This window comes from Micropterus salmoides, unplaced genomic scaffold (assembly GCF_014851395.1).
Source record: "Micropterus salmoides isolate LMB-PRFRI ecotype aquatic unplaced genomic scaffold, ASM1485139v1 Ms_hic_scaffold_6, whole genome shotgun sequence".
NCBI classification, from domain to species: Eukaryota; Metazoa; Chordata; class Actinopteri; order Centrarchiformes; family Centrarchidae; genus Micropterus; species Micropterus salmoides.
Window position 1 is genome coordinate 24,876,502 of NW_024044348.1, and position 137,744 is coordinate 25,014,245.

Below are 137,744 nucleotides of genomic sequence, written 5' to 3' on the forward strand. Positions count from 1 at the left end.
TTTGACTTTTCAGTGTCAGTTAAATGTATTTTTTTGGCCCATTTTGCTTAACGAAAAGAAGCTGCCTAATAATTATGCACACCTTGATATAGGGTGTTGATCTCCTTAGGCCACACTCTCACTCATTACACAAATACACATCACCTGATATGCTTATATCCAATAAGCATTCAACTTTATACAGCTTGGAGTTGGAAAATATGCATAAAATGATACTATGTTCAAAACACTCACTTGCCTAATAATTGTGCATGCAGAATATATTGTGTACATTTTTGAATTTATTCAACTGAGTACAGAAGAAGATCAGACAGCAGCTGTTAAGGGGTATAAGAGAGGATGACATGCAACAACCGGGGACGTTGCAAGTACGAAAAATGAGATAATGCAGTCACAGTGGTGTAACTGTAAAAAAAATAGAGGAAATTGTAAATTGGATTTCTAGAATCTCATGGACTCAATGGGTTTTTGGGTCTGTACATTATAAAACTACACAAAACGCTGGCCGAACAACATATTCTACTGTTTCTATTATCGCAACTCCCATTTCAACACGCATTGATTTAAAGAAAAACTGTATTAACATAAATGTGAGTGTTTGTGCTTTAGTTACTGCAGCAGGGCAGATAATGTCAGATTTAGTGTTCGGGTTTTATTTGAAAAACAAACCATAGGTTGAGTACAGTAATTGAAAGAAACCTCTCGTATTTACCAATGAGGTTTATAAAAGCTAATGTAAATGTGTTGTTGTGTGACACCCTCTGTAGAAACACTGTCGCCCCCGATAGCTGGTTGCTTTATGTTTAGATAAATTGAACTGACAGTTGTTTTATTTTACTTTCAATGGATTGACTGAGCAGTTGATACAAAGGCTGGCAGCAAGTGACAGCTCAGGGTTTTCATGCTGTAAATTGATCGTTTAAACTGACATTGTTTGTAAACATTAATGCAAAACAGTCAACACACCCAAAAAGCCAGGATCAAGTCAGGCTCTTTCATTTATTCTTGGCCTTTTTTCTCCATGATTATGTTTTGTGCAGTTAGGTACAAAACTAAACAATCGCTCATGTGACTTCACTTACTAAGCTGGTATGTATTGGTTAAGTTCTGTTTGCACTTCTAAAAGATGCTGAAATGTTCACACCCCATAGTTTGGCTTACATTTCAATGAACACTTAATTAAAATGTTAAAAAAGATTTCTGTTTTAATCTAAAAGCCACATCTGACTGCACTGTGTCTATGATTATGTCTTTGTATAGTGCCATTATTATATGATTAATGATGATAATGAAATACAAGCACGATAATCTTATTTAGAGGAATTCTTTTCAAGTACTACATAACTTAAGATGGCCGACAAGCTCACGGCCGAGAGACAGACCTGTTGCCTCTCCTCTCTATTTCTGGAAGGTCTTGAAAGCCAAACTGCCCCTCTTCAGGGGTAATTTGAGACCCTCACAACAGTTATTCAGGACATCCCAGACAAAGGGCAAAAAATAAAAACCTCTTCTACCTCTGCGCTGCTGAACTTGCACAACATCAGTTTCTCTGCTTCATACTCCTCCTCCTCTCTCTCTAACTTCAGTTTGACTTCCATCCATCCATGCTCTAACACTACTGTAGGTAACATAAACACACTGAGTCTCTCTTTAGACCACCGTAGCGGGAGCAGCGATGAATAAATGTGTGTGTGTGTAATACTACTGGGACAACTCTTTGGAGGCCCAGCACAAAGTGTGTATTGATAGTATTTTTTACTTGGACTGCAGGGCATTTTGCTCTCAGGTAAAACAAAATCACATTTTCTCACTATTAAAATGAAAAAGGTCAGCGGCAGATTGAACCATGCTGAACATGAACTAGACCTTTCGGTTGAGCCAAAGGTGTTCCACCTCTATCTCGTAGAGGGTTGATTGGATGGAAAAATCTATTTAAACTGTGCTTTCAAGTGGTTCAACAATGTCAGATTGACTTTCTCCAAAATGTTTCACTGAACATTTAAAGATTTTTTAGAAATGATTCATCAACTTCTCAGATGAGGTGACACTTAATGCTTTCAATAGTTACTGGATTTTATGGCCTTTCTGCTGCTTTGAAAACCCTGAATAACGTTTTTTTAATCAGCTTCTTACTATGAGCTGACAAAGACAAACTTTGCCTAAGTTTAAGTTTGCCAAAGTTAGATATGTTTTGTTCATTTGATGAGAAATATTCTTTTATTATTTGTTTATTTATTGTTGTGTCAGTGCTCTTCTGACTTGTTTAAAGTAGGGACCAAAGGAGGAAATTAAGAAAAAAAACAGAGAACCTCTCTCAGCCTTGAACGAACATTCAAGGAAAGGAGAGGAACAACAAGAGAGGAAAACACCAAAACAATCTCAAACCTCTGACCTAAACCCTAGTAAATGTAGACGGACTAAGGAGTATAGAAGGGAGAAAGGTTAAGGATAAAAACACAATACACATATCGACAAGACCTAACAATAATAGTAATAATAAACATATCTAAGACATAACAATAATAGTAATAATGATAATAGTAAAACAACATGCACAAAAGATTAAATGTAAGAGAACACAATTTTTTGCCATAACAGAAAGGAGCAAGGTTAAGAAAGGAGGAAGGAACCAAGCGAGGCAGGAAGGAAGGGAGACAGTAACCTAGTGAGGGATGAAAAGGGAAGGAAGGAACTAAGGAAGGAAGGGACCAAAGGAGGAATGAAGGAACCAAGGTAGGGATGGACCAATGGAGGAAGAAGGGAATAAAGGGAGAAGGAACCAAATGAGGGATGGAAAAAGGAAGGAAGGAAGGAAGGAAGGGAAAGGAAGGTAGGCCCTATTGAGGAAAGAGTTAAGAAGGGAGGAAGGAACCAGTGGAGGAAGGAGAAAAGGATGAAAAAATAGGACCTGAAGAAGCAAAAGAAAAGGAAGAATAAAAGGAAAGGAGACACATTTGAAAAACACATAAAATGTATACTCTTCCACGCCAGGTTTAAGTTGTGTCTCCATCTTTGTTAGACTGGTTCAGAACCAGAGAAGAGAGACAGCTTTTGTTTTCTCCTGTTTAACCCGGTTTAAAGTGTCTCTGGCGCCCCTAGTGTCTCCTCGGAGCACATGCACACACCAGAGAGTGAAATCATGTAGTTTGGTGATCACAGATCCGCTCCCATCTCGCAGAGTCACATAACTGAAATTTTACAACAAGCATTTCCTGCAAAGGCTGCCCCCATCCCGTTCACCCGGCTTTAGCACGGAATCGCACGGTTTCGTTGCCAGCCCCGGCCCTCCTCCAGCCGGTGTTTGATTGGATTAGAGTCGCTAGCCTTTGCCCTCTAACCCTGCTGATGCTTGCTGGCTGCTTCCTGCTCCCTCCACTCCCCCTGACCGACTGACGAAGCCTGCCGAAGCCGCACGGCGAAGCGCCCTGCACGGACACAGCCGACCAGGACGGGCCGCTACAGCCAGCCAGACTAGAGCCGAGCCGAGCCAGGAAACACACAGGCAGGCGAACGAAAAGACGAGGCAGCCATGCGGAGGAAATCGAGGATATTGTTATGCTTTGCCGTGCTGTGGGTGCTGGGGATAGCCTACTACTTCTACTCGGGGACAGCGATGAGTCGAAAGGTAGGATTCCCGTTCCTCGACTGCTTTTTCTGGCTACACACACACACACACCGTCCACACGGTCTCGGTGTCCGTGTGGATGTTTTCTAGTTCCAGGACAAAGCGAAGATGGAGCGGTGTGATTTGGCGCTGCTACGGCTCTTTTCTCGTGTTTGCGGCTGCACCGATGCTGTGCGGAATGTGATAAAGGCCCTGCTTGTATCAGGGGGGCAGGCAGTGATTTGGTGGAGATGAGCGTGGACACGGGTAGCAGGGCTGGCCGCGTCGGAGTGCACGGACCTCCCGCTGTGCCGGTGATTGCCTTCCCGTGGCAGCGGGAGCGGAGCACGTTCGTACTGGGCAGCCTGGTAGCCACTTTAACGTGGCGCGGCGCCGGTTAATGCGGGAGCAGGATAAAGGTGAACGCATATAGTGGTTGTTATTAATATTAGGCTGCTGGCCTGGTTCACAGGGCCGGGTGGGGGGGGTTCGCCTATAGAGCACGTCAGCACAAGCTGCTGCTGCTCCGAGAAATGAGCAGAGATCAGGAAGTGTGCAGATTAACGCCGGTTAAATCACTGATACAACATGCTGTCGGGATGTGACTTTTTTTAAAAGGCGGCTTTAAACATGGGTTTATGTTTCTACTGTGTGGAACAACCTAGATGTGTACTAGATGGTGATGGTGTACAGATTCTCTGTCTGCTGATGTCCCTGCTGTGTGAAAACATTTCAACATACATACACACTTAGTTAGGTGCATCATCTATAGTCAGTACAACACCCCTGCAACAAATCATCTTACACTGTTCATTCTGTTGAAACTGTTTTAGAGATTCAACTTTATGTTTCTGATACTTTTCCTACCCCATTTATCATTTCCAAAATTTGAGAATAATCTGCTTTACCTTTTATGAAATGGTGGTAAAAATATCTTTTGGGTGCTAGTTAGACGAAACGACATATCAAGGCGCCATGCTGGACATTGTGATGGACATTTTCACTATTTTCTGAAGTTTTATTGACCAAACTATCCATCAAGAAATGACCTGGCAGAGTAATCAATAATGAAAGTCATTGTTAGTTGCAGGCCTATTGGTAACACCCCTCAGTATAACTCAGTTCAACAGCAGCTCAGACTACATCCTCCAAAATGACCATACATTTGAATTAACACCTGCAGGACTGTGGCGTTAGACTGCATTAGTTTTTAACTAGATTTACCTAATAAAACTGGCAGCTGTGTGGAAGTAATTTCTTTACGCTGAAACAACATTTACCAGTTTACTCTTACATCTGTGGTTACTCATGTTTCGTGTGTGTGTGTGTCCTGTAGTTGGTTTTCAGCAACTTCCTAAACTGGTAGGTCTGAATGGGCACACTACAGGACGTCAGTAGGACGTAGTAGCTGGTAAGACTGACTTTGTGTATGTGGAGGTATGGATTTCTTTCATGATATACCAGGCCTGTACATGCAGTAGTATGTAATGCGTGAAATGTATGTTAAATAACCTCAAGGTGTTGACATGTAGAAGAAGACATTTTACCATTGTGTGAGTGAGAGAGAGAGAGAGAGAGAGAGAGAGAAAACAGTCATTTGATGTGATGGGTGAACATCCAGTTTGTGTTAACTGTCTGTGCTATTGTAGGCCAGTGTATCCTGCTGTGTGTATGAAGTGCTCAGTGTGGGTGGTTTTTGTGCACAGTGTACTTGCCTCTATTACCCCTCTGGATTTGGTTGGGTGTGTGTGTGAATGTCCTGTGTGTATTCCACCTGTCTCTTGTCTTGTCCTATCTGTCTCTCTGTGTTTACTTTGCTCCAGTCAACCAGAGCAGCCTTTTACTTTTCCATTAGGCTGATAGGGGTGTGTGTGTGTGTGTGTGTGGGGGGAGGTGTGTATTTGTGGTTGTTAAGGGTGTCAAAGTGACACTCCACGATAAGCAACTTTCACTGGAGTTGGATTGCAGGCAGCATTAATATGGATGATTGGCTGCGTCCGTCTGGTGTCTTTACACAGTGCGAGATTTCATCTGTTTAAACAAAGGTGGTGCTGCACTGGTAAAGTATTGTTTTCTAGCACAGCTTCCTCTGCTTTCAAAGAGTCAAGGCATATAATAAATTCTTACTGCTGTCTTGAAAGAAACTTTGCAGCGTACACAAAGGCTTTACAGAAAAGGACCAAGTTTTCTGGACAAAGGACCCATGAAACAACAACTTTTTTTAAAACACTTGCTTGGTAGTAATGTGTCCCTTAAACATAGAGTTAATGGAAATTTTGGAATATGTAGCTAGTTGTGTTGGTGCTCTTTAGAGCTGCAGCTAACGATTCATGTGCAGAATTATCTTTTTCCAATTCATTGTTTGTCCAATCCATCTTATTTATATAGCACATTTTTAAAAACAGCGGTTTACAAAGTGCTGCACAAGGCATAAAACGCATATAAAAAGATATAGAACACATAAAAACATAGACGTAACACAAACAAATGGTTCAGAAACAATCAAAGGGCAACAGCAGAAGACCACACAGCTCTCACGCCGGGTTAAAAGCCACTGAATAAAAGTGAGTTTTCAGACGGGATTTAAAAGATTAGAGAGTGGGGGCCATTTTGACCTGTGGAGGTCGTTCAGTTTAGGGGCTGCTGCTGGAAAAAGTGTGATTGCCCCTGGTTTCAGGAGCAAACAGCCGGGGCTGATCAGTGATTGGAGGTACATTAAACAATTAGGTGATTTATAATATTTGGGCATTCATTTTCTGTCCATCAACTAATCACTTAATCGTTTCGGTACTAGTGCTCTTGCCATCAACTCCTACTAATGTCCTTAGTGGTTCCCTACTGTTCCTTTTCATATATTTTTTTTTTCTTCTCTTGGCAACAAATAGGTGAATTGGAGAGGTTGTGAAATTAATTATGTAAGAATGTTGGAAGGTTTCCAAATGTAGACAAGTGCTCCTCCTTGGGAGTTAAGTGTGATTCACAAGTTTGTACATTCATTCATTAGTCAGACTTGAGATAATGGCAGATGTTTAGTGGTGCAGGGCAAATCAGAAAATCTCCAAGCAACTTATTCCAAGTGACAAAAACAGAGATTATATATATGCAGCAGCAGCAGCAGCACATGTTTCAGCCAGGACTCCATCAGCCCCTTGTTCACAGACAGCGCCTGCATCCAACATTACATGTTGTTGTGCCATCGCTGCTTGCAAGCACTGTGGTGAATTCAGAGGCCAGCAGCTCTGTGCCTGCCAGCCTGAGCAGGACTTGCACTGTCACGGTAGCTAACTCAAATGCCCATTTATGAGTAACCTGAAGGACGGTGTTGCTGCCAGAGGAGTTCGTTCAGCTGGCTTCTTTAGTTCCGTCATACACCCATGACACTGTGGCTCTTAAGATAAAATCACTCACCAAACAGCAGTTCTACTGTTATCAGTTCAAAACTGTCCGATTTGGGAAAGTGCCCCTCTTGTCTGTATGCAATTGATACTTTTTACACAGTATAAGTGCCTGGAAGCAGTCTGTTCTGTGCAAAAATGAACGTCGCCATTTCTGACATCTTCTGATTCCTTGCAAGTTTCTTTTGGACTGGCAAAAAAAGAGACTAAAATGTCACCATGTGCCCAGAGGTCATGAGCAAACCTTTTGTACAAAATGTTCCTCATATCTTTTGAGCTGCGTCACATATAAGTTTGTCTTTTTTTTTTGTGTACACAGTGATACGGAGTGTTCTTGAGCATTTCTGTGGTTTACTGGCCTGAATGACACTGACGTACAAAGCGATTACAGGAGATGAGACTGAGATTTTGGTGGTTCTAAAACTGAGGAAGTTTATACAGAACTATGGAGAATATAAAAATATATTATCATGCCATTAATATTATCTGCCCCTTGGCAGTTATGAGAAAACTGTTCCTGCAGTGTGTGTAGTTGATTGATTGGAAGTGAAAGTTTTCTTCCTTCTCCCATATGACAGGAAATTTTGGGAGACACCCAGCAGTGAGACTCTGTACAAACCTGTATCTCTAAGTGCATTCTCGTACACGGGAGGATAATGTTGCAAACACGAGCCAGCTGGCTCACCAGGATGCACCATTAAAGTCTTCCTTGTTGGACAGACCTCTGAGGGTTTTCCGTGCCAACTCTTGACAAACCAACATCCGACTGTTGTCCACTTTCCTGCTAATCAGCGGCGTGAGAGGGGAGCTAAATGGTAAATAGAGGAGGGTGGCACCGATCCACAGGAAAAACCAACACAGATTTTATTAAGAAAGTTATCAGCTGCTCGAGTGAAGATGCAGACAGGCGGTAATTGGATTCTTATCAAAGTGGTAAACAGTGTTGTGCGGCATGTACTCAAAACGTAACATTCAGATCAACTCGTGTCACATGTCTCTCTCATTAACATGCAAATCAACACAGATATAATGTAACAACATCCTTAAATTACTAGGAACTGTGTTCACTTTGACGAAGAATAGCGGCACTGGGAACAATGACTGTGCAAGAGCAAATCATAGACACATGTGATAAACAGTCATGCCAAACTGACTCATGCACACATTGTCCTCTTTTAATATAGAGTGCAGCTCTCACCCGAAGGTGGATGACAGCGCTGAGTTGCAAGTATTTCTCAGTGTGTTGTGATCAGCCAGAGGTTTGGATTAGTTTCTTGTTGGTGGCAGAGGATTCAGAAATGAGTTCAGTGCTTTTTCTTCCAGCAAACTGTGGACAGGAGCACACGTGAAGCGGCTCAGCAGGGACTCTGAGAGCTTTTAACGCTGGCTGATCCAGCAAAAGCTACGGCCCCGGCTATCTGCAGCTCTGGGCTTTCAGCTTGTGCCTGTCCGTGCATGCCTCAAACTTCAGCTCTATCAATACATCTGCCTTTCATCGTATACAGTGTGACTTCACTACCTCAGAGCATTTTGCCGTTTCAAGGCAGAAAATGTTTTGAAAATGGAGCTATTGCACATCACACACTCAGTGAGGGTAAAGGCGATTGCTTTGCATTGGTGTTGATTAGAATCTGTTAGTTATTAGTGGATAACGTGCAGAAGGAGGTGGATGCCGGCCACTGCTTCTCAACATAGGAGCCCGTGCTGTCTCCTAGAGTAAGACACAACATCACTGTCATCTCTTTCTTTTATATATGCATGTGTATGTTCACACACACTCTGATTACATGTGTTTGAGTTCCTGCTGTTGTGTAACTACAGTACAATGACCTGTGGCCTCAAAACCACACACCCAGCAGCTCAATATGTTTATAATGGCAGAATACAGTGTAATTTCAGCCAGCAAGCAGATCCATTATTGCAAACTAACTAAATGCAGTTCCATAGCGCAAACACTGAATCGATAAAAGGCTTAAATTAAGCTGGGGATCTCTGGGTGCTGAATCCTTGTAGATAATACAGTTTTTGTTTGATGTATTGACTGTGTGTGTGTGTTTCTTTTAAGTAATGATCACCTCTGACAGATGCTTGACTGATTCAGAGTGTAAATAGAGATAGCAAAGAAGGAGCTGTGTCACTGTTGTAGTTAAATAAAAACACTGCTTTGAACCAAAAAAATTGCATCACAGTCACATTAGAGTTACACATATTGCTCAAGGGACTATTGATAGTTACATACAGTAACTGTTACTGTGACTGTTTGGCCCCTCCAGATTTTCCCAGTTGATGTACCGTTCCCTAAACCAGTCCCCTGAACAGAGATTGTCCAATCATAGCTTAGGCACGCATGGCAGCAGACCTGTCAAGGTTTGGATCCCCACATATGTTGATGCTTTGTGCATTGGGCTGCAATACTCTGCATTTAAAGAGCTTGGAGGGTCATGTCATTTTTTTGTTAGCCTTTCCAATACCACAAACACGAGCAAAAGTGTAAGGAATCTATTAAACAATCTGCTCTTTGTGAGATACATTTGTTAGCATGTGTAGCTAACTACCTACAGTGGTGACCTAGAATTATTTTCCAGGCCAAGGAGCGTTTATATTACATTATTTTGTGGTTATTGTAAAGAGAGCCGTGTTCACAGTAGCACATCCACTGTCAGTGTAGTTGTCCACTTTGTTAAAGCTATATCGGAGTGTAGGCTAATGTTAGCTGCCTGTCCTGCTCTTTATTGGATTTAGTGAGGTTTACAATCCAGCAACCCCAGCCAAACGTGATATGCGAGAGAGTAATAGTCCTCATCCTAAAATCCTTTTTTTCTTAACATATGAGTTGCTTCTCCAAGCATCTAAGCTAAGCAGCCACTTCCAAACAGGGTTATGTTAGAACGAAACATGATCTTACTGATAAAACTAGGACTAGTGGCTGTACTTTGCAATACACGAACAATGCTGCTCTTTTATTTCCATGTCCTCTACATGGATCATCAGCTGGCGAGGACATTTTGCCAGAGACATGCAGCTTTAGCCTCAGTCTTTTAGCACAGTATCACATGTGCAGACATCATTGACATTTAAGACCCTTTTTACAGGGTTCTTGTTTTATAAGTCAACTGGAAACATTAAAAAGTCATCTGGAGACGGATGTTTCAACCAACTCATGGAGCTAACATTAGCTTAATTAGCCAGCAAGTACCTGTGTCTGAAATCAATGACACATTGTTTCTAAAATTACTAATAAATTTGAGAAGTAAATCTGTCATCACTGTAAACTGCATTATGTGCCACACAAGAAATCTTTAAAAGGTAAAAATAGTAACTAAAGGCAAGGCAAATCACGTGCTGTAATTGTGGCCCTGCAAAAAGGAGAAAGAAAGAAGGGTTAACGATGGAAAGATGAAGAAAGAATGATGAGATGGGCGAAAAAGGGTGGCAGAACTGAATCCAAAACAGGAGAATGGTGGGTTGTGTCGGGTTTGGCAGCTTTTATTTCCACCAGTCAGAAGGAGTTAGTCCTGACCTGCCATCCCTGAAACCCAATGACTGACTGGCTGTGGTGAACAGACAGACAGCTATGTAGATACCAGGAGGGTAAAGACTGAGACACCGCCAAGATAGAAGACAAATACTGTAGTTAATAGCACCCTAAAGGTAGGCGTTTTAAAAGAGTAGTATAAATAAAACTAATTCTTCTGATAGCAGATAGTTTCACTACATCCTGATCTGTGGCATGAGAACTCCAGTTTTTATTTTCTTTTTCTATCTTTTTTTTGTATCCACCCCTCATTGGTAGGCTCCTTGTGGTTAAACACAACAGCATGTTGCATCTGTGTGTGCGCTCAAAACTGGATTGTTTTCTTCTTGTGATGATTTTCTTCCCTGGCAGACGACGGGCATTCATGGAAGAGTTTGAAAAGGATGAGGATATCCATTGTTCATGGGAGCAGCGCTGAGATGAGAGCTTTTGAAAGATCTGTTTTTTTATTTAGACATCAAGAGAAAACAGAGCAACCCTCTTTTATTCAATTTGTCACTCCTTCACAACATTGACGTCTTCAGAGCACAGTGATGTGAACAGTGAGGTCAGCAGCAATCTGTGTTCCCGTTATCAGACTGAACTATTCAAATAGGTCTGACAGGGAGAACAGGCGGCTGTGATGTTTTGCTTGTGCCCTATTTGTGGGAAGGACGTTCAAATCACTAAATATACCACAGGTATTACACGTCTATTTCACCACAATCGTTGGTGCAATTCCAGTGACTGATACTGGACTGTGTAATGCGTTAATGGAGATGATGTTCTCTGTTTTGTGTGTGATTCAAGTTATGAAAAGGATGTGTATAGTTTTTGAGTATAAATGATCAGAAGATGAGAAATATTTCTCTTTAAATGCCAAGTTATGCTCTTTCTATTTTGATTTAGCTGTACTTGCAGACCACCTGAAATGTCATTTTTTAGGATTCACAGTTTGAACATTATTTTGATATTGAACCAGCTGAAGGACAAATTGCTGCCCTTACCATTATAAGAGATGACTCAGAGAAGCTGTGTGAGTTGGCTCTACTTTTGCCACCTTTGACTGGCTATTCAACAGTGATACTTGTGTGTGCCATGATCTGAAAATGCTTTTATCGGTTTATCTTTGACATAAAATTCCAAGCAGATGTTCTGTATCAGCCAATATATCAGGTCTGTAGAGAAATTAGTTCAACCTGTTTTTTGAAGGATGCAACATTTCTGTCTGGATCTTTCATCTGCCCTACTCTCAGCAGTTTATTGCTGCTGACGATAACTCACAGCAGATGAGGTACATGCAAACAGGCACCCTGGACGCCCACCTCAGCCTACTTCTGAAACATTTGGTGTGTGTGTGTGTGTGTGTGTGTGTGTGTGTGTGTGTGTGTGGATCTGTCACATTTGGGTCACAGAATCCCGATGCTGACATTTTGCACCTACCTCGAATGAGGTGCAGCTCTTTGTTTACTCTTTCTTTTCTGAACTGAAATTTGAGGCAACATCTACAAAAATCACAATAATCAGTAGAAATTATGCTTGTGTATGTAACAGCGCTGCTGACTTTGATTCAGTCTAAGAAATAATATTCTCCAATTTATTTGATGTTGTTTTGTGAGAGATTTTAGGTAGTCTTTCATCACAACATGATTCATCAACACTGAAGTATTTTCCCAATGATAGTATCTCCCTTATGAATGAATCAGTAACCATTGTAGAGAGAAGGGTCACTCCATTGGATGTGTAATATGTAGAACGGTTTAACAGCAAAGCACAGCAAAGGCCTTTCTGTGTTGAAACTCAGCAGCCTAACTAACTGATTTTTAAAATGGAAGAAATGTCCAAATGTCTGGCCATCTGCCAAATTGGTGGGTAGATAGATTTTTTTAACACTGGTCTGGTGGGATGTGTTAATTTCTCGCCCTGCATCACATCATGGCCATTCAATAATGAACCTGCATTTGTTTTAAGCTACTGTTAAGTACTGTTAAAAACCAGCTATTAGTGATGCACTTTGTCTTTCAGATGTTTCTTCAATTGATTCTCGTGGTTTAATCTGTGCCATTTCCTTTATGCTTTTGTTGTCTTATTTCTGTTTAAGCTTGCCTTGGCAATGCTCAGCGCCCACTGCAACTCAGACTGTTCATTGATATCTGTGATTAAGAGCTACACAAACCTGACAGGAATCCTCTACCCTTTTTCTTCTGTGGAGCCATTAATGATAAATAGGATATGCAGAAATAACCAATTTCTCCACTGACGGTAGCCTTAATAGACCAGAATGCAAAACACAGTTTTCCTCAACTGGAACAGCTGTCACCATCACTGCAGCTGATTTTCTGGAGGAACTCTGCAGGAAAAGAGGGAAAAGGCAGGTTGACCAAATATGTCACAAAATGACAAATTACAGCATTTCATATCAAACAATGGTTCCTGGGGGCGGTGCAGTGGCGCAGTGGCTAGCACTGTCGCCTTACAGCAAGGTTGTGGGTTTAAACCCCGGTTGCCCAGGCCTTTCTGTGTGGAGTTTGCATGTTCTCCCCGTGTCCACGTGGGTTCTCTCCGTGTGCTCTGGCTTCCTCCCACCATCCAAAGACATGCAGGCTAGGTTAATTGGTGTCTCTAAAATTGTCCGTAGGTGTGAATGTGAGTGTGAGTGGTTGTTTGTCTATGTGTGGCCCTGCGATGGACTGGCAACCTGTCCAGGGTGTACCCCGCCTTTCGCAGGGTTTGTCAGCTGGGATTGGCTTCAGCCCTCTGCAACCCTGTACGCAGGATAAGCGGTTGACGATGGATGGATGGACGGATGGACAATGGTTCCTGGAATGTGTATAAAATGTTGACAAAGATTTTATCTATTCAACTTAAGCCCTACATCCACATACAAGACATGGGCCTACTGTATAATGGACTCCTGCTACTGCTAAGGCTACTCGTGACCTCTCCGCCACACTGTCAGACACACTGCTATAGTACTCAAAATTAACACTCTACTACTCATAAAAAGGTCTAAATTCCACAGTAAAGATGTAATGTTATTGGCCAATGCTGGTAAAGAATACTGTTGTAAAGAGTCTTTTACGCCATGTCTAAATGGGTTTCAGGAAGCAGAGGTGCTGACTCGGCTTTAACGGCTTTGTCTAGTTTAAAATAAGGAAAAACTGACATAACTGGTTGTTTGAATGACTTGCTGAATGCCTAACATGAGACTCATCGCTAAAAAGTAAAGTAACCAGTTTATGCTCAAAGTCAACATATGCTGTGTAACAAGAGTCATGACACAGTGGATGAATGAATAATTCGAGAGCCTTGGTGTGTGAGTCTTTGGCCACATGTTCTCCCAGTTTGCTGGCTTTTCCTGTGTGCTCGTCTCTCCTCTCAGGGACACGTCAGCAGATACAGGACTTTTCTGTTTGTGCCTCAGACTGTCCTGTGTTTATATACCAGCTTATTACACAATTTGGTGAGACGGAAACTTTTTTTCCCCACTCGTCAATTTAAGTTGCTGTGTCTGACCTGGATGGCACAAAAAGCAGTAAAAAGGTAGTTTGAATTCAGCATGAATATGAGTCATCTGTCAAGTGGTCAACTCTGAAGGAAAAAGCCTGAAAATCTCATCATTTAGAGGGTAAAAAAAGACAGACAGCACTGCTAGTCTGGTGTTAAAAACAGACTGCTACTGTATGGCATGTTCCACTGGAACAGAAGCCTTGGATGGCGGTTCTGTAAAAATAGAGCCGTGCATTTGTACGTACACAACTTGATTGTAAAGTATGTGTCTGTTTTAACATGAAGCCTCCATTTTAACAACTCACCAGAGGTTTATGTCCAACACCAAACTAGTTCTGCTGCCTTATGCCAGTTGTAATTGTATGAGTTCATGTACAGTGATTTATGGTAGGAAATTCTTTGTTACTCCAAATAAGCTGCTGTACCCACCAGTTCCAATCAGGAATACCAGCGAACAGTTTGTAGCTCAGTGGCAAACACTGAAATAGATTTCACGCTCACTTCTTTTCTGCAGTGGCATTAAAAAATGACTGAGGTGTGTAGGTTCCCTGTAAATAGACGAACTTACTGACCCTTCACTAAACTCTCCCCTCCACAAGAGCAGAAGTTTAAGTAATGGATTTAACAGCGCTCGTCTGCTCTAATGTAAACGACAGTATTTTAGTTCAGACGTCAAAACGATCGTTGCAGAAGACAAATGAGAACCCTGCTTTTGTCTACCTCTGTCTAAGATCCATTGTTTTAAAAAGTTTAACATTTCAAGTGTTAAATCTTCCACAGTTATCATTTGTAAATTGTGGATGTGCGTGTGAGAATCTTGACAGACAGTAACTAGGGGAATGGACCATAATGAATGGTCTATTGTCCTAATATAATCCCTGAGAGTGAGAGTGTGTGTGTGTATTTAGCGATGCTTGTTCCCTTGACTCAGGCTATATTTCAGTGCACGATGATGTTAAACTCTCCCGTTTCTCTCCAACAGGCCATATGGTAATGCACTCACGTCCCTCTGTCTCTCCCACCATCTCTTTTCCTTCAGTGTTTACTTTCTCCCCCAGTTATTTGCTTTCTTTGTGTTTGTCTCGCACAAATAAACTTTTCTGTGTTCTCCTGCATGCTTGCTTTCTGTTTTTTATTTTTTTTATTTAGTTGTTTGTTCTTTTGAAGTAGGCCACAAAATTCATTCGGTCACCCTGGGAGCCAATTATGAAAACACAAACTCGTCGTCATGTAAAGACCCACCAGAAGCAGGCCTCTGACCCACTTTAGGTCCTAACCCACAGCTTTAGAAACTACCTACATAATGGGAGTAGCAGAATACTCCAAGCTCTCAGGCCAGCAGGCCTGATGGCTTTTTCTATGAGCGTTTCTGCCTTAAAAGGTAGGTTTGATTTGTCTGTGCTTTCAGCTCAGTGGGGGTGGGGCAGATGTGATTGTGTCAGACCCCATCAGGCACGCTAAGAATAGCTCAAACACCTTAGCTTGGGTCGGTTTGAAATGAGTTGTTTCACGCCTTCTACATGTTACAATGCTCTGGAGTCTAACGTCATGATGGAGACGACGCCAAGTCAGATGCCTACAAACACAGGTACGGCTCACTGATGCCAAACTTTGGGAAGGAGTTGGAGCACTTGTGCTTAGGATGGTGTACTCCTTGTTTCATTATAACAGTACAGTCTGCTGTCAGCTTTGTTTGCTCCTGACGCAGTCAACTCTCAGCCTCCCGCTCCTCTCTACTGTCTCTCTGGTCCATCTGGTGCCAACATGGCAGCCGCAGAGTGTGTGACGTTCTCACAAGTCAGAGTTCACCGTCCCATCATGCCTTTTGAATGATTGACCCGCCAGTGTGTATAGCTACACCAGCACAAGGATCTGCAGCCATAAAAAGCAAGCAGAGATGGCTGTGTGCATGGCTCATGTCAGCTGACTGATTAAAATGTATGAACACAGCTAAATGAAATTACACTTTCAAAACTATAATGCAGGATTAAGATAGATTGTGGCACCAGAGAATTTGTATTCTATTTGTAGTGATGTCTCTGCTGTGTCTGTTGTGGGAGACTACTGAGCTCGCGCTCTCTCTGTATATACTGTTCTGACGGTTCCTAAAACAGCAGAACTCGAGAAATTAAATCAAACGTAGATATTGCTCTGCAGTTGGAAAACGGTGTTGAAAGAAATAAGCGGCACGTCAGAGATGAAATGTAATGATAAGGACTCGTACGCAGCCTTTTGTAATGGGCCACAACCAAATATTTATTAATCCAACTGTGAACAACACACCCTAAAATTGCACGCGCTATAAATCTGTCAGACCAGTTTGAAAAAATGGCTTCATTAAGGTATGTGGTATGTCACTGTCTGGTTCTTTAAGGTCCATAGGTCATAACTCAGAATGAGACTTGTGCCTTTCAGAGGAGAGAGACGCATGATGAGAGCAGCAATTTGGGCGTGTATCCCATTACAGGAAAAAAATCTCTTGTGTGTGACAGAAAAGTTACAGAACAAGAGATGGAGTGTGTAATTAGCCTTAAAAGTCTTACATCTGCTCTCCTTCTGTAATTCTTTGTTAAAACACACACACACACACACACACAGAAAAACAACCACATACGCACACATCAGAGGGGATATGTTAATAATATGCAGTGGGAGTACCTCTGGGGATTATTTACACTGCAGACAAACAACACTTTTGGGGGGGTGGTTGTGTCCTTCGGGCTGAAAGGGTCTAATGAAGAACCGGTTTAAGTTGCATGGGAATTGTAGGATCCACTGTTTTTTTAGCTTATAAGTCAGCTTTGATTTGATTTTCTTTTTTTTTTTAAGTCTCTTACTAGTCCCCCAGATGTATTGAAGTTGGGGCTGGGTGATATGGCCAAAAATGTTATCACCATAAAAACATTTATCACTCGGTATTGATAATTATCACGATAAATGTCAAATCATTATTTCTTTCAAGTTAAAGGCTAATTTTTGCTCCTGAGTGGAAATTGAAGAAACCAGATGGGTAATTGTGGTTTTAAACTTTTCTTTATGGTCAGAACAAACACTTGATGCCAAACAAGTGGATCACTTCACAAATCTGAGGTAGAACGTTAAAAACAAGTATGATAAAATCTGTTTTCAGCAAATATGCATGAGTAAAATTAAGTCAAATCTTTTTTTCACTCCCTTTTCCTGAACAAAATAAATATTTTAATAGAAGATTTCAGTGCTAATTTGTTTGTGATTCAAATTAATTAAATCAAACATTTTATTAAACATTTCTTGAACATTTGGTATATTGTTCTTGAAGAAAATGATATTGCAATAATTATTATCTTCTTCTTTGATTTCATGACTCCATACATCAGGTTTAATTTGTAAGAGTAAATGTTCACATCTTGTCGCCCTCATTGTACATTAATGTCATGTAATAACACCAATCAGACATGACCTGCTGATGTCATCGGGAACTCAGTCTATATAGCATTGTGTAATGGCTGTGTGTAAAGACAGAAAGGCTGCTTAAAGGATGTTACTGATGCCAGGTGAAAGACAGAATGTGTCTGGTTAATGCCCAAACAGAAGAGTGTTGACATCCACTAATACAAACAGCGCGTGGGGGTCAAGCTCCTGCATGTGTGCTTCATTTAATAACTCGTGTGTGTTTATAACAAAGGTTATGTTTCTGCGTTTGGTCTAGGATCTACACAAAGAAACTATGCAGCATACATGTGGCAACATAGTGTAGAGGAAACTGACTGAGGCTGTAGAAATGTTGACTTTGGTTCAGTCGAAATACGCACACACATACAGAAACGCATACACACATTACACTATTACTACAGCTCACATCCTACATTATACCCATTCACGAAAACACACCTTCCACTGCTGGCTTGCAGGAATCTTTTCTCCTTTTATGGAAAAGAAAATATTTAAAGACTTAAATCTTTTTCCTGTTCCAACCCAACACACACACACATACACACACACACACACACACACACACACACACACACACTTTCCTGTGGTATGAGGTAACATGTTCTGGGTTGCGATTTGAGCAGCTATCAGTACTGTACAGTACATTGATGACCTCAGCATTGTTTTTACTGTAAATTCACCCAAATCTTGCCAAAGCTATTTGCAGTTTGGATCTTTTTTTTCCCTTTTTTTTTAGCAAAGCCCCTTATTTTTTTATTTTTTTTTAAAAGAGCACTTCCCTGCATGAAAGTTGTCTTTAAACAAGAAAGAAGCGTTTTGGTGGTAATAATCACAGACCACTGCTGTGGTCGAGGTGGGGACAATCATTTACTGTTAGCAGGGAGGAGGAGGGCATCAAAGGAGGAGGGAGGAAGAGGGGGGTGTAGGGAAAGAAAAGGGAGGAAGCAAATGGTGGATGAAAGAGTTTGTGCCATCCCTACCCTATGCACCCTGGCCTACTTTTCCCCCCCCTTGCTGACAGACTCGAATGATTCAGCACTTCACTCCATCTCCCTCCCTGCTCCATCTTTTATCCTCACACTCCCAACCTTTCCCTCCTGCTCCTCTGTCCTTCTCCCTCTCGCCTTGTCTTGTTTTGCATTCCCTCGTTCGGCGTCTCCAGCAGCGCCTTCCCTCTTTCCTGAAAATTGAATCTGAACTTGCGTAAGTTGTTCAAATTAATTCTTAAACTCCCGCTGACTAACAGCAGGAAATAAGCAGCTTTCACGGTGATGAATAATCATCACAACCATGTGAAGATCTGACATTTTAAAAAATAGCTTTTTGTTTTTGGACTGATGATTGTCGGTTTTTGGCCCTAAAATGCCGCCACATTAGGGTGTTATGACTCCCTTGAGTGCCACTCAGTCAGCACTTAAAAGGATCATCTGTAAATTGAGGTGGAGGGATGAAAACCACATAGTTTTACATCATAACAGTGACGAGTGAGCCGGGTGTCGTGTCACATCACTCTGCCTTTCATGTGTTCCCTCTCTGCCCTCTAGTTTCTCGCCCTTACAGATATCATCCCTACTTCTGTCATCAACTGTAGATCTGCTCTGCTCTCTCACTTTTTATCTCCTGCTTTTGATGCTCTTTCGTGTCCTTCTGCAGTCCTGAACAGAAACACAGAGGGTCGTGTGTGTGTGTGTGTGTGTGTCTTCAAAGACATTACTACAGTGCGACAACAATAGATGCAACGGACACCATGACACCACGAACCTGAGCTCTGTTTATTGTGTGTGTTGAACCATCACTGACAGGGTGGACAGATGAACGGATGGTTGGTCGTCCTGTAGACCAAGCGTCTGGCAGATTGGCCTAAGTTACCTGTTAATTAGTTAATTAAATGGCAAAAGCAACAGGACGGTTGCGTCCACCAATTGCTGCTATAATTGTGAATTGAATATCTTTCGGGTTTAGACAAAAGCAATTTGAAGACGTCACTTTGGATTCTGAGAAATTGTGATGGGGATCTGTAATTATTTCTTGACATTTCATAGACTAAACAATGAATTAATAAAGAAAGCTGACAGCTTAGTGGATCATTAAAATAATCTGCAGTTGCTGCTCTAATCAAATTCCATATGTTCAGCTAAATATAAAAAATATGGTTGCAACAAACAAACAAACTATGTTGATTAGTGATTAAAGGAGCCTCATAGTAATCAAGCGGGAAGCTTCCGGTCTACAATATGAAGCCAATGCGGAAGTCCCTGAAACCTGCATTCTATTGAAAATCCAGCAGGGGGTGACTCTTCAGGTTGCAAAAAGAAGTCTGGCTCCATTAGAAATAATGGGAAAATGACCCTACTTCTCAGCTGAATAATACCCCAGTAAACAGTTTCTTGATGAGTTTATGGTCTCAGTCGCTAGTTTCAAGTCTTCTTCAATTCAAAATGATGTTCATTTACTAAATTATGATGCCGTTTATTTTAAAATGGACCACAAAGCAGAGTATGTTTCAGGGCTGGATTATCTATGATTGACAGGTCGTTACCATGGCGACCTGTCAATCAGGCTGGAGCTGACTCGTACCCATGGCACTGTGTAAATTTAACAAGCACCATTGAAAAAGCTTATTAGGAGTCGGCTGTTCACTTGCTCTGGTGAGTACATTTAGTTTTAAGACTGTTGACCGCTAGACAAGGTTATCAGCCCTGTTAAACAGTTAACGTGAGTTACAGTTGCACCTAGCTAAGCTAGCTAGCTCCGCACACGGCCGTTACCTCCGCTGTATCGTCACTTCCGGGCACTTCATGGTTGCAAAACCTCGACATGGCGGGTCAGTTTTATAGTCTATAAAACGTCTGAAAGTTAGGAAATTTTTAAATGTCTTGTTTTGGCTAACAAAATCTAAACACATTAAATTTATAATCACATAAGGCAAAGAAAATCAGCAAATCTTTACAGGAAGCTGAAATGAGGAAATGTTTGGCTTTTTTCCTGGAAACCTGACTCTATGATCAAAATAGTTGCAACTAATCTTTCAGCTTTGGTGAAATACAGTTTCCTTGTGTGGAACAGTAGCCAGTAATCCACTCACTTCCCTCCAGTGTTGCTGAGCTGCTGCTGTGGAGAATCACTGCAGCAGACTTTCCCCTGGGAAATATGTTTCACCAAGACTGCACTTGTCATTCTTATCAGTAAGAGGAAGATGCAGAAGTTTGTGTCTTTCCAAATAGTGTGTGCGAGCAACAGGTAGAAGACATACGTATATGCAGAGTCTTTCAATCCTTCCTGAATGCTTCAGCTGTGAGGTTGTGGTTAAAGTTTGCCCGCTCACCAGTTTGCTTCTGGACGGCAGGTTGAAAGACTGAATGAGCCTATTGGACATCTTCATTTGGAGCTGATTCAGACGTCACACACCTCAGCAGGTGTTAAACAAAAAGCCAAGAACTGAAGATAATTAGTTTGATTTTTGCTTTGTGTGTGTGGCTGTGTGACTTTAGAATGGAGCGTGTGTGTTTGTGTGTGCGCGTGCATCTTTCTTTGCGTGTGTGTGTGGGATGCAGATGGGGTTTTAGGAAGGGGGCCAGCACACACAATTGCTCCATTGAGCTGTCTCACACCCCCAAAGTCTCTCTCTCTCTCTCTTTCGCTCACTGGCACACACACACACACACACACACACACACACACACACACACACACACACCCTGGTGAGACTTGTCACAGTTTGCTCAATGCAGTCTGAATTCTCAACCGAGTGAAGTCTAAAGAGCTTCAAGGTCTTGGGATTTTATAAACAGCTCCCCCCTCCCCTCTTTTTGTTGTTCTGTCCTCCCTCCCTCCCTTTTTCTCTCTCCTTCTGTCTTGCATAGATGTTTTATTATAGTGTGACATTATTTTAAAAGTTATACACAGTCTAATGAGCTCCTTTGAAGCTGAGCAGACTTTTTCTACATGCATCAGCAGGGGTGTGCGTGTGTGAGAGAGAGAGTCTGACACACTTCTGACACTTCAGTGATGTTTTGGGTAACGTTCCCCCTCTGTTGTGCCTTATTAAACATCAGAGACAGACCGGACTGGGTGAAAGCCCGGGTAGATTTATTCTCTCTTTCTGTCCTCGCTCTGTGGATCCACCGTTATGCTGTTAGCATGCATTTTGAATTTTTGTTTTTTAACTGTACAAATTTCATTGTACTGAATAAACAGGCTGCCTGCTACAGTTACAAGAACAAGATAATTACTACTGGATGATTGGTGTCAGTGCCATGCATTGATTTTTTTTTTTTTTATGGAGCTTACATTATGTGTAAATGTGCCATTCATCCCACAAAGATCCCCCGCAGATTGGAGAGACAGTTGATTTATTTAAGAGGCTCTTTGTGAAACTTGTAATCACAGTGATTGAAAACCACACGTACATCACCTAAAACAATGGCACCCTAGAAAACCAGTCAATGTTACTGTAATAATTAGTTTCCTTTTGGAGGAATTGGTTGCAAGTAACACAAAATATAAGTCATTAAATGTGATTTCTTCCAGCCTTGACAGAAAGTTATTCAGAGTTCAGGTGTTTAGTTAGATATATCTGGATTCATTCATGGTCTTACATTTTATTATATATTGAGGTGACTTGGAAAGATCAGGTGGCCTGTGAATGTACATTTTCAAACACAAAGTAATCTTAACATCAGCTGAAAGATCACATGGTCCTTTTTAATGCTATAGTTTGGACGTGGATAAACCTCATATTGCCCAAATAATGCATTCTTTTCCCTGCCTTTTCGTCTCTGTTGTTGTTTTCAAATTTCCTGTCTCTGTCTCCCTTTCTTGCTCTCCTACAGGGATGTTCTCACATGTCTGCCAACCAGCTATGTTGAGTGTAATCAGCCATGTGCAAAATGTTCCACTGTAATATTTCCCTTCAGCAGTATTTAGCAAGCACAGTTAGATCAATTATAAAATTCAGAGCTCAAGCGAAGTCTCGAACAGAGTTCCTGAAATGCGGCTTTAACCCCAAAGCACCATGGTGTCTCACTTGAAGTCCTTTATGGGGCCATTTGGTTAAATAAGGTTTTATAGGTGCTGTAGAATGGAAAAATTTATTTCCCTTGAAATAGTTTGAATAAAAAGAGTTCAGTGCATGTAACTGACAATGTGGGCCTCAATCTCCATTGTTTCCTCCTTCATATTTAAATCTTGCGTTATCATGGTAATTAAAATGTGTATGGTAATAATAGCCGTCGGGAATTTTACCATGGTTTACTGTTAAACCGGTAATTGTTTCATCCCTAATCTGTAACCCAACCCAATATATACCTGTGGTGCTGTTTATGTGTTCCAACCGATTAATGTTAGTAATGTTAGAGGTGTAAACACCAATACACCACCGGAGCACCAAGCTTCCAGTCCAGGCAGAATCCGCAATAGGACAGCTAGCTGCACGGCTAACTCAGTAGCTAACTTAATAGCAGCTGCTGTTGGCAGTAGTTAGCTGCTAAAGTAACCATCCATCCATCCATCCATCATCAACCGCTTATCCTGCGCACAGGGTCGCGGGGGCTGGAGCCAATCCCAGCAGACATCGGGCAAAGGCGGAGTACACCCTGGACAGGTTGCTAGTCCATCGCAGGGCCACACATAAACAAACAACCACACCTAAGGACAATTTAGTGTCACCAATTAACCTAGTCCGCATGTCTTTGGACGGTGGAGGGAAGCCGGAGCACCCCGAGAGAACCAACGCAGACACATGCAAACTCCACACAGAAAGGTCGGGGCAGCAAAAGTAACCAGTAACATATAAACTCCATAAATTGGCAAAAGTAGAGGCAGGATAGCCAGAAAACATCAGAGGGAAAACAATATTTTCCCCATCAACTCTGATCCAGATTCAGTAAAACCAGAGAATAAAGTGTTTTTGTACATTACTGAGTGAGGCCTAGTCTCGCATAGCAGACCTTTATTCACCATGGTGCCACTAAGCCCCGCCCCTCTTCTGTGCTCTGGGAAGTTGGCCAGTCAGAAACAAGTGGGCTTTCTGGGAGGGGGGTTAAAAGAGACAGGAGCTACAACAGTGTTCAGACAGAGAATGATGTGCAGTACAATGCTAAGAGAAGGGGATAAATACCCCAACTTTCCATTTTTTTTATCTCTCAGTGCTAAGTATTTGTTATAAAACAAAGTACTTCCTCACAGATCAATTGTCTGATGATGATGACATGTGTAGGCAATGTCGTATGCTTTATGCTCAGGCATGTTGGCAAGAAAATTTTATGTGTTCAGACCATGTTAAGATAAGGCTCTTTAAAGCATATTGCACTCCTCTCTATACTGCCCCATTGTGGGCCCCAAGTTTAAAAAGACAACCATACATAAGCTTCAGGTTGCCTATGATGACTGTATGCGGATATTGCTTAAAAAACCTAGGTGGTGTAGTGTAAGTGACTTGTTTTGTAAGGCAAGAGTCAACAATTTCCAGGCTCTACTGAGAAATCTGATGTACAAATTCTTCTGTCGACTGGATGGCTCTCAGAACAGCATTATTAAGCTGCTGACGAATCCTAGTTATAGTGTTGTACAATATCAGTCACCTCTGTGGAAGCATTGGTATAACTGTCTTTTATAAAAAAAATTGTATGTTAGGAGGTGTTGTGTGTCTATTTTGTATGTTTTTCTAATTGACAAGTCTGACAGTAAAGTTGAACTGAACTGATGACAGCAGTGGACAGTATGAGAAATATAATGTGTTTTTTGAACATTGAAGCATGTAAACATTTTTAGTAGAAAGCCTCATACAAGTATGAACCTGAAAATTAGCATTGTACGTCACCTCTAAGTTTTTGATGTGAGATTTGAGCAAGATTTCTGCGCTGCATTCACTTTAGCATGTTGTGCTGTGATAATTTTTAACTCCGTGATGCTCTCCAGCTCTTTGTGGCTGCCGTAGGTGGCGTGTATAGAGGAGCTTGGGTAATGCAGCATTGACTAAACAACTAAAAGCCTAACAATGAAAATGTTAACTTCATGACTGAGGAAGAAAAAATATTATAGTATTAAGTAGTAGATGGGGGCTGAACAGTGGAGGGGAGAAGTAAGAGAGCAGAAGCAGAGGGAGAATCGGCGACGGCAGAGGAGATGCCACCACATGACAAAGGAGGAGATGGGAGATGAGATGCGTTAAAATTAAATTAAGTTGGAAGGAGGGGGTGTTCGAAGGTGAAAAGTTGAGTCATATGTAATTTGACAGTTTTATTCCAAAGTTTACTGCTGCAGAGGCAAAAAACAGTTATTTCAGCAGGTTCAGCTTTAACACCATATTGCTGGAAAGCTGTGCTGGAAGGCAAAACAAAACGGCCGCAAATGCCCAAACCCTCCGCCTGCATCCTCCCTCCTCCCTTCTCCTCTAACCTCGCTCCCCTCCTGTGTGTAATGACATCCTAGTTATAGCTTTTTTTAAGAGTTGCTCTTAGCTGTTTTCACTCCTTTCATCCTTTCATGTTGAACTACTGCCAGAAGATACTGTGTGTGTGTGTGTGTGGCCCGAGGACACAGTGGTGTGATTAAAGAGGAGGGAAAAAAATGTGACTTGTTCTAGATTCTTTCTTCTCCCCGATAAACAACTTGCAGCGCGAGCCAAAGAGGACAGCATCACCGCAGGGAGCCCAAATCGGGCTTATTAACACGGTCACAGTGTGAACCCGTTCAGTCTCGCAGATGAAGATGTCATATTTTTATACAAAATATATGTCCCCAATTTTGTTTCCCTGATAATATATTGGTGGGTGGGAGCGCTGTACTGGAGGCAGGATGGTTGGTTGCAATCTAATTTTTGTTTTCCAGCATGTTAGTTGTCTTCCAGCGAACACAGTGTTCTTTGTTTCTAGTGATTGGCCTTGTGACACTTACTCATTCACATTTACACAGGCCTGCTCTATAAACCATAAGAACTTCAAAGTTCAGGAGCTGCTGAAATGCCTGGGGCGATTTTGCTTTTTTACTGCTTTTCATGAACTGTGAAGATTAGGCAAATTAGGAGAAGCTGATAGGAAAAGTGAGGTTTACTGAGGTCTTTAATTTTTAAATAATTCTTTCATTTTTGTAAATGTCTCCTATTACTCTTTCATGCTGGCCCTTTAACTGTAGCTGTACTTAGTGTTTAGTATACAAATTACCAAATGCTAGCTAACAGCTAAAGTAAGATGGTGAATATGGTACTCATTATACCTGCTACACATCAGCATTTTACTATTGTCATTGTGAGCATGTTGGCATGCTGATGTCGCAATGCGTAAGCACAGTCTCACAGGGCTGCTAGCATGGCTGTAGACTCTGGGGCTCTAGCTTATATCCTGTGCAAAGAGGTTCATGTGTCATTGCTAGTTTTACTTGTCATTTTCGAAAAGTCACTGACAACTTCACTGATAAACCACAGAACTGTAAGTTAATTTAGGCTTAGTGATCAAAGAAAGTTCCTCTTGTCAATGCTTCAGTCATATTTGCATGCTCCCCCTCTCGTGCTCGCCCACATGAGCGTGCTCTCTCTCTTTCTCTCTCTCTCTCAGCTGCGAGTCTGCATCACACTTTTTTATCAATTGATGGTTTTTATAATGCGCCATTCATCGGCATTACAATAGCAGTGTGCCAGGCGCACCTGGCTTTCAGAGGTAATGTGAGATGACACTCACTGACTGGTTTAATTCATGTAACTGCCAAAACACACTTATGATTAATTAAGAGGCTAAATATAACCCCTTTACGCCTTGCTTTGCTCCCAGATCATGTGCTGTTTTACTAGCAGAACTTGGACATGCCCTTAATGCACTTGCGCCATGCACATTAGACCATGCTCTGTAGATTGTTTAAATAGGGCCGTCAGTCTTACCAGTAACACCAATGTGTAATAAACACATTTAGAGGTTTTGTATGATAAATTCTTCCTGCAGAGAAAATTAATTATGAACATTAATAAGAGTGAACTGTGTCCACATGACTTCATGGTGAAACATTAAATCTAATTTGTTCTTCCTCCTTTATCTTCTTCTGTGGTTATTTATTGGTTAATAAGCCAGCTTTCTTCCTTGTTTCTTGAAGTTTAGCAACAGGGGGAGTTCATTTTCAGTCTGAGTTAAAAGCAGCTTCACCCCAGGTTCTGGGTGAAGTCATTCTTTTGTCATGTTTGATGTTTATCTGACCAGAAAAGCTGGATATACTCAACTTCCTCTCATTTAGAGCCGTGGTAAATCTTAAAACCATGGTTAGGACATTTTGTTTTTAAAAACCCTCTGTGTATCTAGGAAGCCTGCAGTTTGATTCCCTCTGGGACGACCAGTGCTGAATGATATTTCTGTGACGTCGCTTTTCCCTCCTCAGGGAGGTCAAAGGTCAGGCTCAGCCACCGAGCACCATGCCAGGCACTGGTGTGTCTTGCTTAAGGACACTTGAGCAGGACAGATGCTGGCTGTCACGGGGGCTTGAACCTGAGCTGTTCACTTGACAGACATTTTCTCTAATCATTGACAGCGTTCACTGCTGTACGCCGCCCTGTGGGTGAAAGGCTGCATCAGTTGTCATATGCTACATGGAACAACATACTTGTTAGAAAACCAGCAACACTGCTTTCTTGGTTTTGGAGATATTAACACATCAGACACATTAGATATAGCTCTACATTTCTGGACTAAAGTGTGCATTAAAATGGGAGGTGAGGCACATTATGTATCCATTTATTGCTTTTCTGATGTATTTTTAGCCACACAAGCTGCATGGCTGTAGGGGTGTCATCAGTTGGTTGGTTTACCACTTTGTTCAAGATTGAAATGTCTCATCAACTATCAGATTGATTCTCATGAAATTTGATATAGATATTCGTGTCCCTGTCAGGATTAATTGTACTAACTGACTTTTCATCTACCGCCATCATCAAGTCAATATTTCAGTTTGTTCAGCACTTTTGTATATGACCTTAAACTTGCAAAGCTAATAACAGTCTCATAAGCCACAGCTGTACATGAAACTGTGTCTCATGCTAATTTTCATACTAACGTGCTAAACTGAGACATGGTAAGCCATGGTTTGCATGCTGACGTTAGCACTGCTGTGCCTAATAGGGTTGGGCGATGTCTTCAAAATTTAGCGGATTGCGGTCGTCTTATGTGCATGTGTTCACTCACACAGACTTCACTCTGTTAAAAACTTGGTAGCCTATGACGTTACAAGTCGTGGTGGAAATTTTACAAGCAGGGACCAGGTAAAGCAGCAGTGAACACACAAGGTGCAGATATTGGTTTGGGTTGTTTGTTAGGCAGCGTCATTAACAAGCAACAGCAGCTCACCTGCTCCTGTGACAACGGATCGCGGGTGGAAAAATACGCAAAAAAGGAGACATTTTGTGTCTTTTAGGCGACTTTATAAAACGTACTGCTGATGGAGAAAGTGGAGTAGACGGGCGAGGGGGGAGACAGAGAGAGGCGGGGCAAGCCGGTGTTTACCTGAGGTGTAGGTCTCTTGTGTGTCTGAGTGTGGGGAGAATAGAATTCCAAGGAAGGTGCGAAAGCGAAACGTATGTAAAATTTATAATAATACTGTTCATAGTCGTCTATCGGCCCAACCTTAGTGCCTAAGTACAGCCTCACAGAGCAGCTAGCATGGCTGTGGTAGAAACTATTTAATAACTCATTTTTAATTTTGTTTAGCAGGGACCTTTTCATAGTTGAACAGAAGGCCTGTTTTTAAGATCATTTCAGCAGTTTCTGGGCATACAACTGTCAGGAGAGAGCGCAAACGCAAGACGCCGGACAGCTAACACCAAGTTCAGTGATTTTAATCCAACATGAGGCATAAACAAAGCTTACAGGTAGTGGAAACTGGCAAAATCCAAAACAACAGAACGGGTAGCGCAGCAGCATGCAGGACACACATCACATGACAATGACGTGACACAGACTAAAGAAATAAGCAAACATACAGGGACTAACGAGCAGGGCGGGAGCAACACAGGTGACAGAGATGAGACAGACATGCAGGCAGGGAGAGAGAATGACAGAAGCAAGGCAAGATTCAAACACCAGACAATAACAGGATAAACCATGTAAACGGACAAACACTGATCAACTGTAAAACAGGGATCACCACAGGAAAACAGACACTGAACAGACAGACCATGAAACTAAACTGGAACAGATCAGAAATAAGGAAAATACCAAAACACTACTAAACATAAGCAGACAGATCATGACCAGATAAACAATAAATACAGATAGAGGAAGCAAACTAAGACAGCAAGCAAACTATAAAACAAGTCTAAACTAAACAGAACAGTGAACAGGGAGTCTAAACACAAGGCGTCAGCAACAACGCAAACAGGGACTGCGCTAATAACACAGAATGGATGAAGTAGACTAGATAACAGAAAAACACAGACAAATCCCAAAACAAGACACACACAAACAGGACCAGACCAAAATGTAAGTGACAGACTAGGGCTCACGACCGGCACACACAGACAAAGAAGGAAGACTAAAACAAACTAAAGCAGAAATCACAAACTAACACTAGTAGACAGAATAAAACAAGAACGAAGACAGGCAACCGTAAATAAACTAACACTGGGGAGACTGGACACGGAACAACAGACAGACAGGACTGAAACCCAAAATGCAGACTAAATAACAGCTACAGAACAGACTAAAATAACAAACCGTCTGAGAACAAAACTAAACAGAGCAGAAAGGCACACAGTGTGACAACAACAGAGTAACACATTTAATTTAAGCAAGATTTTCAGTGTATCAACAACCTTTAGCAGCACATCGTCCATTAGTGAGTTTCTTTACCTCCTCTCCCTGCTGCTCTTGATGCCTGATGTGCTGTACTGTTGTTTCTTGGAGAGGTTTTGTGATGAATTAGGCTTACAGAGCAAATCAGATGATCGGCACCACTTGTTGTATCAGAAACATGGTTCGTTTTGAGTTTGAGTTTATTGCAGATAAAAGTCCCATGTTAACTTGTGTTTTTTTTCACAAAAGGACTAGATGTGGGGGGTCCATGCCGTTAATACATATGTGTCTGAGTGCTTTTTACTTTTGTGTTTGACTTAATTCATGTGTATGAGCAAAAACCACCTAGGAGAATACTTTGCGTGTGTGTGTTGCCTTGGCTACAATCTGAGTTAATCTATCAGTGGATGTGATCAGATTACTTTGGATTATTCTCTACTCTATTAAAGGCTCGCCCAAGACTAGATCAAACACACACACGCGCGTTCACATTCACAGCTGACAGATAACCATGAGTGTAACCAGTCTGACACACTAATGCATGTGAGCTCACAAACCCCCACATACACAAATATGAGCTGACACATGTTAACACACACACACACACACACACACACGTTTGGTCTGATCTGTTGGGGGCTTAAAGTCCTTAAAGTCCATCCCATTACCAGAGAAGCATGTGTGAGAGCTCTGTTGTGCCCAGTGCTCATCTTCAACTTGGCAAAGAAATGTTTATTAGGACTGGTAATTGCTCCTCAAAATAATTGAGCCAGTGTTCTTTGCCTTTTTTGCTGAAGGGAATTTAAATATATTTTAGACATTGATTGGAGGAGAGGTAAATGGCAGTACTCACTATCATTTCAGTTCATATGATGTCCTGACTTGAAGAGCCAGAATTGTTTTCAATACAATTAGCCATACAACTGCAGATAGACATTTTTGACGTGTGCAACAAGCAGAACATCCGACTGAAATTTGCATATTGAAATTTGTTCTGGTGTGTGTTAGTTGACTTCAGGTGCTTTGACATACAGAATGTACTTGTACATGTCAGATTGTTACCCCATGATCTGTCAAGTGTCATTTTCTCACTGGCCCTTTATAGTTTCCTGTCACTTTGTGTTGCAGCATGACATAGAAAGCTCCAAAATTGTCCTTCTTTTCTTAATGAATATAAAGTCATTATCGCACTTTGTGCAGTAAGGTGCTTGTTACTGGCCTACATAAACCAACAACAAAGCATAGAGATAAACATGCACCGCAGGGATACGGACGCCCGCGAGAGATGTTAGGTGGCTCAAATGAGGAAAAACAAACGAGCCACCACAGGAGAAAAATCCTGAAAGGGCAGATTAAAAAGATAACCAAACAGAAAGAAAGCTGTACCTCACATTTAAAACCACCCTCGCATGCCTTTTATAAAGAATGACAAAAGGCAATATAAGCAGTGTGAAGCATATTAAAATTTAATTCAATGTTATCTTCCCTCAGTGGAGCATTTATGAGATTCTCTTCAGCTCGTCTCTCACTGACCATAAAGCCGCACAGAAACTGGCTTTATACCACGATGACAGAAACAAATCAGATGTCCTCTGAATGAACTGAGAAAACTGCTGTCGAAGTGACCCAGCAGAAGAGGGAAAGATGAAGGGAGAGAGCAAAAGATGAAGGGAGAGATGCCAGGGACAAAGATGCAGACAGGGAAGGAAGAGGGTGAAAATTTATATATCAAAATATTGGAGAAAATATGACCTCAACAATTCCCCAGAGCCTGAAAAGAAGAATCTTCACTTGCTTGATTTGTCTAACCAACAAGCCAAAACCACAACGTATTGAATTGTCAGTTTTATAAAATAGAGAAAAGCAGTAAATTCTCAAATTTGAAAAGCTGGAACTAGTGAATGTTTGGCCTTATTATTCAATTTTCTCTAGTGTCTGTTAAGTAAATATAAAGCTACAGCTAGCTTAGCTTAGCACAGAGACTGGAAGCTGAGAACCAGCTAGCCTGGCTCGGTCCAGAGGTAACAAAATCTGCCTACCAGCACCTTTTTAAAGCTCACTAATTAACATTAAATAGTCTCAGCATGCAGCCTTGACAAACATGGAGTCTTTGGTTTGATTATGGCACTCTGTAAACACCATGATCGAAAAGAGGTAAAAGAAGGTGATTAAGAATGTATGTGATACTGTCAGATGATTATTTTCAACCTTAAATTTACATAAAGGGGGGAAAACTGATTAGCTGTCAGTCAAAACTTCTTTTTTTCTAATATCTCTGTCTGTAGCTGGTGCACTGAGGTGTGTGTTGCTTGTCTTTATGTGTGTGCACGGTTTCAATCAATCAAAGTTTTTATTTAGAGGAGAGGCAGTTACAGGCTGGGGCCATTTTCTCTAAGAGGTTTTCAAAGCCATTCATATGATGTGAGTTATAAAAATAGCTCTCCCAACATCTGCTCTCTACTTACCCTTTTAAATCATGTTGCAGTCAGTGATAAGTCAAATTTATAGCAATCATTTCTTGATAAATCATGCACTACATTGTTCTCATCATCATTGGTGCGATCTGTGATGTCTTACATTACATTTATTCATTTAGCTGACTTACAATTGCTATACATGTCAGAGGTCGCACACCTCTGGAGCAACTAGGGGTTAAGTGTCTTGCTCAGGGACACAATGGTGGATGTCTCACAGTGGGAATCGAACCCAGGTCTCCCATACCAAACGCAAGCATTTTATGTATGCGCCATCACCACCCAATTCCCATAAATCACAGGGGGTGCTTTTCAGGCACTACAGATGCAGCTGGAGCTCTGTACTTTCTATACCATTACATTTCCCTCGTCAACCTTTTTTCATGTTTCCGTTTTCCTGTCACCTTGTTCTCCTTGCCTTTATGTTCTTTAAAGAAAAGTAATATGATGAATTTCTGAAGTTAAAACAAGTAAACATGGAACCTAGAACTGCAGTCGTAAAATAGATATTCGGCATTTACAAGCACAGCAGGAAGAATTACATGCTGATCTGCTCCCAGCACTAGCTCCTCGTGAGTGTGTTGAGGTTGTACAGGCGTATGATGTTGTGGGACTGATTTTATAATTTTCACATAGAATATTAACATTTATTAAAACGGTGTTGTAAATCTGTGCAATCCAGAAAAACCGAAGAGGAAGCACTTTTTTTTCATGGTCTCGCAATACTTTGCAGTAAACTTGCTTTTTCAGCCCAAGTCTGTCATTTACATAGTCTTCATATGAACTGACTGTAAATTACGAAGAGCTGCTCAATCTGTCAAACCTATCAAAAACCTTTTGTTAAAACCAGCTCGTCCTCACCAGAAAAAAGGCCGTAAAGGTTGATTATGCAGCAGCTTATTACGAACCGTATTTACGTTTATTGTTATGGTGGACCTCTGGTGGCTAATGACGGTAGCAAAGGAGCATAAAGAGCGTCAAAGTCCAGGTAAGGACATGAATGGGGGTGGGTGAGCGGGTGTAGTAAACGCCGGACTTTTGTTAAGAGGCCAGGTTTGAGTCCTGTGTGGAAGAAGGTCAAAGTTGACTACTTATTTTGTTAAATAACGTTACATAGATGACTTAAGTTAAGTCACATGACTTAAGTAATGGACTAATTTTAAGATTTTAACCCAAACCAAGATCTTAACCCAACCATGTGATTTTGTTGCCTTAACCGAACCAAACTTCGTCCATTTCACAACGTTAACCACTTGTTTAACATCCGATAGTTTCTGTTGCTGGAGTGTTACTTTCCAACAGTCATATGTTTTTAGCTTAGACATCGATGCTGAAAAAAGAAAAGTGCTCACATTTAAATTGACCTTTGACACAGAGGACTTTTACATGGAAGACATTTTGACGTGTTACAGTAGTAAAAGCACCGGCGTAAACAATTAATTTAACAATGACTGAGTTTCATTTAGCTGCTTCAGTTTCAGTGTTGTTCATGCCATCACACTGTCGTGGCTTACTGGGACACGGTGTTATTGTTAGGGTTAGTTAGTAACATCTGTGCTTTTCCTACATGCAAAGCCTTCAAAAGGTGCTGGCCCTACATGGGCCAGAGCCATCGTTAGCGTTATTAGTCACACCTCGGCTTTGCTGCTGTGACGCACTTAAAAACAGCAGAGAAGTCTGTAGAATGTCATCACTTTCGTTTCAACAGAGTTTTAAAGGCTGGATCATGTATTTAACACAACTTTGGCCTCATTGAAAAGTCGGATGATGAAACCATGAATTTTTTAGGGCTTTCCAGTCATGACTCTGTCCTTCCGTCCGGGCTGCAGGCCTTGTCTATAAAGTGCTGCTGGAAGGGGGGAGGTGTGCGCGTGTGTGCGTGTTTGGCATTTTGGTACAGATCCCCTGGCCATCTTTGATGCCTTTGTGCACTTGCCCAGGTCTACTTTGCACATTTGTCGTTGCACATGAGCACAGGTGCTTTGAGGAGGTCTTTTTCTCATGAGACGCAGTTTCCACAACACTGTTTCTAGGCCGTTTCTGAACAGGGACTGAACTGTGGACCATAAGGAAGCCAGGCTTGTAAAGAGGCAGCTGAAAATTTGCTTGCTCAGTTGAGCCGGAGAACATGACAGATACAGTATGATCAACTTGATGTGATACACACCATAGCTTAGGCTTCATTATGTGTCGTGTTACTGTGGTATTATACTTTGCCAATGCACATGCAAATGTGAGAATACTTGCTGCATGTTTACTGTCGTGAAAAAAAATAACGATTGAAGAAGGAAAGGGGTTCCTCCGGTTTATCTTATAATCATCAGTTGACCGTAAAATGTTAGAAAGACAAAACAGCCCGGCAAAGCAAAAGTCGAAAGCCAATTTGGAGCTTTATTTTCTCCCAAATTGTCCTGTTTTTCCCCAGATTCTGTCAAAATGTATTTCTGCAGCGAGTATCCAGCCAGCTCTGGTTTTCATCCTACACTGAGCGTTACCATCCGATTGTGCCTCAGCTGTCATGAACACTTATAGAAACTGATTTTATGTAGGATTCTTTTTACAGTAGTTGTGGGTGTTAGATGGACTAATCTTATTTCAGTCACTGAAAAATGGGTATCGTTTTTGAACAGATTGACGCAGTGTCCAGAGCAAATGAATGGAAAAGGGCTGGCACAGAGGGAAATGATGGGCGAGAGTCTCAGAAAACAGCAGTTATTTTGCTACCAGAAATGCAAAAGCCTAATAAGCAACGGAAAAATAGTGTGAACATCCTTTTTCTACTCTTTACCACTTCTCTCAGGTGTAGAAACAAACACTTGAATACTGTTTGTGGTGGTCTCTAACGTCACACTGTCATTGGTTGTCCTGAGGTAGTAAGAAAACAGATCAATAAAGTATTTTGGCGGAGGCTGAAGGTGAAATGGAACTGCAGAACAAATAAGACAGTTAGACAATAGTTTTCTAAAGTCAAGGGCAAAGCTCTGGACAGGGAATGAATGGTGCTAATTACTGTGCCTCCCAGCGTATTGATCCAGTGGGCTTTAATGGTAATATAGATGGACACAAGATGGGATGGCTCGGACAGCGCGTGACTATGACTGTTCCTTTATGCACAGTTTAAAAACACTTATTAATGATTTGAATAGGATGAAGCACATCAGACTCTGATAATTGATAATAATCTAAGAATTTGAAGTGTTTAAAAAGGTGTTTTCTGTGTTGGGTACTTTGTGATAAAATGGAGGAGCAGGTTATAAGCTGCACTAATCACGTGTGATTTAAGCCTAGAGTGATTATAAGTTCACACATTGTCTTTCCTCTCACATTTATCCGGCACTGTAAAACCGGTAAAGCTGGTTTAACTTAAAAACGCAAGCTCCCACGCTGTCTTTATAAGTGTGAGTTAACTAAACTGAGTTAAGGTCAGTAAGTCTAAGATATCAAATCAACAACCGTAGAGTTACTGTGACATTTACATTGAAAACTATTGTGGTTAATATTATTTGTATTATTACGAAAAGAAACAACCAGGACTTATCTTCAAGGACATAGCGGGTTTGTTTTCTTCAAACTGTGGAAAAAGAAGAGTTCAAGTCACATGAAACTTGTACATTAAGTTAATGACAAAATATGAGTTGATGCCTCTAAATTCCTGCATGATGTTTTACAGTGTGACAGTCTACTGTTTTACAGCCAAAATGCTCCAATTAATATCATTAAAAAATAACTGATTCCTTTGTCTTGGATGAGACGTCTCTCAGCTGCTCTCATTTTTACTTGTTTTCAGATATGTATCCAAGCTTGTGTGTTTGTGTGTGTGATGTGATGTGTCTTTGTTTTGTTTCAGGATGATTGGGTCTCCAGTGACTCGTCCAGTAGGAACAAAGGTCACGGCTCTGACGACAAGACTCACAGCCTGGAGACTCTACCACCAGGTTAGAAACTGCACTACCCATCATGCACTACAACCACACTGTGACACTGGAACTAAAGTGCTTTGTGTGGACATAGTCATCGTGACACCACCCGTTGGTTTGTGGATTGCTGTTTTGAAGCCTTGAGTTTGGCCGAAAGGGCGCCGCCATGTAGAGTTTTTGCAACCAGGAAGTGCCTGGAAGTGACCATATTCGGACGAGACGGTGGTTTGTGGAGCTAGTTAGCTTGCTTAGCTAGGTGCTTCTGTAATTCACCTTAACTGTCATTTTAACAGGGCTGACAATTTTAGGGCTGACAACGAACAACAGGCTTAAAACTAAATGTACTCACCAGAGAAAGGGAACAGCCAACTCCTAATAAGTTTTTTTTTTTTCAAGGCGCTAAAGTGCCGTGGGTACGAGTCATTCTAGCCTGATTGACAGGTCGCCATGGTAACGACTTGTCAATCACAGATGATCCCGCCCTGAAGCATACTCTGCTTTATGTTTTTTTTCCCTCTAAATTGGACCATAATTTACTAAATGAACATCGTGTTGTATTGAAGAAGGCTTGAAACTAGCGATTGAGACAATAAACTCACTAGGAAAATGTTTACTGAGGTAATAAATCAGCTGAGAAGTAGGGTCATTTTGCCATTATTTCTAATGGAGCTGGACTTCTTATTGCAACCAGAGGAGTTGCCCCCTGCTGGCTGTTCAATAGAATGCAGATTTAAGGGACTTTGATTCACGTCTCAGACTGGAAGCTACCTGCTCGGTCTCAGCGACAAAAAAACTAAGCTATTAGATATATCTTCACTCATATTCAAAGCCAGGATATTTGAGTGGAAAGCGTTCAGTATTTCATTGTGGTTGTGATTGTACTGCAAGACAGGACAAATACATCCCAGCTGTAAAGCATGTGCACGGCAGACACTGTGCACCACAGTCATGTATACAGAAAGTATTTAACATCATGTTCCCACAACCAAAATCATTTCCTTTTTGGCATGTGGTAACACAGTGGCATAGTTTTATTACCACTTGAACATGAACATCCTCGGCCTTCCTAACCTTACCATGTTTAAATAACCACAGAAAAAGAGAAGACAATTCAATACAGCCGGCATGTGATACAGACTTCAAATGTTGGAGCTGCAAATTTATCCAGAATAATTCAAGGATCCATTTTAATCTCGCCACAAAACCCAGCTATGCATCTCCACCCAGACTCAAACAATGGTTCAGACTCCAACAGTGTAGAGCGGAATAAGTCACAGCAGAGTATCTGAGCAGCGATTTTTTTATTCAGCTCTCATCCGCAGCCTGACTCAAAGCAGCCGCCCCTCCTTCACAAGCCCGTGACCTGCGAAAGCTGAAACACACACTCTCTTATCTGATCCAGCAGTGGAAATGGAATCCAATTTGAATGTTGAAGTGGGGGCATTTCAACTTCAGGGTGACTTTACACAATTACAACGATGGCGGCGTATCACAACGCACATACATGCACACAGACACACGAGAAGAGGAGGAGGAAGAAGAAGAGGAAAAGTGGTGAAAGAAGAGGAAACAGGAGATGGAGAGGAGGAGACAGTGAGAGTAAAGGATACTAAAAGATGGATAATGGAGAGTGAATGAGTAAGAACTTAGGTTGTTCAGAAGTGTATTTCTAATTTGAATAGGCACATGAATAAACATGTCTCTGGTGACCTGCTCAAAACAATAAAAACATTTAAAAAAAACCCTCTGAAAATGCAGAGCCATGCTTCATTGTTAAACATTTAAAATATGTTTATTTTTTAATTTGAGAAACTGTTTTTGTCTGAGTGACTTATTTTCACCTGAATTGTGAATGATGTTAACATCATAATAAACATCCTAAACAATCCCCAAAAGTTCTAAACCTTAGAAATACTATTTATTTAACAATAGTTTAAAAAAAACTAAGAAAAAGTACCTCTGACTTAGTGCACCGGCCCCTTAATGCACAAGATGACTTCTTCAGATTGCTTGTGTTTTTCAACCAACAGTCCAAACCCAAAAATATTTTACTTTACCATGAAACAAAACATTTGAGAAACCACGACCAGAGCATGGAAGATTAAAAGATAAATCAGTCGTCAAAATACTTGCTGATGAATTTTCTGTCAGTGAACTATTAGATCGACTAATAACTTTTTGTTAATTTGTCTGTATTGTAGTTAAATGTAAATACATCCACTTTAAAGAGTAACTGCGCCCCCTGAAAATGTTTTTGCTGTTTAACGTCTCACTTTGCTGTAGTGACGCAGAAGTGTCCTCCAGGACCCCGTGACATCACTGTGGTTACAGGTGCAATAAAACACACTTGTCACCACATCCATCGCTGGTGCTGGATGCTGCTTTTCAGCCTAGTGTTATGCTACTACTAAGATATGTGTGTGTGTGTGTGTACTGAGCGTGGGTGTTCTCTGAGCTGGTAGGCGGAGGGTTCATGGTTCAGTACAGATCGAGGGAACGGTTCTGAATGCGATTCCTGCCTGCCACTTACCATCAGTTTCCAGAAAATGTTCCAACAAACAAAGACAAGCAGCTGTGGATGGAAACGGATCTGTGACGAGAGGCCGACGGAGAGTTAAACTTGTTCACCTGTACAGACTCAATTGAATGAGTATTCCCAGTGAGAAAGGGGACAGATAATCTCATTTGAGTTCAGCACACAAAGAAAACAGGACGGTTGAAGAGAGAGACTGTAGGGTAAAGATTTTCAGGCTGGGCTAAAGACTGGCAAGAAGTTGAAACGTTTAATTTCACTACATTAATTACTTGCTGCCACTAAACAGATATCAGCAAGGACATCACACACTCTGACACATGCAGTGTCTCAGAGGCACCGTTATACAGTTTCAGGCAGATCATTGCGAGCTTTAGCTAATTAGCATGCCAGACACTTTCACATGCTGTCAGTTACACACACACACACACACACGCCAGCTCTTTTCCTCTTCGTCAGGCTCCACTTCTCTCTCAGTCTGTCTGTCTGTCTGTCTGTCTGTCTCTGTCTGTCTGTCTGTGCCTGTGCCTGTCATGCACACACTCATCCATACTGAGAGATAGTGTAATCTCACACTGCCATATGCTTAACACTAGTCATTAGCATAGCAGCTGCACCCGGCTAATTAGTTGCATTAATATTCGTGTGTGTCTGTGTCTCAGTAGTCTGTGATAAACTGTAAAATTAAACATGACAACTTTCTCTGTTGAGTGCGCAGTGATCTCGGTAATCTGGTCAGACAGACACAACGTGCTCCGAGTGTGTTAGGTTTGATAATGTTTGATTTGTTTTCCAAATTTATATTTTAGGCTGCAGTAAATTACTGAATTCAGTAGGGTTGTTTTTTCTTACTTGGTGCAGTGCATAATAAATATTTGTGTTTTTTTTCCAGCGTTGCCAAAGCAGTCTAGCCTTGTCTTCTAAATGCTGTTCTGCATAGCTTTCGCATATAAGCAGCATAAATCTCATGTCAGCTTTCCTCAGTGCCATGTTGCCGCCTTGTCAGGCAGCTTGAAGCGGCGAGGTTTCCTCACTGTCAGTCGTGAAGGATTCTTGCATCAGCCAGGCTGCTGCCTACATTTCATATTCTCACTGATGTATAATCCCATTCATTCCCGAGACACATTTTCAGCCTTTGTGAAGGTTTAAAATTCATCTTTGGTGGCAGCTTTTATTTTTGGGCATGCTGTGTTTATTTAACATGTACTTCACCAGAGAGTCGCTTTGAGAATATGTTTTTTTATTAAAACCCTAACGTGCGATTTGTTCAGTGGTGGTTTAGTGTTTATCTGAAAGTTGAAACATAAAGAACAAATGGAAAATAATGTTTTTTCCCACCCTGTTTGCTTTTCATCCACAGCATGATTTTCACAAATGTAACAATCCAGGCTAAATAGATGGGTAAATCGGTCCTGTTAACATAGTACAGCAGTGTGTATTTGTTCACCCAACACCCTGTTTGCTTTCACAAAATACCATGTAGTAATAATAAAGTCTGGATTAATTTTAAATTTAGAAATATCTGATTTTTATCCACCTGCCATCTCAAGACATGCTGACTTCTGTGGACGTGTATTGGCTGTGTGTGACATGTTTGTTTTTGTGTGTGTCCAGGTAAGGTGCGCTGGCAGGATTTTGACCAGGATCTGTATGTTGGAGCCACGGTGGTCCGACCTGGTCAGGATCCGTACGCCAGGAACAAGTTCAACCAGGTGGAGAGTGACAAACTCCGGATGGACAGAGCCGTGCCTGACACGAGACACGACCAGTATGTATTTCTACTATTGCACAAAACGTCTAGGTCGACAGCTGATTCTGTTCCTTGTTGTTGCTTGTGTAATGGCAGTGATAGTCTGGGTACATGCCTTCCTTTGCTGCCAGTCTATTTGACTAATTGGTGCTAGACTGGATAAGATCTCCTGGAAACTCCCTCTATTCTGGTCTATCAGATGAAAACCAGGAAGTGGCCGCAGAGCAGACACCCACTGCTCACACACTCACTGCTCACACACTGCTCCATTCATAACAAACCTCTTCTAATGGCTGCTGATTGTTCTGCTTGTTAAATTGATGAGGAGACAAAATAAACCGTGGCACAATATCTGTTGGATCCCTTTTTATTAGAAGAATAATATGTTTAGGTTGATTCTTATGTCTGCCAAATTTTCTTGTTGCCTCCCTAATTATCATGCAGGATACTGGTCATACTTAAAAATAAACTACCCATTTTAATCCATGATGCTATCTCATTGAAGTAAAGTCTATTCTGGGCAAATGTTTTGACATTAAGACCTGCAACTAACTAAACTTCCCGTGGTAACCTATTGACTGGTTTCAAATGAGAGATTGTGGTGTGGCATGTTAAGCCAACCAGGATGCTCCCACACCCTGAACCTGTTCTCAGATAACAGAGATGAATACATTTTCAATAAACTAAGAGCACATCCTCATTGTATTGGACTGTTCTGGCTGAAGGGAGACACAAACATTATGGAGTGTTTATCTCAAGAATGTTTTTTAGGGAATTTAAAGTAATTATTTTCGTTTATGTTTTAACACAGTACCTTATTTATTTTTTGTGTGTAAATAAATGCAAATGACTTGTGTGTTTCAACAGGAGGATTATGAGCAGTTTCGCTCCTGTTCCTGTTTTCTAGTACATATTGTTACCATTTTTGAAGTGATGCTGAACTTTCTTTTATAGTCAGTGGGCCTCATGCAAGAACCACTCGCACAACCAGATTTGTTCTTAAGTGGCACATACGAGCGTTTTAAGAGAATTCCCTGATTATCTCGTACTCTTTACAGGTGGCCCAGACCTGTCAAATGAGCCTTTTCTTTCTTTACAGGGCCCAGAGACTGAATTTGGAGTTTAAATATGATACCAAAATTAGCTGAAAATAAAGCAAATTTTATATTCTTTACTCTTTCAAAAGGCAGAGCAGAACAGGCGGCCTTAAATAGCAGTGATGAATGTTGTGAGGTCACATTATGCCATGTGACAAAATCTCTCAAACGTGTCTTTCCAGTTTAGCGAGTTGGTGAATGTTACCTGGAGCACTTGTATGAGTATATAACTTGACAGATAAAAATAGATTTAGAATAGCAATAAAAAAATGTTCTTAACATGAGGCCCAATGATTTGTATGTTAAAATCACCTGTTTAAAACACTTACATCAGCACATCATTGCATTCAGTGAGCAGCTCTGCAGATGCACACTGAATGGTTCAAAGACTATTTTTATAAAGGCAGTGCTCTGGCTTTACAGATATATTGACCTAACTTAGACAGCTAGAGCCATTACCCTACTAAAAGAGCAGGGATGCGTTTCCTATTGATCTGCCAGCAATGTGTCATTTGCACAGCATGCAGCATCACTGATTGTGAAGGTTGTCCAGAAAAAATCAAGCCCAGTCTGGGTTGTTTTTTTTAGGCCCAGACTCATTCATCAGTGCTTTCAACAAAAGATCAAAGGAACAGAGTACAAATACACTCAAGTTATTTTTGCCAGTACAAGAAATGTACAGGAAGTCAGTCAATTTAAGATTGAGGCATATTGAGTGTTTCCAGTGTTTAAAGCCAAATGCTGCACTGACTGACGTGGTATAGGGACTAAAGGACATCATGAACAGACAATTCAATGATTGTGTACTGCACATTCAATATGTAATGTACTTTTTAAACAGTCTTTACTACGCGTCTGGTATAAGTTAAAACATCTAAGGCTAACTTGCAAAAATATCTCAGTTGGCAATAAGTCCTTTAAATTATAGGTGATAGTGAATATAGTATGTGTAAGTATACATAATGTATAGTATATACACAAACATCTGTTCATGTGTGTGTATATATAGAGAGTGTACAGGGTATTGCAACAGGATTTAACAGATGGTTGTAGTGTTGTAGAGGTTGTCCCACAGTGGTAACGCCGCATTTTCTCCTCTTCATCCTCTCCTTGGCTCCTTATCTCATGTAGTGTCCCATAACCCATGTTCCTCACTTTTAAGTCGGGGTTAGGATTTGTCTCTGTTGGACACACATACACCATCTCGTGGGATTTTTGCTTGGCGGTCTGCAAAACCCACTTTCAATCCGAGCTTCTGCAGAGAATTACTGCATGTGTGTTTGTGTGTTTTACTATATTCGTGGGGTCCAAAAACTAGGATTCCACTATACTTGTGGGGTCAGACAGCTTTGTGGGGACCAAAATGCTGGCCCCTACAAGGACTTTTGAGGGTTAAGTTTTGGTTTTAGGGTTTACGTTAAATTTAGGTAAGTTTAAGGTTAGGCATGTAGTTGTGATGGTTAAGGTTAGGGTAAGGGGTTAGGTAATGCATTATGTCAGTGACGTGTCCCCACAAAGATAGTGACACAAGGCTGCGTGTGTATGTACTGAATCCTATTTATTGTGTTCATGTATTGAGAATCTGTTCAGGGAGCAGATCCAGCTTGCAGCTTTGCTCACACATTCAGCCATGCTGCTTATGTGCGTAGGAGTGTTTGTGCATTAGTACACATGTAGGCATTTCTGCTTTTGTTGCTTTGTATTTTTTCTGTCTTTTTATTTCTAATTTGTGTGCAATCTTGTGTGCAGTTGCAAACATAAACAATGGAAATCAGACCTGCCAGCATCCAGCGTCATCATCACCTTCCACAATGAAGCTCGCTCGGCTCTGCTGAGGACTGTGGTCAGGTAAGTGAATGGTGTGTGTGCTGCCCACTTAAAAAAAACTTTCTATTTTGATTTGTAGGCTGAAATTCTCTCCTTTGAATACTTCTTATCATTCTTTCTGTTTAGTGTCCTGAAGAAAAGTCCCTCTCACTTGGTCAAAGAGATCATTCTCGTTGACGACTACAGTGATAACCGTGAGTAAATGCATGCAAACAAACCTAATAAGACCAGTGTGTAAATGCATGTGTAATGTGTGTATCATCTGTGCGGCTTCTGCTCTGTGTGTGTTTCAGCGGAGGACGGAGCACTGCTGGGGAAGATTGAAAAAGTGCGTGTGTTGAGAAACGACCGCAGAGAAGGTTATTACAAGAAAGTTTTATATCATTTTTAACCCCCGCCACCCCCCCCCCCCCCCCCCATTGCTGTTTCCTGAAAGCAATTATTTATCCCATTACTTATGTTTTTTGGGGGTGAAATCATTCTGTTCGTTAGCAAAAATGCATTTTTGTGAATGATCTTTCCCCCAGGACTGATGCGTTCGAGGGTACGGGGTGCAGACGCCGCAACGGCTCCAGTCCTCACCTTCTTGGACTCTCACTGTGAATGTAATGACCACTGGCTAGAGCCGCTACTGGAGAGAGTGGCTGAGGTACGCACCCACATGAACACACCTTTATACATTAATACAGTCTTTTATTAATGTTATTAACTATGCACACACCCTAATAAAAAACATAAAAGAAAGTAAAAGACCAACTAGAAAAATGATGAAAGAAGTATTTTATGTGGTAATGTTAAAAGATATTTTGTGTGGCTTTAAGGTTAAAGAGCTACGGCAAAGGATAAAGCCTTGGCTTAATTTTGTCCCTTACCCCATGCCACAGTAAGGTACTATAAGTCTAAACCGTAGACTATATATAAATCTTTAAAAACAGTGTGTGGTCTAAATCTCTTGACCAAACAGTCAACACACACCTTGTAAAGCATTCCTTCTCTAAAAACATCTTGAAATCAAAAGGTTGTCAGACTTCTTATAAAAGATATAATGTAGCAGTCCTCAACTGTTTATATTTTTTTATATAAATCATCAATATAGTTCTCTTAACTCATTGCAACCAATATAGTTTTACTTTTTTGGTGTACTCTCTCTAATAGCAGGGTGTGTGCGTGTGTGTTAAAGGGTAACTATGGTATTTTGCATCCTGTATCCTATTTTTGTGTCCATGTGACTAATTAGGACAAAACGTTTTGAAATTGTTCCAGTATTGAGCGAGGGCGCTGCAGTCGGCAGCAGCGAAACAGGGCTGCAGCGTAATTGGCCCCGTCGAAGTATGTCCACTAAAATGCTTGTTTTTGCCACTGACAGACTCACATTGTTATAAGTGTCTGACAACAGTACGAAAAGGATCTCTACAGAGACAGACTTTTTTTTTTCAAGAGTGAGATCCTTTTCGTTTAACCAGAAACATTGGCTGTATCTGCACTGTATAACAGCAATTTTACCTCTCTGGTCTACCGCTGCCTTAATCGTTTAGTTTGTTTATGTTATTGTGTGACTGTTTTTGTTTGTTTGATGTATAGTCTCACTTTATGTTTTAAAGGATTAAAAACACCAAAGTTCGCTCGCTCAATACTGAACTAATTTCAGAAAATGTTGTCAAAGACCCACAGACATGGGAAAATAGAGTCCCGGTTGAAAAATACTTTATTTACCCTTTAATTACACCTTAACTCTGTAACACTGTAACTGTACTTTAAATGGATTTAAATACCAACTACAAAATCGCCCAGAAAATCAAATGACACAGTGGAAATGTTTCAGGCTGGAACACTCCCTACGAGTCTATCTCAGTGTTTTAAAAATGTTCATCGCAGTGCTCAAAGTCACCTCACATCAGTGGTAATGTTATTCATATCTGTAGGGGAATTTGTTTTTCCATTCTTGTCTTTCACATCGAGGGGAAGATGTCAGTGTTGGCAACAAAGCAGCAGCCCTGGAGCTGATAGTCATTCAGTGTCATCTTAACAATCATGTGAAAAACAAGGAGGTCATTACATGGCTTCAGTGATACAGAGATGTTTGAAATCTTTCAGTTTAAAAGCACATTTTCACAGATGCAGAAATTAACATTTAGTTAAAAAAATCCTTCTAATATCAAAACGTAAGCCAGTAATTCAGTAAATCTCTGGGACAATGACAGGCAGGTTTTATTCCCAGTGTCAGAATAGTTGTATAGAAACAGTTTTCTATCCAAGACACCAGATTAAATTTATTTAAAAAGACTGACCTCTCACATGTTTATGAGCTGTAAAAGGAAAAACATAAACTGACCTCCATTACAAATGAACAGCGTGGTGATATTTACAGTGAAGTCTTGCAGTAAGGACTTGAAGGAACTTCTTGATTAAATGTAAACATAGTTTGAAGTAGGACACTTTGTGTAAAATGGAGGTCATATTTTAAATATCATGTGATATAATTCTGCGTTTTATCCTCCCAAACGGGGTGTTTTGTCATTCCCAAGCAAATAAATGCTCTGAGCAAAATCTAAAACATTTTGCTGTCAGAATAATTGACTTTGCTTTTCTCTGCTTTTGTCGCACTTCTGAATAATAAACCACTCAATATAAAAAAGAAAAAAGGAAAAATGCAATCTGGATGGATGAAAACCTCACGTCATATCAAAATGCCTCAGCCCGAAATAAATAAATAAACTCAGTCAGCACCTGGAAGCTTGTTTCTGTTATTGTCATTCTGGCCACTTGAGCAATCCTCTCTCTCTAAACTACTATTTCTTGTGGCTCTGTGAGTCTCAGGGTTTGATTTTGTGTGGAAGAGACAGCTTTACTTTCAGTACTGTTTCATAAACACACTGATAAACTAAATACAGAACGCAAACTAAACATACGAATCAGTGGTGTTGAGGGGAATGCTTACTTCTACTCAGTCGTCTGTTGCTCTGCTTATTTTGGTCCTTTTTATTTGACAAGATTTGTAATACATATTTATTAATGAGCCAGATTTCCTGTTATTCCCATCCTGAGTTTGTACGAAGCAGAGAAAGTTCCAACCGTAGGTGTCATTGACACTGGGGACGCTGGGGACATGTCCCCACCACATATTGAAATGGCTGAAAGCATTTGTTAAAATGGTCTGAAAAATAGCTTGCATTTCTTGCAAGAAACGTTAACTAACAAATGAAAATTCTGTGAGAAAGGTTTATTTGCACAATAATAAAACATTCAATGGAATTTAAATATAGAAGAAACAAATAGAAACTTAAGCTAAAAAAACAAGCAGCTGATCGCAGTGTTGTAGTCTGCTATACATTTATATTTATGAATTGTCACCTGCCACCTGAATTTTTTTTTCTCTTTATATAAATAGACATTTCCACCATAAGTTGGAGCAGAATATGTCTCCAGAATGCAGGAAATTATGTGTTTAATGCTCAATCTTATGGGGGAGGGACCCCCACATCCCCCACTCATAAGTTTCAGTGTTTCATATTTCTTCAAAATAGTGTTAAAAATCTTCACATCTTGTTTTTGACCATCATCAAGTCTCATGACACACTTGTATCGTCATGTCTCTAATCTGAGCATTTATGTCCCAATCACTTTTCAGCACAAAGTGACGCCCTTGGTTCCAACTGAATTATTTTTTCTCTGTCTTTCCTTCTCAGGACAAGACCCGAGTAGTGTCTCCCATCATTGACGTAATCAACATGGATAACTTCCAGTATGTAGGAGCCTCGGCCGATCTGAAAGGAGGTACAGTACACAAGTAGAGAGGTACTTGAACACACACATTAATGTCCTGTGTGGTTCAGTCAGTCATTTTGGGGGAACTGTCTTTTTCTTAATGTTTTTAATGACAATGCTGGTGTGTTGCTAGCAGCAGGATAACCGATTGTTTTGGCATTCAGTGCTCTGCCTCATAAACAGTGTTCACTTAAAGCTGCTGTTGCCATTTCTCACACACAATGCGGGCACTTCTGCCAAGTATATACCAGCATGTTTAGTCTAACGGCTCCCTGGACATAAACATATGTCTTCCACGCTGCATGCTAATTCTCAATAGATTTTGAGTATGTAGTGTAGTAATATCCCACAATGCAATGTGCAAACAGTTGAAACAGAGAAGCTCATAGCTATAAACAACTAGTTGACATGTGGCGAGAGAGCTCACTACATGTCTGAAAAACAAATCCCTAAATTAATATAATTAACATAATTTAATCCCTAAATTTATATAATTTTGCTTTTACATAAGTGTGTGTGTGTGTGTGTGTGTGTGTGTGTGTGTATTATGCAGAGAAATCTGAGATGAAAACTGCAGATGTATCCAGTCACCTAATCTGAACCTACCAAAACTAATTATATAACCAGACAGCTACTAATGCTGTCTGTCTTTCGTCCTCTGTGTCTTTATGTCGGTAGGTTTTGACTGGAATTTGGTGTTCAAATGGGACTACATGACTCTGGATCAGAGACGAGCCAGACAAGGCAACCCCATCGCCCCCATAAAGTAAGACTAAAACACTCACACTCTCCACTCAAGCGATCACACACGACTGACACAATAATGTCTGCCAGTTGCCTCAAACTACTAACTACTACTCTATTCCCTGCTCCATCCACCTAACGTCTTTCTCCCTTTTGCCCCTGCAGGACTCCAATGATTGCAGGAGGTCTATTTGTCATGGATAAGGATTACTTTGAGCTTCTGGGAAAGTACGACATGATGATGGATGTGTGGGGAGGGGAGAACTTGGGTGAGTGCTGCTACAGTGCAATTTCTCACAGTCACAGTGGAGCATGAAGTCACAGCAGAGAGATGACGGTGGTTAGAAGAGGAAAGTGTGACACAGTAATTGATGTCAGAGGAATAGAAAATCTTGGTGAGTGAAAGAAACAAAAAACAAAGGAAATAATGTTGTAATTAAGAGGGGAAAGTAAATTGGCAGGTAGACAGCCAAAACTACCATCAACATTTACAGTCAGTACACTTTGCTGCTGTCATGTGTTGAACCCGAACTGTCTGATTATCCGACTGTCCGCCTCTAAAGATGACAGACATGTCAGGAGTTTTACCAGAAGCGCTAAAGAAACCGTTTGACATTGTGGGAAATGCTCTTGTTCAATTCTAGCGAGAGTTAGATGAGACGATTAATACGAGAGAGAGAGAGAGAGATTTTATGTTACATCTTATTCGTTTAATCAAAAACTGAAATATATTGAGTAATCACTCAATACTGATTATAGTTAGTATTGAGTGAAAATAACTATAGTGTACACAATAGAGATCGTTTGCAAACATAACATACACAAGTAATAACACACTGCTTTTGTTGGGAAATCATTAAAAATAACAGGATGAATCATGTTTCTCTTGAGACAGCACAATGATTCAGAAATGGACTGACAGTTCAGATACTGGTTTACCTAGTTGCTCATTTAGACTACTGAACTGAAAAAATCAACACACTGAGAACATTTATGAGGTGCAGACTTCCTGAGTTCACCACCAGACTTCTTACTTACTGATTATAATTATTAACTGTGATAGTTTTATAGTAACTGTGTGCTGGAAATGTGACGTGACGTGTGTGTGTGTGTGTGTGTGTGTGTGTGTGTGTGTGTGTGTGTGTGTTTCAGAGATCTCATTTCGTGTATGGCAGTGTGGTGGCAGTCTGGAGATCATCCCCTGCAGCAGAGTTGGGCACGTCTTTAGAAAGCAACATCCGTACACCTTCCCTGGGGGCAGCGGGACTGTGTTTGCAAGGTCACACACACACACACACACACACACACACACACACACACAGAGTCATGTTTCCACCAAGATTACATTGGCTTACATTCACTTCCTGGAGACGTTCCCCTAAACTTAAATCACCCTGTCTCCAAAAGAAAGGCGAGTCCCCACAACATGAGTAATACATGTTCCCACACACACATGCGCACACACGCACACACTAAAAAGGTTGAACTATCATTGATCATCCGGGCTCCACCCATCACATTCTTTAATTTAAATACTGATGAACAATATTTCCCATTCACGCATGCTGCATTGCTTCCATTTGTTTAGTCTACGCTGGGAATCTTAGTCTTTCTATCTATGTGTAAATATATTGCACAGCTCAACCGACAATTATTTCTTGTTTGGGATATATAGTAATCATGATTTCCTTTGGGTTCTTTACTTTCCCTCCTTACAAGGCTCTTTAGTTTTATCTTTATACTGAAATTATGTCAGATGTTGGTACCCTAGTCATTTGTATCACATGCTGTTGTAAACACTGGAAATACATTATTGAGTTTTACAACAGCTCTGATAATTAAACAAATGTTAATAATTTAAACTGCTAACAATTAAAAAAACAATAAAAAAGTAGTCACAGGGAAAATCTGCTCCAGAGCTCGGATACATGTGACAACATCATGGAAAGATGGATCTCTGCTTTGAAACCGTCTCCAACCACAACTAACATCCCTGGAAACAAGCCCAACAAACCCTCATGGCCCTGAATAAGAGCTTCAGCAAACAGATCATTTAAAGCGGCTGTGGCCAACATGTGAAGTATCTTAACTTAGTTCTGAAACAGTCATTCTGAGATGCTGAGTGATAATTGTTACGCCTCTTCAATGGCAAACCTTTGTCTGCTGCAGATAAAAAAATTACTGTATGTTTCCTTATGACTGTGACCAAGTGGAACACTGAAGATGTAGAAACCAACATTGCACTAGAAAAGAGCACCGAAATCTTAATGATACTCCTGTGGATACGGATGAACTTCAACATTACATTAAACTGTTTCGGAGCTTATTATAATATGTCGGCTCTGGATGTGATGCCTCCTGTGGACCTCATTTCCACCGTGTTTTTGTCAGTTACATAAAACCAAACATAGTCTCAAAAGTGCTTGTGTAACAACTTCCAACAATTCAAGTTGTCATTTATTAATTGATGGGTGCAGTGGCGTTTTCATGTATCAGCCTCAACAATGGAGACTCACGATGCAGAACAGCTTCATCTTCAGTTTGGTGTCTTGCCCTTCAGCATGAATAAAGTCCCAGGTGCCCTCCCTGTGACCCTGGGGAGCTGTGAGACTGTCTGCTTGGACGACTTTATAATTGTTTTGGGAGCAGCATTACCCAAATATCCACGTTACTTGTATTGAACAGGTAGAGAAAGAAAAGCCTCTCTAGACCCCATATAAAGTTCCCTAGTATGCACTGAGATGTCCAGATTTCTCCATAGGCACAAGCTGCCCATTGAAAACAACATCCGGTGTCACCTCCAACATTTGAATTTTTAGTTCACAAATCCTAAGCTTTTGGGTCTTGTGGGGCTAGTTTCGGGGCTTTTAGTCCAGTAAATGGTTGTTGTTTTTTTAAATTGATGTCTGGACATTTGCTAGCAGAAGCCTCTTAAAGGCAAAACTACTCCTGAGTGTTTGAAACTGACACATTTACTGTACCAGACGTTCACAGTGTTGATCATTCCACCCTGTCTGAGCAACAACACACCATTTCCTTGCTGACTTGTTTGTAAGAACTGACATTTTCTATTAAAACACACAAAGGCTAAAACAACCCTGTAGTCATTTATTTGTCCAGTGTCCACTGAAGGCTGCTTCCCCAAAGCGTCTCACAGTGCTTAAAAGATTCCCAGGTAGGTACCAGTCTGGGACAGAAAATATCAATATTTAATTAGTCAGACTTTGAAAACCCCTGTTCCAGAAATAAGATAACAAGTTGAGCTCTACTCTACTCTACTCCAGTTACATGGTCTCTCAGTACTGTGTTAAATCATCAGAAAATATGGGAATAAATGCAGTACATGGAAAAATAAACACACGTTCACTTTTGTCTCTTTAAGTGAGAGCAGTAGACTCACACACACACACTGTCCAGAGATGACTTTAACGTAAATCTGTCTCACTCAGTCTCTCTCTCTGTTTTTATTTCCATACCCTCCTGACCTTTCCCTCACATGCTGACTTTCCTTTTTCATGTCTCCTGCTGTCCGTCTTCTATCACACCTCTCCTCATTTTCACCCGTGCCTCACCCTTCACTCGTTTTTCTTCTGTTACCGTCTCTCAGGAACACGAGGAGAGCAGCAGAGGTGTGGATGGATGAGTATAAAAACTTCTACTATGCTGCTGTCCCCTCAGCGAGAAACGTCCCCTATGGAAAGTAAGTACCATCAAGTATGAGCCCTACAAGAGTTGGACAGCATAATGTAGCTAGATCATAAAATTACAAAGGCAGCCACACGAATGGGCATATTAATTGGATTGCCAATTAGCATCGTGTCAGTTAGCCCATTTATTGAAGTGACATGAGGCAGTTAATAAAGCTTATAAAGGTGGAAAAAGTCAGTGCCTGATTTGCACTAATCAGAAGACTGCCATATTATTTGACGTGCTGAAGGGATTAATCTTAGATTATGACAGCATATGCCAAAACAAAAACATGATGGGCACAAATAGCATTGGTAAAGAGGAACAGGGATCAGATGGCAGAGCTCCACGATAAAGGGGTTGTGGATATTAAACAGACTAGTTGCAGTTGTGTAGCAGAGATGCTGTATGGACAGCGATGTCAGTTGGATGGATTGGCAACAACATTTTGGACATTCAAAGTTCCCAGAGGATGAATCCTAATGACTTGGGTGATGCTCTGACTTTTCCTTTAGCACCACCCTGAGGTTGACATCTGTAGTTCTGAGTGAAAAGTCTCAACTACTAGTGGATATTTAGTATGACATTGGTACAAACATTCTTGTCCTCTTAAGGAAGATTGTTAACTGGATTACTCCTTTGGTTACCACATACCTAAAACTAATGATGTTCCCATCAGCCTCAGCTGTACTTTGTGTGCTAATTAACAAATGTTAGCATGGTAACACACTAAGCTAAATTGTGAAAATCGGTGTACAATTTAGCTCAAAGCATCATTGTGCCTAAATAAAGCCTCACAGAGGTCTTTGCAAAATGTTTGTCTGTTAAGGTAGAAAAGCAAAACACACATGCAGTGTATATAGAGTGTGTGTGTATACATATATACAGTGAGGAAAATAAGTATTTGAACACCCTGCTATTTTGCAAGTTCTCCCACTTAGAAATCATGGAGTGGTCTGAAATTGTCATCGTAGGTGCATGTCCACTGTGAGAGACATAATGTAAAAAAAAAATCCAGAAATCACAATATATGATTTTAAAACTATTTATTTGTATAATACAGCTGCAAATAAGTATTTGAACACCTGTCTATCAGCTAGAATTCTGACTCAAAGACCTGTTAGTCTGCCTTCAAAATGTCCACCTCCACTCCATTTATTATCCTAAATTAGATGCACCTGTTTGAGGTTGTTAGCTGCATAAAGACACCTGCCCACCCCATACAATCAGTAAGAATCCAACTACTAACATGGCCAAGACCAAAGAGCTGTCCAAAGACACTAGAGACAAAATTGTACACCTCCACAAGGCTGGAAAGGGCTACGGGGAAATTGCCAAGCAGCTTGGTGAAAAAAGGTCCACTGTTGGAGCAATCATTAGAAAATGGAAGAAACTAAACCTGACTGTTAATCTCCCTCGGACTGGGGCTCCATGCAGGATCTCACCTCGTGGGGTCTCAATGATCCTAAGAAAGGTGAGAAATCAGCCCAGAACTACACGGGAGGAGCTGGTCAATGACCTGAAAAGAGCTGGGACCACCGTTTCCAACGTTACTGTTGGTAATACACTAAGACGTCATGGTTTGAAATCACGCATGACACGGAAGGTTCCCCTGCTTAAACCAGCACATGTCAAGGCCCGTCTTCAGTTTGCCAATGACCATTTGGATGATCCAGAGGAGTCATGGGAGAAAGTCATGTGGTCAGATGAGACCAAAATAGAACTTTTTGGTCATAATTCCACTAACCGTGTTTGGAGGAAGAAGAATGATGAGTACCATCCCAAGAACACCATCCCTACTGTGAAGCATGGGGGTGGTAGCATCATGCTTTGGGGGTGTTTTTCTGCACATGGGACAGGGCGACTGCACTGTATTAAGGAGAGGATGACCGGGGCCATGTATTGCGAGATTTTGGGGAACAACCTCCTTCCCTCAGTTAGAGCATTGAAGATTGGTCGAGGCTGGGTCTTCTAACATGACAATGACCTGAAGCACACAGCCAGGATAACCAAGGAGCGGCTCTGTAAGAAGCATATCAAGGTTCTGGCGTGGCCTAGCCAGTCTCCAGACCTAAACCCAATAGAGAATCTTTGGAGGGAGCTCAAACTCCGTGTTTCTCAGCGACAGCCCAGAAACCTGACTGATCTAGAGAAGATCTGTGTGGAGGAGTGGGCCAAAATCCCTCCTGCAGTGTGTGCAAACCTGGTGAAAAACTACAGGAAACGTTTGACCTCTGTAATTGCAAACAAAGGCTACTGTACCAAATATTAACATTGATTTTCTCAGGTGTTCAAATACTTATTTGCAGCTGTATCATACAAATAAATAGTTTTAAAATCATACATTGTGATTTCTGGATTTTTCTTTTTTAAAATTATGTCTCTCACAGTGGACATGCACCTACGATGACAATTTCAGACCCCTCCATGATTTCTAAGTGGGAGAACTTGCAAAATAGCAGGGTGTTCAAATACTTATTTTCCTCACTGTATGCAGTCCATTTACCATTTAGTCTTGTTTAGGAATAGAGATTTAAAAAATTTTTTAAAAAGTCAATAACTACTCATTAACAATAAGTATTATGACATTTATACAGTGTGGCTGTGGGAACACACTTGGCATCTACCTCCATTGCCAGCCTATGTTGTTATTTTCCCCCAAGGATGCTGCCTCAGATTTGCCCTAGGCCTCTACTATCTGCCCTTACAGACTAGCAGAGTGGGAGGGCTACAAGTCAGTCAATGCCGGGGAAATGTTTTGAGAGCCACAAATGATAAATCCTCTAAATCTCTTGGTCTCTCACGGTCTCTTTCTCTCTGTCAGTATCCAGAGTCGTTTAGAGATGAAGAAGCGATTAAGCTGCAAGCCATTCAAATGGTACCTGGAGAACGTCTACCCTGAGCTGCGGTAAGAAAATGAGAGCATTTTATGTAATATGATAGGGCACAGGGGTATGACACAATATATAATATTATGTGACAAGACTTAGATTGCATGTAAGAAAACCTCTCGCCTGAATTGCAGATGGAGTGTTACCAGTACTTCTAAGAGTAGCAGTATGACTGATCTCCTGTGTGCTGAGACTAATATGTTATATTTGAATAAGACTCTCAAATGACCATGGAGACCCTAATGACTAACCCTTACTACTTTTAATGACTCAAGCACATTATTAAATTTTGTCAGATTTGCAATCTGTTAAATTATGGAGATTAAAAATGTATTAATAGATAATTTCAGTTGTAATAACATAAAGGCTATATTGTCCTACTTGTCAGAAGAAAATGGTACTAAAACATGCGTGATGCATTTAATATACTACTTAGCAACACTGTGTTTGTGTGTGTTCAGAGTCCCAGATCACCAGGACATAGCGTTTGGAGCGTTGCAGCAGGGAGGAAACTGTCTGGACACCCTGGGCCATTTTGCTGACGGGGTGGTGGGCATTTACGAATGTCACAACGCTGGGGGAAACCAGGTAGCATTATCACGACGACGCACACAGGTCAGCTTGCATAGTTCTTGCTCTAAAGATACCTGGGTGGCTGGTGGTGGAGAGTACACGGGGTATGGTAAAGGATTCGATTACTGAAGGTCACGTCACACAATGTGAAATCTTTTAGCAAGGCTGCAGTAACTTGCTCTGCTCTGCTCGCCTGCCATTCACCGGTGTTGTGCCGAGAAGTTAATGCCCATCGACAATTGCATGTCTCTTGCGGTTCCTCACGAGACTATTCCAAGTACTGTCCCCACGGGTAGACTGCTTTTTGAGGGTTAAGACTTTGTGTAAGGTTCAATTAGGTTGGGGTTAGGATGAGTATGCATGCATAAGGTTGTACCAGTGTGTGTTTGTGTCTGCAGTTTCTCAAATATTTTGCAATATTGAAAACTTGACTAGCTTTTCATTTTATAACCAAATTTATGGCCTTAAATCTAGCTTGAAATTAACCACTGTTTCGGCAAACTAACTCGCTGTTAAATTAGACATGTAAACGCCAACAACTCTTTAGGGAACATATTTTGAGGATGCATGTCTTGATGGACATCAGTAATTCTTCCTGTGGATGTCAGTTATACTGTACTGTAGATTATAACATTACACTGATAATGAAATAAAATAACTCGACCCCACATATATTATCTATTATTGCCATTGTGTGTTAAAGCTACAGTAGGCAATTTATTTCAGAAACATTTTTGTTATATTTGCTGAAATTCCCTTTACATCCAGACAGCAATCAATCACTCAAATCAAACACTCTTGATCTCATCATAAGTAGGTATGGACTTCAAACGTCTTTGTGAAAACAAAATAGACATAAAAATAGAAAGAAACAAAAGCTTTCTTGCTGGATTGTTTTTATGACCTTTAATGTGCAGTACTTCAGCATGTACTGTGTAGCTGTATATGTTATAAAATAAAAAAACATCAGATCAGGACGTGAACTTGGCCAATACTCCATATAATATAACTTGAATCATTACTTGCTCTGACCATCTCTAACCCGCAGGATGTGGGCTTGCAGAAGTGTGGGTATGTTATTGCATACTAATGTTTTTACATATATCCAATTTTTAAAGGAGTGGGCCCTGACCAAGGACAAGTCAGTCAAACACATGGACTTGTGTCTGACTGTGGTGGACCGAACAGCTGGTTCCCTCATCAAACTACAAGGCTGTCGAGAGAATGACAGCAGACAGGTGAAAACACTCAGTTCGGTTGGACTGGAATAACGGCTCACCTGAGAACAAATATCAAAGTACATTTGTTAAGTTTCTTCCTCACACTACATGTTTATGTCATAACATCGTTGTGTCTCTCCAGAAATGGGAGCAGATTGAGTCCAACTCGAAGCTCCGTCACGTGGGCAGCAACCTCTGTCTGGACAGCCGCAGCGCCAGGATGGGCGGACTCACTGTGGAGGTCTGTAGCCCGAGCCTTAACCAGCAGTGGAAGTTCACCCTGAATTTACAATCATAGGGGGCGCTACAGACCCTGGAAAGAGTTGGAAATTAGATAGACACCAACAGACTCTGAGACCCAGACAAAGAGATGGAAATAGACTCGAGGACAAAGACAAACTTGATGGATTAATGGATCCCTCTCACGCCGCCGCCTCCTCCTCCTCAGAGCTGCCGCCAGTCAGGTCTATTCACCTCTCCCCCACCTCACCCTTCCCAAAAATCAAGGAGCCACGCCCACTGGGGGAGGGGCTTGTAGACCCTAATGGAGTAAGTAGGAAACTGACTGGTGGGTGGAAGGTGACAGTGACGATCATGGTGAGGATAAAAGCGATGAAGAGGCTTTCCATCCAAACTACATACCTCAGTGTTTTTTCATTGATGGTTCCAGAGGCAAATGAAGAGTGAATTATTTTTGTTCTTTTACTTTCTTTAATGCTGGTGAGCTAGAACTTGTTTTTGTAATTATTTTATTTTCCTATTAATATTTTTTATGTCTTGCTGTTAATTCTCCACGGAGGGTTTGGCAGAAGTTTTGTTTTCCGTTCTTAAAAGAATTGGGTGTTTTTTGCTCCTCTCTGCTGCTTTCTCTTTGTTTTACCGCACCGAGCTAAAGCCTGTAATGGCAGACGGAGGCTTCGGGTTGTGGTTTTCGGGGAGGTTTGGGTGTAGAGGGATGTGAAGGGAGGAAATGGACTCGATTCCTTGAGCTTTTCCTCTCGTGTACTCTCATTGGTTTACAGGATCAACAGAGAAAAAAGAGGCGAGGTGGAGAGAAGAATGTTCTGCTTAGTTTCCTGCAGATTGTGTCTTGGGGAGGGGAAGAGGGTTAATGGAGGAGCATCCTCTACTTTGGATGGGGCCTGACACCGGTTTGACTGGAAGTGCAGTTCCTGAAACCAGGAAGTGTCTCGAAGCCCACCCTCAGGATTTACTGTTTGTCTTCAGGCTGTAGCACTGGCTGCTACAGCATCTTCACTTCTACACCATTATGTCTAAAGAAACAACACACCGAAAAAATGTCTTACTAGTAATTTTTCATTTACGTTTGTCAAAAAAAAAAAAAAATGGAACCAAATTTTAAATGGATGTTTTGTGTTTCAGGAATACCGGAGGAACAATTTAAAAGAGTTTTCTTGACATACTCTCGCTGCTCTCCAACTGCTCCCTATGCAGTGGTTCAGTTCATACACCTTCTTTTCCTACACAGATCCTTTTCGTGGACTGTGTCTATATTGACAATGTAGGAAGGTTACTGTCAAATAATCACACCCAAACTGGATTTATGGCTGCACCTTTTTCTCTAGAGCCAACAAGTGTTGGCTGCAAAAGAATAATGGTGACATTTATAATATCGTGATGAGACACAGATCAGAAAACATGATTGAGATGCTTCTAAATTTTCAACGTACCCCTGCCTGCTCCTGCACGGCAATAGAAGGAAACCCCATCACTTGTGGCTAACATTTTTTGTCTGCCATCCAAGGTCCCTCTTTTGTTGACAAAGTAAAGCCTTGCTTATTCCAGCCTGAGAACAGATGTCATGAAAAAAGTCGTCCAAAGTCCTGACTATAGTCACACTGTATGAAATGTGCATGCACATGTGCTCTGAAAAGCTGCATGTAACACCAACACACTCCCACAGTTACACTCAGTCAGTAGTGTTTTCCATCATGTTTTTCCATCATTGTGCCTGTAAGATGAGCCATCTGCTCTGAAGTTTGAAACTGCAATAAACAAGGTTTTACTGTTTGCCCTCACTTGGTTTCTGCTAAAGGTGAGCAGATTTTTGTGATTGCACACACAGGCCTGCTCAGTTTTTGCTGATACAAAATGCAAATGAGAACACTTGTTTTATTTTGGAGAGCTACTTTGTTCTGTGAAACAACATTTTACTGTCACCAAACAGCATTGTGCCACTTCTTAGTTTTTTGTTACCTGATAAGTGTTACTGATACCATTTACAGTACACATGGGCGCCAACATGGGTTCATCTTAACTGCTATGATCCTCTGTACTGTTAGTCATTGATGAGTAATGATGATGCAGTTTGAGGAAATTGGTTTTGATTAAATTTGGTGCGACTCATCACTTGGCAGCTTCAAGGCAACTTAAATAAATACAAACATCTTTGAGCAGATATACTGTACAACAGAAATGGCCTATAAAATTTACATCTCCTACTTCCTAATTTATTCCAGAAAGAAGCTGCAGCCACAAGTGTTCTTTAATGTCAAATATCCTCTCCGTTTCTCTCCCTCACACATTCACATCCTTACTTGTACATTCTTAGATTTTGTTTTGTTTTTACTTGGTTACAGAAACTGACAAAGACAGCTGGTCATGTTTGCTGCGTGGCACTTTTCCACCATCTGTCCCATCACTTTGTTTGTTTTCTGCCATTTTGTTCCTTGTACCTTCTGTTTGCCTTGTCTTAAACATACATCCAACTGTAAGCAGAGTGAGTGGAGAAGGTCAGTTGGTTGAAAAGCCTATCCTGTGACTTGATAGGTTGCTGCATTGTGCTGAGAGGCCTGATGTGAGGAAGGTTTTGTGTTGCCATGGTGACCAGACTCAAAGGCCTAAATCTGATTTAAGGTATCAGTTCGTCAGGAAGTGGGTTTACTGATCAGTTCTGGAAAAGGGTTTTGTTCTCCATTCTGTTTGGAAACTACAAAAAAGATTTCATTTGTGTCTTAATTTCTTAAGATTGTTGCAAATCAATAATTGTAATACAGAAGAGCTGACTGGAGTTTAAATTGTGAATTGATTTTCTTTTTTCATGTACATCCAAACTGGATTTTTCTCTAAAGCTAACAGGTGGTGGCTGCAAAAGGATAATAAAGTGACGTTTATCATATCATGATAAACAATATCTGCAAAACAGTGTACGGGACACATCATGCTTTTCAGCAATGCTGCAGGTCAAAGTTTGGGTGCCAGTAGATGAATTAATTGTTCCTTTACATCTCCTTCATATGTATGATAAGAGTGTGTCAGGTAGTAAATATCTGAACAGAGATCAGACTGTGCGGCAGCGATTCTCAAGTATTAACATTTGTCATCAGGTCTTGATGCTTTAATGTTGCTCACTGTGGGATAGATGAGAACCTCAAACTAGGCTGTCTTAATGTTCGAAGTATCTGGCCCTTTGTCAGGGGTAGTGAGGGTAACATCATGATTGTTTTGGTGGTGTATAGCGCCCTCTATTGTCAAACCTCTTGTGTATACCGGGTAGAGAACAAGAAAAGAAAAGAAAGGGACTCAAGGTTGTAAACATCTGATGCATGATGCACCACTGGAGAGTTTCAGACTTTTTTCTTAATCACATTTTCTTTGTCCTTTTTTTGTGAACTGTTGATTCAGCCGAACTAAAATATGATGAGAACCAAACACACACCTGGGTGACCATGGCAATTCTGTCAGATATGTCGTTTAAAGCCTTTTCCTTTTAAACTAGTCTTATTGTTGTGAAAATGAAAAGATTTTTATTTTATTTTTTATTATTTTTATGTTATATACAGAAGAAATGACTGTAATAATTAAGTAGTCCAGCGCCTCTATTTGATTGGATGATTAAATGTTTACGTCTTTAGCACAATGTGCCAAAGTTCCTTCCTGTTTTCTATGTACGAGGAAGAACGAGGAGAGGTAAAAGTCTAGAAATCCAGAATGAGTCGCAGAGAAGTTGGTCAGTGTTGGATGCAGATTTGTCTACAGTATATGTAGTGTATATCATTGTTCTTCCAAGTCTCGACCTGTAGGAGATGCCCGGGGGGACGACGGCTCTCAGCTGCTGATCTGTGTCAGTTTTATAATGGACACAGGGTACAAATTTGGCAATTTCCTTATTTGATGTTTCAAAATGTGTCTGCAAAGAGAGGAAGACTGTTGTCAGCTTGCAGACAGGAATCTTTATTAGCATTAAAAGGGGTTGTATAACTGAACACCAGTCAGCAAACAAGAGCGTCTTCCCCACTGAGCCAGCGGGACTTTGTTCATGCTCACTGTGTTTTTGAGAGAAACAGTCAGCTGGTTTATTTGGTGGAATTTAACAAGAGAGGAGGAGGTGTAAAGGTCGAGCTTTGTGTTCTCTCAGCTTTTCATGATTTGGCCTAACAAGAGGGAAGTCTTTCCCGTTTAGACCACCTCAAATGTCCTCTTAGGATTAACAGAAGAGCCCTCTGATATATGAAAAGCCCCGCTGAGACATCTAGCTCAGGACTGCTTAAGCTTCTCCATCGTTTTCTAAGAGTGACAGTAACCGTGTGTGTGGGTCAGGGCATAAAAGGGGCTTAACATGCACACAAGACACTATACTGTACAATTCTCATCAACCAATAATGACTGATAAAAGATGAAACTGTAATCAATAGCGGGGGACAACTTAACGGGGTAATAATGTGTTTTCTAAGAGGAATGTGGCGCCATTGAATGACAGTGGGTGGTGATATATGGCACGAGGGGTCACACATGTACAAGTGTATATTTTTGTATATACCTACATCAGTGTGAGTACAGTATGTACATATATATACAGCGTACTCAGCCGTGGCTCCTAGTTTTGTTGTTGGACTGTACAGCGCTTCTAACTGTTCCCTGTTTTATAGATACTGCAGAAATTCAACTTTGAATGAGAAATGATTAACTTAAATAAATGCATTTATATATATAAACTAAACTGTGTCAGAGTATCTTGGTTGGTTTCAGTGGTATGCTATGAGGCAGTATTTTGGGCAACACTGGAATACAATTCCTGGTTTAGGTTTTAATTAATTACAAGGCAACATATTGTGGTCCTAATAACCGCCGTAGCACACTGTCCACAAATCCTGTAATGACTAATCTCAGTTTATGCAGACCAGAGAGCCTCAGATTTCAGAACAATCAGATGGGTTACTGGGGAAAAAGCAATATGGTAGTGTACGGAAGTATGTGGACTCATATTATTGCCAGTGGTTGTGGAGGGAGATGTCAAACAGTGTCTACTCTTCTGGGAAGGTTTTCCATAAGACTTGGGAACCAGTGTGTTAAGGTTGAACACTGATGTTGGACTGTTGGCTCACTTAATTAGAACTAAGGAGTCTCACCAAAACCATGGAAAACAGCCCCAGGATAAAAGTATTGTCACAGTATGTAATCATTCTGGTAACTTAATACTTTGAAATTCAATATTTAGCCAGTTATCTGGATAGACTGAGGAGCACCTTGACACATAATAATTAAGACCAATTATTTTCTTGAAACTGTTTAATGCTCAGAGGTCTTATTAGAATCAACTTTTTTATATATTAGTTTTTTATTTAAAGGTCCTTTTTTGCTGTAAACGGTCTACAGAGTTACAAATGGTGCAAGAGGCATTGTGGATACGGGTTATTTCATACATCAGACATTGATATATAATGAGTTTATTTTATTAATTTGTTTCATGGACAATGCATAAGACTTTGATATTGATCGTCACTGTAAATGTACCAGTGTCGCTCACTGTTGTCCTTTGGCCAAATCTTAAATTAGCCATTAAAACAACAATAAAATGCAATTTTGAAGACAACAGTATAAATCAATGCAGTTAAATGCATTTTGAGAGTAACATTAATCACTTAGGAAATAATGTCAGTTCAGTATCAAACCAAAGTTAGAGGCAATTTCATAAATGTATATATTGAATGTACAATGAAGATTTCACAGCCTCTCTTTTCGTGCAAAAATACTACAATACAAAGTGAATAAAGTCGCTAAACCTGCCTGTCAGCTCGGCCGTTTTAATGCATTAACCATACAGGTCATAAGTGTGAATTCAGCTAGTTTGACCTTCTTTTACAGTCTGTGGTTTGACCTGGAGGTGGGAATGACGGCTGCTCACTTGACCTCAGCATCATGGAAAGTAGGCTAGGTCCTATGCAGTGCAATTAATTTTTTATAATTTATACAAAACAATGACAGACGATCAGCGCAGGCCGTTAAAAACATACACCACAGAAGAGATCTACTTTACCTGTAAACTATTTAGTATTTGTTATTCATTGTTGAAATGAAAGTTTCTTTTTTAAAACATAAATATTATCCCTCAAAATTACATCTAACAGCATGCTTGCTGTTCATATTGTAGTGGCTATACTGAATACAACATTCACTTACCTCATGTAGCCTACATAAAAATACTTAACAAATATTTCTATTCCCAGCATCCTTTGTCCTATCTTACTGTCTTAAAATGTTATTGTTTTGTTTGTTTTTATATGTATATCGGTCTATTTGTTTTGTGAGTGTTGTCCTATTAATGATGCCTATTCTGTGTTTGTATGTTGAGACCAACTTAAATCATGAATCAAATTCCTTGTGAACACATAAGTGGCCAATAAAAGGGATTCTGATGTAGGCAGGCAGGTATGATTTCTTTTTATAGCAGGGCAGACAGCTACCAGGTATTTGTACTTTATTAGTATATTTAGAGTATTTTCTACTCCACCACATCTCAGAGGGAGAAATTGTACTTGAGTGCACTAGTTACCGTACTGTAAATAAACTGTGGCTGCGCGTCTGTGTCGTCGCCTCTCCAGCAGGGGGCGACGAGAGCCACACCGGACACACTCAGAGGACCGGAGAGGAAGAAGGGGCTCAGCCAGAAGCTGATTAGAGCCCTCAGCAGATACAGGTGGTGGTCGGCAGTATCTGACTAAACGGAACAAGCCATGAAGAACGAAGGCATAGAGGGCACGGAGCGGTTCCTGAGCCCGGGCAGCGGCAGAGGCCTGCGGGCGGTGAGGCACTTCGCGGTGGGGGAGCTGGTGTTCGCCTGTCCTGCCTACTGCTACGTGTTGACAGTGAATGAGAGGGGAGCGCACTGTGAGCACTGCTTCACCAGGTAATATCTTACCTCTCAGAAACAGATGGGGGGGGAAACACACCTTTCTGACTCTTATCTCCAGGCTGTTTTTCTCACTTACTTTCAGCCTAGCGTAAAACAGAGCGAAGCGAGCAGGGTGTCCAGTTCAACGCCAGCTAACCTCATCACCTAGCTAGGTTAGCTTGTACACCTCTGGACACCTACCTAACTGGTGCAGACTTAAATGGGTCAGTGCGCTGAGGCAGCTCACCTGACTGACACTGCAGCATTTGTTTGTAGCAGTGCAGAGTCTAAAATGAATGTTAATGTACAACAAGCCATATAGTGGTGGTTTTTAAAGCCAAAATGTTAAAAGCCTGCTGTCCTATAGTCTTAATGAGGCTATTAATATGTCAGCATATTGTCTTAAATAGGCTACTCATACATACTGGTAGTATACTCAGTTAAGGGAGGACTTAATCATACACCTACTTGTGTGCACTTAACATACAAAACTGTAGAAGGAAAACCTGCAGTCTTTACGATATCAGTGTGTCTTTTATTAGTTTCAGGTTTAAAGTTTTTAGAAGAGCATTATAGCATGCCTTTGAGTAATGTGCCGGTAGTTTAAAGCCCATGCTTGCACCAGTAACAGGTTAGGATGTGGAGTGGTCAAAAACATAAAGGAAGGTTAAACTGCAGTACACTGCTCCATTCAGATGTAACCTTCTAGCTTGTCTACTTGTCTTGCTGATGCACTATGACGCTCTTTATAAATTAACTCCCTCTCACACACACATGTGTCCTACCCAGGCAGCCTTTAAGGTTTGTAGAGCAGTAAAAGGTTAGGGTACTAAATATAGTTGTCCATGTGTCCCAAGAGAGGAGGAGCCAAGAGATGAGAAGGCCATGGGTGCATGTGTACAAGTCAAACACACTAACTTTGAGTGTGTGTGAATGAATAGATAAATAATTTGTGATTACAGTTTTGGCAGCAAAATAGTATCAGTTGTTGTGGGAGCTTAAGTGCATCCCACCTATTTTTTTTTTTTTGTTTTTTTTTTTAAACACATAACTGAAAAGACCTGAAAGACTGTGACTCACTGTTAATCAGAGAATACAACATATCTAAATGTTGTGGGATAAGAGATATATTAGTAAATGTATTTAATTTAATATTACGTCCACCCACTCTCCTCATAAATGTCACACTGGTCCCACTTCTCACAGCTGTAGTGGAGTAACGTGTTGTGTGTTCATGTCATTGCAGGAGAGAAGACCTTTTCAAGTGTGGCAAATGTAAGCAGGCCTACTACTGCAATGTTGACTGTCAGGTAAGAGTGCTAACAGTAATTTTAATTTTAAAATGTGGTGCAACAAATGTCATATTTGTTTTGGTAATATTCCTGCGATCTGTTTTTAAATAGACGGACAAAGCGGATGAGAATAGGCACAGCAAATGTGAACTAGGGCTAAACAACATGAAAAAACATTATTTTGACAGATATTAAGAAATAAGTCACAATTTTATATTCTAATTCAAACCCTTTGAGTGTATCTATACATGTTGCACTGCAAGAGGAGCATTTTGCTTCAGCGGTACCACCTGAGTGAATTAAAGGAACTTTTATTTTATTGTTCTTGTGACCTACCTTGGGACCGTGGACCGCACATTGAGAACCACAGCAGGGCTCCAGCTAGAGACAGAGAGAGTACTCGCACACACTGTTGTGTTGCTTTGATGATTCAGTCTGTCCTGCTTGTGCCTAGTTTTAGTTTTGTGACACAAAACACACTCAGCGTGCTGCAGGAGGAGTTTTCTTATGTGTATGTGAGAAAGCGTGAGAGACGGGTACAAGTGCTTTGGCTAATAAAGAATTTTATGATAAAATTATTTATCACTGTTTTAAATATATATATATATATATATATATATATATATATATATATATATATATATATAATTTTTGGTTACTCACTCTTGTTTTTTGCCATTGTCTCGGTTTGTGTTTTGACCCTGTCTTTTCCTGTATTGTGCAGCTGAATAGGATTGCTTGCTGTAATAATGTCGCTGTCTTTGTCTGTGTGTGTACACAGAGAGGTGATTGGCCCATGCATAAACTGGAGTGTGTAGCTATGTGTGCCTATGGAGAAAACTGGTGTCCTTCAGAGACTGTCAGACTTGTGGCTAGACTCATTGTGAAACAGGTAAAGTAATAACAAGGAGGAGAAGAAAAGTTTTAAGATCTTTTTTTATTGGCAATAACATGACATATGCAGGAACATAAACAGCAAAGAGATAGATATGAGGTAATATTACAGAATATTGGAATAAAAAAAATACACCATCCTTCTCCAGTTAATAATCAATACTGTGCACAAGACTTGAAATGCCTAAAAATGTTGGAAAGCACACTTTGAACTTTTAATCTCACTGAGGCAACGCTTATGACGCTGAAAACTTAGATAGGCTAAAGCAAAAACAACTGTAAATTTGTTAACTTATGTAAAACTAACAAGGATTGAAATCTAAGATCTAAAACTAAATAAAAACAATTATACAGTTTAAATTTTAATTATCCACTATAGACCATGTGATATACTGCAGACATTCTTACCTGTCAAACACTGGTGTAATTAATAGCATGAACAATTGTTGCATTTCATTCAGGTGTGCTAGTTCCTGGAGCCAGGTATCACACATGCTTTATGCTTGTTTCAGTGGCCGTCTCACTGGCACTACTGGATCATCAGTAATATTATTAGTTAACGCCTGTGATTTTTCTGCCATCACTAGTGCAAGGAGAACACAAAATGACCAGCCTGAGTTTGAAAGCTGATGGCTGAAATGAGCTGTGTGAGAATGTGACTGGAAAGTCGGCTCAACATTTAAAGCCTTTATTAAACAAACGCTGAAGAAGATAAAGAGTCAAATAAGTCACTTTTATGAGCTATGAACTAGCCATATTCAGGGATGCAATACATTTCATATCAATTTAATTTGTTTACCTTTGCATGAGCTTCATAGTAGTGTGGTTTCTTTGCTATTCATTTACTGCAGTTCAGAATGGTGACTTGTTCAAACTGGCATCATAAGCCATCTAACAAAACCAGTTTAATTGAAGCGATGTATACTACAGTATCAACCTTGTTGTGTTTTAAGTGCTTAAATTAAAGTGTTGGTCCCATTGAACACTAACGTTGGTTCCTGAAGCCAGTGCTGCTGTCAGCTGCCATATTGTTATAGTGTTTTATTGACTTGTAATTGGCCAGAAAGTCTGTAACAAAACAATTTGCTACATATTGGATTTTGCCTTTTTGATTAAAATAGCCTAAATTTTCTCAACTGTCTCATTTCACAGAGAGTCACAACAGAGCGCACCCCTTCAGAAAGGCTGCTACTACTCAAAGAATTTGAATCCCGTAAGTAGATGTGTGTATGAAATACATGAGCGTCTATGTTTAGTTACATTTGGGTGCACTTTTAGTTACATGGTGCAGTGTGTGAGAGCTCTTTTGGTGTCTCTGCAGTGTGTCTATTAATATCCTCTGCTCTAGCCTCCAGTGCTGGTTCTGTCTGTTTTATTCACTCAAGTCTGCAGAGCACTGGGACTTAAATCCCAAGCGTCTGGGTGCTGTAATTTCATGTTCTCTCCCCTCCTTTTAAAACTACTGCCACTGTGCCCTTGAGCAAGGTACCCAACCCTATTCTCTGGGGGAATGCGTACTGAGAAGCTCTTCAGTACTAACACATGTACTCCTTATACCTTATGTCAGCCCATAACTTCACTTTCTGTTTTCTTTCGATGGCGCTTTTTACATGAAGGTTTACTCAACTGTGTTATTCAGGCAATGTAGTCCTGAAAACGCAGCTACTCCCAATAATCTGAATCACACGCTGTGATATGATAAGAGTGTATTTGTCCAAACACACAAAAATAAAGACTAAGCGCCCACAAACTGTTTTCTCTGCTCCGTTGGGTGATCTCGTTTAGTCTGAGATGTTGCTGCAGGCTCAGGAGTGTCATCAGAGGATTGTCCCAGAATTAACCTTCACACCTGTCTCTCATGCACACAAAGCAAATCAGTGGCCAGCAGCTGCCTGTTACAACCAGACAGTCTCTGTGTGAGTTTGGGTGACTGACAATGACACGTGGCCTACAGCAACAGCACTTCCTACACGATACCAAGTGGATCTACCAAGGAGCCATGTGATAGATTATTATGATCGCGGTAACAGATTTAAAAAAAAAAACAGAACGTACAGATATAATTTTGGATGCATAATCAATCTTATATTTTATCTTTATCAATCTCTATTACCAGTGCTGTTGATATTCAGATATGGTAGATGCATCCCTCTGTGCCGGTGCAAGTTTATGTACTGTAGGGTTTTTCTCCCGTCCTGGTTACCTTCTCATTTTCTAAAGGAGAATGCATATTTAATGTCATTTTTGCATGTTCCTTTTAATAATCTCCGTTAACTAGAGTCTCAGTTCTAGCTGGTTGCCAAATAAGGTTCATTTCACCTCACAATACCAAAGTGCAGCTCAGAACATATTGTGCCTCACTAGTGGTAATAAGAGTCCTTCCTGTGGCCATGGATTGATTAAAATCAATGTCTTATTTCCTCGGAAGCCCAAATCGCTCGGAGTTGTCTGCATCTTAGATTATGACATGTCTTGTTTACAAAGTGCAGGGGGTTCAATCTCATACAGAAAAGCACATGAGCCAATGAACACACAAACGTTCTAGATACAAAGTGGTCTCTTTATGATGGTCTGGTTTATGTTATTGACTTTCTCTCCATGTCCCTTTTTTGTGTCTGTTCTTTCTTTGTTGTTCTGTTTTGTCTCTCCTGTTGTTCTGTATGTCTTTTATTGCCCTTTTCCAGATTTAGATAAGATGGACAGCGAGAAAGAGGAGATGAACCAGGCAGACATAGCAGCGCTGCACCACTTCTACTCCAGACACATCAGTGACCTCCCCGACGATCAGGCCCTCACTGAGCTCTTTGCACAGGTAACATTGGATAACACTACGCCCAGATGTTTCTTTGGATTATAGGAGGTATCTTTGGTAGTACCTTTTAGAGTCACTCTGTATTGTGTTGGCTGTTGCTACAAATCCACTAATTTAAAACCCTCTGTTCCTAGTAGGATCCTGGATCTTGGGTGTGGTGTGTTGTGTTACTGTCATGTGGTTGGTTAGGAGAATATCAGGTTTTGTCTGACACACAGACAGGTGTGGTTGTGAAAGGGCATGCTGGGTTGCAACATACACACAGAAAACATTTAGACGCACGGTGTGCAAAAACAGTACGTTTACATGTGCACACTACTCATACAAGCTTTTTCTTTCTCTTCTCTCACATCAGCCCCAGTTGTCCTGCCATTGTTACACACCGGAGCACATGTTGAGGTTCTCACCTGTCTGTTTAACTCTACAGCGTTTAGCTCTCTGATCTGTCAGTGCTGCTGTCCCCTTTCTCTCCATGCTGCACCAACAGACTCTTTGGCTTCTTATATCACAGCAACATTTAATCTCCACTCCTCTGTGGAGGAGGTATTACCGTACTGGAGAGTAGAGGGTCCTGAAAGTGTTACTCACTCTGCTGTTCTGTCTCCACCTGTTTGTTTGTGTCTTGCCTTCTTTGTTTCCTGACCTGCCACTTATGTCTTCAGGTGAACTGTAATGGTTTTACTATAGAGGATGAAGAGCTCTCCCATCTGGGTTCAGCTGTTTTTCCTGAGTAAGTAGTCCATCCTCCTCCTCCAACAGTTCATCCATTCATCAGTATATTACAGAATTGAAGAGGACATGTAACATGTTACAAATCAAATAAGTTTTTTATTTTCCCTGATTCCCTTTTTTATATACTCAGTTTAACATACATAACCCATCATAATGCTTCTAAATGTTTCACTTTGATCAAATGTCTGATTTCACAATTCTTCTTTAAACTTGTGTGTTTCTGCACCTTTCTTTCTTCCTTCTAGTGTAGCACTGATGAATCACAGCTGTAGTCCTAATGTCATAGTGACCTATAAAGGCACAGTGGCTGAGGTCAGAGCTGTTCAGGAGATTAACCCTGGAGACGAGGTACGTAAACACTGGACTCATCTAGCAACAAAGATGCTTCCCAGTGACACTAATTTTGTTTTTTTACTTAGTTATGAAGAAACAGATGCCTAATGCAGCCTTTATGATGCAAAGCTGCATATTTAAATCTTTCATCTCCCTCTCTCTGTAGATCTTTAACAGTTACATAGACCTGCTCTATCCAACAGAGGACAGGAAAGAGAGGTTGTTAGATTCCTACTTCTTCACATGCCAGTGTACTGAGTGCACCTCCAAGTCTAAGGTACTGTTCACTTGTCTCTCTGAAGCACATACACCTTCATAAAGTTTGAGATTTGAAATGTATAGAACGTAGGTGTGGCGAAACCTTTTTGCTTTGTTGATGTGAGGAATATACCTTAAGAGTCTCCTCTGCATCACTCTCTGGCATCTGTTGGAGTACAGGATCATGAGAGTATAAATGCAGTTTATATTCTGCAATCCATTTTATCAAGACCTTCCTGAAAATGTCCCTGTGTGTTTGATATGACAGATGAATATACATTACAGTACATTTTTACATACAGGACGTTTGACATAGCTCCGTCAACATCATCAAAAAAAGAAAATCAAGCAGATGTGGTGACGTATTGAGTACTTTTAAGATTGCCACTATTCCAATGTGAACACACTACATACTGATCAGAATTAGTGTGCACACCAGTATGAAATTAGGATGCAGCAAGTGTTTCAGTTAAAAGGCTTGTTATGGTACATCATCTCCTACATTATTTCTTTCCATCTCTTTCTAGGACAAAGAAAAAATGGAGCTCAGGAAGCTGAGTTCTCCCCCAGAGCCGGAGGAAGTCAGATCCATGGTCCGTTACGCCAAGAATGTCATCGAGGAGTTCAGGAGAGCAAAACACTACAAGAATATCCTCTTCCTCCCTGGTTTCTATTTTCTCTAAAGTCCTTTCCCTCTCAGTCAGTCAGTTTGTCATCTTTCTTCATCCAGGACAACCTTTCACTTCCCAGTCTACTCTTCTGTATCTATGTTGTTTGTGCCATTATTCCTTGACTCTCTGGCACCCCCCAGTGAGCTGCTGGAGATGTGTGAGCTCAGCCAGGAGAAGATGGGAGCTATATTTGCAGACACCAACGTCTACATGCTGCACATGATGTATCAGGCCATGGGTGTCTGTCTCTACATGCAGGACTGGGACGGAGCAATGAGCTACGGAGAGAAGATCATTCAGCCATATAGGTAAGGCATCTGCACTTACAATTGATCCTTGTAAGAGAAATCAATCTCTTGTATAGAGGCATGTTACAGAGCCCTCTAGAGTGTTTTGATGTGTGGCACCCTCCATTCACCTGAGTTTTATAATGAGATTTTCTTCAGACCTATGAGTTTCCAACAAAGTCCTTGTAGAATCATGGCTTTTATTCCTACTTTAGTCTTTAATAATTTATTTTAACTATGCTTTGCAGCTCAGAATGTTTTGTTGACTTCATACTTTATAAAATACAGTATTTTCCCATGAGGTGTTCTCCATCCAGAGAGAGAGAGAGAGATAGAGAGAGATTGATTCTATTGTGTTGCTTTAGTTCACTCAAGCTTGATACATTTCTACAACAAAACCAACCAACAAATGTAACATTAATTATAGAATATATCTCATTCCCACCCGCATTCACTGTTTGCTTGATGTATAAATTATATTCTCTCTACAGTGTTCACTACCCGGCATACTCTCTAAATGTGGCGTCTATGTATCTGAAACTGGGACGTCTGTATTTGGGGCTGGAGAAGAAGACACAAGGAGTCAAGGCTCTGAAGAAGGTACAATTACATCTTGTCACGGGGTATATTAATACGTGGCAAAGTGAGGGTAGAAAATACTGCGGGCTCCAAAGAGAGGGAAGAGTATGAACAGAAATGTAGCAGAAGAAAAGTAAGATGGAAAAGGCAACTGCAGTCAGAAAAACTAGTAAACAGAAAATAATTTTAGAGATATGAGGTGAGTGTTCATACATGGATCCACAACAACATGATAGCCACGAATTGCCAAAAAATAAATTTGCAATGTGCCTTTAACTGATTTTAAAATGCACTTTTTTCTGTCTTCAGGCAGTTGCCATCATGGAGGTAGCCCATGGGAAAGATCACCATTATGTAGCTGAAGTCAAACGAGAAATTGAGGAGCAGAAGTAAACAAGGTGCAGCAGGAGGAGCAAAAAGATTAAAAAGGGAGGTACTGGATTGGCAAAGCTCTCTTCAAGCAACAACAACAAAAATACACATCACAGCAGCATGCCATGCATCCTATACCTCTCCGTTTTCTGTCCCCAACTGTTTTTCATGCCTCTCCTGGCAGGTGTTTTTCCATGTGTACTGTCAACATATTGTTGTTGAGAATGACTGCGTTTTTGTATCTGCAGCTGCCCACTTCCCGTCAGAACTGGAGTTAAAAGCAGACAAATTAGGGTTTAAAATGTTTGGAGTGAAAATGTTTTTGAAATACTCACAGTTCTAACCTTCAACTTCATTTCCACATGTTGTTTTCTGTGTGCTGAAGCTCATTCAACACTCGTACTGTAATTCAAAAAAGGATCACGTCAGTGGAAAAAAGAAACTTTAATTCTGCCCTTAAAGCCTCTCTGAAGAAACGAAGTGATAGATGCGTAACATCCATTTTCTGATGTGAAATTTTTGCCTATTTTTTTCTTTCCTTGTGAGTCTGAAATCTTTGGACTGTAGACTCATCAACAGACTGTTTCATCGTTGTTTGTCTTTGGCAGCGGTTTTAGCTGCACAGCTGTGCTCCAGAGCAGTTTTTCAATGATTTGGACTTCTGTACAAACTGGTGAGTAGTTGTTATGAAGGGCATTACTACTTATTCACAGCCAAGGCATTTTAATTCTATCAGTTATTCAGCACCAGAGATTCTGGCTTTGTTGTTTCTTGTCCAAACTGTAAGGGGGGGGATGTCTGACCATGCATCAGGTACTCTGTAGCAACAGAGAAGAAAATGCAAATAACTATTCTGACTGAATTACCAGTGTTTGATTGGCTTGTCTTACAGGATGTTTTGGTTGTAAAGAACCAGAAAAAGTGTTGCATGTTTTATAGTTAGTTTTTTCTTCATGAGGCTTGTTGACCAAAGGGGCTACAGGTTTAACTGACAAGGAATCAGCTATAATTCTCTATTCAGTTCATCCTTAAACAGGGGTGCTGATCTGAGACCAGTTTGCCTTTTAAGTCAGAGTGAAGACACTGGTACTATCACCTAACCAATGATCCTAGATCAGAGCCTCTTTGCTCTCAGGAAAACAAAAGGCGCAACACTGTAGCTTTTATTACCTTTTGTCAAAAGATACATTATTTTACCTTTTTATTGTTTTCTCAGAAGCATCATGAATCAGTGTCATTACCCTGGGAAGGTAATCACCTCAGCAGCTGTGGGCAGATTATTAACTTACAGTATAACTTGGTAGGATATACCTTTTACATAAAAGTGAGAATGAGGGCAGAAATCACCCTCACCAAACACATTTCATTTTATAGTCAACCAGAATGAATGAAATGCTTCTTAAAAATGGAAATACTTTTTAAAGGGGAAATACTCCCTTTATCTCTGCCACAGCGTGGAGTTCATTGTTGCACTCGTAAGCTAAATAGACCGAGATGATTAAACCATGATATACAACAAGTTGTACTAACATGGCAACATTTTAAGGAAGCATCAGCAGGAATGGTTTCTCAAACTCATAATAGGCAAACCTCTAAGCACATTTTGTTTTGTCAGTTTCTCCTGCCTGCAGTCTTCACACTGTGCACCACCAGAGGAACTGAAGTCACAGTTGTAATTCCTTTATTCTTCTTAATGCCTGTAGCTTCTCCCTCTGGTTTACTGTGGATGCAGTTTTATGCACCACATGAATGTGGGTAACTGAGGGTTAGAAATAGCCCATTGTTATGAGATGCCTGTGGTCATATTTGTAGCAACTCCTGCATAGATGACTCAAAAATTTATTGAGAAGCTGCCTGCCTTACATCTTTGCATAGATAATCCAAAAGCACCAATCAGCAACTCCGTTCCATGTGTGTATGTTTTTTACAAAGGAATAAGACAATGAGGAAAAAGGTTTGTAGGCTTGTTTGCATAAGCTAAAAAACATCGTAACCCTCTGTTGGCTAGATTTGAGCACTTCATTTAATTTCCGGCTGGACTCGAAGAAAATGCATGAGATTTGTTTCTTTTTTTTTCTGTGATGTCATGAAAGATAAAACCTGCGGCTCAAGGGTTAAAGAGTAAAATTCATACTCATGCTGCATGTGTAAAACCAGATGAAAGGCCACCCAGATTTTTTTTCTGTTTCTGTAGTGAACTCTTATTTTGTCAGGCATGAATGTTGTTCTGTTGGAATGCATAACTAAAGTCTGAGCCTTTGATCCTTTATGTACCATGTCAGTGGAACTCAATAAATGACAGTATGGCGCTTGTTTTGTTATAGTATACTTATTTTATTTAACCTTTTATTTATTCTCACACACATCATTAATGTACAACAGTCATGTAGCACAACACAGGATCTGAAAGACATGAGAGGGGAAAAAACTTGATTATTGAAGACAGTTTTTAGATATTTTGCAGTAAATTTGCTAAACCTGCAATTTCTTTCAGTCAATTAATCAATTTTATTTATAACACCCGATATCACAATTACAGTTTGCTTTAAGGGGCTTTACAATCTGTGCAGTATAGACCCCTTTTGTCCTTAGAACCTTGATTCAGTTCAGGAAAAACTGCCCTAATATCTAGACCAAGCAGCAAAACAACAGTCTACTTAATTATTTTAAGTGTTAGAATAGTGAAATGAGTTGTAATGCATTTTCTGTTTTTAAAACACTGCATGAAAAACAAATAATCCTGAAAGTTCTTTTGATGATGGATTGTCAAGTGTTTGTGGTAGAGCTGCCAGGCCAAACCGATAAAGAATGGTTTCTCCTAAACAAAGCTGAAATAATAAAAACTGATGGCCAGTCTCTCCCTCTCACACACACTTACATACATATATATACATAATTTTGCAGTAAATAAAATTACCCACATGATGACCTTTCACCTGATGACCTCATCCGTCACGAGGCCTCCCGTTCAGACACAGTAGAGATTTGCCTTATTGTGGAAGAATGTTGTATTTTGCTTTTATAGAACTCAAAGTAAAGAAAATATGTACTTCATTATAAATTTATTAATCCTTTTGGCAAAATTTCACATTCATAAATGTAAATTCAGCACAAAAAAAACCCCAACTACTTTTGTACTTTTTCTCCATGAAGTTGAACATTATATTAATCTGACCTCTGGCTCCAACAACAAAAAGGCAGTTAAAACTGTCAACATATGGTCCTCTCTCTCTTTGTAATGACCTAAAGGCTTCCCTGGCAAAACTGTATTGTATTCTGTCTACATCTTATGTTTGTATATTATGTATATTTTAGTAAGTCACTTATGATTTGTATCCTTTTTTTGCAATAAAGATGACGTGCTGTTTGAGGGAGAAAAGTCTCACGGGCGTCGCGAGGTCTGGTATTTGTTATATAACCTTTCACTTGAACTAATTAACTTAATAAAAAACGTAATGTGCCTTAAAATAATTATAACAACATTGGTAAAACAGGTTTATTCTGATACTTATTCCTACGACTTATAGCCTACTTATCAGCCCTTTTTAAAATTATCATTTAATTCAGAACAGTATTGGAATAGATTTAGCCAACATTTTAACTTTGTTTACAACAGCAAACCTGGCTATATAAACTCAATAACTGGAAATAATAATGTCAGCGTCAGTGTAAAATAAATAATATCTGTGACATCAATGTAAAGAGTGCAGAAGAAATAGCTCTATAGATTTCAGGAAAAGGTATGAAATGTTAATGTGAAAGGCAGATGCTACTCTGTCATGGTTAGTATGGGCCAACAGAATGAACACACAAACAAACACACACACATCTTAGCTTATTTATATTTATTATTAGACATATAGTCAATCAAAATCCAAATATATCTGAGAGTGCAATATATAAAATCATTATCAAAATATTGTATGTACACACCTGTCTATAGATTCGTCTCTGCCTTGGCCAACCTCGTCCTTCCTCAATCAATCAATCAAAATTTATTTATACAGCACTTTACAGTCCAAGTTGACACAAAGTGCTATACAGTAAAACAATAAATTAATACATAAAAGACACCAAAGACAAAGCTCCCACGACGCATAAAATACAAATAAAAACAATATAATAAAACAAAATCAATACAACTAAAACAAGAAATGTCAACTTCAGTTTTCAAAGGCTAGAGAAAAGAGGTGGGTTTTAAGAAGAGACTTAAAAACGGACAGTGAAGATGCCTGTCTAATGTGCAGAGGTAGATCATTCCAAAGTTTAGGAACTGCTACAGCAAAAGCTCGGTCCCGTCTGTGCTTGCGCTTGGTTTTGGGCACACTTAGGAGCAGTTGATCAGCTGACCTGAGAGAACGGATGGGTCTATAGGCATGTAGCAGCTCAGAGATGTAGGGTGGAACAAGGCCATTAAGACACTTAAAAACAAATAAATGAATCCTATGCTGTACAGGCGGCCAGTGGAGTGAGGCTAAAATGGGGGAAATACGCTCATATTTACGCGTTCTAGTTAAAAGGCGAGCTGCAGCGTTTTGTACCATCTGGAGATGAGCAATAGAGGACCCGCTGACCCCCACGCACAGTGCATTACAGTAATCCAACCGAGTGGTAACAAAGGCGTGGATTACTGTTTCAAAGTGCTGCCTAGAGAGAAGTGGCTTTATTTTGGCCAGTTGCCTCAATTGAAAAAGCTTGTTTTTACGACTGTCCTTATCTGTCTGTCGAGCTTAAGGTCAGAGTCGATTTTAACCCCAAGGTTAGTGATCGTTTGCTTGATGTAGTGACTCAAGGAACCTAGATCGACACGGGGTGTCCCAGTAGTGCCACCAAAAAACATCACTTCTGTCAGGCATCATTCGTTCATTTAGAGTTTAGAGCCATCCAAGCATTTATGTCATCAAGACACTTAAGTAACGGTCCAACAGTTTCATTCTTTTTAAGAGGCATATAGATCTGAGTATCGTCTGCAAAACAGTGGAATGAAGTATGGAACCAAGCGGGAGCAAATAAAGAGAGAAAAGAAGAGGGCCTAATATTGAGCCCTGTGGGACCCCACACGAGGGAGGAGCAGAAGAGGACACAGACTATCCACAGCTGACACAGAAAGTTCTACCTTCCAAGTAGGACCTGAACCATTTCAGTGCAATGCCCTTAATGCCCACCCACCGCTCCAAACGAGAGATCAGGATTTCATGGTCCACTGTGTCAAAGGCAGCAGTCAGATCAAGAAGCACAAGAGTAACACAATCACCTGAGTCAGTAGCTAAAAGGATATCATTAAAAACTTTTAGAAGTGCTGATTCTGTGCTATGTAGGGTTTTAATTTTGGATAATATTAATATTAATATTGGAAGACTTCAGGAAGATTGTGCTCATCCAAGAAGGCCATTTAAAGGTTTTTTGACAGAAAGGTTCGTTTGGAGATAGGCCTGAAATTAGCAAGATCTGCAGGATCCAGACCAGGTTTTTTAATTACAGGTTGCACTACTGCATGTTTAAAAAGTTCTGGTACCACCCCTGAGGAAAGGCTACTACTTAAACTGCAATAATAGATGGCCCTACAGTAGGGAGAACCTCCTTAAAAAGTCGAGGAGGGACAACATCATTTGGAGAACCAATACTGTTTCCTTCTCAGATTATTTCCCACACTTTTTTGAATCTGGTATCTTGTTTTCACTACCTGCAGCTCTCAGTGTGCAGCAGTCTCTGTGAGTATTTCCCTCTTATTTTCTCGTAGCAGTCAGTCTTGGCAGCATCTGCAGCGCTACAGCAGGTCAGTCAAAGTGAGCCACTCCCAACACTGTCAGCAATCTTTACATCTTGTCATGGTCACATATTTGTTCAATCAGCTAATATATATACTATGTTTGTTATAATATCTCTAGTCACAGATCACCACCAGTAGTAGCAGCAGCAGCAGCAGCAGCAGCAGCAGCAGCAGCAGCAGCAGCAACCACCTCAAGAGCTGGGTATTCCCTGTGTTTCTTTTTCAAAACAGTGTCACAGCAATCACTGATTTATCGATATACAAGCATCTGTATAAGCATATCAGCAAGGAATACATAACAATATATTTCTGTATCGATATTTTGAGAACAGCCCTATTTCAATCCTTGTTCCATGTGCCCCTTTTATACTTTGAGCACCTGCCTTTCCAAAGGTCTCTGCACAGCCCTGATAAAGAATTAAGTTTAATTTGGAAGAGTTGCAACAACCAATTGGCACCTATTCGGTGCTCTCTTTTACCTTTACAGGGCCAATTCATCCCATAAAATGCAGTTTTGCATTTGCCAAATAAATTATTTCAACCTCTGCTTATTGACTGAAAGGTTATTTCTGCCTCAGAGTGACTTGATTTCATTCATGAGGATAATGTTTGACAGATTATAGCTCACCCAGTAATTTTTACCTGTCAAAATACCTTTAAAGGGCCACTACAACCAGTAACATAGTTTTCGACTTGGCAAGAAGTGGTATACAGGTGCATTTCAGAAAATTTTAATATTGTGAAAAAGTAAATTTTTTACGTAATTTAATTCAAAAAGTTAAATTTTCACATATTTCAGATAGATTATTGAGATTTGGATTTTTGATTCCCATGAGCTGTGAGCCATAATCATCAAGATCAAAACAAAAAAGGCCTGAAATATTTCACTTTATATGTATTGAATATATGAAAGTTTCACTATTAAATAAAATTACGGGGGAAAAAAATAACCTTTTCAGGATATTCTAATTTTCTTAGATGCAGCTGTACGGAGGACAAAGTGGGGTGAGCATGTGAGTACAGAGTGACACCACGTGTGGGCACTGTTGAGTCAGGAACATAAGTAAACCAATCGTGTGAGTTATCTGATTGACGTCACGTGAACCAGCCAATGGGTATGCATCTGACCGGATTGCGGTTTCATCCGGTGGAGTTTGAATTTTCCAACGAGAACGACCCAAACAGTGTGAAATAAAGAAGCATCGCGCCCAAAGTAAGTGCAGCTGTCTTAACTCTTCTAGCAATTTATTTTAGCCCTGTATTACCGTTTCCACATGTGTCATTTCACCGTACATTTTGTAATTTCCGGCCGTTGACTGGTGGATTTTTGCTTAAAATCAAAATTAGTTTAACGTTAACATTATGCTAAATCTATGTTGAACCCAGCTAAGTTAACGTTATGTCCAACAGAAACATACTTGCAAGTTAATATTTACGGTCCAAATCAAAGTAACGTTAATGTTACAACATTAATATATCAGATGTGTGTTGTTTACCAAGCGGTAGTTGACGTTAAATATCAGTGTTATGTGACAACGTTAGTTTACATTAGCACTGCGTTAGCTAAAGGTATGTTAACTGTAACGTTACGTTAACTTGGCTAACAAATATTTGCTAACTTCAAAATGCCCCGACGTTGGTAAAAGATAATCAATTTTATATCAATTAATTGTTAGCTAACCAATTTATTAAACAAAATAAACTCAACATGAACATTAGTGTTTTTATAGTTAACATAAATAAAATGTCGTGTATTAACTTCAGGCCAAGTAAGTTAAGCAAACATTGTCGTTTTCTTGTTACTGTTAAGCGTTAATAGACTAAAGCTAACTTATGTTTAATAATATGTAGGCTAATTTATTATTTCATTTGAACGAGTGCATTGTTATGTTCTTGTTAGGACAAAAATGTTTGATCACATTCCAATACACACAAAACTTAGTAGGTACCCAAACGTCACTTATTGGTCATATCGGTATCATTAATGAGCTTTTTGCAGTAAGTTATTGTTTTCCCCATCAAATAAGTCCATGTCTGTTCAGTCAGGTTATAAACCATGAGCTGGGCGGTGGAGGAGTGGAAGGATGGACTTCCAGGGAAAGCCCTGCAGAAGATCCAGGAGATGGAAGTTCAGCTGGACAAACTGAAGAAGGAAAGGTCCCAGAAACAGTTTCAGCTGGACTCCCTAGAGGCTGCTCTGCAAAAACAGAAACAAAAGGTCAGTGTTCAACATAAGTGTACACCTTTGGGGAATGTTAGTGGCCTAAGATAAATAGAAATTCTAGCAGGAAAATATACACACAAAAAAAGATATTAAAAATGATAGATAATTAATATAATATATGTATTTCTATGTGCCTCTTTCTCCAGGCGGACAGTGATCGTACTGAGACCTCTGCTTTGAAAAGAGAGAACCAGTCTTTGGTAGAGTCATGTGATTCTCTGGAGAAAGCCCGTCAAAAGGCCAGCCACGATCTTGGAGTCAAGGAGCAGCAGGTCAGTTCCTGATATGAGAAAGACAGAAATGCTGCAGTTTATTGCTATTTAGTTTGAAATTTATTCAGTACTGGGGGACAATGTCATCAGTTGACTATTAATTAACAGCAGATTATTGATATTTCACAGATGTACTTGATTGTATATTTAAGCCAACACAATGTGTTTTTAAAGTGAAATTTATAGTATTTTATCCCTTGGCTGTTACAACTGGACAGTAACAAACATATAATCACTAGTATGCAACCAACCACTCTGAAGACTCATGTTATACTTATAGGGAATTAAGCAAGAAATTTAACTGTCTGTGACTAAATCCATTTCCTAAACCTAGGTGAGCTACCTGGAGGGTCAGCTTAACTCCTGCAGGAAGACCATAGACCGACTAGAACAGGAGCTCAAGAAGTGAGTTCAATGTTTGTTGATAAGCATTTTTATCTAAATAGTGCGGGAGGATTCACAAATGTAGCTCCTGTGACTTAGTGTTTGTCAAGAACTGAGTAAGTCATGCTTAACAAGAATAGATAGAAAATATTTGACCAAATGGAAAGCACTGAAAATCCTGACTCTTAAATGACTGTTAACGCTGTCTTTCCATCTGCCCAGGTACAAAAATGAACTGGATCGTTCTCAGCCTGCTGGCTCTTCATCTGTGTCATCTTCCTCCTCTGAGCTTCAGCCCTACATTACTCCACAGAAAAGTTTCACTACCCCAGCTCCTGTTACGGCCTACAGACAGCAGGGTATTTCAGTTTGTTTTTATTCTGTGTCTCATGTTCATGCTGTCTTTGTGTTATTAGATGTCTCTTCTTCTTTTTTAATCTTCGCCTCAGTCGTATTTTCTAGCTATATGCTTACGTGTTGTGCTGTTATCATTTCAAATGTTAGTGATGTTGCTGCCTCTTATCTACTTGGGTCTTTGTATGGGAGCAAACTCAGAGTGACTCTGAGTGAGGTTGTCAGTTATCATGGTATTTGTGCTCCATAGATAACAGATTAGATGAGCTTCAGGAGAAATACAGCCAGGAGGTAGAAGAAAGAAAAAGGCTAGAGACTGAACTCAAAGTCCTGCAAGTCAAAGTAAGTACATTACCTATATTTATTATGTGGGTTTGTCTCTTTGTAGTTGATGATGTTAACTTATCACTTCTGTTTTAGCTGCTGAATCAGTCTTCAGTCAGTGTAAGCCACAAAGACATTGCTGCCCGCCAAGCTGGATCTTCCATTTTCCCATGGCAACAGCAGGATCAGGCCAACAGCCGCCACTCTCAGGATGCGATGGAAACGCCTCTGAAGAGGCGGGGGATATCCCTGTGGGATGCCCACGAGGAGACACCCATTAAATCCAGCCAGCGGGTAAGCTCTTCCAGAGCAGTGCAGAGTCCCAGTGGATCCTCCCAACAGATGGAGCAGCTAAAATCCCTCAACCAAGGTGGGCTGTTTATAAATTGTTTTGGAATTAATATCTTGTGTAGTGTTGATATCTTTTTCATCCACTACCTCTGAAAATTATATGTGGGTCTTTTAAACATGTCCAGCAACAGGCCTTTCATTTATACGGTTTCTTCATCAGAGCTGCGTGGACGTGTGTCTGAGCTGGAGAAGAATCTGTCCGCTCAGGAGAAGGAAATTCGTAGTCAGGCCTCCAAACTGCAGGAACTACAAACCCAACTGAACCAGGCCTGCAAAGAGCTGACTGAACGGGACAGAGCCCTGGCTAAGACCAGCCAAGAACTGAGTCAGGCCAACGACAGACACCAACAGGCTGTGTCCAAGGTACGCTTCTATAATTGGTACATTGAGATGTTATTAATATGGAATATATTGTTTTTGTTTTATTTCTGCTTGATTATATAGGTTATAGTATGAAGGATGGATTAAAACAGAAGAAAAAATGTAAATGACTGACAAATATTCTGCTTATTGTTGTTAGTGTTCATCAGTTGAGCAGAAGCTGAAACAAGTGACGGAGGAGATGAGCTGTCAGAGGCACAACGCTGAGAGCTGCAAACGAGCTCTGGAGCAGAAACTAAAGGATCAAGAGAGAGACAGTCAAAAGGTCCAACAACTTGAATTAACTTTTATATGTTAAGTTTTATCATACAGTCTAAATAAAAAGGCTGACACTTTTGTGCCTGTTCTATATATTGTGTAGGAGCTAGCCCAGCTGCAGAGTTCTCACCAGGCTTTGGAACAGCAGCTGAACCAGACCAAAACCAAGCTAACACAAGAGATCCAACAGTCCAAAAAAGACTACAACATAGTGCAGGCTGATATGGAAAAGGTAACTTCCTAACATTTCTGTTTTACACTTTTCTGCTCTTCCTTCATCTCCTTAAATTCATTATTTCTTCACACAGCTGTCAACAAGAATAATGTGGAAGAAAAGTTAGTGACCGTCTGAGGGTGGCACATAAGCTTTTAGTTATTTCCTTGTCATTATGTTGTCTAGCTATATTATTATAGCTATGTAGGATGACTGTGAGAACATCAGGTTAAGTTTAGCTGAAGTGGAGAAAAGTTAGATAGAGTGCTGCTTCTACCATGTTTTCTGCTGCTCCAGTCCTGTACTTCCCTTTGAAGAAATTTCAACTTTTTTGGTTTGCATGGAAGGTATGCCAACTGGCAATGCCGAAAATGTATTTCGTCTTGCAGGTCACATTTGATGAAAGAAATTCAGTAGTGAAATGTTTGCATCAACATCTGTGTATTAGGGGGATTTAGGGCATTTGTATGTGACATTTGTCTCACACTTTTCAGACTTTCTGACCTCGTACATACTTCTCCTTTATTCTCTTACAGTAAATCTTATCTCTTTTTTCTCCTTTCCAGATGTGCTTCCAAAAGAGTCAAATAGAGAAGGAGGTGGAGGAGCAGAAACAGAAACTGCTGAGGTCAGAGCAGACCCTCCAGGCCAGCCAGACCAAGGAGCAGGACTTCCGCAAGAAAATGGAGGTGGGTTACTATTAGTAGAATGTCCACTTACTGTATTTGAGAATTCACAATTCACTAGCAAGTTTGTTGATACATCTTTTCTTAATGTTTGAACAGTCATTTGTTACCAAAAATACCAGCAAATATCATTATATTTCCCAACACTGTGAACAGGTCTTCCCTATTCAGCATCTGTTCCTCATATTTCTTTTCTTTTCCTGACACGTGCCTCCATGTCTTCCCCCATCTCTATCATTACCTTTTGCTGCCGCTTACGTTAGCTCCACATTTATTCCTCTGTCCAGGAGCTGCAGAAAGAGAAGAACAGTCTGACTGTCCAGTTGGACCAGAGCAGCAGGCGTTTGAGTCAGCTGGAGGAAGAGAAGAAGAGCGCAGACCAGAGCCTCAAACGCACGCAGGGATTACTAGATGACCTAAAAGGTAATTAGTAGGAATGGCAATGCTAGAGGGTAGCAGCTACTTTAGAGTATTATCTGAGGCTATCTCAGTTTTTAAGTTGGTTGTCTTTTTGCTCTTCAGCAAAATCAGAGGGGCAGACGGACGAGCTGAAGAGACTTCAGTCTAAACTGGAGCAGCAGACTCAGGCTTCGACCCGGGAGCTGGAGAACCTGAAGAAGACACTTTGTGAAACAGAGACCAAAAATGAGAGGTGAACATAGTTTTACTGTAGATAAGAAGAGCGTTACAGTTTCTGAAAACGTGAAGTTACACTGTATCTGTGATATTTAACTTGCCCTTCAGTCATTGTAAATATTTTATTACACCTTAGATCTCAGAATGAACTGCAGAAACAGAAGCAAGAGACAGAGAGGCTGACCAACAGATTGACAGTCCTAGAGAAGGAGAGCCAAGAGCTGAAATCAAATCTCACTGCGAGTCAAAATGAGTGTAAGGAACTGAAACAAGAACATCAAGCTCTGCTGGAGTGGAAGAACGATAAGAAGACCTTGATTAATGAAACTGAGGCTGTGCAAAAAGACCTCACTGACAAAATTGGTAACTTGGAGAGCAGTCTCTCCTCGCTGAATGAGGCGAATGATGAACTCAAGGTAAGGTGCTGTGGTTCCCAATATATTTACTTAATTGTGGAATAAGGAAGATATGACACAGAGATACATATACTGGACGAACATTTAACTGTATACCCCAAAACCTGTTAAATTTGGATTCACAAATCATTCATTTTTAATAAAGTTTGAAAGACTAAAAAGTCAAAAAAAAACATCAGCAATTTTCAAGCAGTTCAGCACTTACCTTCAATACATTTCTACTCAATATTGTAGAAGCAGCTCATGAGTGTGGAGGGAGACAAGGCCAGTCTGTCTGCTCTCATCGATTCGTTGAAGGGAGAACTCCTCAACAAGAGCACAGAGTTGGAGGAGAGGGAGCATCAGTACGAGGAGCTCCAGTTTCAGTTCTCCGAGGCTGGACAGAAGCACAGCAAAGACCTGGAGAATGTTGCTGTGCAAGTGGCTCAGCTTGAAACACAGGTGATTTATTGTTTTATTTGTTTTTGAAGTACATTTTGCAGTAACATTGTGTGATATGTCCCTGTAAGGTTCATAAGCAAACATAATAACTAAAAAATAGTTAATTAATTAATTATTAGTCCTATCTATCAGATTTTTACATTTTAAAATGTTGAATGTGGTAATTGGAAAAAATGGCATCCACCTTTACTGTTTTGTAATATAATTAGCTGAAAACAATCTCTGCATCTTTAAATTGCGGTATACTTTCATTCAGATTTTGGTCTTGGTAACAGAACAGAACATCTGACTGACTGGACCTAAAGTAATATAATCAATAGTCATTAATGTGTGCTTGCTCTTTTATCTGAACAGCTCAAAGATCTGGAGTTGCGGTTGCAAAAGGAAATGACTCGAGCAGAGCAGGCTGAAAAGACCAACACAGACCTGCAGGATGAGCACCAGGCAGCCTGCGACCTGGCTCGCTCCAAAGACCAGCTGGTGGAGTTGGGCCAAGCAGAGATCAGCCAGCTGAGAGAGAGCCTTGCTCAGGCCACTGCAGAGCAGGAGGAGCAAAGTGTCAGGTGGGAGTTTTGTTTTTGGTTTAGTTAATAATTTTCCATGAACTCACAACATCCCTGCGATAAATCCTACTTTTACAAACTTGCTTCACTGCGCAACATGATACTGCAGGGTCTGAGAGGTTTATGGATACAGCCAGACTAAAATGCCTTAGTGGCTTATGACATAATCAGGATATAAATACTGTACCCACATTGTTTCAGTAGGAAAACAAAATGTAGCTTGCTTTTAAGATGCTTTTTTCATGTCTTTGCTGTCTAATCTACCAGGTTGGCAGAGGAGAAGGCTGCCCTGCTGAAGCAGTGTGAGGAGAGTGTGTCGGCAAAGGTTGAAGAAACTGAGCAGCTCAGGCTGCAGTTGGAGGAGGCTCAACAAGAGCTGCTGCTCACCAAAAATAAGGTCCGTTTTACTGGACAGCAACAGAAACTTACAGACTATTTATTATCTTTATTTAAATATGAGTCTACTGTTTACACATACTGTCATTTCCTTTGGAGTTGATTCAACTTTGTGGCTATTTCTAAGGTTGTATTTAGTAATGTAATAGACTGCAGCATATTGTAAGTGTAGATACAAAATAACCTTATGACCAATGAATACATCATGATCCAAGTATCTTTGCTATTATACATTTAATATTTACTGAAGATTAAGGTCCGGCCCTTGAAGAGTGTTCAGAGTGTTACTAATTTCAGTTGCAAATTCAGTTTATTCTGCTGACCTTATAATATTGTGCCCTGTGCTTTTCCCTTATGTTGGGTAATATTCCGTACTTTCGTCTCAACCATTATATGCCATAATTGAATCTTTTGTTCATGTTTCAGGTCAGTTCCATAGATCAGTTCCTGAAGGTCCAGGAGCAACTGTGTGCTGAGCTGCAGAAACAAATTAAGACACTGTCGGACAATGAAGAGCAACACAAAAAGATGAATGAGAAAAAATCAGAAGAGCTCAGACAGTTAGAGGAGGATCTGAAGGATCTGCAGAGCCACAGTGAGGAGAAGGAAAAGCAGCTGAGAGAGGCCGAAGCTCAGATTTTATCTCTGCAGAAACAAAAGGCTGAGCAGGAAAGTGCAGTTCAAGAGACGAAGAAAGAGGCTGAGGTAAAAATGGAATTATGTTTAGGAGGATAGTCAGTTCTGCATGTTTTCTCATATATACTATAAGTTGTGCTTCTTAAATAATAAACTTAATCTATTTCTTATTAAGAACCTCCAACAGGCTCATATTGAGAAGATCAACAACCTTCTGGAGCAGATATCTTCCTTAGAAGAAGAGGTAATAGCAAGCAAAGATGCAGCAGAGAAGCTTCCTGTCTTGAAGAATGAACTGGACGTGGTCAACCAGTCACATGCTGACCTTAAGAAGTGTCTAGAAGCTCTTGAGAGGAGTCACTCCTCCACTATTGAAATAAAGTCCAACTTGGAGAACACCCTGACCGAGAAAACCAGTCTTATCTGTACTTTGGAGAAAGAAGTCGAAGAGCTCACAGAGAAGATGAGCAAAGAGTCAGAGAGTCACGCTCTGGAAATTGAAAATGTCCTTAACAAAGAGAAGCGCCTTAAAGAGAAACTTGAAGCTGCTAAACAATCAGTTACTGCTGCTAAAGCGGAGTCAAGATCTCGACGGGAGGAGATCAAGACCATGAAGACAACTCTGTCTGCTGCTTCACGTGGCTTAGAAGAGAGAGACAACACGATAAAGAGCTTGAAGGAGAAGCTGAATAAAGCAGAGGCAGAACAGGCAAAAACGTCAGACCTCCTGAAGGAGAAGGTGGTTGCCATGAACAAAATCAAGGTTGGTTACTAATGTATTTTTGGTTTTGTTTTGGGCCTTACACTTCTTACATAGATGGAAACGTTTAGTATTATATTAGTGTTGCATGGCTCAGATTATTGTTACAAATGTATGAAGAGTTTTAATAATTTTCTTTTATTCCTTTCATTTTTAACATTTAGGTGCAGCTAGAGATGCTGCAAATGGACCTGGAGGACAACGAGACAGTCATGAACTCTTTTGACAGTCAGGTGGAGGAGCTGAGGGGAACCATAGAGTCACTGGAGGCTCAGCTGGCTCAGAACCAAACCCAGATGTCTGACATGGAGGCCAGGCTAGAGGACAGCAAAGCCCAGGTAGAGCTAATATCTTACACAAAAATATATCAAATTAAGAAACATTTTCACCATTCTGTGGTGCAAATTTTTCATTTCCAGAAAGTCTTAAAGTTGAATGTGTCTCATAAATTTATTTCATTATTTAAAGGTAGCAAATTGGCATCATCTTTCCTAGCTCCTGTTGCTCTGTGTGGAAATAAACATCCCTAATTGGATTAAATTCTAACCTTTTCAGGTCTCTGTCTTGGAAACCCGGTTAGAGGAGGTCCAGTCTCAGAACTCTTTGCTGGAGACGCAGTATGTCACAGCCAGGGAGGAGCTGATGGAGAGGAGCTGTGAAATATCTCGTCTGGAAGAGGATGCTGTCAAATGTAGGGAGCTGGAGGAGAGCATTGCCACTTTAGAATCTAAACTCAGTCAGACCACAGAGGAAAATATCAAGTTAGAGACAACTCTCAGGCAGATAACTGAGGACAAAGACAATAATCTTAACCAGTTACTACAAGAGAAAAACAAACTCGAGACTACTTTGAAACAGTTAACAGATGACAAAGAAGAAGTGGAAACTGAAATGATTCAAGTAAACGCAGAGAAGAAACAGCTGGAAGCCAATCTAGGCACGCTAGCTGAAGAGAACAAACGACTGCAGACCAACATAAAGCAGTTAACTGAAGAAAAGCAGAAGATTGATCAAATAACTGTAGAGAAGCAAGAAGCCGAATCGGCCCTTAGACAGGTGATTGAGGAGAGAGCCCAACTACATGTTACCCTCAATCTGATAAACCAGGAAAAAATGCTATTTGAGGCTAAACTAAGCGAGCTAACCTCAGAGAAAAAGAACTTGAATCGAGTAATTGAGGAAAAGCTGCAGCTGGAAGCCAAATGTAATCAGCTGACTGAAGAGAATATCAAACTACAATCTAGTTTGAATCAAGTGACCGAAGAGAAGCTGCAGTTGCAAGGAAGCATAGAGAGGCATGAAGGAGAGGTGGTCTCACTTAAAGAGGAGAATGAGTGCATCCAGCACTCCCTCCTGTCCGCAGAGCTGGAGCACCAGAGGCTGAAGGAGCAGCTTGAGATGAGAGACAAGAGGACTGAGGAAGAGAACCGAGAGAGGTATAGTACATCATTATCTGCTTTGAAGTTTGTTTTCAAATATAGTAGCATGACTTTTATGCTGGATCACAGGAGCCAACAGTTTGAGGCGGAGCAGGCAGAACTGCATCAGAAGTTGGCGGGCTTACAGAAGGAGCTGACTGTGTTAAAGCAGCTTTACGAGTCACTGCTGGAGCAGGTGGACCAACAAAACAGCCTCATAATTCAGCTCTCAAAATCACAGCAGGCTCAGAACACAGGAGAAAAAATCAGCTGCATGGAGTCTGAGGAGACGGCCATTGATGGTGAGTGTAAACAAAAACTAGGATAAAATGTCATGAAACACTGCTGCAGCTTTACATTTATATTGATTTATGTGCAACAGTTTCCCCAGCAGAAGCAGCTGGACAGACTGATGTACAGCTGAGTCTTGATACAAGCATCAGTACCAATACTGAGTCCCTTCCAGTAAATGAACAGCTGGGCCACATGTTTGACCTGGTTGAACATTCCCACCAGTATGACAAGACTTTCAGGTATGAGTTTTGTACATAGAATGTATGGTTTTGTACTAAGCATAAAGCCTATGTGTGTTACATGTGTGTTTTATTACCTCATGAATAAATCGAATCTCCCTCATCCCCTGGTAGTGAGATAGAGCTCGTCTTCAAGGAGAACATCACTGAGAAGGAGGTGATCCAGGAACAACCGGGCGAGGAGACGGAGGTGTGTGTGGCAGATGTAGAGGAAACGAGGGTGAACGAAGTGCAGCAGCATAAACAGCAACCCTCACATCAGGTAATAACAATTATTACAACATATATTTGTCCTTCATTTGTGATGCTGCTGGCATATTTCATTGATTTATCATTAATAAAATCGGGGAACTTGATAGTTGCTACTGAAATGTCTATCACAGAGGAATGTTTATCTTTCAGCAGTTTGAGTATGACATTGAGACATCTATACCTGAAATTGTTGTGTACTGTTAAGAAATCATATTTACCTGTGAATACAAAAGCATTATATTATTGAGTGTGTTTTTATAATATAAACAGGATGATTTTGGGTGTGTTTATGACCTTTTATTAAACTAAGTCTTCTTATTTGCAGCTTCCTGACGACAGCAGCCATACCAAAGATGGCCTTGAAAGTAAACCTGAAATCTATGAACTTTCTCCACCATCTTCCTCGCTTGGTGAGAGCAGACAGTTAGAATCCTCTGGTGAGTAATTAAATAGTGCTTGCGACTGCACTTTCAATAATTGTGTGTTCTCTTGTGTTATTTATTTACCAACTTAAAAATGAAATCGAAAAGCAATTGCTTAGGCCAATAAAAATATGATACCCGATTGTAGACAACCAGGGACTTAGACTTAAATCATACTCATACTATGAATTATTACTTTAAATCTGATCAGTGATGTTTAAAAAAAAAAAAACTTTTATGTATTCAATCCGTCTGTCAGCGACAGAGTCACCTCACGTACAAGATGACCTCAACCACTACAAGGAAATTATCACAAAACAAGAAAATGAACTCCGGACCCTGCGCTCAGAGTTCGACCTACTGAACGCCGACCTCACACTGAGAAAGGAGCTGACCTCCGAACTGGAAGTCCAAGTTCAACACTTGGAGAAGAAAGTTCATGCAGCAGAGGAGGAGGCACAAGGTGCAGCACATAAGCTGAACATCGCTTTGGTGGAGAAGAAAGGCCTTGCTCACCAGGTATGGGGAAGACAATCCAGAATGCCAAATACCAACTGAATACACATAAATACATATACCTGATACTAATACTGTGTGCTCATTTGTAGTTGGCTCAGCTGTCAGAGGAGAGAGAGACATTAACTCTGCAGCTGCAAACCGCTAAATGCCAGCTGGCTGATGTTATGGAGATGCTGGAAGGACTGGAGATGGCCAAAGGTAAATATTTCCAGTCTGAAACAGAAGTGCTAAGCGTTTAGTGTTAGTGTTAGTGGTTGTGATTGCCTTTAAATAAAGTGCAACCATTATTAGTATTCATGTTGTTAATTTTTAAGAGCAGCTAAAACGTGAAGGAACACGCAGGCTTTAAGGTTTGTACAATGTTGTTGCATGTTGATATTGATCTGATATTTTCCTTGCATCTTTAGGAGGGTGGGACGAGAAATTCCTTCAGCAGGAGAGCGAGCTGAAGCGGGTTCGCTCTGAGAAAGCTAACCTGGAGCAGCACATCCTGGGCATGGAGTCTGAGCTGGAGACATTGCAGGGTGACAGGACCAAACTGAAGGATGAGATGGAGACCCAGAGGAGGACTTGTTCAGGCATGGAGCAGCAGATAGAAACATTCCAAGCAGAGGTGAGCACTCTGTCAAAAACCTGTGAGCTAAAACATCAAAATGCATTTCAGTTTCTCCTCGTTCAAAAACTGACAACACAAGAACACATTATTGAACACGGTCTGTATTTTAAGGTTACCAATCAATCAGGGCGACATAACTATTCTAAACTGTTTCTCCAGACAACCCAGCTGAGGTCTGAACTTGTGTCCTGCTCTGAGGAGCGAGATGACCTGAACCAGTCTTTGGGTCAATGGAGAGAGAAAGCTCACAGTCTGGAGAAGACCAACAGCGACACCAGAAACCTCATTGCCATCCTGGAGGATGACATCAGAGCAGGGAGGAAGGAGTATGAAACCCTGCAAAATAACATGGAGAAACTGAAGACAGAGAAGCAACAGGTGTGTGGAATAATCAAGAGTCTGGGACCTGTGCACAGTTCTTTGTGTCAATTAAAATACCTGAGACAGGTCAAGAAATGTTTTTATTCAGAGTTAGCTTACATTGATAGCATAAGGAAATGTGCACAAGTCGGTTTGCTACTCCTACTTTTGTTTTTTGTTTTCAGTTTAGAACATAGCAACACAGATGGATAAAAACTCTAAATAATCTGTTGTCTCCACATAGTGTAATAATAATATTACACTATGTGTTGATGTTTCAGTTTTCTTTATGAAGAGTTCGATTTCTTTTCTTTCACTAAAGCTGTTGGAGCAGATTAAGGCGCTGGAGCAGGCGATATCCCAACAGAGTGGAGAAAGAGAGGAGCTTATTGGACAGCTTGACAAGATCACAGAAGACCACACCTCGGCCAATCAAAACACTGAGTCTATGGTCTGCAAGATACAGGTGAGGGGGTTGATTTCTCAGAGAACCTGTCTTCGCAATGGTTACTCTGTAGCTAGTTAGTTACAAGTAGGGCTGCCCCCCCCCCCCAAATTATAGCGACAAAATGCTCTTCTACAATCGGCCTAATATAAATAAGCTTATTTTAATGCTTATTATTATTTTGTTTGTTTCCAGCCTACAGTTTCATACTGATTTTTGAAATTTGACTGTTCATCTGTAATGAAATGAAGCAATTGTAAAATTAATAAACACCATAACTTCCACACTACTGCAGTCATCACTAAGTTTAAAGTGCTCCCACACAGCTTAGGGCTTCATTTCATTTTCCCTTTGATGTGAACTGGAGTGTTACGTTCGTTGCTGTCGGCGGAGGTCAGGTGCGTGGAAAAAAAACCTCAATAATCGAATCTCATAATGGAAATCGAATGAGTACCCAACGGTCGAATATTCGGGTCCAGCCCTTGTTACAAGATAAAGAGTTTTGTGTTTTAGAAAGCATTTACAGTTTGCCTATGTTTAATAATGAGTGCATGCAACGATAAAACCTCAGATGGTTCAGATGCACTTCACTTTCAGTAGTTGTGTAGCATCACCAATATTCACACCCAAACTTTGTGCCTAAGCATCGGTTAAATACTGTATATTCAAAATACTGCTGATACTGATATAGAAATAATGGACTTTTTACCCTTTCATCAAATATTCTTTTTGGGGCATAACATTTTTTATTCTAATCTTACATGTTTCCCTCCTCTGTTGTTCCTCAAGGCTTTAGAGGGAGAAGTGTATCGTCTCTCACAGTCTCTAGAGTCCTCTCTGCTAGAAAAGGGAGAGATTGCCTCTCGTCTGAACTCCACACAAGATGAGGTCCAGCAGATGAGGACAGGTATTGAAAAGCTCCAGGTCCGCATTGAGTCTGACGAGAGGAAGAAAAAGAAGATGGGAGAGCTGCTCAAAGGTGATTATTAATACCCTTTGAAATTGCATAACTTCTTGTTTTGTGAGTTGGTGTCTAAATGTGACTCTGCTCTCTAGCTGCCCAAAGAAAATCTGACTCACTGCAAGATCGCATTGATGCCCTGGAGCGAGAGGCGGAAGACGTAGAGCAAAGTCTGGAGGAAGCTGTGCTACAGGTATTCTGTTGTGAACATGTGTATGCCAGAATAATCAACCACCTATTTCTTACTATTGCAGCTTATTTTTGCCTGGATAAAATTCACATGTGAGGTGGTTCGATAGAAAGGTCGAGGTTGTATTAAATTCAGATATTTTATGCTCTTCCACAGGCTGAAACAGCCAAAGCTGAGCTGGAGGAGGAAAGGAGAAAGGTACTTTCACAATAATCAGTGTTGGCTATCTGATGCCTTTCTTTATGTTCTAATGGTGAAAGATGGCAGTTGTTGTAAACCAAGCAATATATTAATCAGATCTCTTCCTTTTTCTTCTTTTGTCATGCTCTTCTGTTCATTTCCATCCTGATTTTCTCTTCAACCCTCACCACCTCCTGACCCTCAGGTGGAGGAGGAGAAGAAAGAGCTCAGTGACAAACTATCAGAGCTCTCCGCCATGCTGGACAACCTGAGATCTGAGAAAGAACGCATGGAGACAGAGCTGGAAACAAAGAACAAAGAGATCGAGGAACTGAAGGCCGCTAAGGAGGAGCTGGAGAGAGGGTTGGAGAAGGCAGCGGTAGATAGAAAAGAGGAAGAGAAGAGACAGAAAAACAGGGTAGATGAGCTGGAGAAAGGAATGAGAGAGGAAGTTGAGAGGCAAATGAAACAAGTGGATAACCTCCAGGTGCAGCTGGAAGCCTCTCGGCAGAGAGAGATCTCCCTTGACCAAAAGAGTGCAGAAACAGAAGAGGACAAAGCGAGGATGCAGTCTCTGCTGGTAGAGATGGAGAAAGAGAAAACATGTCTGCAGTCTTCTCTGGAGGAGTGGCAGACTCAAGGAGAGAAGCTCCGCTCTCAGGGAGAGGAGTGGGAGAAAGAGAGAAACAACCTGAGGACTAGTATTGAGGCTTTTCAGGAAGAAATTAAGGAGCTTAAAACACTCATAAAAGCTAAAGAGGAAGAGAAGGAAGTGTTGGAGAAGGAGGCAGATCAGAGACACGCCTCACTAAAATCCATTTCATCTCTTATGGTGGAGAAAGAACTGATAGAAGAAGAAAACGGACGGCTGGCAGAGGAGAAAGAGAAACTCCACTCGACCCTGTTTTCAGTGGAACAAGAGAGAGATAACCTGCACTGCACTCTTGCATCTGTAGAAGAAGAGAAAGAAAAACTAGAGCAAGAGAGAGGAGTGTTAGCTCACGAGAAAGAGATGCTTCAGTCTAGCCTTTCCTCGATAGAAACCGAGAAACATGACCTGCAACAAAGTCTTTCTTCATTAAAGCAAGAGAAGGAAATAATAGAGGAGCAGAAACAGAAGTTAGAGGCTGAAAAACAAGAACTGCAGTCCTCCCTTTCTTTGGTTGAATTAGAGAAAAATAACCTGTTGTCAGCTCGTTCTTCGCTGGAACAAGAGAAGCAAAGAGCAGAAGAGGCGAAAGAGCAACTCGCAGAAGAACAAGAGGGGCTTCGGTCTGCAGTTGCCTCGATGGAGAAGGATTTGGAAACACACAAGTTGTCTGTCTCACAGCTCACTGAGCAGGTACACACATGCAGTTTACTTTCACTTGTTTTTTGCCACCTTCAATCCTGTAATAACTCCATCTGTTACTTTACTACATGTACGGTTCAGCACAATAGCTTCAAAATGTCTATGCAGCAGTATGTTTTTCACAAGCTGTTGAAAACAACAGCCGCCTTTTACGTGCAGAACTAAGACCGCACAGTCGTAACCTCAGCCTGTGGCATTAACATGAGTGAGTTTACACATTCACAGGCTTTAATGGGAAAATTTAAAGTAAACTACACCAGCGCCCTTTAAGCTGGAGTTGTGTCGCCTACTTGAGTGAATTTTGAAATGACCCTATAGACAGATAAAAATGAAAATGATGTTTAATTGTTATGTTACTATCTGTGCTTCTGTTTCAGGTGTCAGAGCTGACATCTCGTGCCGCTTGTGTGTCTAAAGAGAGAGACTCTGCCCTGAGCAAGATAAGTCTTTGGATGAAGACCTGCAAACAACTGGAGCAGGAGAAGCAGGCTGTGTTAAACAGCTCAGGTGTGGAAATAACACTGACGCGATTTTGCATTATTTAAAATAGTGTATGTGGACGTAATCAGGACCGACTAGAATTCTCAATCTGGACATAAACTTCAGTTTATATTTAAATGTATCCACGATTTAAATAATTCCAGACAAAGGCATATTATGAAAAGTATTGGTTTTGAGATAACTATGTACTCATATGATGCTACTTCTGATTTGAACCAGAAGCTGTGAGAGCATTAGTCTTAGTTCATGCAGTATCACTTTAAGTATATTAAAGAGGTGGTATTATGCTCATTTTTAGGTTTAAAATCTTATTTAGGGGTTGTACCAGAACAGGTTTACATGGTTTCATTTTCAAAAAACAATTATTTATTTTTTGTCATACTGCACATTGCTGCAGCTCCTCTTTACACTCTGTGTTGAAGGCTTCGTTTTAGCTATGGAGTGATACATCTTGCCTTTACATCTTTGTTGGGAGTTGCACATGCGCAGTTCCTAGTTAAGGACTACTAGCCAATCAGAAGCAGAGAAGGGCAGGTCAGTGAGAAGCAAACATGACTGGAGCAAGAGTTTCAGAGTGGTGAGTTATTAATCTGTAACAAATGTATGTTTCATCCATAAGGTTTTAACTGAGCTCTGTCTCTACATCACAGAAACAATTTTATGTCCATTTACTGCCTGGAGGGTCGCTAGTGTTTGGAAGGGAGAGGAGAGGTGTGCTGCAGCTCAGTGTTTTTCCACCGGTGTTTTTGAGGGCGTGTCGGACTAGCCGCTTGGCGAGCGTTATATAAGGTGCATTTAGCTTTCATCCCTGTGTCGTCACAAGGATGAAAGGGAAACGGCTGGACTACAAACGAGCTGTTTTCAAGCAGTTCATAGCAGAGTGTTCTGTGGGAGATGGGAACTCCCTTTTGGGGTGGACTTTGCAAACCTGTTACATGCACAAAAAAGAGATATAACTCAATAAAGGAGAGGGAAAAAGCCAAAAAGCATAATACCACCTCTTTAAGCATAATAAATTCAACATTTCTTACAAAGTGGACACGTTACGGAAACTCAGTCAGAATGGTGATTCTTGCCCGCTTTTTCCATTTAGAATGACAGATTCAAATACTCAGAAACTGTGCTCTGAAAACATGGAGCTGAATAATTTTACATCACATTTTTGTTACAGGCGACGGAAAGAGCAGTGAGGAGACTCAGACTGAGGTGAGCCAGCTAAAGGCGGAGGCTGAGAAGAGACAGAAGGAAGTGGAAGACCTGAAGACTGCCCTGCAGCAGAAGAGGACAGAGGCAGAAGAAAAGACTAAAGAGGTGGAAGAACTTCAGGCTGCCTTTGATGGAAGGAAGAAGGAGTTAGAAGAGAGAAACAGAGAGCTGGAGGAGATGAAGAGTGAGTTGGATGAACTAAACAAACTTCTGGAGGAGAAAAGCATAGAGACAGATGAGAGCATGGATAAATACTGCAGCCTGATGGTTAAAGTCCACAAGCTGGAAGAGACCAATGATGCACTGACAACACGACTTGAGCAGCTCACTGCTAACCAAAATGCTAACGGATCAAACATCCACTCCAGCAGCACTGACAGTACTCACCCCCGGCGCTCAGGAAGGAAGTCCTCCAAACATCTGGGTGACAACACTGAGAACATTGCTCCTTCAGCACCTCAGAGGTCTCCTGAGGGGTCGTCTTCAGGTAAACGGGGTCACTGTGACATCAGCGATAAAGACAGCGCCCAGGAGGCCCTGCACAACCTGACAAAGAAGATCAAAGCCAACGCAGTGACGACACCCAAACCAAGAACTGAACAGGAAGATGAAGAGTTCAGACCAGAGGGACTTCCTGAGCTGGTGCAGAAAGGTTCGTGTTTGACAAAAACTGTCTTGTGTACCAGTGTATTCTAGCATGAGGTCTAGTATTAGCAGTCCTGCCTCTCATGTTAGTGGGGTAGAGTGTGATTAGCTTGTAAGTGAAATGGCGAAAATGTGTTGTTGTTTACAGGGAAATACAAGAATTGGCACCACTAAATGATCTGCTCACATTTCCATTGGCTTGAAATACTGAATTACTCCAGACCCTCTTGCCTTTTGTGTTTAGATTTGTACAGTCCTACATTAGCACTAATACTAGTTGGCAGAACAAAGTTATCATGTGTACTCCCACAGGGTTTGCTGACATTCCTCTGGGGGAGGCCAGTCCATTCATCATGAGGAGAACCGCAGTGAGGCGCTGCAGTCCTCGGCTGGCTGCCAGACCGACTGCTTCCACATCTGCACCTGTCAGCAAGGTGAGCAGCAGCAACCATCTCTCTCTCTCACTCACTCACTCACTCACTCACATACACACAGGACAAAACGAACATACACTTGATTGGCCATATTAGCTACAATCTTCAAAACAACAAATCACATAGTTGCAATATACAATATTGCTCATTACACAATATTGTGTCTCTTTCTTACACTCGCACATATTTTAGCTTCAAAATGTCAGCCTGTTCCAAAGAAACAAACCTTTTCAGTTGTTTTCTGCTTTGATATTAGTACTGCTGTTTCTTTTTGTTTGTGTTACACCTGACATTGCCCTCTCTATTTAAAAAAAACAACAAAAAAAACAATGTTAAATAATCCAGAGACTTAGCTAAAATATTAATAATGCCTTGTCACAGATTTTGTTTGTGGTATGCCGGGGCCCCTGATGTCTACAGGATGTCCGGACCCCTCGCACCTTTTTGTCAGTCCAGGTCAGCTTCTAATTGTGTCAGGTCAGCTGAAGTGAACCAGTAGTGATTTAGAGGATGTAGAGGTTTCAGATCAGAGAGGTCTAGAGGGAAAATGTCTCATCAGTGACTCCCCTGCTGCATGACTGTGTCTTTTACATGTGTTTAATTCACTTCCTACTTTGTTGTGTTTTTCCTCTTTCACTTATTCTCTCCTTCATCTTGTCATCTCTCTTATCTTTCTCTTCCTCCACAGGTTTTGGAGCCCATACCGCTTCAGAGTCCCTCGACAGACAGCCTCGACAAGAAGTGTCTCTCCCCGAGTAGTGAGGAGAAACTTCCGCGTCGTTCACTGAGTTTACGGAAGACGCCAGAGCAGAAAGAGAAACAGCTTTTAAGAGACCAAATGCAACAAGACAACTGTCACGTTCAGTAGATTGACGTGTACACACACGTTTGTTTGCACTAGTGATTCACTTCTAGGAATATACACATGCACACTCATAGATGCACAAAAGATTAACACATTGTACCTAGTGACACAAGGCACATTTAGTTTTTAAGTAACATTCACCCTTTACATGTTTAACACTTACGATGCACCTTTTCCTTTCCGGGGTGGTGGCTGTGTGTATCTCTTGGTTTGTTTCCTGTTAAATCACTTTCTTCCAGGACTGCAACAGACACAACTACACTATGAAGTAATAACTAACTCAATAAGATAATGAGGCAGGTTTAAGAGGAGTGGTGATTTTTCCTCATAGCGCTACTACTACTGCTACTACTTCATTATGCTCTATTTTAATAGTTTTTACTATGCATCTTTGAAATGTCAGATACATATCTTACCTATATGTTTTACAATGAATGAAATCACCATTGTTTCGTGATGCCTCCGAATGTAAACCAGCCGGATGTGTTTGTTCATCTTTTTTCATCTCTTCACTTAGTAGTAGTAATAGTAGTAGTTGTTTTTTGTGACTCACTGGTTGTACTTTATTTTCTTTTGGTCTTATGTTCTTTGTGTGTGAGAAATGTCTTGAACTTTGTACATATTACATGATATATACGGCAATAACGGCTATGCTTCATCTATTAGTCCTGTAACTTGTCACCGGTTTGCTAATGGCAGCTAAGATTTTGTTTGTCTGTTTCATATTTTCTAGATATTTTTATAGTTTTTATTTTGACTTTTTTCTTTCTTATCTTTGTAACAAATGCTGAAGGCAGGTCTGCTTTTGATCACTTTCTGGATTTAGGTATAGTTCAATTTTATTGATCATTGTAAATAGCTGATGATGCCAAATAGTTTAAAATGGCCCCTTTTTTAACTAATCCTTGTGTAACTGCTTCTTAACTTGTTGTCTTAACTCTTTGTCACATACAAATTGATGTTTTGTCTTTAATATTCATATTTGATAACTTTTTTTAAAAACTGACAGGAAATTACAGGAAACACGTGAGAGTATGCACAGAAGTGTATTTCTGCGTTCTAGATTTTATACTTTTTCCTTTTCCTTTTAATACATACTGCAGCTGCCCTTACAGTAATTACTTATTGTTTCATGCAGTATGCATAAAATCGGGACATACTACTTCGTCAAAACATTGCACATTAAACTTTTACAGTCATGCTGTGGGTCAGAATAGCCAGAAAAGCCATATTACTGCAAAATCCGACTGGATCAAGTAATACACCTGGTATGAAATACTAACTTATTTTGACATGCCTGGTAGTATGGTATTGAACCGCACCCTACACGAGCAGCTGTTACAGAGGTACACTGCCGCCACAGGGTGGAGAACCCGAGCCATACGGAGAAAATTGTGTGACAGTGCAGGATACACATCAGGCAAAGACATTTTATCAGTGGAAGAAAATAAAATATCTAATGAGGCCATTTATATGTTTCCTCTGGCCTTTAGAGAAAATAAAACAGTTGTAAACTGAAGTGAAACGGGCCACAATGAGCTGCTTCCAGTCCACCGTCTGGTTAAACTTCACTAAATCACCAAAAGGTGGTGTTGGTGAGGAAACACCAGCAGCTCGCAGCCTTTTCAATAATGCAGCTCTTGATTCAGACACCACATTTCAAAGCACACCTAATTAGAATTAGCTTATAAAGGACACAAGCAAGTCTTGTGTAATTTCACAGGAGACGAACAGAAAACAAACTCATTTCCTCATGGTATGGTAATCATGGTAATCATATGGAGATTGTGTTTGGCTTATTAGGTCGTCTGTGGGTATGAAAGTGTTTTCTGACGGACCAGTCTGAGGACTGCTGCACCACAGCTATACTTAGTTATACTTAGTATAGTTGGTTTACTTGGGCTAAGTCCCAACGTGCAACTTTAGACACATTTCAAGATATGAAATTTCACAGCAATTGCTACATTTGAAACGGGGCAACAAAACAATAACACACACATAATAATAGTTCTAATTACAAAAAAAAACCCTCTTTATATAACCATTTCTAATTCACGACTAGTTTTGACAGATTGTGTCGCTTTAGCACAAGAACAACACAATAGGTGGACCAAATCTGTTATCTGCTCCTCACCTAATAACTTAATTTGGTAAATTATTCTTCAGTATCCCGCAGCTTATCTCATTAGTGTGACAATACAACCACATGGGAACAGCGGCAGAGCATCAAAAATGCTTAGTGGGATTTCTGTGGGTGAAAGATGTGTCTGAGGAACACCGCTTCGGATCAATAACATTGTTCTTCTCATTTGGTCTGTGATGTTAGCATTAGAGGCATTGATATGTGTTGACCTTTTGACCTTTTGTTCTGGTTATTCATTCTTGTTCCTTTGTGGGAGGAGAGCCCACAAAGATACTACAATGAATAGCCGTGGGTGCAGGGAGGGGCCCATAGACAATGTATAGGGTCCAGAATTTTGCGGTACTCCCCTGGGCACAAAAGGTATCATCAGTTCCCTGTTGGAGTGTTGCTGAAGGATTTTACATTCACCTGGTTTGTTCATTCACTCTCATGTCTTGTCTCTGTGCCGGGTAGTGGGTGAGGAGGCAGCAGGACATGCTGGGTTATGGGAACAGCGAGGAGACGACACAGTCACACACCTCAGAACGGATACAGTCCTGCTCTGATGTCTCTGGCTGGAGCTGTTAGCGGAAGCTGCGGTGCCAGAACCAACTCTGGAAGGGACACGGGAAATGAGGAGACGGGTCCACTGAGCTATGTTATCACTGGCACTCAGGCTGGAGAGTGTGTGTTTGTGTATGCATGTGTGTGTGTGTCTGTCTTTAAAACTGACAGACCAACTGACTGTCGATCCCCCTGCTGTATGCATGATTTGTCCTATTCTTCACCCGACAACACTGTGTAAGCAGCAGTTCTCAGGGCCAGAGGAGAGTCACTGACAGGAAGTGGTGACCAGTTTGTGTGAACAGGATGGAGGGAAAGAGACAAAGTCGAAAGAGTTGAATCGATGGTGGTGCGTTGGAGTTACTTTAAAACTATACAACCAAAAAATTATGTTATATGCAATGTCAAATATAAAGATGTAGCTTTTTTTTTTACTGGGAGTGAGGTGTCACTAGAGAAAACAATGTACCACATGAGTGCCATTGTCACATCACCTGTTATAAAGCGCTTATTAGCTGTAACCAATTTATTTATTAATGGATTTATTAATGATTTTTATGGTATAGTATTAATGGTCATTAATAAGAAACCTGGGTTGCCAGGTTGCGAAAAAACCCCATACTGAGAATACTGAGCTACCTTTGTCCAAAGAACTTCCTTTGTACATTATGTACTTTTTGCTTCTTCTTGTAGCTTGCTTGCTGAAGAGTCGTGTTGGTGCTGTAAAGCATTACGCCGTTACTGCGATAGATGTCCTGTACCAGGATTCGAGTGTTACATAGATGCACATACAAAGCGCACCGTTTAGTATTGCATTTCCATAAAGTTGGAGGACGTACAACAGACACCCTGACATTTAGTCCCTAGTTTGAGAAAAGCTCCAAAATTTCAATAATACAACTTGTCTTTGTTAGACTCTCCCTACCTGGTAAACTCTTTCAAACTAGTAGTACTTCTTGTGACAAGTAAATAAAAAAAATTGGTGGAGTGTCCCTTTAAAGCATCCCTGTTCATCACATGCAAGTCCAACCAAATCTAAAAAGAAACATGACAAGCCCCCACTGTAGTCTTTAAAGAGGTGGTATTATGCTTTTTGGCTTTTCCCCTCTCCTTTATTGGGTTATATATCTTTTTTGTGCATGTAACAGGTTTGCAAAGTGAAAAAGCCCAAAGTCCAGCCCAAAGGGAGTTCCCATCTCCCACAGAAAGCTCTGCTCTGAAGGGCTTGAAAACAGCTCGTTTGTATTTCAGCCTATCACTTCCTTTACTTGTGACATCACAATGAAAACGCGTCATAAAGCTTGCCAAGTGGCTAGCGGAGTCAGGCACGCCCTCAAACCAAGCTATTCTGAGCTGAGACCCTTTGGCTCGACTCGCCTTTGTTTGGTTTTCCATTGTAGAAATGTTGTACCTGAAGCAGGTACTTTTTTTCGTATCACCTCACCTCCGTCGAGGTTCCAAGCGAGCTGAGGGCTCGGAGGCCGTCTCTACCCTTCTCTCACGTCTGTTACTGCTACTCCAACACAACACTCGGCAGCTCACACTCCATCCTCAGTCCGTACGCAGTGTTGAAGCAGATTCTGCTCAGTCCTGCTCTGGAACCCCACAACCGGCATCTCCTCGTCCTCTTTTCTCCCCAACCACACTAATAATTGGTGACTCCATAACCAGAAACATCCTTTTCTTTAACGTTACCACTCACTGCTTCCCCGGTGCCACCACAGCTGACATTTAAAAAAAACTCCTAATGCCATCGCTCCCCTCCATCACAAAAGTGATAGTCCATGTGGGAACAAATGACACAGCTCTTCAGCAGTCTGAACTGACAAAATCAGATTTTAACCGTCTTCTTAACTTTTTAAAGCAGTGTGGAAAGTCCGTTTTTATCTCTGGTCCCATTCCCACAGTTGGTCTCGGTGCTGGCCGCTTCAGTAGACTCCTTGGCCTCCACGACTGGCTCCAGTCCGCCTGCAGGGCTCACCGTGTGTGTTATGTGGATAACTTTAACATTTTCTGGTAAAGAATGCCTCTTTTTAAGACAGACGGACTTCACCCAAACAAACGGGGCTCAGAAATGTTAGCTGCTCACATACAGCATGTGGTACGGTCCTCCCCTCAGGACTTACGTGAATGACTAATCATTCATGCAGCACACCTGGACGCACCACCGCTCACTGAACAGAACTCTGCCTCACTGCCAACTGTCTCCACCTGCTGGCATGTAAAGCCGTCTGCTCCCAGCGCTGTTCCAAAGACTTCTATTCCTGTCATCATCACGCATAGACCAGTAATCGGTCTATCGATGTGTAGTAACCGAAATGTGCACATCCCACACAGCAATCATAGTAATCTTATAAGGATTAGGACAACTGCACCAACTCCAGCATCTAGAACAAACTCATTTAAAATGGCTCTCTTCAATGTGAGATCACTTTCAAGTAAGACTTTTATCTTAAATGATTTTATCTTGTCTGCCTGGAGGATTTTTATCAGAACTTCCTGAATTTTTATCTACTCTGGTTTTAAATTATGTTGTTGTTTTTAGCTGCGATTCGCCTGTTACTCATGCCGCCTCACCAAGCTCCGTGTGTTCTCGCATCTTTAATGAACAAAGTGTTTCAAAGTTTTGCGCATTCTTTCAGAGCCAAAGCCAACACCTGTCTGATTCCAACACCAACAATCTGGTTGATCACTTCAATCATATCTGCTTGTCGTCACTAAATATTACTGCTCCTCTAAAGGTTAGGCCTATGTCTAAAGCTAATAAGCAACCCTGGATAAATGACAGCATTCGCAGCCTAAAAAGGAGAATGCAGGAAAGCAGAGCGCAGATGGAAAAAATCCAGTCTCCAAGTCCATCACCTCAGTCTGAAGGATTTATTAATTAAATACAATAACTTGGTTAAGGATGCGAGAACACACTATTTTTCTGAACTCATTACTACACATAAACACAATCCCAGGTTTCTGTTTAAGACTGTGGATCAGCTGGTAAACCCAACCCCTCCTTGTGCCTCAGCTGGAAGTAATGATGACTGTGAATTGTTTTTATCTTGTTTTACCAATAAGGTGGTGTCAGTCAGAGCCTCTATTACCCCAGTGGCCTCTTACTCAGAGGTTCCTCACCAGCAACAAGAGAGTTTTAACCAGTTTTATCCCATCGACTTGTCTGAGCTTTTAAAAACAGTATCACAAATGAGAGTGTCCTCCAGCCCACTTGATGTAATACCTACAAAATTTTTACTGAAAGTTATAGATTCTGTTGGGCCCCATTTGATCTCTGTTTTCAACAGCTCCCTATCTACTGGTTGTGTCCCTGATTATTTTAAAACTGCTTGCGTGAACCCACTTTTAAAGAAACCTGGTTTAGATCCCTCCCTCCCACAAAATTTTAGACCAATTTGAAAACTGCCTTTTATTGCAAAGATTCTAGAAAGAATTGTGTCCAAACAGCTGCTCACTTTACTGGAAAAGTTTCAGTCTGGTTTCAGGAAGTACCACAGCACTGAGACTGCCCTGCTTAAAGTCACCAATGACCTTTTAATGTCTGCTGATGAAGGCATGTGCTCAGTCCTGGTACTCCTGGACCTTAGCGCTGCTTTTGACACCATTGATCACAACATCATGTTAGACAGACTGAGGCACTGGGTGGGGATCTCTGGTACTGCCTCAGAATGGTTTTCATACCTGTCAAATAGGAAGTTTTGCATGTCTGTAAACAAATATGTCTCCTCATTCTGTCCAGTTAAATATGGTGTGCCTCAGGGGTTGGTCTTAGGACCCATTTTGTTTTCCTTGTATCTGCTTGACCTTGGACATATTATCCATAAACATGGCATTTCTTTTCATATTTATGCTGATGACACACAAATGTACTTGCCCGTCAGATCCACAGACCCTGGAATGCTGAGTTCACTTAACAACTGCCTTTGTGAAGTTAAAAAATGGATGTCAAATCATTTCCTCCAGCTGAACTCAGACAAAACAGAAATCCTGGTCATCGGGTCCCAGCAGATGGCAAAACAAATACTGGCATCTGCTGGTTCCCTAGTAAATCACATTAAGCCTGTGGCAAAGAACCTTGGTGTTTGGTTTGATAGTAATTTAAATTTCGAGCAGCACACCACAAAGCTTGTTCAATCACATTTTTATCAACTTAGAAATATAGTAAAAATTCGATCTATGTTAACTTTTAAGGACACCAAGACCATTTTACACGCCTTCATCTCATCACGCCTGGATTATTGCAACAGCCTTTTCACTTGTTTAACCCAAAAATCTACTGATCGACTCCAGACTGTCCAGAACTCAGCTGCCACGCTTTTAACCAGAGCAAAGAAATATGACCATATCACCCCTATTTAAGCTTCATTACACTGGCTCCCAGTGTGTTTTAGAATTGAAATTTTATTGATCACTTTTAAAGCGCTTCATGGCCTCTCGCCTTGTTATATTTGTGACCTTTTAGTCCCATACATACCAGCACGTACCTTGAGATCCTCGGGCAGAGGTCTGTTGTCTGTTCCAGAGTCTCGACTGAAAACTAAAGTGGACAGAGGCTCTGGAACAGCCTGCCCGAGGAAATCAGGTCGGCTGAGTGAACTTTTTTAAGTCCCTTCTTAAAACATACTTTTATAGGAGAGCCTTTCCTGATCTTATTTGACTTTATTTTATACCTTTTATTTTATTCTATTTTACTTCTATCTACTTCTATCTTAAACGTGTATTTTAGTCTTTTCACTGTTTTCTTGCTTTTATCTTGTATTGTTTTTGTATAATTGTCTTTTGGGTATTATTGTCTTTACACTTGTTAAAGCACTTTCTAACTTGTTTTTGAAAAGTGCTCTACAAATAAAGATTATTATTATTATTATTACTAAAATGTAACGTGAAAACAGGACAGAGAGAATCGTCACTATTCACTGCATCATCATTGCCTGCACCAGACAGAGGCCAGCAACAGAAAGTTTTATATTTTACAGTTTTCGTATGGAATTTCATCACTAAATCCACCTCTGAGAAGTTTTGAGGTGAGAAGTCACAGAGCCTTCTGCTCCCGCCGTTACACAGACCGCTGCAGCAACAACGGCAGAGGAACACACAGCTGGAAGGTTTTCATACATACGATTTGCGCTATGGTAGCATTTTTCAGCAAGGCAGCATAGATCGTCAGAACACCGGCAACAGTTCAACGTTTAGTCCTAAAAGACGATGCAACTCCGACTCTGTTTGGGCCTGGAAATTCACAATCACAACCTGTAAGTATGCTTTATTGGTTGTGAATTATATTTAAAATAAACACGGAAATGTAACTTCACAGACTGTTCAAGTGTGGAGTTGTTGTAAACGTTGGCTAACACAGCTAAAGTTATAACGATAATGCTAATGTTACACCAATTTGGCCAAAAATTGAGTTGATATATGGTGATTTTTGTAGTGTTTTATTGTAAGATGTGGAACAATGATGTTGTGTGGTTGTGGACTGGTAATAACTTCTACCATCTGCTAGGTTACGGTCACAGTCTGAAGTAGTGTTGTGTCACTCAAAGAACGTTTCGTTCATAAGACCTAATCGTGTGAATGACTCGGGAGGAACGGGTTGTCTCAGTGAGTGATTCGTTCATTTTCACGCATGCGTGAAGGATCTTGGACTCTTACGTTCACTTGTCCCACAGCAGCTTCCTGGGCTCTGTCAGCACAGGAAACAGAATTGATTAGTTCACGACTCTCAACTGTCTGTTTGAGTCGTTCATTTGTCACGTGACAGCTCAGCTACAGGGCTGTGGTAAGCAGGCAGCACAGGAAACAGAACTGGTTAGTTCACAATTCATAGCAACTGTGGGTCTCTGGGTTTGAGTCATTTGTCACGTGACAGCTACTGTGGAGCAGGAATGATCTACTCGTTCACCGCTCACATGGGTCCTCCTCAGTCTTTCGTTCACTCAGCAGGCTGGGTTACTGCCAGCGCTGGAGAATGAGAGGCAGGTCGGCTGTCAGGTAACTGTCACTCAACTGACATTATATAGCTATTTTGTTAATAATGTGACATTTAATAAAGCATACCGTTATTATAGCGCAGGTATGTTGTGCTAAGTTATAGTTTTAACACAGCTGCAGTAACTTTAGTCCTGCTAGTGTTTACAGCTAACAGCTGATGAGAGTTGTTCTGGGTCCGCTCCACTTCAGAGCCCTGACAGGTTTCTACCTGGAGCCGAATTACCTCTGAGGTTGTCTCCTCTCCAAAACAAACAAACCCAGTCATTAAAACATTAAAACATAGCCACGTAGCAACGTTAGCGTTAGTCCTGTAAACAGGACATATTTCTGTGGTTTTTACATGGTTTGAATTTGGTTGTGGGCCCAGTGGGGTTTATATAATGATGAAATACAGTAATCAATCGGTGAATTTGTGCATTATACTTTGTCAAGTCAAATAAAGCAAGCCAGGCAGCCTTCTGTGCTTGAGAACAGCGCTGTTTTTTAATCATCCACTAGAGGGCTGCAGCGCCGCAATAACTAGCCTAGTTCAAATGAACGAAATGACTAAACCATGTAAACTTGTTCTGGTACAACCCCTAATTAAGATTCTGAACCTATAGCATAATACCCCCTCTTTAAATAATCTGGTTGCTTCTGGTTTCACAGGATTTCCTGCCTGCACTCCCCGCCTCCTCTTGGATATAAAGTTCAATTACACACACACAAAGAACGAGCTATTTTTAATAACCAGTGTCCCCGGGCTTTTTTACTGCACTTTTCAAGCAAAGAATCACCTCCTCATGGACAGAACTAAAAATAGAAACCATTTGAATAAAATCGACATAAAAGCCGCTGGATGCTTCAGTTCATCTGACTTCTGCACTTACAATGTTTTGAAACATCTGCCTCCCTCAGGGATACTGCTTTCAAAGACTCCTGTTGATCTGAGATACAGAATGGATGATACACAGCACCAGTGCTGCTTGTGAGCTTTCTGTGAAATTTGAGTTTGTTAAGACATATACTTTGAAAAATTGAGAATTTGACAACAATCTGCCAATTCGAAAACCTTAACTGGACCTGGGTACATTCATACTGACCAGGGACACGCATTGGATGGGTTATAATAACAGAAGCCCATCATTTATGAGAATTACTTACAGTTTTTTCTAAATGCTTAAGCGCTAATCGTGATTCTTGTAGCACAATTTCTAAAACTATTAATACGTATAGCAAAACCACTCACTGAGTTTGCAAAACTAAAAGCACAAACACTGCTTTGCACTCAGTTTGCAATTTTGTAACACACACTTTGCAAAACTGTAGGCACAATTCACTGCACAACACTCTTTTTGCAGAACTTTAAACACAACTCACTGCTTACACTCAATTACCAAATTTCCAACATACTCCTAGCAAAATTATACACATGTATGGCTATCATTAACACTATTTTGCCAACTGTCTGGCACACTTTCACATGTGAAAACTGTTTTAGATAAGTAGTTCACTTTGCAATCAGCCTAAGCACTATAAATAAGTCACAGGTAAGCTGTCTGTGTGGAGTACAATGGAACGAGCAGTAAGAGTGAGAAGAGTGAGAATCAGAGGAGGCCGAGGGAGAGGACGTGGAGGTGAAGAAGTTGGAGGAAGAGGACGTGGAGGTGAAGAAGTTGGAGGAAGAGGATGTGGAGTTGAAGAAGCGAGAGGGTTAGAGGAAGTTAGAGGAAGAGGACAAGGAGGAGCAAGAAGAGGACGAGGAGGGGAAAGAGGAAGGGTAAGAAGAGTAAGAAAAAGAATAACTGATGACATCAGAGCTACAATAGTGGACCATGTCATCAACCATGGGATGACCCTGAGGGAAGCTGGCCATCGGGTTCAGCCTAATTTGAGCCACTACACTGTGGCAAGCATCATTAGGACATTTCGAAATGAGAATCGGTAAGTACTTTGTAGCACTGCCATACTCTAATGAGAATCACAACAGTACCATACATGCAAAAATACTGATATTGTTACTTTACAGAATTGCTAGACGTCCACATGTTGGGGGCAGAGGAAGAATGTTCACTCCAGAGCAAGAGACCCATATAGTGAACATGGTGATTGCCAATAATGCAATAAGACTGCGCGAAATACAGCAGCGCTTTATTGTTAATGACACCATCTTTCAAAATATACACAGTGTAAGCATTTCTGCACTAAGTCGTGTACTTCCGCGCCACAGAATAAGAATGAAGCAAATTTACAGAGTTCCTTTCGAGAGAAACACAGAACGTGTAAAGCAACTGCGATATGACTATGTGCAGGTAAGCTATAGTGTCTTCTGAATTTGGAAGTGCATACTGTAGTGCTGTGCATGGGCCTGATGTGTTGCATTTGTTTTGTCTTGTCCAGAGAGTGATGGAACTAGAAGCAGATGCCATGGGACATGAGCTACTTTTTGTAGATGAGGCCGGTTTTAACCTCAGTAAAACCAGGAGACGTGGCAGGAACATTATTGGACACTGTGCCATCATCAGTGTCCCAGGACAACGTGGTGGTAACATAACCATGTGTGCAGCTATAAGCCAAAATGGTGTTGTTCACCATCATGCAACCATAGGCCCATACAACACTGCACACATTATTGCATTCCTGGACACCTTACATGACATGCTCACTGTTGTCACCAGAGCAGACCCGATATGTCATCATATGGGACGATGTTAGTTTCCATAGGGCTGCTTTGGTCCGCAACTGGTTTACAGACCACCCATTCTTCATGGCACTCAACCTCCCTCCATACTCTCCATTCTTAAATCTCATCGAGGAGTTCTTCTCTGCCTGGTGCTGGAAAGTGTACGACCGTCATCCTCATCAACAGGTAGCCCTTTTACAGGCAATGGAGGAGGCATGTGGAGATACTGACCAGGCATCATGTCAGGCCTGGATACGGCATTCAAGGAAATATTTTCCCCGGTGCCTTGGACTGGAGGATATCGCATGCGATGTGGACGAAATTTTGTGGCCGGACCCAGAAAGACGACATGATGTAGGCTGATTTGTTTGTTTGTTTGTTTGTTTTGTGAAATTACTATTTTGTGTTCTGACTTTGTCTTGGTTTTGATGAGTGTGAATAAACACCAATACTTGAAGTTTGGATCCTATGACAAAAGTATGACCTCAAATTGACATCTGTACACAGAGAAAGCAAAAGCCAGATGTGTTTTGTATTCATACCATCAGTGTGTAGTTGGCACATTGTGTGCTTAGTCGATGATGGCTTGTGTTTACTGTTTGATACGAAAACACCATTTTCACGAAGGTGTGAAGAGTTAATCTAGCTGTGTTCGCTTTTGCAAGAGAACTACAATGTTTTGATAATTGGGTGAAAGGTTTTCTTATTTGTGTGTAGAGTTTTGCAAAAATAGCCAATAGTTACAAAAAATGTGCTTAAGCAATCAGAAAAAACTGTAAACAGAAGCTTTTCTATGAATAGATGGTCAAAAATAACGTGTGTCGTGCATTTCAGAACCTATTATCTTGATGTAGCAGGATGGACCAGGGATCAGTTGTTACACAGTCAGTGGGGCCGGAGTTTGGCCTCTACAGGGAGTCATGCTTCTTCTCTTGCTTTATTTGTGTTGCTCAAAGCAAAATGACATTTAGAAAACTCATCAGCAACATATGAGTTTGTCTTTTCAAGTACAATGTCCGGATTATTGTGGATTATCCACTGACTGGGAACAGTTTTAGAGAGAAGGTAGTGAAGTAAATAATGAAAACTGCTTTTTGTTTTGTAATCTGGGTAGAGTGACCTCTGAAGACAGCTTGTCATAGTTAGTATAGTGAGCATGTGATGTGGCCCTGTGATGTGGCCCTTTGGTGCAACCTCCCAAAAAGTAAGGTAACCTGGCAATGATCTGCTTGTAGCGGTAAATGGAGAATACATGTAGAAGTCTGCACCAGTCTTGAACTTGGACTTAACTGCAACGAGCTACTGCTTTTTACTCCCCGCAATCCAACAGCCAACCTCATGATTAAATATAAATTTGAAAAACCTGCCAAAAGAACCCCTACAGACATGTTTTAAAACAGTAATCCAACATTTTTAGATGAGAAGATCGATATCAGTCTTTGCCTTCGGCTGTGGCTCAGGCGGTTGTCCACTAATCAGAAGGTCAGTGGTTCGATCCCTGGCTCCTCCAGTTTGTCTAAGTGTCCTTGGGCAAGATACTGAGCCCGAAATTGCTCCTGAAGGCTGTGAAAAGTCTATCCTCTGTGTGTGTGTGTGTGTGTGTGTGTGTGTGTTTGTGCTGGGGGTTTCAGGTTTCCACATAAGTTATATGTAAGTTGCATACTTGGCTTTGGCTTCCAAAATAGTAATGGTCTTATGTAATTGTGTTAAACTAAGATTTAAGAAGAGCGAAGAAAAACCTTCTCCCTTCAGAAGATGAATGTGAAAACAGCCTTCAAGCTATGCATCATCCTGCACAGTGAACTAAGAATAAGAACAACACATTGTTGAGTGGATGGGGGGATTTAATTAGTTATATTGACCTTTGCCAATAACCAGCTTTCTCTTGTAGAACTGATTTTAATTCAACAATAAACAGTCCTTTGCTTTCTACATTACTCCTGGTTCTCTAAACCTTGGCTGGCTGGATGTGCTCTTACAATAGAGAAAATATCATAGTGAAATGAGGCTGTGTACAGTATCTGACTGACTGTGTGCTGTTGATTCTGGTCTGTACTTCCTGCTTTGATATCTTTACCTCACGCATCATAAGACCTGCTGACACTGGCCAGTCACACTCATCAGGCTGCTCTATCATCCAGGAAGTTTAAACACTAATAATTACTCAGTGGTTCAATGGCTGTCAGCTGTGAGAGGAGAGAAGATACTGATTAATGTGCTTCCAAATATTTAATAAAGCAGAGTTATGTCTGGCAGTGGTGAGAAACTGGGTTTTTACAGGTCTCGGAGAAACTTTAAAGGCCCTGAAAACTTGAATGTTAAATGTTATAAAAATATTCTCTATAACTTTAAATATCCATGACTAAATAAGGATCATGCAGTTAAACCTTTTTGTAAAATAAACCCACCTTTGGTTATCAGTTTTTTTTATTCTATAAAAAAACTCTGTGGTTTTGTCAGATACGACTGACAGTGACTAAACAACCTTCCAACAGTCATGATGTTTTAATTCAAATGTTGCTAAATCCTGATTTGTGCACAGACGTGCGTGGCATCACCTTTTTCCTCCTGAGCCTAGACAATTTCAAACCAGCGAGGAGAGCGCAGAGAAAAACAGAAACGCAGAAATCTTTCATTTGAATGATGTTCTAACTTTGGCAGAGATTTGTGTGTTCATGTTGGACTGCTCACAGTACAAAGATGAAAACACATCTGCAAGAGCTTTCATCATTATTTATCTGCCGTAATCATCAGATTGAACTAATCAGGGCATTTCAAACCCACCACCACAGACAAAATCGAGACCACTGTGTCCATGAAGTCAGTGAGTTAGTCATGGCCTACAACTTGAGCCCCATTTTTGTAGCCTAAATTTGTTTACATTTTGGTAAATTGGGACTACTGAATGTATCTCGAATTAGCTGTTAGCTCTTTCTGTTTGCAATGTACCCATGGATGTGAAACTCTCAATGGATTACTTTGATACTGAAGAAAACTTAAAACATGATGATTCTCAGGCAAGTTCTACATTTGTAAGGAGTGACTTTTTTCTGTGATTACTGAGCAGATTTATGGACGTTTATTCCCAATAGACATGGACGCAGAAAGTGTAAGTCACACTGAATCTAAAAATATGTGTATCATGTCTGTTTGTTCAGATTTGACTGAGTTAAAATAGTAATAAGGCTCTAATGGGTTTTAAGATATCTTCATTTATTTATTTATTTTTACCTCCACTGGTTTAACAACTCACGTTGATGTAGAAGTGTACTCACCCTGACATCACTGCTGGGTTTGATGGTTACAGGTGTAGCAGGTGAGTACACTTCTGACCACACAATGCAGGATGGGTTCAAAGTTACAACAGAACTAAAACTTTCAACCAGACAAAACACTAAACACACTTACAGAGTACCTTACAGTAACACCAGGCTGAGCTTTTCAGCCTGGTGTTACTGTAAGGTACTCTGTAAGGTTTGCAAATGTTAGCATTAAATCCAAATCAAAATATCCAACATTTGCACACCAAGTAAAAACTATTCTAATCACAAATGATGCAGTATTTAAGTAGAATACAGTTTTATATGACTACTGAAATATGATTTAACAACTACTGAGTTTAAACATATTTTGTTGTTCGGGAATTTCTGTGAGGACGGCAGCACTTAATGTACAAATATGATGCGTATTCTTCTTCTGGTTATTTAGAACTCTAACAGCAAAGATTGATCACTCTTAATAACACAGTAAACAGAGAAAGAATTTAAATCTGTTATATTTTCAAGTCATACACTGTACAAAAATGTTTGTTACATTGTGTTTAGATAAGCTCTACATACATTACAATTCTCCCAGACTCACATCAGTGTAGAAACACTGTATAAGTACAAACACACAGTTAGAGAAATACAGTTTCCAAGATCTTGTCATAAAAACATTAAAGATCTAGCACATTAGCAGAAAATGAAAAAAAGTTAGTTTCATTTTAGCACAGCTAAATAAGATGAGTGTGTAACAAAGTCCTAACAAACTGAATAGCAAGAGAGAAGGCAAAGGCAGACCAACCAGCAACTACACAGTGTAATACGTTTCCATTCAGTGTTAGTACTGATCCATACTGCTGCTGTAGTAAAAGTCTAAATATCTACAGTATATTTCACCTTTCTACCAGTACAATTAGGATGTCCAGTAGGCTTCTTAAAGATTTGTTAGGCCTTCAAATAGGATTTAAATAATCCTTTCTCACAGATACAAGTCAATAAGGACTGAAAAAAAATAAAAAAATAATTGTAACTGAACTGAATTCTTACAGCAAGTTTTCTGATTCATCAGGATTTTTAACTGCTGTTCTTAATATATCAGTGGTACCATATAAAACTAGCTGCACCACAAGGGTTAAATTCTCTTGCTTGGATTGTTAATGAGAAAAGTTTGTGAGATGAACTGTGTAGTTGTCGTTAATGCCACATAACAACAAAATCAAAGCCTTCTGATTGGATGGACTATAGAACACCATGTTGTTACGTTCAAAGGCTGTTAAATCAAAGTGCATTTTCAACGGCAGGTGTACACATGGAAGAAAACCCTCGTTGTGTGTTTGTGTCTGTGTGTGTCTGTGTGTGCGTAACAAAAGCAGAGCATTAATTTACTCTTGAACTGTAACATTAAAATTTTCATGACCAACACAAATGATTTGTGATGTTTTCTCACACTCTTGTCCTTCGGGTCATACGTGTCCACAGTAAATTTGTTAAATTAGAGATACAATATTCTCCAGGACACCAGAGGCTGGACAGCTGAAAATGACATTATAGAGATCAGAAACATTTCCTTGCAAGAAATGTTTTCACACATTTGGTAGCACCGCTCAGAAATGCAGGTCACTCTGAATAATAGCAGCTTTGTGTCAGTCAGCAGAGAGTAAACTGAAGCATACACCAAATTTTACAAAAAAAGCCTAAATGTTACTCTGATACATAATATATCAGTCAGTATAAATAAACATTTCAGTGGTTGCGTCTTACAACAGTTTTCTGCTTACAGCTGCTAAAACAGATAAAACAGTCAAGCCTGCAACAGTCCACTCACTTAATCCACTGAGCCATGCAAATTATATTATTATAAAAAACAAAATTGAATGAATATGGCCACATGTGGATCCAGGTCTGTACACTATCATGAGTGTGAACAACTGATTTAGCTTTGTTGGACTGATTATAGACCAACAGCATTTGGTTTTTCAAACACCTCATTTTTCTCAGTTGAAGTAAACTAAATGGTTGCTGATAACAAAAAAGTAAGTAAGTATGAACACTTCAAAAATAACAAATCAGTTGTCCACCTCCCAGTGTCTTGGCTTGTTTTGGCAAAGTGAAGAGTTTAAGGCACTACATTGGTTTGACAAATCACATTCAAAATACATGAGAGCCATTCAGTGCTGACGTGTATTTTAAAAACTACATCCAGAATCAGAAGAGACACTTTGACCACTTTGATCTGCTTCCACCTTCTTCCGCTTTGCAAATTTAATCTAATGATGCCTTCTATCAAAACCAAAATGTTGTGGTGACAACATTATAAAGACAGCTAAAGACGACTGAAAGACGCCCCAGACAGCAGGACTATAGGGCCAACATGGCTGCCACAGTGGTCAAACAGTTTTTAATTATTGGAAGCTACACACCCTCCAGTTTAAGGGTAAGATAGAGACATAACTCTTTGGTCACTCAAAACCATGTTTGAATGGTGGGAAGGAAGTTATTCTTTGAAATCACTGATAGAAAAAAATCATAAAAACAACTGTAAAAAGTAATGGCTTATCCTTGTTGGTAACAACAGTAACTATTTAAACTGAATGTGTAAATGTGAACAGTTACCTACAGTACACGTTGTATAAGGTTTGGAGATAAAATATGCCAAAAGCAAATGAAAGCAATTTCAGTGGTTTGTGGTAATTATTATAATTGTTACAAACCCAACTGTAATTGGCAATAGACAACAAATTCAGTATCCTACCCAGAAACCTTTTTTCACCTAAGCTACTATTCCAAAATACATTGCTGCTGATTCAGCTGGTTATAATGGTGGAAATTACAGATAGAAAGACTTCAAACTGTTAGTTTGTGTTTAGTTTTGGTGTAGTACACTCTTGTGAGTTATCAACGTTTCCCAGGTGGGAAATCTGATAAATAAGGTCCTAATATGAGCTCAACCAATCCTCCATTGTTGTAGTTCAATAGGGCACACGGCTCGGTCTCATCTGTAGTTCAAACAATATCATATCTCACCATCTCTCAATCTCATGATCTTTACATTCTGCAGATTTAGCACAAAATCAAGAGCCCATCATCTTTGCAGTTCAGATAGCATCTTCCGTCATTTTTAGTTAGTTCTGACATCGTCACATCCCACCATATGCGTAATGTTTCAGTTAAAAGCCTACTGGGATTGTTAGTGTCGTTCTGCATTCAAAAGGCAAACGGTAACGTCCTTCTTAAAAAGACTGCAGAGGGGAAGAGCCACACACCATATAATCGTCAACGGTTCAACCTTTGTTGCATGTAATACATCTCTGTCTCTCTGTCAAAGTGTTTCATGGCTCCCTCTAAACCAAAGTGCTAAAAAAACAATAATGTAATGTATAATTCTGTGTGGTAAAGAAAAAATAAATATTGGAGTGCTGCAAACACAGACAGGCATCATGGTCATTCCTCTGACTTTTGTACTGTTGTTTTTGTAAATTTTTTTTTTATTAAGGGTTAACTGTTGATTTCAACAAGATCAACTCATGTTCTGTATCTTCTTCTTGCTCTTTGTGTCACTGGTGGAATGAAGGAGGTGAGAAAAGTGTCCTTGAACAAGCCTCACAACCCCTTAGAGTGGTGAATATGTCACAAAGTACCACTTTCTCTATTAATTGAATTGTGAGTAAGAACAGTTCATTTGGTCATGCAACTCTGCTCCAAGCACTGATGCCACCAACGATGACACATGGAAAGATCTTGAAAAGATCTCGAAAGATGTTGACTGTCCTCTTTCTACTTGAGGTGTTCAATGACTGAGATTTCTCCCCTCTCTGGGTCCAGCCCGTTCATGAACAAACCTCCATTTCTTGCTAGAGGTGTCGTCGGGGTCTGCACCCCGGCTTCCCTCTCGTTCCTGTCATCGATGAAATTTACAGACGTGGTCCTCTTCGGCAGAGCGAGCTCGGGGCCGGGGCTAAATCCCAGCTCTGAGGACAGTTTGCGTTTAATTGACGCAGCACGCTGGAATTTATCGTAGATCTCAACACTGACACGTCGCCGTGTTTCTTTGAACTCTGCTGAGACGTTAGCCGTCCACTCTGCAGCATGAGCTCGGATCTCTCCTACCTGCAAGCAGAGACAAAGAGACAGATAAGTTAGTAAATAGGAAAGAGGGGTTCACATGGATGGCAAGTTCACACAGAATCTGATATGAATAGAGTTTTACTCTGCTACACACATAGGTTTACACAATATACCCACTGTGACACAAGGTCATGAAATGCTTCAATATAAATACTGTTGCTGCAAATTACTGTTTAACACATTGCCTGCAGGCATGAGGTCTATCAGGTATTTTATTACAGAAATGTTTTTACTTCTGGCAGTAAAAGCTAAAAGCTTTCAGGTACACATAACATTAGAGTGACACTGACAGACGAGTATGGAGACAATAAAAGACAAGAACAGACAGACCGACACAAACTGAAGTGTAGCAGAGGTGATCAGAGCCCTGCGCCAAAACCAGAATATTTATGTGCCTTAATGGGACACTAACATGCTTCAGTTTTGTGTTAATGTCTCATCTAAAAGGGACTGGAGCTGCTTTTCAACCATTCTGGTATCAATCACTTCAGGGCTAAAGAGGCAGTTGTGCACACACACCTCAAATACAGCCTCTAGGTCTAACTATATCACAGTGCCTAATGATAATAACACACACACATTTGCGTGCCAGTAAGATTATAGCGTATCACAGCAGGACTTCAGCATGACAACCCATGGGGAGCATTAGTGAACACACACATACACACACTTACACAATGCATCTTGCATCCACCTACCAGTTGTTATGCCATCATGTCATCATGTTGTTGAAGGTATTGTTCCCTGAAGGCAATTTTATTTATATAGGCCAGTATCACAAATCACAGTTTGCCCAAAGGGGCTTTATAATCTCTAGAGCATATGCCAGCATCTGCACTTAGACCCTAAATTCAGTTAAGGAAAAACTCCCCCCAAAACAACTAACAGGGAAAAAATGGAAGAAACCTCAGGAAGATCAAGTCGGGATCCCTCTCCCAGGACAGACAGACATACAATAGATGTAGTGTGTACAGGAAATATTTACAACAGAAAATCCTAGTATATTCAATTAATAAGAATATGTTTTTTAGTTAAGAACTGGCTAAAAGCTATGACCAAATATTCATTCATACTCAACTCTCACTAAAACTCCAGTTAAATCTGATTACTATATAAGGTGATGACCGTGTCATTCTGGTTGCGAAATCCCCAGGTTTTTCAATTGCACCTTCACACATTGTCCAAATGACCTTATTTCTCTGTCTCTGGATATGCTCACAGTAATGGCCTATGACTGTGTTTATGTGTTTGGATGGCAGACAGTGGATTGGATTAGAAAACAGTCGTATCATTAAAATGACATTAAGCAGAGGGCAAAAGTTGAGGACGTGGCACCGTAACTGAATAGCACAAAAAACCTTAGTTGCCGAAAGAGAGACAGAAGGAGATATAGAAGGTGAGGCGGAAACATATACATCAACAGATAAACAGATATGTAGAGAGAGAAAGAAAGAAGTGGCAAAATAAATTAGAGAGAGTCAGGGAATGGAGGAGTGAGTGAAAGCAACAGTCTCATACCTCTTCTTTCGTCCTCTTGGAGATGACTCTGAGCCAGTCTCCTATCATGCTGAGGATGGCAGCAAAGTAGGCTAGTCCCACCAGAATCCAAAACCATACAACAGGTTTATAGTAATCTAAGTACTCTATTTCAGAACCACCTAGACATGGAGACACAGGCAGACAAAGACAATGACTGTAATATATATACAGTAGAATCCAAAGCAGTCCACTCGACGAGATGTACAGGCTTAATGCAGAGACAGAAAGGTTTAAAGTGTCTGTGTTGGAATTCAATCACTTCCTGTGTGTTTGTACCTGCCACAAAGTCTCCAAATCCTATGGTAGTCAGGGTGATGACCACAAAGTAAAGGGACTCCAGCGCAGACCAACCCTCGATGTGTTTAAAGATGGCCGCTGGGAGCGCCACAAATAGCAGGCAGCCGAACAATACAAACAGGAGGGTGGAGATGACGCGGATCTTTGTCTGACTGATGTCCCAGTGCTGCAGGAGAGAGAGAGAGACAGAGAGAGAGAGAAAATTAGCAATATCATAGTGAAAACAGGTACCATTCAAATTCTAGAGATCTGGTCTGTTTGGTCTGTTGGTGAACACACATAAACACACGCAAACATACGTGAAGCTTTGGCCCTCAGTTTTCATGGTTTGTTGAAGTTCTTTGTTACAGAAGCTGAGGAAAGCTTAGTTAGTTATTTGCCTCTTCACTGGAGCTCTTAGAGTGGCGGCAAGCAGGGTCTTGAAAGAGAAAATCCAGATCCAATTAAGATATTTTAAGAAAAACATGTAAATTTGTCACCTTGTCCAGCAGTGAGAATTAACTGCAATGATGCTCAAACCACAGCAAGATGCTAAGCGTTGTGTGGAAGTCAACATGGAAGGATGGGCTATCTCACAAAGCAAAATATATGGGCTTATACTCCTGATTTTGATGCCATGTTAAAGCCATGTATGCTGCTCTGGGAAGATGCTACCATGCACACAGTGACAATACTATCAAACTGCAAACACACACACACATCTTTCATGTCAGGGCACTGAGTCCAAAAAAAATTTATTTTGTTGTTTCTCAACACTGTCGAGTTCAACCTTTTCATTTTTTTTTCTTTATTACATTTAGAAAGAGTACAATGTTTGAGCCCAAACTGGCTCTACGTCAGGTGTGTTTGCTAATTAGCACTACACACAAAGTATAGCTGAGAATGAGTTTTGCAGGTATTTCCTCATAAACCAAACTTAATACAATTCATTCTAAGTTTGATATCAAGGTGTGTAACAAATTCCATTGTAATCAATCTTACAATTATGGAGAAATTTCATTCTGGACCAGACACATAACAGATACAGCACACTGTTGAAGAGAAAACTCCTTTTAAAGAGAAAAGGTAAAACCAGATGCTGTGAGCAGTAATAGTATTATTCCATTAATTTCATCCCCTGGGTGCAGTAGGGAAAAAAGACATTCACAGTATTCACTGAGAATAATCAATCTGGGAACAGAGCAATAAGGCTTTGACTAACACACACACACAAACAAACACACGCTTACACAATTAACTGTCCTCAGCCATAATCATAATATTCATTACGGAGTCCCTCGGGTGCTCTGACAGCCATAGCAGGAGCAAAGCATTTACACTCTGGAGTCAGATTTCAAAGACATTCAACAGTGACTTCATTTCAGCTTGACTGTTTACACAAAATAAATAAATCAACTTAAAAATGCACTGTTCAACAGCAACTACAAGGAGACCTGCTTCTCAATCAGAGTTTAGTTTGTTTAAACATTTCATTGAGTTTGGACCACAAAATGAGAGACTTTATTACTCAGTTTGAGCTCTGGAGTCAGCTGCTTAAAGACCAACCTACTGTAGCTTTACACCTAACTTCAGCTTTTAATCAGAACCATGTATCGTTAGCAGTTTATATCAAACAAATATGCACAGGAGCCTCTCAGTGTATCATTCAGCTGGAGAATTATTCATCCACATGTAAAGTTAGGTCCAAGTTTTTCTTCGCACTGCATTTAAAGTACCATTTTCACACACACAGCACACGTACTGTATATACTATGCGTGCTAGACTGCACTACCAATGTACAATTGGACTTTTTGTGACCTTTACTGTTTAAAAGGCCATAAATACAAAAGATCAATGACACAAGGGGTTGAAAAACAAGCTGACCTTGTTACTGTATCATCAGTGTTAAATTCCCAATGGGGCAACTTAAATTAAAAGAAACTGTAAATGTGTGAACCGCAGCACTGCAAGGTCATTTTGATAAAAACTTCAAACAAGGAGAAGGACACATCTCTAAGGTACAGAGTCTACCAAAATTCTTGATCGTAATGGTATAGTTTTGCATCAATGTGACTAAACACTTGATATTTTAAATCTATAAACAGTTCAACTCTATTGGTTTTCCAGAAAATGTACTATATGATAGTATACATCACTATTATATCACCAAATACTTACACATACTTTATTATAGGTTTTAAAGCATCTTGCCCACTCTTGCTTTAGTTAAATCAGTGCATAGCATGCTAATTAAATCAGATATCGGCCCTGGTGTGAGTGAGGAAATTGTCTAGAGTGCTTTGTTGTAAATTATTCAGGGTAGCCTATACACACTTGCCATCTGCAGACCACAAACTGTGGGCCTTCCTGTGATATACAGTATCCGTGTGTATATCCACGCTACGTGTTTGTGTATGTCACTCCAAACTCACCACGAACATTTTCTCCACTCTGGCAATGCCCTTGCCAAATATGGTGCCGAGCTGATCTCCTACACCAGCCAAGAGAAAGCCGAACAGAGGTATCCCTAGCAACGCATAGACAATGCAGAAGATCCTCCCACCTTCTGTGTGGGGTGAAATGTTCCCAAAACCTGCAGAGAGGACAGAAAGAAAAAGAGACTCAGAAATATGGTGCCATTTCATGCTTCCCACAACAGTGTGCCGGTGTAAACACTCTAAGCCAGTGATCAGATGACGGATTAGATAATCCGCTATCTCTGTATCTACTATTATGTTCCCTGACGTATTAAAATGTCTATTCTATTTTTTTAGCTTGTATCCTCTGATTGAACCTCTGCATTAACAGCTTCAACAGCAGGCTCCTACAAGACAGTGTGAGTAAGTGACTGTCTACAAAACAAAAGAAGAAAAAGGAAACAGGAAGGGTAATTAGTATGAGGGAACTCAAGAGTGAAAAAATGTAGTGCAGGGAGACATGAACATCCACTGAACACACAAAATGCATCTCTCTAAATGTATGGCCAGGAAGAGGATATAGAATCAGTGACTCCTCCACTTCTGAAAGCAGTAAGTCAGGTTACATAACTAACCATAACAGCAGGAGTGTTCATTCACTTACATTTAAATAATATTTATTCATACCATAACACAGACTAAGGTGAGCGACACATCAGCCAAACACAAATTTACATTTGGAAAATCAGTCTGAACAGCAGACGCTCTAAATAAACACAGAGATGCTGCACGTCCCCCTCCTGTGTGTGTGTCCTACCGATGGTTGTGATGACAGTCCCAGCAAAGAAGAAGGAGGAGCTGAGGTCCCACAGGCTGCTGTGGTTGCTCATTGTCCCTGCAGGGTTCACTCCAGAGCGGATCGCAGACACAACTTGCTGGGGGGGGGTTCCAATTTGTGTTTCAGATCAAGACATGATTGACCATTAGACACAAATTTAGGACAAATAACACATATTCTGTTACTTTCTTGCTGCTGTAAATAAAATCATTATAAATCATTCTTGTAGCAGTGTAGGCGGGAAAGTATGTGTGTCTGCTTGCCTGTCTAATGAATTAAAAATGGAAATCTATAAAACTTGAGATGACTGTAGGCGAGGCAAAAATCTAGAGCTGACAAAGAGAATACATTAAGGTGAATGTTGGAGCCCCAGAAGGACGTCTACATATTTCAGAATGGAAAACTTGACTGGACTAACAAAATCAGAAACAAACTCTCTGTGGTTCAACATTTCTTCCTTCGACTCTGCTTACTCCTGTGAAACTGTTGGAGCTGTCCATGGTGCTAGAACCACTGCGGCTGTGGTGAATTACATCTGTGTACAAAACATACATAATGTTGTAATGTGAGGTAAGTCTCACCTTAACCAGCTCCTCCAGCTGGCTCTGGTTGACACAGGAGTGTCTGGACAGGAACGTCAGCTTCTGGGACAGGATGGCCAAACGCTGAGCACTAGGAGAGAGAAAGAAAGTGAGGCTGAAAAATATTAGTGATCATGCCTTCAAATTTAACAGAGTGCACCCGTCTCTAACCCCTTATTTGAAAAAGGGTAACAGAGAGATAACAGTTAGTGTCAATGATTGATGACTGTACAGCAAAGTCTCTTAAATTAACACGTGTGGGTTTGGTTTAAGCTGTGTGAAAATATGTAGCAATAGTAGTAAATTAGTAGTAATTAATAGTTAATATTTTGGCTCTTAGCCATTTAGTGATTAGCAAACGTGCAGCAGCACTTTGAACTAACTAACTGAAGCCAGTGTAAAGATTTCAGAATAAGACTAATGTGCTTGTTACTCCTAAACTGCAGTTGTCTATTGGAGTTCAACACTAGGTTTTTCCTCTATAGTGGAATTGCTTTAAATATATGACTTAGCTGCTGTGTGTATTTGGTAGGGAGGAGCGAGTACACCACTATCTGTATCTGCAACAAATAAAATTTTTTTCACAATTAATTAATGCAAGTTTAACCTTCGAAAACTCAAACAGTTGAGTTCAGAATCGTGAACTTGTCAGAGCTCTTTGAGTTAAAAAGAAGAAGTAAGTGGACATAACTATATGTAACTATAATGACTTACAGTCTAGAAGGTGGATGGTTGGGTGGACTGCTTGTCTGGTAGGTTGGCAAAGAGACAAGTAGGCATATATTCAACCTGCCTACCTCTCATGAGGCTGCTCCAGGGCTCTGAAGACTGCCGCTCCCATCACCAGGTACAGAACAACCAAAAGAAAGATGGCTGTCACCGTCTTCCATTTCATCACTGTGGCAACCACCTGCAACACTTCAATTGATCAGTCAACCCAAATACACACAGGAGGCCTCCAGAAATAAGCTATAATAATGCCAAAGGGACATTTTAAGGGAGCTCTAAACCTTGTGAAAAAATGAATAAAAAATTACTTTTATAATCTGGACTTCTCTCTTTTTTCTCTCACCTCACTCTCCTCCCGGGGAGTCAGTGTGATTGGCTTTGTGGAGAAGGAGAGGCGGGGCTTGGTATTGTGAGTGGCAGATTTAGGGTCCAATAAGTCTGGAGCTGCCACTGCAAGGGGAAATAAGAAAATGGCATTGAGATTTCCCCCCCACACACACTTTTCCCCCATTTCTGTCCCTGCTCTCCTACTCCAATCAAACACATTTAGCTGATACTTTTAGAAGTACTTATAAATAAATCACTTTGGCCTTTAAATCCAAACTGGTAAAATAAGCCTGAATCAAGCACATTGGGTGTGTAATATATGTGTGTGCTTTTATAAGACACAGAAAGTAGCTGGGAATAAAAGGCATGCTGAAAGCAAGAAGAAAGAGGGGCGTGAGGAGATGATATGAGAGTTTGAAAGATAGCGTAATAGGAAAGCATTGGTGAATCAGGAAGACAGAGTTTGTTGGTCTGTCTGGTGAGACTGAGAGGGGTGTAGAAAGAAGACTGAAGTTTCTGAGGTTTGTGAATAAATTTCTTTTATGTTTATATTTCTTTTAAGCAGGTAAGTGAGCATGTGAGAGGTGTGATTTATGTTTAATCGCAAAACCTCTGTATAAGTAGGTATTTTTAACTTAGAAAATGAGTTAAACGACTCAGTTTTGTATCTGTTGTTCAATTCTCATTGTCTCACTTTTATAATTGTTTTAGGACTATTGTTTTACACATATATAGAAATCACACTGAAATGAATGCACTAGGGGTATCCAATCCGTTTTTTGTTTGCCGCCCTGCCTATTGTACATAGTGGGAGAGTGTGTGTCCATGTGAGTCTAGAGAGGGGGATGAATGGAGGAGGAGAGAGAAAAGAGCAGCCGAGAGGAGGGGAGGATAGGTGGGGTCAGGAGGTGGGGTCTGTTCAGGATCACTGAGACAGAAGAGGAAGAGAGAAGAGACGTTTTGACAGAAACTTGTAAAAATTTGTGAAAAGTCATGCTTCGTTTAGGCAGAGGTGGCATGATCTCCCGTCTTATTTACTGTAAACGGCCTAAACTGTTAAGGCCAAAACCACAAACTTCATCAACAAACTGCATAAAAATCCAATTCCAATTGTGTTGTAGGCCTACAACTGTTATTTAAAAATTTTATTAAAATAAAATACAGAACACGCCCTCCAAATGAACCTCTATATTGTAGTCCACACTACCTTCCCCTTGCTGTAGCATGAGGTCACAGGTGCCACTCTAGGGTTTGCACTAACCCAGATCAATTTCTGCCTTTTTGAGCATTCAGATTTATACTGAATGCTCAAAATGTTATTAGGATGAGAATGAAAAAAGCACTTAAGTTGAGTGCCTTCCACGTGAAGGTTTGACCGTAACATACACAGTAGGTGCTGGTGACCTAAATGAAATAATCTTTCTTCAGGGTCACCTTAGAAGCACATGAAACACAACTGTGATATGAAATGGTGGTATTCTGCAAATCGTGGGAACTGAGTTTAGGTGGTTTTAGTTTTCAAGAAACAATAATGCAAAATGACCAGGTGCTTTTGGGAAGCTATGTGGGTTACCTGACATTTGTTTAGCTTCATACATATTTAATGGATTAAAACACAGGTACAGTCAGTGCAGCTGTGCAGGAAGCAGAGCTGTTGGAGATAATCACACACACACACACGCACACACACACACACACACAACTCCATCTCTACTTTCTCGCTAAGTGGAGAAGTACGACAACTTGCATGAGTTTCAAGGCTACATGTTATTTTTTACTAAAATTTGTGTTTTCAGTATTGGATTTAAACATAGAAAACGTTTGTTGCTGAGTTTCAGATGAAGTTCTCTCTTTTTGTGTAGCCTACTTACTCCTTGTCGAAGCCTATCCGATGCCCTCCGCTCTCCTCTTCTCCTCATCCGACGCTCTCACTGCGTTTAGGGGAATCTTTCCTCTGCGTGTCTCCTCCCTGCGGTGCTGAAGCGGGGTGACGAACAGGCGCTCCGTTTTCTTCTGCTCCTCTCCTACTTTTACCGCTGGTCGGACACTGATGCTGCGCTGGCAAGATAACGTTTTATTGCATCCACATGTCGCTGCAAAGAGCTTTCTCTGGTGTTTCTCTCGCTGTCCTGTGTCAGCTCTTTTGCATGCGCTCCACTCCGTCTGCGCTCTGGCTTTTGAGCGCACCGGTGGAGCGGTGGGATAACACCAAGAGGAAGGAGGAGGAGAGGGGTGGAGAAAACGGGGGAAGGGGTGGAGGTGCAGGATATAGAGAGATGGCTCTCAAACCGGGGTCCGCAAAACCGACAGAGGTCATCTTCTGAGTTTCAGGATTCCCTATCTAAATCGATAGTTATTTTTGCTGCATGTTTAGGTTATTCACTAGAGGTGAGAAAGCACTAATGAGCATTTGGTCAGGTCCACCCCTCTTCCAGAGTCATGTTTAAACGAAAACCCTCCTCAAAATAATGGGTGAATCAACCTGAGGATTTCAGAAAGGAAACCTTGGTGTAGAGGAGCTGGATGCCAGGCAAGTGTGAGAGAGGAATTGTTGGAGAGACAGAAAGACATGGGAAACCAATAAGAGTGAAGCAAAAGAAAACAGAGAGCACAAGGAAGAGGGAAACAGAGGTGGAGAAGAGTCTTTTCAGATTGAGGCCCAGGAAGTTCTGATGTAGTTTCTCTCTTATAGTTACAGCTTTGACCATCCTAAAGCAGTGGTTCCCAAACTTTTTTTTGGCACATTAGCCTTGTAATAAGTCAGTCTCTACTTGACCCTTGTCACAAGTTGGACATGTTGCATAACCAAAGAGTCATTTTACTTCTATCTGAATGTTGGAGGTCAAAAAATATAAAACTATTTCAGCGTTTTGCAGAAAAGTTGCCCCCAACAAAATGCAGAGAAATATGAGTATAGCAGAACTTTTTTGCTGTCACATTAGTTTTTTTTCAATTGCTAACCTGCATTGGTCAAAACTGAAGTCACATTGTCAAAACTCAAAACGCAGTCACCGAAACAGAAGTGTATGTGGACCAAACTGTGAATCAATTTTCATTGCTTTCATACAAAATGCATTCAGTGACTACTTTCTCCAAAATCCATGAACTCTTTTCTCATTACTACTTCACCACCTGCAAAACTCTATATATCTGCAGCACATTTTTCAAATGCTAACACACTTTGTCCAAAACTGTTAAAAACAAATTCAAAACAGAATTATTGCAAATATCTTGCATTTTTGCAGCAACCAGTCTGAAATATATAGAAAATATTTTACATTTACGTACATTTTATGTTTACATCTATGTGCGTAGAGAAATGTTTGTAGTTTTATGAAATTGGTTTTACTGCATAACTGCAAGCTGAGTGTAAAGCAGGAAATGTGCTTGTATTTTAGCAGAATTGGTTCAAGTGGTTGGTGCTTCTATTACAAGTTGTGGTCATTGTGTCTCACGTACCAGTGTTACTGTGTAAACAACTGAGAAAAACTGAATTGCAGCACTGAAATTTCTGGAACTGAGAAGCAAACTGCTGAATGCAGTTTTTCTCAGTTGCTTTGGTACATTTCTACAGTCATTCACAGATTCTTATTGACATCATAACAGATATCTTCATCAATTTACTGTAGCACACAAAAAAAGTAATAGACATGTAGAAAAAATTATTTGCACATTATTAAATATTCAATCATTTTGCATGTAGCGACTTATGCAATGAACTTATGACTAGATGTTTTGGGGGGGTAAGGCTACTCAACAGAGAACCAAACTGTAATACATTGTAATCAACATGACATACAGTAAGCAACTGATAATGTAAGAAGCAGCAGACAATTGTACATAATCATTTGCATAAATGTGTCAAAGCATTTGCCATTTGCAATTTCGATCAATTTGAGAAATTGCTTTTACATATGATGTGCACACATGACTAGATGATGTGGAGGCTGAACAAGTAGAATTTCAATTCTGATCTGAGAAATGTACCAAAGTGTCTGAGAACAACTGTATTCTATATGAAATACTGATTTATATGAAAGATCTGTCACATTTTGAAGATAAAGTTAATCAAATTTAGATAATGCATCCTGTTGTTAGTGTTTTATAGGTCAGTGTGTTATGATTGACAATGGATGCTTTCTGAGCGAGACTTGTTGGCAGTGTTTTGGTTGAACAAGTTCATTTTGAGACTTGTATGAAGTGTTTTGGTGGTTTGAGTGACTTTTGCAGGTGAGATTAATTGTTTGGCCAAGATGCATGTTGTTAATGCAGACTGTGTGAAGAGTTTTGAAAAAGTGGCTTTAGTTTTGACCATTGCATCTTAGCAATTTAAAAAAACTGTAACTGTACCACAACCCCATAGCATGATCTTGTGAACTTTTGGAGGGGTCCCTCTGTCCTAGAGCACAAAACCAGTGTTGAGAGATGTCTGATATGGATGGATGGCAATAGGCTAACATTTCTCCAGCTGTACAAGGATCAGTTCCCATCATGTTGCTGTTTCCATTATGTTTTGTGCGGAGGTCAGCATAGGTACGCTATCATAATGGTTCATGTGCTAGATGGGCCTTGTTTCATTGTACTTTCCGCTGGAAAACAAAACAACAGTTGGTCCAGTGTGTTATACTGTAGTATACTGTATCATGGGACCTATGCAATGTTCTTTAAATGTTTGACTAGTATAGGTACTGTAAACTCACTGAGGGAACACAAAGTTGGTTTATTATCACATTCATCCCCTGCAATCAAACACATCTTATTTGCTTGAGGATATTAAGATATATTTACTAGGACACAATTTAAACCCAGACTTCTTATTTTATGTGTTTTTCTGGTAAGATCAGAATCACTGGCCGACAGGAGGAGGAGAGGTGAGGAAGACAAGATGAGAGAAAGAGGAAAAGGAGAGGAGAGGGAGAGGGAGAGGTGGAGATGAGAAGAAAGGGATAGGAAAGGAAATGAAAAGAAAAGAAAGGAAGAGGGAGAGGAAGAAGAGAGGAAGAGGAGAGGGAGAGGAAAGCAAAGGAAAGGAAGAGGGAGAGGAGATGAAGAGGAAGAGGAGAGGAAGAGAGAAAGACTTGAAAGTGTGAGTGTGTTTGGGTGGTTGAAAGAGGCACAAACATGACCAGGAAAGAACAGGCAATTATTTAATCACTCAACCACCCAGTTAACATAGTGAGGCGTTCAGCTCAGACGTTAAGTAGTCTTGCACATACATGTAGGAAGGTGAGAGGGGGTTAAACCAGGTTGAAGAAGAGTTGTATGAGTCCACTGAGGTGATTAAAATACACAGACATATGCCAGTCATGTTACGTAATTTAAGTCGACACTATAAATGACAGTTCATGGTCCCAAACCGTGCTGTATTATTAGCTGTTGGAATCTGCAGGGAGTCCATCTCAAGTTTGGCCTCTGATTGAAACCAAAGTTGTCAACTTACTTAGGTAAAGACCTTGGAGTGCTGTGTGCTGTGTGATTGAAACAATCAAATGGATGAATCACAGCCTGCTGATCACAGACTAATATTAAAGTGTTTCTTTAAATACTCACAATGCCATTCCCCTCAATACATGCTATAAATGCATGTATAGCAGTTTTTGTATTTTGATAACAGCTAATAATGAACTTGATCTGATATCATCCATCTCTCATGCTCCCCTGGGCTTGCTCTCTTTCTTTTTCTTTCCATCACTCCCGCTCTCTCCATTTGTCTCCCTCTTCCCTCTCTCTATCTCTCGGCCCCTGATGAGAACTTAATGGCAGTTTAAATGTTCATGTTTCCACCTCACGACTTCTAAACATTAATTACACGCCTATTTATACAGCTAAAGATAGATACTGTGTGCGTAGCTTTCTGTGTCTGACTGAGTGTGTGTGGATGTGTATTTGGGTTTGTGTATGTGTGTGTGTGTGTGTGTGTTAGAGAGAGCATAATGAGAGTCACAGTGTCGCCTCACCTGTCTGTTAATTTGTCCACACACCTGCTGCTTACTGTAAGCTGACATACAGACCAGACGACTAGATGAGATTTTGCCCCCTTCATGGTCCGGTGTCGTCTTAACTGAACAATGCCTGAACATTTTACGACACTTTAGTAGGTATCATATAAAAGGAGGTTTTTCCATTCTGTTCTAAAAGCCTATATCTGCTGATCAGGAGACTGTTTGACTGTACTGAATGATACTTATCAGCCCCTGCCAGTCTGACAGAGCTGCAGAGGTGGTCAGTACATTTACTCAAGTACTGTACTTGTACAGTAGTATTTCCATTTTACTAATTCGTTTTTAAACTTTGACTCCACTACATTTTGGAAGCCAATATTGTACTTTCCACTATATTTATTTGACAACATTAGTTACTGGTTACTTTGCAGATTTAGATTATTAGCACAAAATCAACTAATAAATGATGTATTATTATAAATGAAGATACCCAGCAGTATAGGTATAAGTAAAGTTAAGATTAGTAATGATGGGCCTTTTCTGCATAATGAGAACTTTTACTTTTGGTATTTTAAGTATATTTTGATGCCAATACTTACGTGCTTTTATTTAAGTAAGTAAAAGATCTAAGTGCTTCTTCCACCACTGCTTCCTTGTTAAAAACATATTAAAGGCAGCAAAAGCCACAGACTCCTTTTGTCTGTCAAACTGTGCTGTCACTAATAGGCTGCTTAACTATAAATCTCATGTGCAGTGCTTGTATAGACTAGTTTAGTACTGAACTGAACGTAACAGACTTGGACCAGCAACAGAGTCAGCTAAAGACGGACAGAATCAGCACTTCATGTGATGATGCACACGTTTCTATCACAGTAACGACTTCCTGTTGTACATCCTGAAGTGCATCTGCATCGACAGTAATGTGACTGCTTACTTTACAAAAAGAGTGAACAAACTACAACCAATGACGACAAAAGTGGATCGATTTGTGATTTCCAGCTCTGCTATGCTGCAGCCTCCATTCTGATCGATAGCCTGTTTCAAACCAATATGGCCGATCATCCCTTTGGATCAATGCTGTCCAGACCGGTACTTGAAAAGCCTCATGGTGCATTTCAGTAGCGCTTGTTGACTTCCTATCTGGGATATCACTGTCACCATCTTAATTGACTTTGCAGTACTTGTTTGAAACGTTGAGTACCATACCAGTGTGTTTGCAGGTTTTAGCTCCCTCAATACAGAAATCACTACTTTAGATTTTCTGCTGCTGAATGAAGTTTGACAGTTTTAAATGTCGAAACTCTTGAAAACTTGCATGAGTTGTGTAATCCGCCACAGTGAACATCAAGTAAGTAGGAACATCGTTTCCAGAACGCTTTATTATTTCCTAGGTACCATATGTGTAACAGAAAATCAAGTTATAAACGCCTTGCATGTCCTCATGTTGCCATCAGTTTTCTGCCACTGGAGGTCATCTGACCAATCACCTGTCTGCTAAACTGTTCCTTATTAATTGTTTGGCCCCCTAGTTTATATAAAGAAAAATTCTCACTACCAGTTTGCTGTTATTTATCAACTTATGATTTATTTTTTGTGCAGGTCCATTTCCAGCATTTGGTACCTGTCAAGCTGCTCAGGTCTAAACTTTAGATCTCATGTCCAGATACTTTAATCTCTCATGTAAACTCACTGAATTAGTACATTGTCTCGTACCTTTAGTCTTCAAATTGTTTAGTTGAAAATACTTTTCACCAGTTCAAATTAATCCAGTATGAACATATTTTCACATTTTCTATTTTCACAAGTCTATGCCAGACAGGGTGGTCCTCTGAGCGAAACAACACTGATGACTAACACTTGATAGAAATATTATTTCAGTTGTGTTTTACGTGCCTTTGTGTCTTTACAGCTGTGAGTCAAGTCTCATGCAGCCGAAGCTAATTTAGAAATTGATTGCTTAATGATAGCAGTCAGTCTGCTGTATGATAATCAATTATGCTGATACTCAGTCACAGTCAATTTACACAGCAGTGACCAAATATAGAAATCTCATTTTAGCTTATTTTGCCATCATTTGTCATCACTGTTATGCAGTCTGTCTGAAGGGTGAAACACTCTGAGAAACTCACCATTTGTGCTCTGCTGATCTGAAAAAAACCTCAAAATGTTGTTGTATCTGTATATTTTTATTAAATGTTGTTTTAGACTTTGGGGGATCGTGAAACCTGAGGTATCGTGTAGACCTCTAATTATGAAATCAAAATCAGCTCACATGTGTTTTCACACATCAGTGGGGATTCTTAAACTATGTGCAGCTGTATTTATACTAATTTATCAACCACTCTCATTCACACATAGTATCTATCTTTACCCAGTCTAAAATAAAACTTTATGTTTAAAATGGGAAAAGTTGACTTACGCCTTCCACTCATTAAATTGAATATGATTTGTAGTTAATATTATTTTCATAAATTGAGGACCTTTTCATTCAGGACTATAAATTCAGATGGAGCTTTGACAAGTGAGCTCCTCTTCTGTGCTTAAGACATGTCTGTTGTTTTTCAAATGTTTTGTTTTACACTATTATTTACCTCCAAAAACAGGAGCACAGGCAAGGTAAGAGAAAGCAGAGGGAAACTGAAAATAGAAGGAGGTATAAAAAGGTAAAAATCATTCAGCAAAAAGCTGTACAGAGGCTGTAATTAAGAAAATACAAACACGGGACGCAGAGAGGAAATTCTAAACTTCCCTCTTATGTGGAAAATAAGTGTCATCCCGCCTGACCTTTTTTGACATTACCATGACAAGGTGACCATTTTAATTACCAGAATAGGTTCTGTAGATTTTTCCACATTACTAAATCCCTATTAGTGCATCTGTATGTGAATTTATATATGTTTATATGTGTGGGGGATTTCATATGTGTGTGTGTGTGTGTGTGTGTGTGTGTGTGTGTGAAGCACTCTACAGTACAGAACATGTGTGCACATATGTGTATTTAAGTTGCTCTTAGAGGTGATTGGTCCTGACAGTGTAGTGCCCCCTCAGATGCCTGTCGAGAAATGACCCTGGGTACTCAGGACATTCTGTCCTGCTGAGACGCAAGCCTGCAATTAGACGCCCATGAAGTGGAACTCCCTTGTGTGTGTGTGTGTGTGTGTGTGTGTGTGTGTGTGCACAAGTACAGTATGTGTTGCCAGTGCGCAAGAGAAACATCCTCTCTGTCTGAGTCTGACTTAGGTGGAAACTGCTACAGTGACTCTGCGTGTGTGTGTGTGTGTGTGTGTGCGTGCGTGTGTGTGTGTGTGGGGGGGGGGGGGGGTGCGTGTGTGAAGCCACTGTAACAGAATTAGTGCTTCCTCTGGTTTTCTAGTTGTAATGACCTGAACCAGAGGAATTAGCTTGTGGAATGTGACAGCAACTATTTCAAACAAACTCTTGGTATGGAACCTGTGTGTGTGTGTGTGTGTGTGTGTGTGTGTGTGTGTGTGTGTGTGTGTGTGTGTGTGCGTGAGTGTGAGTGTGTGTGTGTGTGTGTGTGCGTGTTAGTGTGTGTGCATATGTGTCCTAATTATCTAAGGTATTTTCTGTAGTAAATGTTTCCTACTGGTCACACAGGATTTGAGGAACAGTCAGTAGCTGTCAGTGGTCAAACGAAGCTGAATGGAGCAGATAGTGTCCTCCAATGAAGCTGTATTCACTAGAGTTTGTCAGTTTGAACAACTTTGTAAGTAGAAAGTTTATGATAGCTCTGGGTTCACAACTTTACAAAGATTGGAGCTCAGTGAAGGCACTTTTCATTTCAGTCTTTTGTTTTCTACATCCATCAAACATCCTAATTTGCTTTCAATTACCTTGCAACAATGTTCTCACTTGAACCATAATATGCACGCAACATCCCACATTACATATACATTCACCTGACGCTTTTATCCAAAGCAACTTACAATTGCTTTATATGTCAGGGGTCACATGCCTCTGGAGCAACTGGGGGTTAATTGTCTTGCTCAGGGACACATTGGAAGAAGTGTCACAGTGGGGGATTGAGCCCGGTTCTCTCGCACCAAAGGCATGTGTCTTATCCACTGTACTATCACCACCCTGATGCAACCTCACAACTTCACCACGAGTGTCAGCAATGCTCCACTGCTTCTCAGCACTGTCTGCCGTTAAGTAGGCCCGTGTTGATTGATTAACATGGTTTAGCAACACACTTCAGCTTCAACAGACTCTCTGATGAGCTGAAAATAGTTCCAGATTGTGCAGGAGCGATGCTTTGAGTTGTGGCCTCAGATGTGTCAATGGAGTGACAATGGCTGTTGGTGTTGTTACGAGAGACCCATGCAGTGAATATCAATGTTGGGAGGACGTGTCCACATGAGCAACAGCGGCCATTAACATTGTCATGCCATTATTACGATAAGCATCTGTTGATATTATATTGGGCTCCGGGGTTAAAAATAGCTCACATAGTTTTGACTGTTGGGGCCACAAAATAGTGGAACCTAATCCTTGTTACATAACTGAATGGAGGAAAGGCTTCTATATGTGTGTGCGGGGTGGTTATGTGTCCGCCAGTGTACATGCTTGTGTGAGTATGCATGTGAATGCACTTGGGCTATGCTAAGACAAACAGAGACATGCAGTTGCGTGACACGGTGCTGGGAAGTGGGAACAGCCATATGAAAATACCATATGTAGTTAACAGCAGGTAATTTTGACATATTTTAGAGAGGGAATGTACTTCCAAAAACATTTTACACATTGCTGTTGCCTGGTCTGTCTACAGCATGTGCAGCACAAAGTATCTACAAATTGTCCTTCATGCATTCTCTGGCATGATGTGTGCGGGAGCTAGATTTGGGGTGAGTTTCCTGTGTGTGTGTGTGTGTGTGTGTGTGTGTGTGTGTGTGTGTGCGCGTGTGTGTGTGCGTGCAAGCACAAGTATGTGTCTGTGTGAGCATCTTCACAGTAATTCCACAGATGATTTATATGCAGATTTTCTACCAGTGAAATGCTATAAATACTCCATCTATGATGATGCATCAAGGAATATCGCTCTGGCTTTCAATTTTGGCAAAAGATGGAGAGTTGATTTTGGGTCTTTATTCTGAAGTTTAACAGTATTGACTGATCTGATAGGAGCATTGCACAGTAATTGAAGGTCACACTTTATCACCTGTTTCCACAGGACTCACAGGATGGGAGGGAACCTGACACTTGTAACAGGGCAGACCTGCACATGTGACCATCCAAAACTATTGACGTGATTTTACAGTATATTATTTTTCCTTCTCCATCTCTCTTTCAATATTCTGACCCTTTTCTTTTCTCCCTCCTTCCCTTACCCACTTTCCTCTTTCTCTGTCCATCCTGCCTCTTTTTGGGTCAGATTAGTTTGTATTTGTAGTGTTGTAAACAAAACAACATGCCTCACTAACACAAATACCCCCACCGTTGACGAATTAATTCAACTTGAAGCAACGAGTGAGAGAGATGAGTACAAGGGAGGGCTGTCGGGTGCTAAAGTAAAAAGGAGAGGATCCTTGAGGAGGAGATGTCAGCAGGGAAGAGAGGAGAGTGAGGGCATATGAGGATAGATGAGGGGAAGAGAAAGAGGGTTAGAAAACGTAGTGTTTCCTTCTGCACTGATAGAGACAATGATCAAAGTAGACCCCACAAGGGGAAAAAAGTGTGTTAAAAATAGAGTGCCATGATTATAAAAAGCCACAGTATTCACCTTCATCTGGTTTGGACAACAGAAGAGATCAGATAAAACAACAGATTTGTTTGGAGAGAGAGAGAGCAGACAGAAGTGTCCTCTGCATATGTGTGCAGTGTAGTGTGCAGACTGGTGAACACCCGTGGTACACCTACACTTGTGTTTTATCTGTACGCTGCACTGTGTGGGAGTGTACAGGGTGTGCTGGGCTGACATTTGTGTCACTTTTCACTCTGAAAATCACAGGTGTTGCTAATAACATTAAGGATGACTCTGTTTTACTTAAGTGTCCCAGTAAGTCATGACAGTGTGACAATGAGCCAGCATGCACAATAGCAGCAGGACCCTGAAACTGAAGCAACTAAATGAAATTCAGCCGTCATTCATTTTATTGTTTACACATGTGCTTTTCCTGCTGTGACATGTCAAAATGTCGTATGTAAAAAAGGCATACACCCAGTATGGCTCGCCTCACCGACAACATAGGTAGTAATGGAAAACATTTAACACACAGAAATGTGAATAAATGTGTGGAGAAATATAATAAATGTAGACGCTTTCAGACTTCTGTACTGCATGATTCAATTAACCATCCAAGTATTCTCTGTGCAAAAGCTGAGCTGGCCCACTTTACCTACTTTTCAATGAAAATGACAAGAGGAAAATATGAAAGAGGATTTGCTTTTGAGGTACTAATGGCAGCTTCAGTCTTAAAGGCTGCTCCCCGTGCGTTTTTATAGTAAGATCTGCATGGGACAGACATCAGTAAATAAGTAAGTGCACATTTGACATTTGATGTGCTTTATCTTAGATACTCAAAGCAATTCAAGGGATGGGGGATGGGGACTCATCTCAACCAACACCAATGTGTAGCACTGTTTTGCAATCTGAAACTTCACCTCTAGATGCCACTAAATCCTACAAACTGGCCCTTTCAAAAAATCCTGTGCATCAGCTGTTTTAGATCATAAGTACTGAATGCTCCAGGGCCAAGTAAAAGTAAACATGGACCAGCATCTGTGACTGGAAGCCGCATCATCCCACGGCACTGTCAGCCAGATTATGCTTGTTCCTCTGGTGTTTCTATTCAACTAAAGCACACACACAGTCACGGCAGCAAGAGACTCGTGTTAACAATAACAGCACATTCTGTGTGGTGTGATCTGTAAGAACAACATCGCTGCCTGATGGTCCAATTTTCTGCATCATGTCTCCGTGTCTCTATTCGTTCGCCTGCTGTGCGTGAGAAGGAAATGAAAAGTGTTTTCTAAATGCATTGCCATTACACACACACACACACACACACACACACACACACCAGGCAGAAACTCATGTTAACAATTACTCCAAATAATCTCCCTTCCTGTAAATGAGTGTCAGTAGGATGCTTGTGTACTAGCCAGCTGTGAAATGGGCCACTACAGTGCTAAGCCACTCTGTGAATCACACATCGGCGATGTTTGAATGTATTTGTGTCATTATATGATTGTGACTAGTTCATGTGTGTTAAGAAAGGTGTGATTGGTCTTTCCCACCCGCAGGTCTGGGTCTCAGAGTTTCCATTAGGAAAACAAAACACTTCCCGTCCTAACCTTTATACATGCGTACGTGCAACTCTCTACATGCACTGAGTCTGTCAGTGCTGTGATCACACTGCCGGTCAGTGCTATTACTTCTGAATGAGAAAATATACATATCTTTTTTAAAATAATACTGAATGAGAAAGTCTGACTTGGAAAATACTGTAACATGGGAAGCTATTGCGATGGCAACTTACAATTGCAATACATTCGGCAGGATTTCTTACTTCAGCCCTTATAGATGCAGTAAAGTTTAATCTAAAATTACAGTTTTTTGAATGAATCAAAAATACTAAGCTTTCAGAACACATTCACTTTTGTTGAAGCAAAGAGTAACTTGGTTTGTTGGTACAACATTTATCCTTTAATTACTGACAATTAACAATGCTAAACATTTCTATTCTCCCTGTATAAGTTGGTTTAATTGTGTGGTCTTGCTCTCCTACATGCACCAAAGTTCTTGTAACCAATGTTGAACAGTATCTGAAACACTGGAATCAAATGCAACAAAATAATTTGGACAGTGTTTCAGACGGACTTCATCTGGGCACTAAACTCGCTGAGGTGTAGAGAGGTGACACAGGAGCAGGTTAGTTATTTCAGATACTTGTCCTTCAACGACACAGCACAAAAAGATGGATTTCTCCTTCGGGATCAACAAATATCCCAATATGATGAGATCAGTAAAGAACTAGAGAAAGGAGGTTTGTGCTGACCTCCTGTCGCCCTCAACTTATGTAGACTGGACAGTGTGGATGTGGAAAACAGTGTTTGTGTGTGTGACAGAGAGAGAGAGAGAGGGTGCAAACATTAGTCCTGCTCTGTCCATGGGTAACAGTCAAATTATCTGGTTCACTAAAACACATCTGTATACACACACCCACACAGACTGCATTGTGTTGTGAAAGCATCGGTTCTTGTTCCAAACTATTTCTTCCTTTGACTTGCCTCAATCTCTGTTCACCTTTCACCCTGTGCACCTCCCTTGTTTCCGTCTCTCAGACTTGTTTTTTTATTTACCCTGTGCCGTTTCTATACCCTCCCTCTCGCCACTGCTTTCACCCATACAATCCAATGAAGCTCTGCATTGAGGCTTCAAACTTTAGTCCTGGCGGAGAAATATGTGTGTGTGTGTGTGTGTGTGTGTGTGTGTGTGTGTGTGTGTGTGAGACAAGAGACAACCGAGGAGAGTGAGGTGATGAGAAGAGGATGGGGGGAATGAATTAGCGAATAAGAGTCAGGGGTATTCTACTGCAGTTTAGCTCAAAATCCAACCATTTTACAGTGATAGAAGTAGCCTGTCTGACTAATTTAGGCTATGCCTCTAAACAGTGCCTCCTAGCCCACTGACATGAACTGCATGTTAAAAACCCAGTCTGTAGGTCATAGGGTTGTGCAGCATGCCAGATCAAGTTTTTCTTTATTTCCATCCATTTTATACTTTATACCATTCCTTAAATAGAAAAATGTTCCACGAATATTTTTATATGTAATCTCACTACACTATGTATAAAGCTGTACACTTTGATGAAATAAATGGTCAACATATTAACAGGATTCTTTCAAATGTTGCTGTTGCTGCTCATGAGTTTTATTTTGAGGCGTGCAATCATTCTCTACTGCAGTAAAACCAAGTGTGTTTTTTTGGGATGTTGAATTTTTAGCTCCCCAGTTATCCCTGAAGTCCAGAGAAGCAAGAAATGAACGTAGAAACTATTGTCTTGTGTTTGAGTTTTTACTTTGAACTGTATGCACTTCTGAACCAGAAAATGTGGCCACAAGGTTATATAACGATTTATCCATCTCATGTTCCAAAATGAATGCAACTATTTGGTAATGTCTTCCATCCAACGTGCATTAAATCTGAAATGATAAGAACCTCACAGATTCAGAAAAGCACAGCAATGTCTGTAGATGCCTCAATGAACTCTGCTGAACTTTGTGAGATGCTCCTTTGTTTCACTTCATCTGTCTTAATAAAAAACATAGTCAAAATATTGTCCTGCCATTTTTATCATTATATAGAATCCCTAGA

At 40.6% G+C, this 137,744-nt stretch overlaps 4 protein-coding genes across 6 annotated transcripts; 3 read left to right on the forward strand and 1 right to left on the reverse strand.

The window, feature by feature from the left end:
* The first annotated feature begins 3,146 nt into the window (after positions 1-3,146).
* Positions 3,147-60,658, forward strand: galnt2 (UDP-N-acetyl-alpha-D-galactosamine:polypeptide N-acetylgalactosaminyltransferase 2). Of its 2 annotated transcripts, none has more exons than XM_038701031.1 (16): positions 3,147-3,625; positions 35,542-35,629; positions 39,759-39,912; positions 42,741-42,839; positions 42,945-43,012; positions 43,112-43,177; positions 43,346-43,467; positions 46,505-46,592; positions 47,262-47,349; positions 47,493-47,596; positions 48,480-48,606; positions 50,935-51,027; positions 53,839-53,922; positions 54,367-54,520; positions 55,597-55,716; positions 55,841-60,658. In XM_038701031.1, exons 1-16 carry the CDS (start codon positions 3,530-3,532, stop codon positions 55,994-55,996), a joined length of 1,707 nt encoding a protein of 568 aa, XP_038556959.1. In that variant the 5' UTR covers positions 3,147-3,529; the 3' UTR covers positions 55,997-60,658. The 2 variants fall into 2 exon arrangements, with proteins under 2 accessions (XP_038556959.1, XP_038556961.1); XM_038701033.1 differs by having other exon boundaries at positions 3,150-3,625; positions 54,367-54,493.
* Positions 60,659-62,576: 1,918 nt separating this feature from the next.
* Positions 62,577-73,374, forward strand: smyd2a (SET and MYND domain containing 2a). The gene is made up of 12 exons (XM_038701575.1): positions 62,577-62,845; positions 64,077-64,140; positions 64,904-65,014; positions 66,169-66,229; positions 67,701-67,828; positions 68,491-68,558; positions 68,806-68,908; positions 69,060-69,170; positions 69,679-69,799; positions 69,956-70,130; positions 70,601-70,709; positions 70,998-73,374. Exons 1-12 carry the CDS (start codon positions 62,673-62,675, stop codon positions 71,079-71,081), a joined length of 1,308 nt encoding a protein of 435 aa, XP_038557503.1. The 5' UTR covers positions 62,577-62,672; the 3' UTR covers positions 71,082-73,374.
* A 4,568-nt stretch (positions 73,375-77,942) lies between these two features.
* Positions 77,943-97,948, forward strand: cenpf (centromere protein F). 2 transcript variants are annotated; one of them, XM_038701261.1, is made up of 38 exons: positions 77,943-78,043; positions 78,873-79,048; positions 79,201-79,326; positions 79,661-79,731; positions 79,933-80,069; positions 80,315-80,406; positions 80,485-80,758; positions 80,900-81,102; positions 81,260-81,385; positions 81,482-81,610; positions 82,159-82,281; positions 82,566-82,701; positions 82,801-82,930; positions 83,051-83,330; positions 83,565-83,771; positions 84,126-84,334; positions 84,602-84,731; positions 85,157-85,435; positions 85,542-86,129; positions 86,291-86,464; positions 86,682-87,562; positions 87,635-87,846; positions 87,927-88,077; positions 88,192-88,339; positions 88,655-88,766; positions 89,011-89,270; positions 89,360-89,468; positions 89,678-89,883; positions 90,046-90,264; positions 90,569-90,712; positions 91,481-91,670; positions 91,748-91,845; positions 91,999-92,040; positions 92,228-93,364; positions 93,751-93,880; positions 95,046-95,732; positions 96,038-96,159; positions 96,848-97,948. In XM_038701261.1, exons 2-38 carry the CDS (start codon positions 78,887-78,889, stop codon positions 97,025-97,027), a joined length of 8,604 nt encoding a protein of 2,867 aa, XP_038557189.1. In that variant the 5' UTR covers positions 77,943-78,043; positions 78,873-78,886; the 3' UTR covers positions 97,028-97,948. The 2 variants fall into 2 exon arrangements, with proteins under 2 accessions (XP_038557189.1, XP_038557190.1); XM_038701262.1 differs by having other exon boundaries at positions 87,939-88,077.
* Positions 97,949-111,931: 13,983 nt separating this feature from the next.
* kcnk2a (potassium channel, subfamily K, member 2a) lies at positions 111,932-125,010 on the reverse strand. Its single transcript, XM_038700475.1, has 9 exons — positions 124,337-125,010; positions 122,482-122,588; positions 122,207-122,319; positions 121,410-121,500; positions 120,808-120,925; positions 120,006-120,166; positions 117,573-117,759; positions 117,276-117,415; positions 111,932-115,739 (listed from the first exon to the last, which is right to left on the reverse strand). Coding segments are annotated over exons 1-9 (1,251 nt in total). The 5' UTR covers positions 124,338-125,010; the 3' UTR covers positions 111,932-115,406.
* Between the last annotated feature and the right edge of the window lie 12,734 nt (positions 125,011-137,744).

Bases quoted from the DNA above. Each gene is read 5' to 3' on its own strand.
- galnt2 (XM_038701031.1), top strand. From the start codon at position 3,530: ATGCGGAGGAAATCGAGGATATTGTTATGCTTTGCCGTGCTGTGGGTG. The intron at 43,178-43,345 runs GTTATTACAAGA...TCTTTCCCCCAG, and splicing joins GAGAAACGACCGCAGAGAAG to GACTGATGCGTTCGAGGGTA. The intron at 46,593-47,261 runs GTACAGTACACA...TTATGTCGGTAG, and splicing joins CTCGGCCGATCTGAAAGGAG to GTTTTGACTGGAATTTGGTG.
- smyd2a (XM_038701575.1), top strand. From the start codon at position 62,673: ATGAAGAACGAAGGCATAGAGGGCACGGAGCGGTTCCTGAGCCCGGGC. The intron at 68,909-69,059 runs GTACGTAAACAC...CTCTCTCTGTAG, and splicing joins AGATTAACCCTGGAGACGAG to ATCTTTAACAGTTACATAGA. The intron at 69,171-69,678 runs GTACTGTTCACT...ATCTCTTTCTAG, and splicing joins AGTGCACCTCCAAGTCTAAG to GACAAAGAAAAAATGGAGCT.
- cenpf (XM_038701261.1), top strand. From the start codon at position 78,887: ATGAGCTGGGCGGTGGAGGAGTGGAAGGATGGACTTCCAGGGAAAGCC. The intron at 79,732-79,932 runs GTGAGTTCAATG...CCATCTGCCCAG, and splicing joins CTAGAACAGGAGCTCAAGAA to GTACAAAAATGAACTGGATC. The intron at 89,271-89,359 runs GTATGGGGAAGA...GCTCATTTGTAG, and splicing joins AGAAAGGCCTTGCTCACCAG to TTGGCTCAGCTGTCAGAGGA.
- kcnk2a (XM_038700475.1), bottom strand. The intron at 121,501-122,206 runs GTAGGCAGGTTG...TCTCTCTCCTAG, and splicing joins CTGGAGCAGCCTCATGAGAG to TGCTCAGCGTTTGGCCATCC. The intron at 117,760-120,005 runs GTGAGTTTGGAG...TCTCTCCTGCAG, and splicing joins GAGTGGAGAAAATGTTCGTG to CACTGGGACATCAGTCAGAC.